At 39.7% G+C, this 144,179-nt stretch overlaps 3 protein-coding genes across 4 annotated transcripts in view; 1 reads left to right on the top strand and 2 right to left on the bottom strand.

Moving 5' to 3' along the window:
- The window catches only part of LOC137647124 (retinoic acid receptor RXR-alpha-B-like), a 382,209-nt gene extending 343,093 nt beyond the window's left edge, over positions 1-39,116 (bottom strand). Inside the window, exon 1 of the mRNA XM_068380375.1 lies at positions 38,886-39,116. The gene's annotated coding sequence lies outside the window, so the exon portion shown is untranslated. The remainder of the gene's footprint in view (positions 1-38,885) is intronic.
- Positions 39,117-48,841: 9,725 nt separating this feature from the next.
- On the top strand, positions 48,842-92,936 carry LOC137647123 (uncharacterized). Of its 2 annotated transcripts, none has more exons than XM_068380369.1 (5): positions 48,842-48,975; positions 68,277-68,639; positions 72,295-72,430; positions 73,228-73,968; positions 90,916-92,936. In XM_068380369.1, exons 2-5 carry the CDS (start codon positions 68,281-68,283, stop codon positions 91,039-91,041), a joined length of 1,362 nt encoding a protein of 453 aa, XP_068236470.1. In that variant the 5' UTR covers positions 48,842-48,975; positions 68,277-68,280; the 3' UTR covers positions 91,042-92,936. The 2 variants fall into 2 exon arrangements, with proteins under 2 accessions (XP_068236470.1, XP_068236471.1); XM_068380370.1 differs by having other exon boundaries at positions 48,850-48,975; positions 68,225-68,639.
- Positions 92,937-125,289: 32,353 nt separating this feature from the next.
- LOC137646616 (flagellar attachment zone protein 1-like) lies at positions 125,290-127,355 on the bottom strand. The gene is made up of 2 exons (XM_068379723.1): positions 125,961-127,355; positions 125,290-125,343 (listed from the first exon to the last, which is right to left on the bottom strand). Exons 1-2 carry the CDS (start codon positions 127,353-127,355, stop codon positions 125,290-125,292), a joined length of 1,449 nt encoding a protein of 482 aa, XP_068235824.1.
- Between the last annotated feature and the right edge of the window lie 16,824 nt (positions 127,356-144,179).

Raw genomic sequence — 144,179 nt, 5'->3', positions numbered from 1 at the left:
CAGGAGAGAGAGAGAGAGAGAGAGAGAGAGAGAGAGAGAGAGAGAGAGTTTGTTTAGAGTACGTACACCAGATTCATATCTGTATTGGCTATGGATTGCACGACAGGAGAGAGAGAGAGAGAGAGAGAGAGAGAGAGAGAGAGAGAGAATTTGTTTATGAGTATTTGGACAAGATTTTATCTGTATTGGCCAACGGGAAAGTAACTCGGAAAGTAAATGAGAGAGAGAGAGAGAGAGAGAGAGAGAGAGAGAGATCCACTGCCAAATAATGTAATTATATCAGCTATCTTTTACACTATGCTAAACCTGAAAATTCTTCCAATGCTTAAGTTCCACAGGTAGCAATCAAGTATGCATACATTGAGAAGCTATATAATCAGAGAAGTTCAAAATACGCGTCTTGTACACGTGTAAACAAATACTGTATGGCATAATATTTGTACAATTTTTGAGAGTGAGTATGGGAGAGCGCCTCATGCCAATAACAACTTGATTTTATGTCTATAATTGAAAAATGATATTTTGATTATAAAATAAATTTTTGAATATACTTACCCGGTGAATATATAGCTGCAACTCTGTTGCTCGACAGACAAACTCTACGGAAAAAACTCGCCAGCGATCGCTACACAGGTTGCGGGTGTGCCCAACAGCGCCATCTGTCGACCAGATACCCAGCTCTTATGTAAACAAAGACTCAATTTTCTCCTCGTCCCACTGCGTCTCTATTGGGGAGGAAGGGAGGGTCATTTAATTTATATATTCACCGGGTAAGTATATTCAAAAATTTATTTTATAATTAAAATATCATTTTTAAATATTTAACTTAGCCGGTGAATATATAGCTGATTCACACCCAGGATGGTGGGTAGAGACCAGTAATATATGTTTACATTTTATGAGCTAAGAGTTTTTTATTTCATTTTAGAAGTTATCAAAATAACAAAAACAAAATAAATAGGTACCTGGTAAGGAAGTCGACTTGAACAATTACTCTGCCTTTTAAGTACGTCTTCCTTACGGAGCCTCGCGATCCTCTTAGGATGCTGATCGACCCCTAGGAGCTGAAGTATCAAGGGTTGCAACCCATACAACAGGACCTCATCAAACCCCTAATCTAGGCGCTCTCAAGAAATGACTTTGACCACCCGCCAAATCAACCAGGATGCGAAAGGCTTCTTAGCCTTCCGGACAACCCATAAAAAACAACATTTCAAGAGACAGATTAAAAGGATAAGGAATTAGGGAATTGTAGTGGTTGAGCCCTCACCCACTACTGCACTCGCTGCTACGAATGGTCCCAGTGTGTAGCAGTTCTCGTAAAGAGACTGGACATCTTTCAAGTAAAATGACGCGAACACTGACTTGCTTCTCCAATAGGTTGCGTCCATTATACTTTGCAGAGATATATTTTGCTTAAAGGCCACGGAAGTTGTTACAGCTCTAACTTCGTGCGTCTTCACCTTAAGCAAAGTTCGGTCTTCCTCACTCAGATGTGAATGAGCTTCTCGTATTAACAATCTGATAAAGTCTGACCAAGCATTCTTTGACATAGGCAAGGATGGTTTCTTAACTGAACACCATAAAGCTTCAGATTGGCCTCGTAAAGGTTTAGTACGCTTTAAATAGAACTTAAGAGCTCTAACAGGGCATAAGACTCTTTCTAGTTCATTGCCTACGATCTCCGATAAGCTGGGAATATCGAAAGATTTAGGCCAAGGCCGAGAAGGCAGCTCATTTTTGGCTAGAAAACCAAGTTGCAGCGAACAAGTGGCTTTTTCCGACGAAAATCCGATGTTCTTGCTGAAGGCATGAATCTCACTGACTCTTTTAGCCGAGGCTAAGCATACCAGGAAAAGAGTCTTAAGAGTGAGATCTTTCAGGGAGGCTGATTGTAACGGCTCCAACCTGTCTGACATGAGGAATCTTAGTACCACGTCTAAATTCCATCCAGGGGTAGCCAAACGACGCTCCTTGGTGGTCTCAAAAGACTTAAGGAGGTCTTGCAGATCTTTATGTTTGGAAAGATCTAAGCCTCTATGCCGGAAGACCGATGCCAACATGCTTCTGTAGCCCTTGATAGTGGGAGCTGAAAGGGATCGTCCTTTTCTCAGGTATAAGAAAAAATCAGCTATTTGAGCTACAGAGGTACTGGTCGAGGATACAGAAACTGACTTGCACCAGTCTCGGAAGACTTCCCACTTCGATTGGTAGACTCTAATGGAAGACGCTCTCCTTGCTCTAGCAATCGCACTGGCTGCTTCCTTCGAAAAGCCTCTAGCTCTCGAGAGTCTTTCGATAGTCTGAAGGCAGTCAGACGAAGAGCGTGGAGGCTTTGGAGTACCTTCTTTACGTGTGGCTGACGTAGAAGGTCTACCCTTAGAGGAAGACTTCTGGGAACGTCTACTAACCATCGAAGTATCTCGGTGAACCATTCTCTCGCGGGCCAGAGGGAAGCAACTAACGTCAACCTTGTCCCTTCGTGAGAGGCGAACTTCTGCAGTACCTTGTTGACAATCTTGAACGGTGGGAATGCGTAGAGATCCAGATGTGACCAATCTAGGAGGAAAGCATCTATATGTATTGCTGCTGGGTCCGGGACTGGAGAGCAATAGATTGGAAGCCTCTTGGTCAGCGAGGTTGCAAAGAGATCTATGGATGGTTTACCCCAAGTGGCCCAAAGTCTCTTGCACACATCCTTGTGGAGGGTCCATTCGGTTGGAATTACTTGCCCTTTCCGACTGAGACAATCTGCTATGACGTTCAAGTCGTCTTGGATGAACCTCGTTACTAGGGAGATGTCTTGACCTTTTGACCAGATGAGCAGGTCCCTTGCGATCTCGTACAACGTCAGTGAGTGGGTACCTCCTTGTTTGGAGATGTACGCCAAGGCCGTGGTGTTGTCCGAGTTAACTTCCACCACTTTGCCTCGAAGGAGAGACTTGAAGCTTTTCAAGGCCAGATGTACTGCCAACAGCTCCTTGCAGTTGATATGCATGCTCCTCTGACTCGAGTTCCACAGTCCTGAGCATTCCCGACCGTCTAGTGTCGCGCCCCAGCCCACGTCCGATGCGTCCGAGAAGAGAACGTGGTTGGGAGTCTGAACAGCCAAGGGAAGACCCTCTCTTAGGTTGATATTGTCCTTCCACCAAGTCAGACAAGACTTTATCTTTTCGGAAACCGGGATCGAGACCGCTTCTAGCGTCTTGTCCTTTTTCCAGTGAAAAGCTAGATGGTATTGAAGAGGACGGAGGTGTAGTCTTCCTAGTGACACAAATTGTTCCACGGATGACAGCGTCCCTACCAGACTCATCCACAGCCTGACTGAGCAGCGTTCCTTCTTCAGCATCTTCTGGATGGATAGCAGGGCTTGATCTATTCTGGGGGCTGATCGTCTTGTTGTTCAGCAACGTCCTCATCAGAGGGTTCCTCATCCGAAAACTGATGAGGAAACGGCAACGGAGTGGGCAACGTCTGGCTCGCTGAGTCCGGTCGCACTGGTGCATGCGTGACGGAGCCGGACGCAACATCATGGAACTGCTGCACAGTCTGTGAACTGTCAACAACCATGGGTGCGCGAGGAAGCACAGCGTCCACCCGAGACTGTCTAGACCGTCTGGGTTGTGCAGTCAACACCATACCGGGTTGCTGAGGTTGACGCACTGCGTCAAAACAAGTCACCTCTGCTGGTTGTTGAACGTCCTGAACGTCAACAACCACCTCCGAGCGTCGCTTAACGTCAACGTGCGGCTGGCAACCCACAATGGGTCGCATCGGTGGAGGAACCACCTCAACTGGCAGACGCGAGAAGGTTACCTCAGCGTCAACAGGGCGCACAACCGACCGGTTGGAAGGTTGTTGGCCAGAAGGTTCGGCAGCAACCTTCTCCGCATTAAAGTCCTCTATCAAGGACGCAAGCTTGGACTGCATGTCTTGCAGCAAAGCCCATTTAGGGTCTACGGGAGCAGGTGCGGCAACAGACGGGGTTAGCGACTGAGGCGGTACCGCTTTCCATCCCTGAAAGCCTTGTTTATGCATGACATAATTGTACAGCAAAACTTCAAAGGCTCGAAAACAGCTGTGAAGTTGACCTGTAAAAAACTTGGAGCGTCTCCTGGCCAGGCGCCAGGGAGAGTCTATGAGATTTGAGAAGTCTATCTGGGCAGAGGCATGAACTCCCAAGCCGAGAACTTCTCTCGTGTCATATCAGACTCTCGCTCTATAAGCCAGTTTAAAAGAAGGGAAAGCAAAGGCTGTATCCCCCAAACTCCTCCTGGTGATAAACCAGTCGCCTAGCCAACGTAAAGCTCTCTAGGGGAGCGAGAGAGCACTAGCTTAAAAACAACGGCTTCGAAGTAGCTAGGCCTAGTGTAAGCTCTGACGTTTAGGCGAACGAGGAGCAGCAGTTACAAAAAGATCCGGACAAAGATCCTTAAAAAAAAAATCATCATGATTTAATTAAAGTCCATAGAGGGCTAAGCAGCTTTAGGCTCCTCTCCATCTGACAGAGTCCTCAAGGGAATATCAGTAGGAGGGGGAACAGCAACTTCCTCATCTACAGGAACCTTGTCCGATAAAAGCTGAGTCTCAAGCAAGGGAGAGACCTACCGTGGTGGCAATGCTTTACAAGCAGAGTCCACACTCACTGGTGCATTAGTAGCGGACCAGAACGCAACGTCATGTAACTGCTTGACAGTCTGTGAACTGTCAACAACTGAACTGTCAACCACAACAGGTGCGTGAGGACGCACAGCGTCCACTCGAGACTGCTTTGACTGCCTAGACTGAGCAGTCAAAACAACTCTAGAATGCGGAGGTTGACGCACAGCGTCAAAACAAGTCAACTCCGATTGTTAGCGAACATCTTGAACGTCAACAGGAGCATCAGCAAGTGGCCTAACGTCCAAATGCGGCTGAAAATCCACACGAGACCGCATCGAGTGTGGTTCTAAACAACCTGACTGACGTGACTTAGCTACGCCAACGTCAACAGGAAGCACAAAGGAACGTTAGGTTGGCTGAAAGCCAGGATATCGATGAGATAAACGGCTAGACTCAACGGACTAATCGGCAGAATAGTCTTCCATAAGGGAGGCAAGCATATTCTGCATGTCTTGCCATACAACCCATTAAGGATCAACGGAAATGGTTGTGGTAAGAGACGAGGGTAACGTCTGTGACCGCAACACTTTGCCAACAAAAAAGACTCGGAGTCTGTGTTACGCTTTTGTTAGGCGGCGAGCAGTTATCCGATGACTGCATAGGGTCAGAGCTGTCCTAATGGCTGTAACCAGGACGCTGGACCTGTCCTGAAAGGACTGACTTTCGCTTAAGGGCTTCGAAACCTTGTTACAGGTTTCTTATGCGAAAAGCCTTCGGATGACGAGGAGAAAAAACGTCTCTCTCGTCTTATGGTAGGGGAGATCTTGGTAAGATACACCCGATACCATAGAGGGAAACGTCTGTTCGTTGATCAAGGCCTCTCGAACCCATAAGTCGTTCGACATTACTTCTCCCCTGTTTGGGAGCTTGCAAGAGGTCCCGGACTAGGTGAACGACAGGCACGAACAGACGAACCCTCGGACGCAACACTGTAACACTTTGCGCAATATCACTTTATCACTTCGATTTTCTGTTTTGCACTTATTTCACTGAAATCGAAACTTTTACTGATTTCTACCTGAAGCACGCAATTCTACCCTTATCAAAAGGTAGTAATTGCGAAATCAGTCGTATAATGCAAGCTCATTAATACCAGCAAAAAACAGAAAACATATTTTAAGATAAAAATTTCAGTGGCTGGGGAAGAGACTAAACACTAGTTCCTTCAAAACTACGTTTTCAATCTCTAACCGCACATAGCCTGGGGACGAGAATAAAAACTAAAAACGTTTTATCCTTTCTCCCCGTACCGAGACTAGGGACGAGAGCAACTCGAGAACAACGTTACCCGCTTGAACGGAACGTTTTCTCTCCTCTCTCTCCCTCCGTCTCTATCTCTCTCTCTCTTTCTCTCTTGATTTCGCACCTAAAAGAAGAGCCCAATTACATTTCGTCAAAAAAACATGTTATTTGACCAAAGGAAAAAACTGAAAGGTTTTTCAATTAAAAAGTTCCTTTAAAATAGAATTTAAAACATTTAAGCTTAGAAAGAATGAACAAAACGTCAGAATCGATTTACTCTTTCTGCAAAGTGAAACCGTGATACACTCTCTCTCTATCGTAACGATAGAGCGCATGTTGAACGTCCTGAACGTCAACAACTGCGTAGCATAAATAAACTAAACGTTAATTCATCTTTGAAAAAGGTACGAAGACTATTCAAAGAAATTCTTTCATAAAATATTTCATTTAAAAAGTTTTAAATCCTTAGCTCTTTAAAAGCTATTTACGATATAAAGGGCTCAACGTTGATTAACTTCGGTTTCCAAGTTAGGACCGCCTACTCTCAGGAAAGGTCGCATATAAACAAAACATTAAAATTAATTTTTTATGTTTATTATAAATGGAAAGTTAATCGAAGAGGAAAATCTATAATTAATTTATAACGTGATAAGATAATTACTAAAAGCCTAAACACACTTCCGTCTAAGGGAAGGGTCGGCCATTTAAAAGTGAAAGAAAGTCCATACTCTCTTTGTCACCAAAATTAAATCTATCCAAAACGAGTTCAAGATTTAAGATGAAGATAAAACACCTGCACTGCGAAAGCTCAAACCAGAATATAGTACTTCACCAAATATGATGGGAAAAACTCCAGGTTTCAACAGCGAGTAAAGTACGTCTTGTCGACACGTCGACAGAGAGAAAATTGAGTCTTTGTTTACATAAGAGCTGGGTATCTGGTCGACAGATGGCGCTGTTGGGCACACCCGCAACCTGTGTAGCGATCGCTGGCGAGTTTTTTCCGTAGAGTTTGTCTGTCGAGCAACAGAGTTGCAGCTATATATTCACCGGCTAAGTTAAATATTTAAAAATAAACATCTAATATACTGACTTAGCAAATTAGGAACATCCAGAATCGTAAGAATAAATTTAGGCAAATCCTCAAAAGTTTAAAGACCATTCATGAATGGCAGAGACACGGGACAATGATATTGCCCTAGCAAGGAGGACAATGCCCTAGAGACTAACCATATATACTTATGATCAGCGCCCATGCTAGAAACAAGGAGGGCCAGGTACTGGCTGTTGATGACTCGGCAGGTAGACCTGTAAGCTCCCCCAAAATCCCCAGCCTTAGATCACTAGAATGATGAGGCTGCAGCAACCAAAGGAACCAAGGAGTTTTTGAGAGGGACTCGGACCTCCTTGCTCTCAATAAGTCTGCTATCACTACCATACTACTACTATCAATAACAACAACAACAACAACAACAACAATAATAATAATGAATAGGAGCAAAAGATTCAAATTTGTAATATAACCTACAAGAAATATTCAAAATAATCTCACCTGAAAATAGAGAAAAAAAACCATATCCATACAATAATTTTTACTTGAACCTAAAAATTATGTGAAATGCCTCAACAATAAATTAAAAAAATAAAATATCTTTTGAAAACCACATCGTCAAGAAATAATTTCCCAGAACACAACAATTTGTAATCTTTATCAGATTTTTAAATGGCTTAAATGTCATCTATATTTTAACCTACTGGTAACTTTGAATTTTTCCTACATGAGTTTGTACGTCCCTTGTTAAAATCCTTCAAGTTTATCATTATTAATTTTCAAAATATAGAAGTAAAAGCAGGTTTAAAGGTAGACCAGGGTTAGCAGAGGCAAGGGACAGTGACAATGCCCTAAGATTAACCATATATCATTACTATTATCACTAGCTAAGCTACAACCCTAGGTTTGGGTGGATGGATGGTGTGAAAAAAGCTCTGGGTGATAGGAGGATAGATGTGAGAGAGGCAAGAGAGCGTGCTAGAAATAGGAATGAATGGCGAGCGATTGTGACGCAGTTCCGGTAGGCCCTGCTGCTTCCTCCGGTGCCTCAGATGACCACGGAGGTAGCAGCAGTAGGGGATTCAGCATTATGAAGCTTCATCTGTGGTGGATAATGTGGGAGGTTGGGCTGTGGCACCCTAACAGTACCAGCTGAACTCAGTTGAGTCCCTGGTTAGGCTGAAGGAACGTAGAGAGTAGAGGTCGACTTTTTGTTTTGTTTCATTGTTGGTGTCGGCTACCCCCTCAAAATTGGGGGAAGTGCCTTGGTATATGGATGGATGGAAGCTACAACCCTAGTTGGAAAAGCAGGATGTTAGAAGCCCAAGGTACTGTACTGTATATTGAAATAGCAAGGCAAAGCCATGTAAGAAGGGAGGCCCAAAAAATCAAACCAAAGTAATACTCTACAGGATTCTTTCATTAAAAGCCATCTGATCATCAAAATGATATTTTTATAATAAAATAAATTTTTGAACATACTTACCCGCTGGTTATATAAGAATGGCTAAAGTCCCTGGACGCCCGGCAGAAATTCAAAATCTCGCGGCAATCGCAGATATGCCAGGTGTATACTAGCGCCCTAGCGGTAGACAGGCCGAACTATTCCAACCAATTCAGACCTTCCATGCCCCTTGGTCTCTACAGGGGAGGAGGGTGGGATTATAACTTATATAACCAGCAGGTAAGTGTGTTAAAAAATTTATTCTATTAAGAAAATATCATTTTTAAACATAAAACTTACCCACTGGTTATATAAGAATGGCTGATTGACACAATTGGTGGTGGGTCAGAGACAGCAACGTAATTGGAAATTCACTTAAGAGTTACACATAACAAACTTAAGAGGTTCGTACCTGATAAGGAAGCTGACTGCAATGGTTCTCTGCCTCATTCTGCCTGCTATCCTTAGGAGATCCAGCAGTCCACCCAGGGGGCTGACGATCTCTAGGAGCTGTCAAACAGTGCCATAACCTATAACTTGACAGGACCTCAACTAATACCCTTGTTGCGGGCGCTCTCAAGGAACAAAATGACCACCTGACCAAATCAAAGATTGCGGAAGGCTGTCGACCAATCTCCACATATAACCATAAAAACTCTACAAGTTCCAAGAGGGAGAAAAGGGTACTAGGAATTAGGAGAGCGCAGTGGTAGATCCTTCACCTACTACTGCATTTGCCGCAACGAATGGACCCAAAGTGTAGCAGTCCTCATAAAGAATCTGGACACGTTTCAAATAATGGGATGCGAATACAGATTTACTTCTACAAAACGTTGTATCCATTATGCTTTGCAGAGAACGATTTTGTTTAAAAGCCACCGAAGTAGCTACGGCTCTAACTTCATGCATCTTAACCTTGAGCAGCTTTAGGTCCGCCTCACCACACTAGGTGTGAGTCTCTCTAATCAAGAGCCTTATAAAAAAGGATAAGGCATTCTTTGACATAGGCAGTGTAGGCTTCTTAACTGCACACCAAAGAGCCTCTGAGTTGCCTCTCAAATTCTTTGTTCTGTCTAAATAGACCCTTAGTGCTCTAACAGGACAGAGCACCTTCTCCAACTCCTCGCCCACTACATCATAGAGATTAGCAATCTCAAAAGACTTAGGCCATGGATGGGAAAGATGTTCATTCTCGGCCAGAAATCAAGCTGCAAGGAGCATATGGCTTTCCCGTCTCGGAAACCAATGTTCTTGCTCAAAGCATGAACCTCACTGACTCTTTTAGCTGTCGCCAAACTAACTAAGAAAAGTGTCTTCAAGGTCAAGTCTTTAAAAGAGGCCGAGTGCAAAGGCTCGAATCTGTCACTCATGAGGAATTTAAGAACAACATCTAAATTCCAGGCAGGCGACTCTTGTTGTCTCCTCTTAGAAGTTTCAAAAGACCTAAGAAGATCCTGTAGGTCTTTATTGTTGGAAAAATCCAAATCTCTGTGCCTGAAAACAGCTGCCAGCATACTTCTGTACCCCTTGATAGTTGAGGAGGAAAAGTTATGCTTACTTCTAAGATCTAAGAAGAAATCGGCAATCTGCGCTATAGAGGTACTGGATGGAGAAACCGAGTTAGCTCTACACCATTCTCTGAATACCTCCCACTTGGACTGATACACCCAGATGGTAGAAGTCCTCCTTGCTCTTGCAATAGCCTTGGCTGCCTCCTTCGAAAATCCTCTAGATCTTGCGAGTTTTTTGATAGTCTGAAGGCAGTCAGACGTAGAGCTCGGAGGTTTAGATGGTTTCTTGCCAAGTGAGGTTGTTTGAGAAGATCTGCTCTTAATGGTAGGCTTCTCGGAACGTCCACCATCCATTCCAGTATCTCTGTGAACCAACTTCTTGACGGCCAGAAAGGAGCCACTAGGGTCATCCCGGTTCCCTCATGAGACACGAACTTCTGTAACACCTTGTACAGGATTTTGAAAGGTGGGAACGCGTACACATACATGTGTGACCAATCCAACAGGAACGCGTCTATGTGAGTTGCCTCGAGGTCCGGAACTGGCGAGCAATATGTTTCCAGCCTTTTCGTCTTCGAGGTTGCAAACAGGTCTACGAGGGGACGACCCCATATCCGCCACAGTCTCTTGCAAATGTCTAGGTGCAATGTCCACTCTGTGGGGAGAACTTGATTCCTCCTGCTGAGTCTGTCCACACTCACGTTCTTGACTCCCTGAATAAATCGTATCAATAAGGTAACTTTTCTTTCCTCCGCCCATACAAGAAGAGGTCTTGCTATCTCGTAAAGAGACTTCAAGTGAGCCCCGCCTTGCTTTGCTATATAAGCCAGAGCTGTGGTGCTGTTGGCATTGACCTGTACCACTTTGCCTAGGACTAGTTTCTTGAATCCTTTGAGGGCTATATGCATTGCTAAAAGCTCCTTTTGATTGATATGAAGGTTTTCTTGCTCCTTTGTCCACAGACCTGAGATCTCTGCCTTCCCTAAGGTTGCTCCCCACCCCAAGTTTGAGGCGTCGGAAAACAACACGAGGTCTGGGCTCTTTTTCTCCAACGAGAGACCCTCCTGAAAACTGTGTACGTTGTTCCACCACTGAAGGTGTATTCTTATGGGATTCGTAATGGGAATACTTTCCCTGTCGAGACTGTCCCCTTTCTTCCAATGATAATTGAGATGAAATTGAAGGGGGCGTAAGTGCAGCCTCCCCAGTGACACAAACTTTTCCAGTGACGAGGGGGTCCCGAGAAGACTCATCCACTCCCTCACCAAACTGACACCCTTTTTTATGAAGGCACAAAGCTTTAGGAGAGCTGATTGAATCCTTGCAGGCGACGGAAAAGCCTGAAAAGTCTGACTCTGAATCTCCATCCCCAAATAAAGAATCTTCTGGGATGGAGTCAGCTGTGAATTCTTTGAACTCCCTAGGAGTCCTAATTCCTTTGACAAATTCAATGTCCACTGAAGATCCTTCAAACAGCGATCGGCCGAGGGGGCTCTTATGAGCCAATCGTCCAAGTACAGGGAGGCTCTGATGCCCCTTGAGTGTAGCATGCTCACCACATTCAGCATGATCTTCGTGAATACCAGAGGAGCTGTGCTGAGACCGAAACATAAGCCCCGGAACTGGAAGACTTCCTTCCCATACACGAACCTCAGATAACGTCTGCAACTCGGATGTATTGGGACATGAAGGTAAGCGTCCTGGAGGTCCAATGATACCATCCAGTCGCCCTTCCTTACTGCTGCTAGCACGGTTTTCTGAGTTTCCATAGTGAACTTCGAATTCTAGACGTAGCTGTTGAGGGCACTTACATCCAGAATTGGTCTCCATTCCCCCGAACTCTTGGGGACCAAGAACAAACGGTTGTAAAACCCTGGCGAATTTAAGTCCCGTACCCTTTCTATCGCTTTTTTCACTAGCAAGAGAGACATCTGAAGCTACATGGCTTGCCTCTTTGGTCCTTTCCTGTATTTGGGCGAGAGATCCATAGGATCTGTGGCTAACGGAGGTTTTGAGAAGAACGGGATTTTGTATCCTTCCTTTAAAACAAGAACGACCAAGGGTCCGCTCCTCTTCTCTCACAGGCCTGGCCGAAGAAATTCAGCCTGGCCCCTACTGCTGTCTGAAGGAGAGGGTAGTCAGTCTCTGCCTCGACTGGATTTAGCTCCGCTTTCCTTGGACTTCTTCCCGTTGGGCCTAAAGTTACCCCTTCCAGCAGGTTTACCACGAAAGGGCTGAGTGGATTGTGAAAATGAAGTAACTTCCTTTGGTCTACGGGAAGGGAAAGAAGTAGGCAGCACCTTCCTAGCTGTTTTGGCAACCAGATCATGGGTAGCCTTCTGGGTCAGCACAGCGGCAACTTCTCTTACCAACTCTTGCGGGAATAGTGCAGAAGACAGTGGCACAAAAAGTAACTCCGATCTCTGAAAAGGAGTGACCCCCACGAAGAGGAAAGAACACATAGTTGCCCTCTTTTGCACAACTCCGGGTGTGAATAGGGCAGCCAATTCGTTTGAACCGTCCCTAACTGCCTTGTCCATGCATGACATTAGTTGAATGAGGTTACTAGTGTCAGTGCCCTTCATTTCCGACTTTCCTCCCCAAGGCTCCCAAAGACCAGTCAGAAAGTTAAACACTTCGAAAGCCCTGAACATGCCTTTCAAGAGATGGTCGAACTCAGATATAGACCACCACACTTTAGTTTTCCTCATAGCTAGCCGACGAGAAGAGTCTACCAGGCTCGAGAAATCTCCCTGGGCAGAGGCAGGAACTCCCAAGCCTAAGACTTCTCCTGTCTCATACCAAACACTAGACTTGGAGGCTAGTCTGGCAGGAGGAAAAGCAAAGCACGTCTTGCCTAGGGCTTTCTTCGAATCCATCCACACTCCAATTAACTTTAACACCCTCTTAGAGGAGCGAGAGAGTACCATTTTTGTGAACATAGACGCTCTTGCTGCTTTACCAAGGGTAAATTCAGATGGCGGAGAACGCGGGGCTACAGGAGTAAAATGGTCTGGGAATAACTCCATAAAGACCAGCATTAACTTCTTGAGGTCCACCGAATGTTGAAGTGGTTTATCCTCTTCTCCCTCCAAGATATCGTCCAGCGGTTCATCCAGGGAGAAAACCTCATCTGGCTCCTCTTCCGAAAAATCAGCCGTCGCAGCAGTGCCTTGTTCAGAGAGGCGTCGTTCCTGTGTAAAAGCGTCAGCGCTGAAGTGGGAGCGTTGGCGCTGTTCAATATTCCCATCTGCATGACGTTCACTAGCCTTGTGTTTGTTGTCACATTCGGTTTCCGGAATAGTATCCAACTGACACGAGGTGACAAGGGTCGACTGACGTGTGGCGTGATGGATTGGCCGACGCATGACGACATAGGTTGACTGACGTGTGCCGTCGTGGGTAGACTGACGCGCGGCGTCATGAGATGACTGATGTGTGCTGTCATGAGAAGACTGACGTGCGGTGTCATGCGTAGCGTCTGACTGACGCTGACCTTCCGCGGTGTCATGGGTTGACTGACGTGTGTCGTCATGACTAGACTGACGTGCGGTGTCCTAGGTTGCCTGACACGTAGCGTCTGACTGATGCTGACGCTAACGCTTCGCAGTGTCATGGGTTGACTGACACTCACGCTCCATATTGCGTCCGCTTCCGTCCTGCCGCTTAGCGGCCCGTTCCGTTGTTTGGCGAAAGTCGTCGCGTTTGGCAGACTGACGTTCGGCGGTATGAGCGGTCGATTGATGCTGAGAAGCAGGTCCCTGACGAGACGCATCCACCTCAACCTGTCGTTGAACACTGCGGCTGGGAGATCGCCTGTGCGACAACGTGTCAGTACTGGAGACAACAGGCCGCCTGTGCGACAACGGGTCTAAAACGGAAGACTGACACCCAACCGCACTGCCAACAGCAGGCCGATAAGATTGCATAAGCGACGAGAGTTGCTGCTTCATGCCCAACAGCATAGACCATTTGGGGTCACCCTTAGGCAACACGCGTGCAGCCTCTTCCAATGCAAATTCGCCTTCCTCATCGCTTCCAAATTGCTCCCCACTTTCGGGAGACGAACACTAGTCTGATGGAAGCAGCGGTGCATGAATCTTAACACCAGACCCAGGGATCAGCTCCGAATCTGACTGCACCAAACCTTTATCTATTTCAGAACCCCCGTCAGAGCGTTTTGCAGGTGAACACTCGCCAAGGGGCTGAAAACTCTCAGGTGTATCCCAATGGCTACAGCCAGGTTGTTGGGGAGGAGAATCGTGCAGCTGTACCACCGCGTGTGCTTTCCTCCTAAGAGGTCTAGAGGTTTGACGCCAGACCTCGTCACGCATAACTTCATCTGAAGATGGCGATAATGCACTAACCTCACCTTTCCTATGGTGAGGGTGAGCGACCTGTAATACGACAGCAGGAACGCTCGAGGGGACATCTGCGCAAGTGATGACGACTCTCGTTCCCTTTCGCCGTTCGACGTTACTTCTCCCATGGGTTCGGGAGCTTGAAAGAGGTCTTAGGCGAGGCGAACGACAGGATCGCGCAGACGCACCCTCCACAACACTGAACACATTAGCCGAACTTTTTGCACTTGATAGGTCGCCTGTGCGACAACTTTTAAGCAAACTAATTTAAGACATAATTTGGTTCTTGTCCGCCGCTAACGATTCAACTCTTACGCCGAGAGCTTGAATCGCAGACAACATATCCCTCATCGTCGGTTCTTTCGGTTCCTGATCTACCACTACGGGGGAAGGATTAGGATCAATGACATTGGATACAGGTAAATCTACAGAACGAGAAGAACTGCACCTAATTCTGTCTCTCTCTAGTCTCTGAGTATAGCGCTCATAAGCTAACCACTCATTTTCGTTCAAATAAAAGCATTCTTCGCACCGATCCCCAAAAGTACAAGTTTTACCCCTACATTTTACACAAATCGTATGAGGATCAATAGAAGCTTTAGGAAGACGAGTATGACATCCTTTAATACACTTTCTATATACAGGGGAGGGGTCGGCCATATTGAAGAGTTATGAGAGAGATCAAAACATAAACAAGGGTCAAAACTATCTAAATAAACCCAAAACAACAAAGATTTCAAAATATGAAAGAGAAATCAATAAAGCGAAAGCCCAAAACCAAAAGACAGTGTACATCACCAAATAAACTGTCCAAATCAAAGTAAGTTGCGAGTGAATTCCAATCGTTCCATCCAGCAATGGCGGCAGAGAAGGTCTGAATTGGTTGGAATAGTTCGGCCTGTCTATCGCGAGGGCGCTAGTATACACCTGGCATATCTGCGATTGCCGCGAGATTTTGAATTTCTGCCGGGCGTCCAGGGACTTTAGCCATTCTTATATAACCAGCGGGTAAGTTTTATGTTTAAAACAAAGATTTTATAAAACCAGAGTGGCATTTCTAGATTGTTATAAGACTTACTGCTTTGTGAGAGGTTAAAAGTGAAGCAAATTAATATGTATAGATGGTCATTAGGAATGAAGGCAAAGACAGGCAACTGGTTCAGAATGGACACAGTATCTTCGTACTGGCTGTAAGAACTGGATAAGACACACTCGAATAAGTACCTCCTCAAGTATCAATATGTGTATACATTCATTATTACTTCAGGCTGTACTTAATAGAAACAAAAGGTGAGAAGTGTTACTACCCGGGCAAACAAGGAAATATTGTACGACTGATAAAGAGTAGTTGATGGATGTGACCAATAGTGAACAGTAGTGATTGGACACACACAACCACTCAAGCAAACCGCTTTAACTTGCAAATTTTTACTATTGCATGCTGTTCTCTTAAGAACGTGTCAACTCCTGATGCAGTCTGCCCTCATTCTTCGCGGAGGTTAGGTAATAGACAGGTACGAAGAGCAAGAATCCACAAGTACTGGTAGTTCCTACACAACGGTGGGATAACTCCTAACCTTACCAACTCACTGCCCATTGCCTACACTCGGTCGATTAATACAATAAGTACTGATAAATATTGATTTTACTTGGTTTCACAGTATAAGTAATTTGTAATTGATTGAAAACATTTCAGTAAGTGTACAGTACATGTGCTCACATGAACACTATATACTGGACATGGTAAGGCTACGGTACAGAACAATACAGTACATAACACTAGTCATTGGGACACTTTTAATCACAAAACACTGGTGAGTTGGCTCCTGACAAGATTGGAAGGGGGAGGACCAGCAAATATTGAGAACTTCATGAAGAAGACAATGGGTTGCAAAATTGATCACCCAATTAACGGAAATCCTAAGAGGATCACATGGCGCCATTAAACACAGGTAAATGGTATGAAAAGAACTCACAACGCACACATATGCTTGAAGGAACTAAGGGCAAAAAGGATAATTGGAAATTCAACAGAGCGATCGAGCAGTTTACAGTCCGAGTGTTCTTTAACAACTGACGAGAGTTGAATAAACTCGCATTCCAGCCGTCAGAGTTACCAGTGGCGGAATGGAATAGGAGGTATCAGGGTTGTCAATGTAGTAAAAATTTGGGTGGGTTATTGAGATTCAGGGGCTAGATAAATTATCCTAAGGTAATGTTTATTAATACAGTACTGTATTTTAACTTACAAACAGAGCTCATTCTGAGAAATGGTTGAATACTGTCTACTTTGCACTACTGTATTTTGTTTGGGATGAAAAACGCAAAGCAAATAACCACTAATAGTATATAATGTAACAAAAATCACAAATTCTTAAAACTAATTTGTATCTTATCTAGCTATACAAACCTGCATCCCTTATATCGGGATAGGTTTTCAGGGTGAGCTAGAAAGACCATTAAAATTGTCAGGCCCCCTACCTGTCAAAAGTCTTTTCACTTATGACTTTTCGGTTCAGGGATGACAGGGATGGTTGAGGAGGGAAGTGTAATATAAAGAACTCAAGTTTGTATAGTTAGGAAAAGTACAAATTACTTTACAAACTTGTAATTTGCTTCGAGGCTGACACAAACCATCGTCCTTTATGTAGAGACTCACTGCTTGGTGAGCTGCTTGCTGAGTCAGCAGTCGCCTTAGAACCGAATTGGTAGGTTCTTTTACTTCTCTGGAAATGGGACCAGCCCAGCGCATAACCTCGCAGTCCTGTACGGCCATCAAGGGGTGTTGCGTTTTGGTGGATCCGTACTGCTCGAGCTGCTCACCGCCTAAGTCATTGCTTGAATGCAGCCCCGAGGAGGGTGGTAGGCCCGTGTGGCGGCGCCTGTAAAAAGGTTTTAGGCAGCTTGGGAGGAGGGGTTAGGTTCTTTTACTTCTCTGGAAATGTAAATCTACCTTGTCCTGTACGGGAGTGAAGGAGATGAATCTAGCAACCTCCTATCTGTATGGCATTGGGATATAAGCTTAAGGGCATGACCAATCCAACTAGTCTTCCAAAAAGACTAGTAAGTGGTGGAAGAACAGATCCCTTCCCACCAAGGGGGATCACAGTATGGAATAATATACCTAGTATATGATGACCAAAGGGTTGGTATCTATTCTATCATCCTTTCCCTCATCTGGGGATTTGTATACAGTGGTACATACTATACTCCTGGACATTGTTTATATTTACGGGGTAATATACTGTAGATATGTGATTTCCTACAGTACTGTGCAAGAGCCAACGCCGATTCATCAGGAGATGCATTGTGCATCAAGACTGCATAGAACTTCGAGTAGAACTTAGTGATCATTGTATAAAATATGTACACTTAGTTAATTTTAAATTGTATACATATTGAACAGTACAGAATTACAGTAATGTATAAATATAGTACAGTAAATGTAGACTACGTGTGCAGAGAGTCGAGTCGTCCGAACGAAAACAGTGAATACTTACAGTACAGTTAAGCTTTAATGTAGTGATAGTACAGTACATATATTACAATAATATACACTGCAGTATCAGCGAGCGTTATACAGTATTACTAGATAGGAACAATAGTGTTTTGTTATTATATTGAACGTGTATGATGACTACTGGGTAAAATTATAGTTCTGGTCAGGCCAACTACTACTGTTCTTACCATGTTCTGTATGTAGTATACTGTACAGTACACTCACTGATATGTGTATTTAATTACAAACTACTTACACTATGATAGTAAAAACAATATTAGGCAGTACTTAATGTGTTAATTATCCGAATGCCTAACCCTCGCGAAGAGGGGGGCTAACTGCATCACTATTGTATAGCATTGTACAGTAATCTTCTGCAATTTTTATCACTCCATTTCTTTTGTTGGTAATCTTTCCATTTTTATCCTTTAAAACAAACATCTGTTGGCACCCTGTTCCAAGTCTTATTTTCATCAGTTTTAAGCTGCTTCCCTTCTTTAGTATATTCTCTACTTTGGTCTGATTGTGTTTACGAATGTCTTGAGTTTTTAGTATAAGATGCGACAGCCCGAGATCCTAAAATTCGTGAACCTAGATTAAGTTGAAGGTAATCACAGCCCGTTCAAGTAGAGTAAGGCAAGATTATTAGAGCTGAAAATCGCTGTGCAGAACTGAAAGTGACTATGTATTACTAATGAAGTAATAAGTTTGCTTGGTTCATCACATTTCCCCCTAGTAAGAAATGTTGGGAACAGACTCCAGAATATTTGAAACGTCCTGTAACCGAAAACAAATGAGCTTCCCTATCGATGACGTATCCCAAGAGAAGGGAAGATAGAAAGGATATTAGGCTAGTCACTCTTCACTTTTATCTCAGACTAAAATGTAGTTCGGGCATCTGCCGACCCTAATGGCGATTTCTTACTCTTCCCATGCCCTTTCCTTTAGTGCAACACTGTCCTTGCCTGGCTTGAAAGGGATGAGCTGGCTTCTTAAGGATGGACTGGGTCTTCGCCATCTTTACTGAGGACCTACTGAGGGTAGAGGAGCGAACCGGAGGTCTGACTGTGCGTGAAGTGGAGGGTTGAGGCTGCCAAAAAGACAGCCCTCTGCAACACGTAGTCCTGCGTCCCCTTCGACCAGTTTTTCATGGCAGGGGATATATCCTTTTGAGGAAAAAAAAGAAAGATATTCCAACAAAACAATCCTCAAAACCTGGCCATGATTGCATCCCAGCCCACTTGGACGTAAGCTGAAACATTAGGTACTCTACTCCATTGCCATTGAACTTGAATAGATAGTTTTTCAAAGCCTTATTCTTTGTGGGATTGGACAAATCCTCTGCACTGGCCAGGTAGCCCACTGTACCTACCCAGTTGTCAATCTAAGATACTGCATGAAGGGCATTCATGGTGGTCGACTCCATACCTGAAGCATTTGCTCGACTGAAGGAAACCGGGATGGAGGAGAGTCTATCCAAGGGGCAGCCCGGCGTCAGCGTAGCTACCGTGGGGTTTGCTATTTGCATAACTCGTGGTTTTGGGATTGTGAGATCTAGCTGGTTGTTTAAAAAAATTCCTGGGGAACTTTAAAATAATGAGATATCGATCGTGGGTGTGCTGTTTGTAAACAGACTTGCAAAGTGGTAACATGGCTTCCTTGCAGAGGAAATATCCTCATGCGTCAAAATGGCGGCACGTAGACGTCATTATGAGTGGGCATGACAACTTGTTTGGACTTGTTGGCCTGGCCAACACGTGGAGGAATTACACCACGCACATGAATGACGGTGTATGGAGTGATGTCATTGCGCGTAGGAACTGCGGCGTGTATAGACTTGTTAAGCTGAAGGTTTGGCCTGGCTGAACCATGATTAGACAATACTATGGGAATTAATGAGGGTTTTGTCACATGTGACTTCTTAGAGCTAATAGGCTTAGAAGGAGAAGACAAGTTTTGTGGTATGGACACAACCGAAGCAGTCCGACCACCCTCGTTTATTTAATAAAGGGATGAAGAGTATTGGAGCAAGTCTTGGGAACTCTTAAGAGGAGATTGACGCCAAGGACCCCTAGGTGTATGAGGCAAGCCTGGAGAGTGGTAATATTCAACAAGGCTGCTTTAGTACAAAGGGAAATGCCAGGCTCAAATCTAGGGTTCTACAGATAAGAATGAGTAGAGACTTTCAACACTCAGATTTGAGATACTTACAAGAGCAGAAAGATTTTCTCTGGATAATCAGTTATATAATGTTCCCCACTCAGCACAGTCATAGTAGGTGAGGGAGATCAATTCATATTCAGAGACTGAGGGTACTGAGATCGGATCTGGATCCGGGAGCAGCAGCCTTGGCCAAGGGATCCGCTACATGTATCGGCTTAAGTTCATACTACACATTATTAACACCTTGTGATAAAACATTGACAAAATTATTATGGCCATCGTCATCCTTGACTGGAGCCTCAATGGGTTCCTGACACGAAGGACCTGGTTGGGGGTTAACTTTCGCCACAGAAACAAACTTTCGTTTCTTGCCACTAGTGGAAGAAAACGAAGAAGGAGAGCGATCGCTCTTAATTCGTTCCTTGCGACAAGAAGGAAATCTCTCCCACTCTCACTAGAGGGATGGCCACTCCCTATCATACATAAATGGTGATTTCATTAATCACCCTTGCCACGGCAAGCGGAGCAAACAGGATCAATATCTACATGACTCATGAAGGTGCCACAGGGACGTCCATCACGGCCGGGTCATGAGCTCATGGTAATAGGGTTTCTAGGCATAATGCACTCACTCAAAACTCACAGATAATGATAGTAACGCAAGTGAGAGCAAATGATAAAAAACGAACAAGGCACAAGCACTAAGCACTATGAGGGTAAGCGTAGTGAATGCAGATGTCTAGATCATAGAGAGAGGAAGGGATATGTCCTCTTGACATATCGACCAAGAGTGTAGTGAAGAGAACCATGCGACGGTGCCCTGGGACGCCATGCACTATGCATTGTGGTTGCCTATCAAACGTATTGTGAAGCAGTCAAATCTCTCTTTCTTTTGATTGTCTGGTAGTAGAAAAAGAGACTAGGAGAAACCCATTTAAATGTCTTAGAAGTTTGTATCTGCGAAGGAGTACTGTAAATACATTTTAAAAGGGAAACATACACATGAATACCCTCTAACCTGAGGTTCCCACCTCACCTAACCTAACCTAGGAGCCATATCATTACCTATAGGGGGTCTAGGGCCCCTGCAAACCTCCTTAGAACGCCATACCCTTAGCTTACCCTAAGACTACCTCTCACCCTTGCATTTGCTTCGCAACAAGTTTCACTCCTGAAACTGGGTTTTTCAGGCATATCTCCTACATTAAACCATCTAATGAACTTGAAAAACACGTATTTTTGACAATTAACGACATCAAAATACTTCAAAATACAGTATTTATAACATACTATTAACATTTAATATTTCCTCCAAAAGAGAAATGGCCACTTGTTTTGGATGCTTTTGATATGGGTTATCTTTCTTAAATATGAATCCACGAACAAATATTTCATATATGTGACATAGTTGAGGTGGGGCTTGTATTAAAGGGGGTGGAGCTTGTATTAACCCTGGGTAAGTTAACAGGCCCCAAATTTGGAACCAGGCGCAGACGCAAATATTTCCTCCAAAAGAGAAATGACCACTTGTTTTGGATGCTTTTGATATGGGTTATCTTTCTTAAATATGAATCCACGAACAAATATTTCATATATGTGACATAGTTGAGGTGGGGCTTGTATTAAAGGGGGTGGAGCTTGTATTAACCCTGGGTAAGTTAACAGGCCCCAAATTTGGAACCAGGCGCAGACGCAAATATTTCCTCCAAAAGAGAAATGACCACTTGTTTTGGATGCTTTTGATATGGGTTATCTTTCTTAAATATGAATCCACGAACAAATATTTCATATATGTGACATAGTTGAGGTGGGGCTTGTATTAAAGGGGGTGGAGCTTGTATTAACCCTGGGTAAGTTAACAGGCCCCAAATTTGGAACCAGGCGCAGACGCAAATATTTCCTCCAAAAGAGAAATGACCACTTGTTTTGGATGCTTTTGATATGGGTTATCTTTCTTAAATATGAATCCACGAACAAATATTTCATATATGTGACATAGTTGAGGTGGGGCTTGTATTAAAGGGGGTGGAGCTTGTATTAACCCTGGGTAAGTTAACAGGCCCCAAATTTGGAACCAGGCGCAGACGCAAATATTTCCTCCAAAAGAGAAATGACCACTTGTTTTGGATGCTTTTGATATGGGTTATCTTTCTTAAATATGAATCCACGAACAAATATTTCATATATGTGACATAGTTGAGGTGGGGCTTGTATTAAAGGGGGTGGAGCTTGTATTAACCCTGGGTAAGTTAACAGGCCCCAAATTTGGAACCAGGCGCAGACGCAAATATTTCCTCCAAAAGAGAAATGACCACTTGTTTTGGATGCTTTTGATATGGGTTATCTTTCTTAAATATGAATCCACGAACAAATATTTCATATACTGTATGTGACATAGTTGAGGTGGGGCTTGTATTAAAGGGGGTGGAGCTTGTATTAACCCTGGGTAAGTTAACAGGCCCCAAATTTGGAACCAGGCGCAGACGCAAATATTTCCTCCAAAAGAGAAATGACCACTTGTTTTGGATGCTTTTGATATGGGTTATCTTTCTTAAATATGAATCCACGAACAAATATTTCATATATGTGACATAGTTGAGGTGGGGCTTGTATTAAAGGGGGTGGAGCTTGTATTAACCCTGGGTAAGTTAACAGGCCCCAAATTTGGAACCAGGCGCAGACGCAAATATTTCCTCCAAAAGAGAAATGACCACTTGTTTTGGATGCTTTTGATATGGGTTATCTTTCTTAAATATGAATCCACGAACAAATATTTCATATATGTGACATAGTTGAGGTGGGGCTTGTATTAAAGGGGGTGGAGCTTGTATTAACCCTGGGTAAGTTAACAGGCCCCAAATTTGGAACCAGGCGCAGACGCAAATATTTCCTCCAAAAGAGAAATGACCACTTGTTTTGGATGCTTTTGATATGGGTTATCTTTCTTAAATATGAATCCACGAACAAATATTTCATATATGTGACATAGTTGAGGTGGGGCTTGTATTAAAGGGGGTGGAGCTTGTATTAACCCTGGGTAAGTTAACAGGCCCCAAATTTGGAACCAGGCGCAGACGCAAATATTTCCTCCAAAAGAGAAATGACCACTTGTTTTGGATGCTTTTGATATGGGTTATCTTTCTTAAATATGAATCCACGAACAAATATTTCATATATGTGACATAGTTGAGGTGGGGCTTGTATTAAAGGGGGTGGAGCTTGTATTAACCCTGGGTAAGTTAACAGGCCCCAAATTTGGAACCAGGCGCAGACGCAAATATTTCCTCCAAAAGAGAAATGACCACTTGTTTTGGATGCTTTTGATATGGGTTATCTTTCTTAAATATGAATCCACGAACAAATATTTCATATATGTGACATAGTTGAGGTGGGGCTTGTATTAAAGGGGGTGGAGCTTGTATTAACCCTGGGTAAGTTAACAGGCCCCAAATTTGGAACCAGGCGCAGACGCAAATATTTCCTCCAAAAGAGAAATGACCACTTGTTTTGGATGCTTTTGATATGGGTTATCTTTCTTAAATATGAATCCACGAACAAATATTTCATATATGTGACATAGTTGAGGTGGGGCTTGTATTAAAGGGGGTGGAGCTTGTATTAACCCTGGGTAAGTTAACAGGCCCCAAATTTGGAACCAGGCGCAGACGCAAATATTTCCTCCAAAAGAGAAATGACCACTTGTTTTGGATGCTTTTGATATGGGTTATCTTTCTTAAATATGAATCCACGAACAAATATTTCATATATGTGACATAGTTGAGGTGGGGCTTGTATTAAAGGGGGTGGAGCTTGTATTAACCCTGGGTAAGTTAACAGGCCCCAAATTTGGAACCAGGCGCAGACGCAAATATTTCCTCCAAAAGAGAAATGACCACTTGTTTTGGATGCTTTTGATATGGGTTATCTTTCTTAAATATGAATCCACGAACAAATATTTCATATATGTGACATAGTTGAGGTGGGGCTTGTATTAAAGGGGGTGGAGCTTGTATTAACCCTGGGTAAGTTAACAGGCCCCAAATTTGGAACCAGGCGCAGACGCAAATATTTCCTCCAAAAGAGAAATGACCACTTGTTTTGGATGCTTTTGATATGGGTTATCTTTCTTAAATATGAATCCACGAACAAATATTTCATATATGTGACATAGTTGAGGTGGGGCTTGTATTAAAGGGGGTGGAGCTTGTATTAACCCTGGGTAAGTTAACAGGCCCCAAATTTGGAACCAGGCGCAGACGCAAATATTTCCTCCAAAAGAGAAATGACCACTTGTTTTGGATGCTTTTGATATGGGTTATCTTTCTTAAATATGAATCCACGAACAAATATTTCATATATGTGACATAGTTGAGGTGGGGCTTGTATTAAAGGGGGTGGAGCTTGTATTAACCCTGGGTAAGTTAACAGGCCCCAAATTTGGAACCAGGCGCAGACGCAAATATTTCCTCCAAAAGAGAAATGACCACTTGTTTTGGATGCTTTTGATATGGGTTATCTTTCTTAAATATGAATCCACGAACAAATATTTCATATATGTGACATAGTTGAGGTGGGGCTTGTATTAAAGGGGGTGGAGCTTGTATTAACCCTGGGTAAGTTAACAGGCCCCAAATTTGGAACCAGGCGCAGACGCAAATATTTCCTCCAAAAGAGAAATGACCACTTGTTTTGGATGCTTTTGATATGGGTTATCTTTCTTAAATATGAATCCACGAACAAATATTTCATATATGTGACATAGTTGAGGTGGGGCTTGTATTAAAGGGGGTGGAGCTTGTATTAACCCTGGGTAAGTTAACAGGCCCCAAATTTGGAACCAGGCGCAGACGCAAATATTTCCTCCAAAAGAGAAATGACCACTTGTTTTGGATGCTTTTGATATGGGTTATCTTTCTTAAATATGAATCCACGAACAAATATTTCATATATGTGACATAGTTGAGGTGGGGCTTGTATTAAAGGGGGTGGAGCTTGTATTAACCCTGGGTAAGTTAACAGGCCCCAAATTTGGAACCAGGCGCAGACGCAAATATTTCCTCCAAAAGAGAAATGACCACTTGTTTTGGATGCTTTTGATATGGGTTATCTTTCTTAAATATGAATCCACGAACAAATATTTCATATATGTGACATAGTTGAGGTGGGGCTTGTATTAAAGGGGGTGGAGCTTGTATTAACCCTGGGTAAGTTAACAGGCCCCAAATTTGGAACCAGGCGCAGACGCAAATATTTCCTCCAAAAGAGAAATGACCACTTGTTTTGGATGCTTTTGATATGGGTTATCTTTCTTAAATATGAATCCACGAACAAATATTTCATATATGTGACATAGTTGAGGTGGGGCTTGTATTAAAGGGGGTGGAGCTTGTATTAACCCTGGGTAAGTTAACAGGCCCCAAATTTGGAACCAGGCGCAGACGCAAATATTTCCTCCAAAAGAGAAATGACCACTTGTTTTGGATGCTTTTGATATGGGTTATCTTTCTTAAATATGAATCCACGAACAAATATTTCATATATGTGACATAGTTGAGGTGGGGCTTGTATTAAAGGGGGTGGAGCTTGTATTAACCCTGGGTAAGTTAACAGGCCCCAAATTTGGAACCAGGCGCAGACGCAAATATTTCCTCCAAAAGAGAAATGACCACTTGTTTTGGATGCTTTTGATATGGGTTATCTTTCTTAAATATGAATCCACGAACAAATATTTCATATATGTGACATAGTTGAGGTGGGGCTTGTATTAAAGGGGGTGGAGCTTGTATTAACCCTGGGTAAGTTAACAGGCCCCAAATTTGGAACCAGGCGCAGACGCAAATATTTCCTCCAAAAGAGAAATGACCACTTGTTTTGGATGCTTTTGATATGGGTTATCTTTCTTAAATATGAATCCACGAACAAATATTTCATATATGTGACATAGTTGAGGTGGGGCTTGTATTAAAGGGGGTGGAGCTTGTATTAACCCTGGGTAAGTTAACAGGCCCCAAATTTGGAACCAGGCGCAGACGCAAATATTTCCTCCAAAAGAGAAATGACCACTTGTTTTGGATGCTTTTGATATGGGTTATCTTTCTTAAATATGAATCCACGAACAAATATTTCATATATGTGACATAGTTGAGGTGGGGCTTGTATTAAAGGGGGTGGAGCTTGTATTAACCCTGGGTAAGTTAACAGGCCCCAAATTTGGAACCAGGCGCAGACGCAAATATTTCCTCCAAAAGAGAAATGACCACTTGTTTTGGATGCTTTTGATATGGGTTATCTTTCTTAAATATGAATCCACGAACAAATATTTCATATATGTGACATAGTTGAGGTGGGGCTTGTATTAAAGGGGGTGGAGCTTGTATTAACCCTGGGTAAGTTAACAGGCCCCAAATTTGGAACCAGGCGCAGACGCAAAGCAATTTTTCCCAGGTTTCATCCTGTCGTTCTCGAGGTGCGCCGCATAAGACTTTGATATGATACAACAGGGGTAGGACGCACAAGTCGGAGCTTCAGATACTCGCAGAGATGTAGCTCTTCAAATTTTTTTTGTCTCAATTTTGGTACCACACTACTAAACTGTATTGAAATTTTAATTTCCTATGCTTTTACATTTCGCTAAATATCTCAAGAGTGATATTAATGTAAGTTAAAGAGATTTTCACTGAACATTGGTGAATATTGTCACTATGCAGTGATGTTGCCATCTTTGTGCTAGGCTGCCGGATGTTCAAGTATATAGGGGGAAAACTTAAAAGAAAAAAAAATTCCAACTTTTCAGGTTGGCAAAATGCAGAAGAAATTCCCTTCTGAGAAATGACCCGACGAGATTTTGGAATTTCTTAGTGATTTTGATAATATTGAGTGTGCTGATGACACGTGTTTTTATCAGAAATATGGTGACGTGCCCCAGGTGGACACCATTGACCAAGGAAGTGTAAGCAATTTTTCCCACTCAGCACTCTCCTATTCGACCCCATATAGCACCTCTTCAGAAAGTGAGCCTCCATTTCACCTTTCTTCTCATTTTCAAAGCAAGAAGAGGATACAATTCCCTATGAAGAAGGTTAAGATGCCTGTACCATGCGACGATGGTGACGACAACGATGTAGATGACCCTCCCATGACCTTGAACCCCTTCAGGAGCCCGTCAGGGAAGGCCGCCATCTCCACCAGTGTGCCATCAATCAGTGCTACTAGAGTGTTTTTCGAGTGCCACCCCAGTGCCTTTTCCAAGTGCCACCCCAATGCCTTTTTCAAGTGCTACCCCAATGCCTTCAACAAGTGCCACACCAGTGCCTTCATCGAGTGCTACCCCAGTGTCTTCATCGAGTGCCACGCCAGAGCCCATTTTCACTCATCACAGATTTGGTGTTTTTCAGCCTAGGACCTTGAAAATTGGCATGAATGCTGCCATGCCATTCAACTTTATTATGCAGTTCGCCAAAGTTACTTATGTATCATGTAAATATTTTCTACAGATTGTTTTCTATATATTCATACTTTTATTTACTTATTTTTCTAAATTTTCCAAATTAAATATTTAAAATGATTGGTTTTTAATTTACTCTAAACATAATATTGAGGAATGAATATTGTTAAATAAGAAACTTAAGGATTTGAAATATATTTATTAATAAGGAAGTTTTTGAAATATATTTATTAATAAGGAAGTTATATGGTCCGAAAGTTGAGGTTTCATTTATGGTACCACATTGGTAATGGCGTACCTGCTTTGGAACTTAACCAACCCAGGGTTAAAGGGAGTGGAGCTTGTATTAAAGGGAGTGGAACTTGTATTAAAATGTTATTTTCCTTAGTAAAATAAATTTTTGAATATACTTACCCGGTGATCATGTAGCTGCAACTCTGTTGCCCGACAGAAAAAACCTACGGGCGGGATACGCCAGCGATCGCTATACAGGTGGGGGTGTACAACAACAGCGCCATCTGTCGAGTAGGTACTCAGGTACTTCTTGTCAACAAGAACCAATTTTCTCCTCGGTCCACTGGGTCTCTATGGGGAGGAAGGGAGGGTCCTTAAATTCATGATCACCGGGTAAGTATATTCAAAAATTTATTTTACTAAGGAAAATAACATTTTTCAACATTAATCTTACCCGGTGATCATGTAGCTGATTCACACCCAGGGGGGTGGGTGGAGACCAGCATACATGTTAACATTAGAAGCTAAGTATCCCGTATTTCATTTTAGCAGTTATTCAAAATAACAAACATAAAATTAATAAGTACCTGGTAAGGAAGTCGACTTGAACCATTACTCTGCCTTTTTAAGTACGTCTTCCTTACTGAGCCTCGCGATCCTCTTAGGATGCTGAGCGACTCCTAGGTGCTGAAGTATGAAGGGCTGCAACCCATACTAAAGGACCTCATCACAACCTCTAATCTAGGCGCTTCTCAAGAAAGAATTTGACCACCCGCCAAATCAACCAGGATGCGAAAGGCTTCTTAGCCTTCCGTACAACCCAAAAACAACAATAAAAAGCATTTCAAGAGAAAGATTAAAAAAGGTTATGGGATTATGGGAATGTAGTGGTTGAGCCCTCACCTACTACTGCACTCGCTGCTACGAATGGTCCCAGGGTGTAGCAGTTCTCGTAAAGAGACTGGACATCTTTAAGGTAAAATGATGCGAACACTGACTTGCTTCTCCAATAGGTTGCATCCATTACACTCTGCAGAGAACGGTTCTGTTTGAAGGCCACTGAAGTAGCGACAGCTCTAACTTCATGTGTCCTTACCTTCAGCAAAGCATGGTCTTCCTCATTCAGATGAGAATGGGCTTCTCTAATCAGAAGTCTGATGTAATAAGAAACTGCGTTCTTCGACATCGGTAAAGAAGGTTTCTTAATAGAACACCATAAAGCTTCTGATTGTCCTCGTAATGGCTTCGTACGTCTTAAATAGTACTTGAGAGCTCTTACTGGGCATAGTACTCTCTCTTGTTCGTTTCCAACCAAACTGGACAGACTTGGAATCTCGAACGATTTGGGCCAAGGACGAGAAGGGAGTTCGTTTTTAGCTAAAAAACCAAGCTGTAAGGAACATGTAGCCGTTTCAGATGTAAATCCTATGTTCCTGCTGAAGGCGTGTATCTCACTGACTCTTTTAGCTGTTGTCAAGCAAACGAGAAAAAGAGTCTTCAAAGTGAGATCTTTAAAAGAGGCTGATTGAAGCAGTTCGAACCTTGCTGACATCAGGAACCTTAAAACCACGTCTAAGTTCCAACCTGGTGTGGCTAACCGACGCTCCTTTGAGGTCTCAAAAGACTTCAGGAGGTCCTGTAGATCTTTGTTGTTGGAAAGATCTAAGCCTCTGTGGCGGAAGACTGCTGCCAACATGCTTCTGTAACCTTTGATCGTAGGAGCTGATAGGGATCTTACCCTCCTTAGGTGTAAAAGGAAGTCAGCTATCTGCGTTACAGAGGTACTGGTTGAGGATACTGAATTCGCCTTGCACCAGCTTCGGAAGACTTCCCATTTTGACTGGTAGACCTTGAGAGTGGATGTCCTCCTTGCTCTGGCAATCGCTCTGGCTGCCTCCTTCGAAAAGCCTCTAGCTCTTGAGAGTCTTTCGATAGTCTGAAGGCAGTCAGACGAAGAGCGTGGAGGCTTGGGTGTACCTTCTTTACGTGCGGCTGACGCAGAAGGTCCACTCTTAGAGGAAGAGTCCTGGGAACGTCTACTAGCCATTGCAGTACCTCGGTGAACCATTCTCTCGCGGGCCAGAGGGGAGCAACCAACGTCAACCTTGTCCCTTCGTGAGAGGCGAACTTCTGCAGTACCTTGTTGACAATCTTGAACGGGGGGAACGCATAAAGGTCTAGATGGGACCAATCCAGAAGAAAGGCATCTACGTGAACTGCTGCTGGGTCCGGAATCGGTGAGCAATAATTGGGGAGCCTCTTGGTCATCGAGGTAGCGAACAGATCTATGGTGGGCTGACCCCACAGGGCCCATAGTCTGTTGCAAACATTCTTGTGAAGGGTCCATTCTGTAGGGATGATCTGACCCTTCCGGCTGAGGCGGTCTGCCATGACATTCATATCGCCTTGAATGAACCTCGTTACAAGCGATATCTTTCGATCTCTTGACCAGGTGAGGAGGTCCCTTGCGATCTCGAACAACGTCATCGAATGAGTCCCTCCTTGCTTGGAGATGTACGCCAAGGCTGTAGTGTTGTCGGAGTTCACCTCCACCACCTTGCCTAGAAGGAGGGACTTGAAGCTTCTTAAGGCCAGATGAACTGCCAGTAGCTCCTTGCAGTTGATGTGTAGTGCTCTTTGATCCGGATTCCAGGTGCCCGAGCATTCCCGACCGTCCAGTGTCGCACCCCAGCCCGTGTCCGATGCGTCCGAGAAGAGAAGGTGGTCGGGGGTCTGAACAGCCAGTGGTAGACCTTCCTTGAGAAGAATGTTGTTCTTCCACCAAGTCAGTGCAGACTTCATCTCTTCGGATATAGGAACTGAGACCGCTTCTAGCGTCATGTCCTTTCTCCAGTGAGCAGCTAGGTGATACTGAAGGGGTCGGAGGTGGAGTCTCCCTAACGCGATGAACTGGTCCAGCGATGAAAGTGTCCCTATTAGACTCATCCACTGTCTGACTGAACATCGGTTCCTTTTCAGCATGCTCTGGATGCATTTTTGGGCTTGACTGATTCTGGGGGCCGACGGAAAAGCCCGAAAAGCTTGACTCTGAATCTCCATACCTAGATAGACTATAGTTTGGGATGGGACGAGTTGGGACTTTTCTATATTGACCAGGAGACCCAATTCCTTGGTCAGATCCATAGTCCATTTGAGATTCTCCAGACAGCGACGACTTGACGCAGCTCTTAAAAGCCAGTCGTCCAAATAGAGGGAGGCTCTGATGTCTGCCAAATGCAGGAATTTGGCAATATTCCTCATCAGTTTGGTAAACACTAGAGGTGCCGTGCTTAGGCCAAAGCACAGGGCTTGGAATTGGTAAACCACCTTCCCAAAGACGAACCTTAGGAAAGGTTGGGAGTCTGGGTGGATGGGGACGTGAAAGTACGCGTCCTTTAGGTCTAACGAGACCATCCAGTCTTCCTTCCTGACCGATGCTAGCACCGACTTCGTCGTCTCCATGGTGAACGTCTGCTTGGTGACAAAGACATTTAGAGCACTGACGTCCAGCACCGGTCTCCACCCTCCTGTCTTCTTCGCTACTAAGAAGAGACGGTTGTAAAAGCCCGGGGATTGATGGTCCCGGACTATGACTACCGCTCCCTTTTGTAGCAAGAGAGACACCTCTTGCTGTAAAGCTAGTCTCTTGTCCTCCTCTCTGTACCTGGGAGAGAGGTCGATGGGAGTAGTTGCTAGAGGGGGCTTGCGCAAGAATGGAATCCTGTACCCCTCTCTGAGCAACTTCACAGACTGTGCGTCTGCACCCCTGTTCTCCCAGGCCTGCCAGTAGTTCTTGAGCCTGGCTCCCACTGCTGTCTGGAGAAGAAGGCAGTCAGACTCTGCCTTTTGAGGACTTGGAACCCTTCTTCTTTTTGCCACGTTGACTATCGGCACGGGTACCTCCTCTGCTGGAGGTTCTGCCACGAAAGGGCGGAATGAACCTAGACGCTGGTGTGTCCATCCTAGGTCTAGGCACGGAAGGTAAAGCTGTGACTTTACGTGCGGATGACGCCACCAGGTCATGGGTGTCTTTCTGGATCAACGAGGCAGCAATCCCCTTGATCAGCTCTTCAGGAAAGAGACACTTGGATAGCGGAGCAAACATCAGCTCTGACTTCTGACATGGTGTGATCCCCGCCGACAAGAAGGAGCAAAGGTGATCTCGCTTCTTAAGAACTCCAGACACGAAAGAAGCCGCAAGCTCGCCAGACCCATCCCGAATGGCTTTGTCCATGCATGACATGATGAGCATGGCAGAGTCCTTATCCGAAGGGGAGGTCTTTCTGCTTAACGCTCCCAAACACCAGTCCAGGAAGTTGAAGATCTCAAACGCACGAAAAACTCCCTTCAAAAGATGGTCCATGTCCGAAAAGGTCCAGCAAATCTTGGAGCGTCTCATAGCCAGTCTGCGGGGAGAGTCTACCAGACTTGAGAAGTCGCCCTGGGCAGAGGCAGGAACTCCCAAGCCGAGATCTTCTCCCGTGGCATACCAGACGCTAGATTTGGAAGCAAGCTTGGTCGGTGGAAAGATGAAGGATGTCTTCCCAAGTTGCTTCTTGGACTGCAACCACTCTCCCAGTACCCTTAAAGCTCTCTTGGATGAGCGCGCGAGTACGAGCTTCGTAAAGGCAGGAGCTGCTGACTGCATGCCTAAAGCGAACTCAGAGGGAGGTGAGCGCGGGGTTGCAGACACAAACTGGTCCGGATACAACTCCTTAAACAGGGCAAGGACTTTCCTAAAGTCTAAGGAGGGAGGCGTAGTCTTGGGTTCCTCTATGTCGGAGTGTTGATCGTCCAAATGCGCAGCTTCGTCGTCATCAGAGATTCCTTCATCCGAATGCTGAGGAGGAAGCGGCAAAGGTGGAGAAGAAAGCTGAACGGCTGAATCCGGCAGCACGGGTGCATGCGTAGCTGCACTGGATCCAACATCATGCCGCTGCTGGTCAGTCTGAGAGCTGGCAACAACAAAAGCGGAGTGATGGTGCGTGGTGGGGACTGCCGTGGGTTGCGGAGACTGCCGCATTGCGTCAAAACACGGCAGCTTGACAGCACCTTCCCACTGCTGATGCGGTAGCTCACGCATGTCAACGGAGGGTGCCGCACGTCGGCTAACGTCAACATGCGTCTGGCAGGGTCGACTGCGCATCGGTGGTGGAGCTCTCACAGCCGGAGTGTGGGAGCAGGCAGCCGCAGTGTCTGCTGAGCGCACAACCGTGGCAGGTTGTAGGTTAACGGGTGCAGTGTCAACCTTCTCAGCATGATACTCCTGCATGAAGGAAGCTAGCTGAGTCTGCATAGACTGCAGCATAGACCACTTAGGGTCTACAGCGGTTGGTGCGGCAACAGACGGAGTGATTGCCTGCTGCGGAACCACTCTACCTCTCTTGGGAGGTGTGCAGTCTTAGGAAGACTGCGGCGAGTCCGAACTGACCCAGTGGCTACACCTGGGCCGTTGGACTCGCTCGGAAGGGACCTTGCGCTTGAGAGGTCGTGAGACCTTGGTCCAGCGTTTCTGACGAGAAACTTCTTCCACAGACGAGGAATGAATGGGCTCACTCGTCTGTTTGTGGGTGGGACGATCTCTGCAAGATACGTCCGCAACCACTGAGGGTACATCTGTACGCTGATCAAGGCCTGTCGAACCCTTTGGTCCTTCGACATTGCTTCTCCCCTGGGCTTGGGAGCTTGCAAGAGGTCCTGGACTGGGAGGACGACTGGCACGAACAGATGCACCCTCATGCGTAACACTGACACTTTTCACAGCACTTGCACTCACTACACTTCCCACTGCACTTTTCTCCTTCAACTCTTTGACGTCGGCCAAGAGTTGATTGCGGTCATTCGCTAATGACTCCACTCTGTCACCAAGAGCCTGAATGGCACGCATCATGTCCGCCATCGAGGGTTGCTGAGAGCTAGTAGAAGGGTCGGGAGTCACCACTACAGGGGAAGGAATAGGTTGAGGGGCATGGGGAGAGGAAAAATCAAAAGAGCGAGACGAACTCCTCCTGATCCTATCCTTCTCTAGCCTACGTGCATTCTTAAGGAATTCATTAAAATCGAATTCCGAAAGCCCAGCGCATTCCTCACATCGATCTTCCAATTGACAGGATTTACCCCTACAATTGGAACAAACGGTGTGAGGATCTATAGAGGCCTTCGGAAGACGCCTAGAACAGTCCCTAGCGCTACACTGCCTGTACTTGGGGACTTGAGTAGGGTCAGACATCTTGAATTAGTAAAAGGGGGAAATCCAAAATCTATCCAAGTCGTCAACAAATAATCCAAATCTAATCAAAATAGCTTGATAAGGTAATGATAATAACTCCTGTACAGCGAAAGCTAATATCTAGAGAGAATACATCACCAAATAGCGTGAAAATCAACTCCAGAAACAACAGCGTATCAAGTAGGTCTTGCCGGTGGCACGACAGAGAGAAAATTGGTTCTTGTTGACAAGAAGTACCTGAGTACCTACTCGACAGATGGCGCTGTTGTTGTACACCCCCACCTGTATAGCGATCGCTGGCGTATCCCGCCCGTAGGTTTTTTCTGTCGGGCAACAGAGTTGCAGCTACATGATCACCGGGTAAGATTAATGTTGAAAAATGGGTGGAGCCTGTATATGAACTGCAGTGGTAGGAAATTGACCAAGAGATTATGGAGAAAGTCACATGATGAAAAAAAAGTTATGATTGAAGGTTAAGAGTGGGTATGTGTTAATAATACAGAAAATGGGAAATAAAAGAGGGGAAATCAAACTTTCGACAGAACTACCTGTCAGAAATTTTATGAAATGATATCAGGGCCTTCTGTCATGGCAACCACAACAAAGGGAGTAAAAATTAAATATCTACAAATGAAGGTACAGTATCTAAATTATTCTTAATTGTCAATCTGGGCAATGGGGTCCACACTGTTGTGTTAGTAGAGATATATTGAAGTACATTAGTAAAAATTTATTTATGAATACCACATTGTGTTGAAGCAAACTAAAACCCGTTTCATAGGGTGTATGTACAGTAGGACTATAGTCAATTCTTTTTAGTCAGGCAGATTTGCACCGACTCGCAAGGGTGCCCTTTTAGCTCGGAAAATTTTCCTGATCGCTGCTTGGTTGGACAAGATAATTCTGACCAATCAGAGAACAGGAAACTTTTCAGAGTTAAAAGGGCACCGCTGCGAGTCAGTGCAAATGTGCCTCATTAGAAAAAAATTGAGTATAGTTGGTTGAGACAGGCATAACTTTCTCATTGCTTGTCAAATTGATTTGCTCTTTGGGGAAAATATTTTTCTTGGTCCAAAATACGATATTACGAAACTAGTTTAACATCTATGAATTATTATGATTTAGGATTATATTCAACTATGTTGGTAAAAAATCTGTTTATGAATATTGTGCCGCAGTGAAGTAAAACCCAAATATGAATGCTCTACACCGATAATAACGGTCAAAGAAATACAAACGCTGGATAATAGTTTGAAATCATAAGGGTCACGTATCTGGTTTGAAATTAACGTACCTTACAATCACCTTAGAGAGTTTGACAGAGTATGCATGTTGCATAAGATTTTTTATAATTCTGACCATCCTTTACATTCAGATCTTTTTGGAGAGTTCCATCCTGTTCGTAATGCTAGGCATGCAGTTAATGCTTATAGTGAGGCCTTCTCCATCATGAGGCTCAATAATAAACATTACTCTAGAAGTTTTATTCCAACTGTGACTAAGTTGTGGAATGATCTCCCTAATCAGGTAGTTGAATCAGTAGAACAAAAATTTCAAACTAGCAGCATATGTTTTAAGTAGAACAGGCTTACATAAGTCTTTTTATAGTTTATATATGAAATATTTGTTTTAATACAGTATTGTTAATGCTTTTAAAAGATTTTACTTCAATTGTTCATTACTTCTTATATTGTTCATTTACTTCCTTATTTCATTTCCCCATTGGGCTATTTTTCCCTGTTGGAGCCCTTGGGCATATTGCTTTTAAAACTAGGGCTGTAGCTTAGCTAATAATAATAATAATAATAATAATAATAATAATAATAATAATAATAATAATAGTTTGATCATGTTCAACCTTCAATGATATAAGGCTATTGGCTATTCCCTTCTATGAATCTCAATTTCTTCATCCTTTCCTTCTTTTCTTCAATAGTTTCCTCTATCTTTTATTATTAATTATTATATCATTATCAATTATTATATCATTATTATTATTATTATATCATTATCTTCATCTTTATCTTTGTTATTATTATCATTGTCATTATTATTATTATTACCATTATTATTATCAATACTATTATTATTATTACTTGCTAAGCTACAACTCTAGTTGAAAAAGTGGGATGCTATAAGCCCAGGGGCTCCAACAGGGAAAATAGCCCAGTGAGGAAAGGGAACAGGAAGAATAAAATATTTTAAGAATAACGTTAAAATAAGTATTTCCTATATAAACTTTAAAAACTTTAACAAAACATGTGGAAGGGAAATAACATAGAATAGAGTGCCTGAATGTACCCTCAAGCAAGAGAACTCTAACCCAAGACAGTGGAAGACCATGGTACAGAGGCTATGGCACTACCCAAGACTAGAAAACAATGGTTTGATTTTGGATTGTCCTTCTCCTAGAAGAGCTGCTTATCATAGCTAAAGAGTCATCTACCCTTACCAAGAGGAAAGTGGCCACTAAATAATTACAGTGCAGTAGTTAACCCCAACTTCTTCCGAGTCTTTTCCCCCGAATTTCTTATTCATTGACCTTTATAAAACTGAAAATTTTCAATTTTTAAGATTTATCTTTTTTAAGAAACAGGCCTGGGATTTGAATTTTTTTTAAAAAACATAGGTCTATGATTTTGACTTTTTTTTTTAGAAACAAAGGTTTTGTAGACAAGATTTAAATTTCTACATATCACAGATTTTTACCTCAATTTATCTACTTTTATCCAATATAATTAATATATATTTAATTTTACCCCCAATAGCTTATTTAATTGACCTTTTATCAAACATAGGGTTCTAAGTTTTTAGAGAAATAGGTTCAATAGACCAGATTTTAATTTCTATATATTACAGATTTTTACCTCGATTTATTTTTATAAAATATTTTCAGAACAGTAACATTAAAATAAATATTTCCAAAGAAAACTATAAAAACTTTAACAAAACAAGAGGAAGAGAAATTTGATAGAATAGTGTGCCCGAGTGTACCCTCAAGCAAGAGAACTCTAACCCAAGACAGTGGAAGTCCATTTTACAGAGGCCATGGCACTACCCATGTCTAGTGAATAATGGTTTTATTATTTTGGAGTGTCCTTCTCTTAGAAGAACTGCTTACCATATTTAATATATATCTAATTTCATTCGTTTATTTAACATTCATATAAATATATTTTCTTGCCGATGTTAGGCTAATTGGGCCAGCTTTGTAAGAGTGGAGTTTGACTCATTGGGCTGATTAATCTTCTCCTTGTAATAATAATAATAATAATAATAATAATAATAATAATAATAACAATAATAATAATAATTATAACCACTATTTTCATTCTATATTTACAACAAATTTCTTCGATGGAAATGATCTTTGCTTTAAAGAGAAGAGCCTCTTTAGCTATGATAAGCAGCTTTTCTAAAAGAAGGCCACTCCAAAATCAAACCATTGTTCTCTAGTCTTGGGTAGTGCCATAACCTCTGTAACATGGTCTTCCATGGTCCCGGGTTAGGGTTCTCTTGTTTGAGGGCACACTATTCTATCTAATTTCTCTTCCTCTTGTTTTGTTAAAGTTTTTATAGTATATATGGGAAATATTTATTTTAATGTTGTTACTGTTCTTAAAATATTTTATTTTTCCTTGTTTCCTTTCCTCACTGGGCTATTTCCCCTGTTGGGGCCCAAGGGCTTATTTGCATCCTGCTTTTCCAACTGGGGCTGTAGCTTAGCAAGTAATAATAATAATAATAATAATAATATACATATAATAATATATAATAATAATAATAATAATGATAATAATATCTTTCTGAGTTTGGATCCCTAGGTCAGAACTGGTTATTTATATATATATATATAAATATAAAATGTATACATTGTGGATTTTCAATTCCCAAAGTTAATTTAGATATTCAAAAGTGCCGGTGGGGGCTGTATGTATGATAGGGGCCACCTGCTCTAGTGAGACAGGTTAAGAATCAAACACAAGGTAAGATAAGAATACGACAGTATAAGGAGGGGGATCGCTTGGGGGTGGCGTTAGCCTCCCATTAGTTAAGTAAGTAAGGACACTGCTTGTACGTTAGGAGCCTTTGTATATCAGCGGCCAGTTCCTCCCTTGTGGATTAAAAGTGGACATCAACTTTCCCCCCTAACCTTACCTACAAGCTGTGTCCTTACCTACTTACCTAACGGGAGAGCTAATGCCCCCGTGACCTCCCTTACACTGCCGTATTCTAAGCTAGCCGCAATCATACATGCAGGTGGCCGCTATCCTACTTACACTCCATAAATTAGGTTAGGTGGTGTTCTTGTGTAGAGGTTTTGCAGAACAACGGACACAGCTTTTGTAGCACAGTGGACACGTCTTACGAACGACTAGAAAATGGGAAGAAAATTCTCATTTCCTATACCCAAGGGAGGAAAGGGCCGCTGATATATACAGGCTCCCGCCGGTGAAAAGGAGAAAGAGGTATATCGGCCTACTTACTAATCTTAGCTACGGTACCACCACGGTTCCACAAGCATACGTTTAACCAGCTAACAAACTAAGAGCTACGTTCAACTAGGCCTTACTGGTCTCTTTACTAAGCTATTGTATCATTCCTAAATAGCCAATCACTAGCAAATCGAATATTGGGAATTTAGGACAACAAAATAGCCAATCAAAGGTTTTTAATAGATTGTATCTTGGCTTATAAACACCTTCGTAATCATAAAAACATTTTAATAGCAACATAATTATATTAATACAGGTCTATAACATTGTCATAGTCCACTACACGTAATTAATTACCCAATATAGTATAATAGTATAATGGTTTTACTGAAATTGCCTGTGTCTTGGTTAACAGAAACAGCATCTTAATCAAAAAATAATTTAAATATCATCATAAATGTATAAATTCAGACCTGTAACCAAGACATGATCCCACCATAAATAAATAAATAATAAATTCTAATATGGAATTAGCGTAAACTCGAGGTGCTGATCGGGGTTACAGGGTATGTTTAACTTATATGGGGCTTTACGAGAATGAACGCCTACCTTATTCACGTTGGGAAAGAAGCTAACACTGCCAGTGGGACACTCGTAGAAAATGTCTTCCAAGACAACCCTTTCACAATGTTTGATTTTACTTTTTCTTTCACAGAAAAAGATTATTGACAAACACTCTTGCACAAAATTATGGCCGACAAGGTAAACAACATAAGATTCGAGTTCGCACTAAAACGGGGATTTTAGCGTTTCGGTTGGGTCATTTCGATAAAATATCAAAACCTGGATTAATTAAAATGGGAATTCTTGCCGGTAAAATGGATATTTCAAATCAAATGTCGAATAAAATTGTCATAAAAATGCAATACATAACATATGATTGTAATTACATAACATTCGAGTTCGCACTAAAACGGGAGTTTTAGCGTTTCGATTGGGTCATTTCGATGAAATATCAAAACCTGGCTTAAACTGATATGGAATACTAGCCGGTAAAGTATATCTTTCAATTGAAATGAACAAATTTGTCATAAAGATACAATTCATAACATATGAATGGCCGACAGGGAAAACAACATAACATTCGAGTTCACACTAAATCGGGAATTTATAGAAAACGAGAGCACTTACCCATGAATGAAGGTGTGACAATTTTATTTTGAATGTTGTCTAGCAACGTATTATCCCAACTGATTTCAATGTAGAATGGCATAAAAGTAAAGATTAAGAATTTCATTGATAATTCTGTTTATGGTACAGTAAAAGACTTTATTACAGCAATAACTATAAGCTTAGAAGATATGTACCTATCTATTATTATCTATTATGAGGTAGAGTGCCCGCAATCTTATTTTGCGGAGTGAAAAGTTAGGAATCAGGAACCAGTATCTTCTTACACATACAGAGACTAATAAATGAAGGCGAGGTCCAAATAAAGAAGGATCTATAAAGAATAAAAGTTATAAAAAAGCAGTATTAGTGAAAAAATAGAGATCGAATATGACCATATTCTTACGCTTCAATCACTAATGAATGAAGCGGATATTATTGATGATTGGGATGTACGGGAGGGAAAAAACACACAATATTAAAGGGAAAATTTGAGACTAAATATGAACATCATAATAAATTAGTACGAAAGGTAACCAATACGGAAAAACTGCCAGCGAAGTTAATAGCAAAATAGTTAAAAAGAGATACCAATTTCAGGAAATTTAGATGAAATAAGGAACATACAAACAATTCATAGAAGCATGATAAATATTTAAAATGGAAAAAGGAAACTAAATGAAGAAGAATAGAAAAGAATTGATTAATTATTGAAAGGGAGTTGAAAGTCCCAGGCTTACATGGCTGAGGACTATGAAACATAAAGTAGATGATGAATGGAGAAGTATTGATTTAAATGCTCAAGATAGAGACTCTGGCGAAATCTAACCGAGGCCCTTTGCGTCAATAGACGTAGGAGGAGATGAGGATGATGGTGATGATGATGATGATGATGATGACTACAAGCTTATATGCCAAACATGAAAAACTATTCTTGCATTTGGTGGTATATCCAGCAAACTGATAAACGCATTACGATATACGAGTTTACTGGCTTTGTCCTGAGTATGGAACATATGTGATAAATCTTGCTTTTCCAACTAGGGTTGTAGCTAAGCTAACAACAACAACAACAACAATAATAATAATAATAATAATAATAATAATAATAATAATAATAATGGCGATGATAATAATAATAATAATAATAATAATAATTATAATTATAATAATAATAATATTAATAATAATAATATTAATAATAATAATAATAATAATAATAATAACAATAATAATAATAATTATAATAATAATAATAATAACTGCGATAATAATAATAATAATAACAACAACAACAACAACAATAATAATAATAATAATAATAATAATAATAATAATAACAACAATAACAACAACAATAATAATAATAATAATAATAATAATAATAATAATAATAATGGTGATGATGATAATAACAACAACAACAACAACAATAATAATAATAATAATAATAATAATAATAATAATAATAATAATAATAATAATAAAATCAGGTTAGAATCCTATAGTTGGAAAAGCAGGATGCTACAAAACAAAGTGCTCCGACAGGGAAATTAGCCCAGCGAGGAAAGGAAATAAATAAACTAAACACGAGAAGTCGTGAATAGAAAATATAAAATGTCTTAAGATGAGTAACAATGTTAGAATAGAAATATCAGGTATCACTAAAAGCACGCCATCTCACAAAGCAACAAAAGTGACATAGACAGTGGATGCCTCAGTATATAAAATGTATCCTAAATGGGGAAAAATATATTGAAGATAGATAAACATAGACCCACAAGAAACAGATTAAAACCTATCTTAGTTGCATCAACTGTTTAGCTGTTTGCTTGACTTCTGTTTCCATTCCATCTTTTATCTTGCAGTCCAATTTCTCTTAACTTTTATTTCTTGATGCAACTGAATGTTTTTTTTTTTTTCAGTTGCATCTTAGCACTGTACAGAAGTCATTGGGAGTTAACCCAGAATATAAAACGATGGTTATAACTTACTTTACCTACTTTGACAGCTGTTTTTCCGGTCCCATACAGCAGGGGAACCCCACTCTCTACAGGACCTCCACTGTCGTTTTATCTTGTTCGTTCAGAGTATTCAACATTTCATATCACGTATTGCTCATTTACTGTTAAATCGTTACTGTCAAATGACTCGCAGAATAAGGAGGTCTTAAGTTTCCTCTTGAAAGCCTTAATATTCTTCAATCATTCGGATGTCTCGTGGTACCTATAGAGCATACATTAGTCATATATCTAGGTTCCAATAGTTTGAGGAACAAATATATGACAGTAATCTTTTTTTCAGAGCAAGAACCAATACATTGAAGTTCTATAAATAGACAAGAGAAACAATAAATCGGATATCAGTCAATTTTTCTATTATACTCTGGATATAGAAAAGAACCACCAAAAGAAATAGGTCATAAAATTTTCATAAATTTATTATCAAATTCCATCCTATATGTGGAGATAAATATACGATACAAGACATTTAATATCCAAAATTAGAAAGCAATACGCGAGGAACTAGGTGCCGTTGCAAAGGCTACTTCATAACCCGTAATCTGAATAATTTACTATTTATCGTTGACTTATATGCTATACATAAAATACAGCTGAGTAAAGGTCTGTTAAAGTTAGAAAAAAGAAGGGATTTTAAAGACAAAAAGGGTGGAGGGTTAATGTTAATTTTTAAAAACAATAACATCACTGAAGTAGAGGAAATAGAAACCAAACATAGCGATATAATAATGGTACAGTGCAAAATCCACAACTTAGTATTCCTGATAATACTGGTATATTTCGCAGCAGGAAATACAGAAGAAGATAGAAAAAGAGATCAAGAATTGAAAGTGGAATGTGAAAAATTAATACAAAAAGCAGGAGAAACAACTCCTTTGCTAGTTATGGGGGATTTTAACGGCCACGTGGGATTTCTTGGGCACCAACAAGTAGACAGAAATGGGGAAATGGTGCTAGATTGGATGGGTAACCACAACCTAACACTATTAAATGGAGATGAAAGGTGCTCAGGACTATACACGTGGAATAGACAAGATCAGCATAGTGCTATTGATTTTGTTCTTGCAAATAATATGCTATATAAACAATTTAAATGTATGGAAATAGATGAAGATAAAACAGTATTAGATATATCAGATCACAACTTAATAACAGTAGAATTGGAAGCAAAAACAAATAGCGAAAATAATTACAATAAAGGGAAGTGGGAAGAAATTACATATTATAGCAGTGACGCAAAAGATATAGACGAATATGTGAAATCTATAGAGAGAAAACTTGCCAGCAAGGGTGTAAAAAACATTGATGAGCTAAACATAATAATGGCAGAAATGAAACAAGAACATTTGGCTAAAACATATAGGAGAAGGGTAACAAATGAAGGGAAGACCAAAGAACAACCTTGGGTAACCGAGGAAATAAGAAGAAAGATTAAGGAAAGAAAGGAACTTAATAGAAAAAAGAGAAATGAAAAAGATATTAGGATAAAAAGAGGATTAGAAGAAAAATACAATCATAAGAAGAAAGAAGTACAAATACTGGTGAAAGAGAGCATAACGTTATATGAGAAAAAGAAGACCAGGGAGATAAGAGATGATAAAAACAATAAACTATGGGAAAACATAAACAAATTAAGAAATAGCAAAGAAATAAAAAGCGAGGCAATACAATTATATGGAGAGAGAGGAAATAAACTATCAGATGAAGAGGCTAAAGAAGAATTAGTAAAATTTTGGAAAACAGTCTACAACACACATGAAAATAGAATAACTGAGATCTGGAATGAGGAGGAGGAGAGTGAATACCTGGATAATTTGAGAAGAGAAAACGACATTATAACTGTAAATGAATATAGTATACCTGAACATCTAAGGGAGCATTACGATGCTGTACTTAATGTCGAAGGAATAATTAAACCCATGCCCGCCGCTGAAATGAGTAAAGGTAAATTAGAAAAATGCTTAAAACGTCTAAAGAAAGGTAAAGCAGCTGGGCCAGATGGACTAAAGCCAGACTACTACAAAGCAATGATGATGAGTGATATATGCAAGAATACACTAGTGAACTGCTACAAAGAGGAACTAGCCAGCAAAGAAAAACCCAAAAGCTGGAAAGAATCCAGAACAAAAATGTTAAAAAAGAAAAACAAGCCAACAGCAAAGGAATTGAGACCTATAGCTCTCACAAATGTATCATATAAAATATACATGGCTTTTATCAAGGATGAAATAGAAAGGCATTTAAAAAGTAATAATGCCATAGAGGATAGTCAAGCGGGATTTACAGAAGGAGGAAGGATTGAGGATAATATATTCATCTTACAATACATGGTCGAAGAAACTTTCAAAAATAAGAAAAAACTTATAGTGGCCTCTTTAGATTTCAAAAAAGCTTTCGATTCCATAAAAAGGGAAGCACTGATAGAAACATTAAAGCAATACAAAGTACATACTAGTATAATTAACTCAATAGCTGAAGTGTATGTGGGAGACTCGACTACGTTAGACATAGGGGAAAGAGTAGAACAAAAATTGAGCGTAAGTAGTGGAATAAAGCAAGGCTGTACTGCCTCTACAACATTATTCAAATTAATTACTTATCAGATTATAAAACAAGTAGAAAAGGAAGGTAATGGTTTTAAAAATGATATTATAAAGCTAGTAGTATTATTTTTTGCTGATGATGTCCTAGTGCTTGCTGAGAATATAGAGGATGCTGAATTAAACATAAGGAAAGTGATAGATATAGGAAAGCAGTGTGGTTTAGACATAAATAGAGACAAAAGTAGCGTACTTATATATAATATGAAGGAGAAACCAGATAATATAGAGGGAATAAGAGTAGTAAGCAATATTAAATACCTAGGTATCAAGGTAGATGATGGTAGGAATATGTTCAAAACACAGAAAAGTGAAATGATAGTTAAGGCGCAAAAGCTAGCCAATCTTACATATTCGATCATAGAAAAAAGTTGTAATAAGATACTGATAGGGAAAACATACTGGAAAAGTGTAGCACTACCTTCTATATTATATGGAACAAATGTGATTAACTTAACGGAAACGGAAATAGAAAAGTTGCAGAGAATAGAGAATGGAGTGTATAGAAGGATGTTAGGGGGTGTAAAGAATACAGCAATTGTAGCCTTGAGAGGGGATGTAGGAGCATCTGCTATGAAAACAAGGGTAATGGATGGTAAGCTGAGGTACCTTAATAGCATTTTTAAGGGAGAAAAGGACCTACTTACAGCAATAGTCAATGATATGGAAGAAAAAGAGAGGAAGTGGTGGATGCATGTGAAGAAGTATGCTGAAGAATGTGGGATGGCGATGAGAGAAGTCAAGAGATGTACGAAAGAGGACATAAAGAAGAGAACAAGAGAATGGGATACAAGCAAATGGAAGAGTGAAATGGAGTGTAAGGAGAGTTTAATTTTGTATAAAAACTGGAAAAGTTAAATCAAGGAGGAGGAAGTGTATGACAATACATTTTCGTCAATTTTATTATTCAGAGCAAGGACAAACTCATTGGGCTTGAATATAAGAAACAGACACCAAGATGGAAATATAAACTGTGTATTCTGTGATGTAGAAGAAAATGCTAACCACTTTATATTATATTGTCCACAGTTTAGTGATATAAGAATAAAAGCAATTGAGCTTCAACAACCATACGAAGAAGATAGTGCATAAACAGTTGGAAAATTCCTTTTTTGTGAAGAGAATATTGAAAATAAGAAAAATATACTACAACAAATGTGGATGAAAAGAGAAAAACTAGTGAAAATAAGGAACACACAAAACTAAAAGACACAGAGGCGCCGTTGTAAAGGCTATGCCTCACCCCAGAACCTGAACCTGAACCTATGAAGTGTTTAATATATGTATATATATATATATATATATATATATATATATATATATATATATATATATATATATATATATATATATATATCTAATAGGCATGTAGATTGTCCTGGCATATCACCAACTGCTTGTTTTAAGTAAGTTCACTGCTCACTTCTCCGAGGTATACGCATGAGCTAAGAGTCAAATAACAGTAGGCCTACACTATAGATGAATTGTGTATCCCACGGATAATTATTTGAGCTTTTTAAAGATTGATTTTTTATAAATTTTGAAGTAGACATGCATTTTTTTTTCTTTAAGGAAAAGAACATTTTTAGTAAGGTGAAACAATACTGATGTTGAAGGATAATGTGATTGCATGCTATACATTATAATAAGCTGGACTTATTGAACACAATTTGGGACACTAAATTGATAATTTAGGAGTAATGATTTAGCTGCTATACAAGCCCATGCAGAGTTTCACAGAAACGGTGATCGCTGATTGGTTAGAATTATCTCGTCCAACCAATCAGCGATCAGGAAACTTTTCTGAGCTAAAAGGGCACTGCTGTGAGTCGGTGCAAATCTGCCTCACTAAAAGAAATTGACTATAGGGTGCCTTGTTTGAGCTTTGTGTATTAAATACGCTCATTTTGGTATAAGGAGGCCAATGGATACGTCTGTGATTTCAAATTAGAATTGTACTTAATGAAAAATTTACATGGCATCAAGATTACTAAAAAATGGCAAGTATTTGCAATTACGAAATGCAATACTTCGGTATATTCAATAGCCTCCCTCTTGAAAAAAAATATGGCATTTTGAATTTCTGGGTAGCTAACAGGTTTTATCAAAACTATTATTATTATTATTATTATTATTATTATTATTATTATTATTATTATTATTATTATTAATAGCCAAGCTACAACCCTAGTTGGAAAACCAAGATGCTATAAGCCCAAGGGCTCCAATAGGGAAAAATAGCCCAGTGAGGAAAGGAAATAAGGAAACAAATAAACACACAGGATATTGACGGCTGCCTTTCCGGTACCATACAGCAGGGGAACCCCACTCTCTACAGAACATCCGCTGTCGTTATATCTTGTTCGTTCAAAGAATTCATTTCATATCTCTTATTGCTCATATACTGTTAAATCGTCACTGCCACACGGCTCATGGAATAAGAAAGGCTTCAATTTCCTCTTGAAAGCCTTTATGTCTTCAATCATTCGTATGTCTCGTGGAAGCTTATAGTATAGTCTCAGGGCCGCATATCTAAAGGCTCTGGAGCCTACAGTAGACATAAATCTAGGTTCCAATAATTTGAAACCATCTGTGACTATTCTTGTGTCGACGCAATTTGTTGACTGCGCAATATGTAGCAATTCTCTTTATTATTTTGGACGACCGGTTCTAATAACTTGATGGGTTATTGTACATATTTCAAATTCAATTCTCGCTTTTATCGGCAGCCAGTGTAAATCAATTAGTATAGGGGGATCCTTTCTCTAGGTGGGACACCTTCTATCAGTCTTGCTCCCCTAATTATTATGTTTTGTAATTTCTTCAAGTTATAAATTTGGTGATACATAGTTCAAAGTTGGAGCAAATGCTTTTTTGTTGACCAGGCGGACATGAGTCTTTTTATAGTTTATTTATGACATATTTGTTTTTGATGTTGTTAATAGTTTATATGTGACATGTCTGTTTTGACGTTGTTACTTTTTTAGAATGATTTATTGTTAATTTGTTCTCTTCATTTATTTATTTCCTTATTTCCTTTCCTCACTGGGGTATTTTTCCCTGTTGAAGCCCCCGGGCTTATAGCATCTTGCTTTTCCAACAACAATAATAATAATAATAATAATAGATGGAGTAGCAGTAGTCAATCCTGGTAATGACAGTTTATCACAAGTTTCTTTACAAAATTTTCATCCAGGTACTTTTTTTTATAAAACAAATATTTCTTAGATTATGACCAACTTTTACTACATTATTTATTTGGGCATTTAGAGACAAGATACATTCAAGAAATACACATAGATCAAGAACTTTATTAGATATCGGCACTGAGTCATTATTCACGTTCATTTGAATATCACCCAAACTTCTCACGCTGTTTCTCTTTCCCGCCACCACGAACTCAGTTTTGTTCTCAATGAATTTTAGTTGTTTAATTGTAATCCATTCCCTAACACTATCCAAGATTCGGTTTAGAGTTTAGTAGCGTCATCTATATCATTTATGGAGAAATAAAATTGTGCGTCATCCGCGAATAGTTTGAACTTCACACCATGCCTTTGTGGTGTTTTCGATAGACCAATAGTAGACGAGTGGTGGTTGACACGAATGTTTAAATTTTATAATAATGATGATAAGTAATGACTAACATTCGCATGTGGATATTATCATCATCATCATCATTGTTAATTGGTAAGCTACAACCCTAGTTGGAAAATCAGGATGCTATAAGTCCAATGGCTCCAACAGGGAAAATAGCCCAGTAAGGAAAGGAATTAAGTAAATAAGCTACAAGAGAAGTAATGAGCAATATAAAATATTTTAAGAACAGCAAAAGCATTAAAACAGATCTTTCATATAATAGACTATAAAAACAGAGAAGCTTTGTTGGGATTGGTCCAGAAATTGATTTAGGCACAACAAATTATGCAACCCAGAATTTCAAGAATATTCTTATTTAAATCATGAAAATTGTTTGATTACGAAACCTAATCATTTGAACAAGAACAGTTATACTAATCCATTTTATTGCGTCGCAGACGAAGCAGTCAAACATTTACGTAGTACAGTTTACATTGCGTTCTAAGCACTAAATGTAAATATTGCATAGAATGTGTTTAATATACATTAAGAAAATTCATATTATTTTATAAAAAAGATTAGATTGTTCAAAGTAGTATTATAGTTATAATTTTAGATGATCTTCAAGGTTATAAGCGCTCGCTTTGAAACTATCTGCTCAAACTATTAGCCACTTCTGTAGCCTAAGTAATAAATGTAAATACTGAATGTATCATCAATGTTTTATATGCATAAAAACATTTATATTATTATAATATTTTTCTTAGAGTACTTATAGCAGTTTTATATTCACAATTCTAAATGATTTCTATTAATTCTAAGTGTTCGCTTTAAAACTATCTGCTAAAACACTTAAGTACATTCATAATGTGCATCCATGCACTCGCTCAGTGTTGCCAGCTGTAGGATTTTAACCATGGATTTGGGAATTTATCTCTAGAGTTGAGGATTTTCGGTGTCTGATGGGGATATTCTATACACGTTACTGTGAAGAAGAAACAAAAATGAGTAAACAATTATATCGTTGCAATTAGTTTTCTTGCGGTTATATGAATTGTAGTGAATAATTTCTATATTAGTAAAGCCTACATGATCAGAAGAGAATACATTTGAGAATACATTTGTGGAAATAGGGATTTTTGTGTTGTTTTGGGGATTTTTCTTTATCATGAGTTTTGGGGATTTTTACACTAACCCATCTGGACTGGTAACACTGCGTGACTCGCTTGATTACCGTGTTTGTGTTTACCAACGTTTTTGCAAATCAAGCAAATCCTCGTCTTTTTGTGTTCCGTGAACGAATATTCTTTGTACCTGAAGTAAATTTAGGTAAGGATAGTTGCATTGGCAAGTATAGCCTTTAAATGAGACATCAGCTCAGTGTATAAACCCAATATATAAGCCACACCGGTAGAGGCACCTCCTACCGATAATGGTCTTCCTCTTATTATGGAAATCTAACCACCTTTATTTCATTAATATTGTTTTCTGCGTTATTAGGGATGTTATTAATGATAAAAACTTAATTATACCTGTATTTTGAGTATCATTGATCCAGTATGATCCCGGGCACTGCTTAGGGCTAATTTACCTTAGTCACGTTGTGGTGATCCGTTGAAATTTTGCATGTGTCAGCATTATTCAAACGAGGTTATGTACAGGTTGCTTCTTATTTTATCTGGTTCGGTATGTCTTTCCGCATGAAGCTCTGCATTGAAATCTGCGTATTTTCAGTATTTCAGTTTCAGGCGACGTCCAATATTTAAAATTTCTAATATTTTAATATTCTTTAGCGTTTGTAGTCTATTCTTTAAGATGATTTGAGGATCGGGCCTTTGCATAACGACCGCTCGGGCCTCCTGCACGCGTAAAAAGTGGGAATCTCCTTTCCGTATTCTAGTTCTTAGCCATGGCCGTTGTGCTGCAAAATGCCTTACCTATAGTCAATTTCTTTTAGCGATGCAGATTTGCACCGGCTCGCAGCGGTGCCCTATTAGCTCGGAAAAGTTTCATGATCGCTGATTGGATGGACGAGATAATTCTAACCAATCAGCGATCAGGAAACTTTTCCGAGCTAAAAGGGCACCGCTGCGAGTCGGTGCAAATCTGCCTCGATAAAAGAAATGGACTATAGTTAATCCCTTTACTATACCTCCTGCACACATAAAAATGTGAATCTTTCCATTTTTTAGTTCTTAGCCATGGCCGTTGTGCTGCAAAATCCCTAACCTGATTAATCCTTTCAATATAAGGCTCCGGATCGCCCCCCTCGGTATCTTTATACAAGATATGTCTATCAGGTATACATCCACACTTTATGATAACCTACATTTCCGTGTTTAGGGGGTGTATGTATGATAGCGGCCACCTGTGTATATGATGACCGCTGATTAAGAACATGGCAGTGTAAGGGGGTTGGGGGTTTAGCCCCTCCCCGTTAGTTTAAGTATGTAAGGACTCAGCTTGTAGGTTAGGTTAGGGGGGAATTTTAGAGTAGTTGATGTTCATTTTTTTATACCGTACATGCTGGAGGAAATGGCCGCTGATATACAAAGGCTCCCATGTTTATTTGTTTCACTGCTATTACAGAATAAATTTGTCAAAAGTTTTTATTTTCTATTGTATATTACTCTAAATAAGTACAAAATTCTTTATTCTTTATTGCTAGAATCCCACCCAGCCATTTTTGCATAAAATAGTTTTTCTGCTAGTTGTTCTTGTTTTATTGTGTTCTGATGTTATTGCCTTCTGCAAAAATATATTTTTCCAATTACCACTACCCAACATAACCCCTAATAGTAATGGGGTTAACCTTGGGTGCAAATTAAGTTTTTGGTTTGATAAAAGATAAAGAATTATGGAATGTAATTAGGATTAAAACCATGAAAACAGCAAGAAAACCAACAGAAGAAAGTTTTTTCATGCAAAGGTAAGAGGGTGAAATGATAATGGACTAACTGCCGAAGTTATGTTACGCACCATTTTCTCTTGGGTCCGTTTTCTTTTGAGCCATGTTTTCCATCTAATGCAAACTTCTCTTTTTAACTTGGTCTGATTTTAAAATGTAAATAAATACAAGAGCATCAGCTAACCACCACCCAACCTAAACTAGAAGCCGAATCCTTACTTAGTTTTGAACTTTGCTCCCCCCCCCCTAGTAACCACCTTACACATCCGTAGCCGAACCTTAGGCCGAGACTTGGTTTGCAGTGACTAGCTTAGGCTGAAACTTGCCCTGCAATGACTAGCTTAGACTAAGACTTGGCCTGCAATGACTAGCTTAGGCCGAGACTTGGTTTGCAGTGACTAGCTTAGGCTGAAACTTGGTCTGCAATGGCTAGTTTAGGCTGAGACTTGGTCTGCAATGACTATCTTAGGCTAAGACTTGGCCTGCAATGGCTAGCTTAGACTAAGACTTGGCCTGCAATGACTAGCTTAGACTAAGACTTGGCCTGCAATGACTAGCATAGGCTGAGACTTGATCTGGAGTGACTAACTTAGGCTGTGACTTGGTCTGCAATGACTAGCTTAGACTAAGACTTGGCCTGCAATGACTAGTTTAGGCTGAGACTTGGCCTGCAATGGCTAGTTTAGGCTGAAACTTGGCCTGCAATGACTAGCTTAGACTGAGACTTGGCCTGCAATGACTAGCTTAGACTGAGACTTGATCTGGAGTGACTAACTTAGGCTGTGACTTGGTCTGCAATGACTAGCTTAGACTAAGACTTGGCCTGCAATGACTAGTTTAGGCTGAGACTTGATCTGGAATGACTAGCTGAGGCTGAGACTTGATCCGGAATGACTAACTTAGGCTGTGACTTGGTCTGCAATGACTAACTTAGACTGTGACTTGATCTGGAATGACTAGCTGAGGCTGAGACTTGATCTGGAATGACTAACTTAGGCTGAGACTTGATCTGGAATGACTAACTTAGGCTGTGACTTGGTCTGCAATGACTAGCTTAGGCTGAGACTTAGTCTGTATTGACTTACTTTATTACAGCAGTTAAATTTTGAGTTATCAGAACCAAATGTGTAAACAAGGGTGAGGGTTTACTTTAAAAAAAGCACTTGTTTACAATACTATCCTTGTAATCGCTCGCACTGAAAATGCGCTGGAATTCCTTGGTTTCATCTTTCCAGCTTTACTGTGAAAATTTTCAATATTAATCTTACCCGATGATCATGTAGCTGTCAACTCCGTTGCCCGACAGAAATCTACGGTCGGGATACGCCAGCGATCGCTATACAGGTGGGGGTGTACACAACAGCGCCATCTGTGAGTAGGTACTCAAGTACTTCTTGTCAACAAGAACTCAATTTTTCCTCTGTCGTGCCGCCGGCAAGACCTACTTGGATACGCTGTTGATTCTGGAGTTGTTGTTCACGATTTGGTGATGTATTCACTCTAGAGTTTAGCCTTCGCTATTCAGGAAGCTTTATCATTAGCTTAGCAAGCTTTTGGAATTAATTTGGATTAATTGTTAACGAACTTTGCTAGATTTTGGAATTCCCCCTTGACTACTTCTACAATTCAAGATGTCTGACCAGTCTCAAGTCCCTAAGTACAGGCAGTGTAGCGTTAGGGCTTGTGCTAGGCGTCTTCCGAAGGCCTCTATAGATCCTCACACCGTTTGTTCCAATTGTAGGGGTAAATCCTGTCAATTGGAAGATCGATGTGGGGAATGCGCTGGGCTTTCGGAATTCGATTTTAACGAATTCCTTAAAAATGCACTTAGGTTAGAGAAGGAGAGAATCAGGAGGAGTTCTTCTCGCTCTGTGGATTTTTCCTCTCCCCATGCCCCTCAACCTTTTCCTTCCCCTGTAGTGGTGACTCCCGAACCTGCTACTAGTGCTCAGCCATCCATGGCGGATATGATGCGTGCCATTCAGGCTCTCGGTGACAGAGTGGAGTCATTGGCTAATGACCGTAATCAGCTTTTGGCAGATGTCAAAGAGCTGAAAGCGAAAAGTGCAGTGGGAAGTGTTATCAGTGCTAGTGATGTGAAAAGTGTCAGTGTCAGTGTTGCGCATGAGGGTACATCTGTGCGTGCCAGTCGTCCTCCCAGTCCGGGACCTCTTGCAAGCTCCCAAGCCCAGGGGAGAAGCAATGTCGAAGGACCAAAGGGTTCGGCAGGCCTTGATCAGCGCACGGATGTATCCTCAGTGGTTGCGGACGTATCTGTCAAAGATCGTCCCATCCACAAACAGACGAATGAGCCCTTACATTCCTCGTCTGTGGAAGAAGTTTCCAGGAGGAAACGATGGACCAAGGTTTCACGACCGCTCAAACGTAAGGTCCCTTCCGAGCGAGTCCAACGGCCCAGGTGTAGCCACTGGGTCAGTTCGGACTCGCCGCAGTCTTCCGATGACTGCTCACCTCCCAAGAGAGGTAGAGTGGTTCCACAACAGGCTACTGCTCCGTCTGTTGCTGCTCCAACCACGGTAGACCCTAAGTGGTCCATGCTGCAGACTATGCAGTCTCAGCTTGCGGCATTCATGCAGGAGTATCATGCTGAGAAGGTTGACACTGCACCTGTTAACCTACAACCCGCCGAGGTTGTGCGCTCAGCAGATACTGCGGCTGTCTGCTCCCACACTCCACCTGTGAGAGCTCCACCACCGATGCGCAGTCCACTCTGCCAGACGCATGTTCTTGTCGCACCATCCGTTGACATGCGTGAGCTACCGCATCAGCAGTGGAAGGTGCTGTAGAGCTGCCGGGTTCTGACACTATGCGGCATACTCCGCAACCCATGCGGCATGCTCCGCATACCATACAGCATGCTCCGCATACCTTACAGCATGCTCCGCAACCCACCGCAACCCCTCCCACGCTCCAGCACTCTGCTTTTGTTGTTGCCAGCTCGCAGACTGACCAGCAGCGCCATGATGTTGGATCCGCAGCAGCTACGCATGCACCCGTACTGCCGGATTCAGCCGTTCAGCTTTCTGCTCTGCCTTTGCCACTTCCTACTCAGCTTTCGGATGATGGAGTATCAGATGACGAAGCTGCACATTTGGATGAACCGCACTCCGACTTTGAAGGGCCCAAGTCTACGCCTCCCTCCTTAGACTTTCGTAAAGTCCTTGCCTTGTTCAGGGACTTGTATCCTGAACAGTTTGTGTCTGCAACCCCTCGCTCTCCTCCCTCCGAGTTTGCTCTGGGCATGCAGTCTGCTGCTCCTGCCTTCACCAAGCTTGTTCTCGCACGCTCATCCAAGAGAGCTTTGAGGGTTATGGGAGAGTGGTTGCAGTCCAAGAAGCAACTGGGAAAGACTGCTTTCATCTTTCCTCCTACCAAGCTTGCTTCCAAGTCGAGCGTCTGGTATGCCACGGGAGAGGAACCCGGCTTGGGAGTTCCTGCCTCTGCCCAGGGCGACTTCTCAAGTCTGGTTGACTCTCCCCGCAGGCTGGCTATGAGACGATCGAAGATCTGCTGGTCCTTTTCTGACTTGGATCATCTGTTGAAGGGAGTCTTTCGTGCCTTCGAGATCTTCAACTTTCTCGATTGGTGTTTGGGAGCCTTAAGCAGAAAGACTTCCCCTTCGGATAAGGACTCTGCCATGCTGATCATGTCTAGCATGGACAAAGCCATTCGGGATGGGTCTGGTGAGCTTGCGGCTTCGTACGTGTCGGGAGTGCTTAAGAAGAGAGAACATCTTTGCTCCTTCTTATCGGCTGGTATCACTCCTTGCCAGAAGTCAGAGTTGTTGTTTGCTCCTCTCTCCAAGTGTCTGTTTCCGGAGGAGCTGATCAAGGGGATGGCTGCCTCCCTTATCCAGAAGGATACCCATGATCTTATGGCATCTTCCGCACGTAAGGCTAAAACCTTACCTTCCGTGCCTAGACCCTTCCGCCCTGCAGCAGTAGACACACCTGCTACTAGGTTCATCCCGCCCTTTCGTGGCAGAACCTCCAGCAGAGGAGGTACCCGTGCCGACAGTCACCGTGGCAAATCCAAGAAGGGTTCCAAGTCCGCAAAAGGCAAGTTCTGACTGCCTTACTCTCCAGACAGCAGTGGGAGCCAGACTCAAGACCTTCTGGCAAGCTTGGGAGAGCAGAGGTGCAGACGCTCAGTCTGTGAAGTGGCTAAGAGAGGGGTACAGAATTCCGTTCTGCCGCAGTCCCCCTCTAGCTACATCTCCCATCAACCTCTCTCCCAACTACAAGGAGAAGGACAAGAGGCTAGCGTTGCAACAAGAAGTGTCGCTCTTGCTACAAAAGGAAGCGGTGGTCATAGTCCGGGATCATCAATCCCCGGGCTTCTACAACCGTCTCTTCCTGGTAGCGAAGAAGACAGGAGGTTGGAGACCGGTGCTGGACGTCAGTGCTCTCAATGCTTTTGTCACCAAGCAGACGTTCACGATGGAGACGACGAAGTCGGTCCTAGCAGCGGTCAGGAAGGAGGACTGGATGGTCTCGTTAGACCTGAAAGACGCGTACTTTCACGTCCCCATCCATCCAGACTCCCAACCTTTCCTAAGGTTCGTCTTTGGAAAGGTTGTGTACCAGTTCCAAGCCCTGTGCTTTGGCCTAAGCACGGCACCTCTTGTGTTTTCCAGACTGATGAGGAATATTGCCAAATTCCTTCACTTGGCAGACATCAGAGCCTCCCTCTATTTGGACGACTGGCTTTTAAGAGCTCCAACAAGTCGTCGCTGTCTGGAGAATCTCAGATGGACTATGGATCTGACCAAGGAATTGGGCCTCCTGGTCAATATAGAGAAGTCCCAGCTCGTCCCATCCCAGACCATTGTCTATCTAGGTATGGAGATTCAGAGTCGAGCTTTTCGGGCTTTTCCGTCGACCCCAAGGATCAATCAAGCCCTAGAATGCATCCAGAGCATGCTGAGAAGGAACCGATGTTCGGTCAGGCAGTGGATGAGTCTAACAGGGACACTATCATCGCTGGCCCAGTTCATCGAGTTAGGGAGACTCCACCTCCGCCCCCTTCAGTATCATCTAGCTGCTCACTGGAGAAAGGACATGACGCTAGAGGCGGTCTCAGTGCCTGTTTCCGAAGAGATGAGGTCTATGCTAACGTGGTGAAAGAACAGCATTCTTCTCAAGGAAGGTCTGCCATTAGCTGTTCAGACCCCCGACCACCGTCTCTTCTCGGACGCATCGGACACGGGCTGGGGTACGATACTGGACGGACAGGAATGCTCGGGCACGTGGAATCAGGAGCAAAGGACACTTCACATCAATTGCAAGGAGTTGTTGGCAGTTCATCTGGCCTTGATAAACTTCAAGTCCCTCCAGCTAAACAAGGTGGTGGAGGTGAACTCCGACAACACCACAGCCTTGGCTTACATCTCCAAGCAAGGAGGGACTCATTAGAGGAAGTTGTTCGAGATCGCAAGGGACCTCCTCATTTGGTCAAAAGATCGAAAGCTTTCGCTGGTAACGAGGTTCATTCAGGTCGATATGAATGTCATGGCAGATCGCCTCAGCCGGAAGGGTCAGGTCATCCCCACAGAGTGGACCCTTCACAAGAATGTTTGCAGCAGACTATGGGCCCTGTGGGGTCAGCCCACCATAGATCTATTCGCTACCTCGATGACCAAGAGGCTCCCGATGTATTGTTCTCCGATTCCAGACCCAGCAGCAGTTCACGTGGATGCCTTTCTGCTGGATTGGTCCCATCTCGACCTGTATGCGTTCCCGCCGTTCAAGATTGTCAACAGGGTACTTCAGAAGTTCGCCTCGCACGAAGGGACACGGTTGACGTTGGTTGCTCCCCTCTGGCCCGCGAGAGAATGGTTCACCGAGGTACTGCAATGGCTAGTGGACGTTCCCAGGACTCTTCCTCTAAGAGTGGACCTTCTGCGTCAACCTCACGTAAAGAAGGTACACCCAAACCTCCACGCTCTTCGTCTGACTACCTTCAGACTATCGAAAGACTCTCAAGAGCTAGAGGCTTTTCGAAGGAGGCAGCCAGAGCGATTGCCAGAGCAAGGAGGACATCCACTCTCAGAGTCTATCAGTCTAAATGGGAAGTCTTCCGAAGCTGGTGCAAGGCGAATGCAGTTCCCTCAACCAGTACCACTGTAACCCAGATTGCTGACTTCCTGTTACATCTAAGGAACGTAAGATCCCTTTCAGCTCCTACGATCAAGGGTTACAGGAGTATGTTGGCAGCGGTCTTCCGCCACAGAGGCTTGGATCTTTCCACCAACAAAGATCTGCAGGACCTCCTTAGGTCTTTTGAGACCTCAAAGGAACGTCGGTTGTCCACACCAGGCTGGAACCTAGACGTGGTTTTAAGGTTCCTAATGTCATCAAGATTTGAACCGCTCCAATCAGCCTCTTTTAAGGACCTCACATTAAAAACTCTTTTCCTCGTCTGCTTAGCAACAGCTAAAAGAGTCAGTGAGATCCACGCCTTCAGCAGGAACATAGGTTTTACATCTGAAACGGCTACATGTTCCTTGCAGCTCGGTTTTTTGGCTAAAAACGAGCTTCCTTCCCGTCCTTGGCCTAAGTCGTTCGAGATCCCAAGCCTGTCCAACTTGGTGGGGAACGAACTAGAGAGAGTACTTTGCCCAGTAAGAGCTCTTAAGTACTATTTAAGACGGTCAAAGCCATTACGAGGACAATCAGAAGCTTTATGGTGTGCTATCAAGAAGCCTTCTCTTCCGATGTCTAAGAACGCAGTTTCTTACTACATCAGGCTTCTGATTAGAGAAGCACATTCTCATCTGAAGGAAGAAGACCTTGCTTTGCTGAAGGTAAGGACACATGAAGTTAGAGCTGTCGCTACTTCAGTGGCCTTCAAACAGAACCGTTCTCTGCAGAGTGTTATGGATGCAACCTATTGGAGAAGCAAGTCAGTGTTCGCATCATTCTATCTCAAAGATGTCCAGTCTCTTTACGAGAACTGCTACACCCTGGGACCATTCGTAGCAGCGAGTGCAGTAGTAGGTGAGGGCTCAGCCACTACATTCCCATAATCCCATAACCTTTTTAATCTTTCTCTTGAATACTTTTTATTGTTGTCTTTTGGGTTGTACGGAAGGCTAAGAAGCCTTCCGCATCCTGGTTGATTTGGCGGGTGGTCAAATTCTTTCTTGAGAAGCGCCTAGGTTAGAGGTTGTGATGAGGTCCTTTAGTATGGGTTGCAGCCCTTTATACTTCAGCACCTAGGAGTCGTTCAGCATCCTAAGAGGACCGCTAGGCTCAGTAAGGAAGACGTACTTAAAAAAGGCAGAGTAATAGTTCAAGTCGACTTCCTTACCAGGTACTTATTTATTTTATGTTTGTTATTTTGAATAACTGCTAAAATGAAATACGGGATACTTAGCTTCTTTGTTAACATGTATGCTGGTCTCCACCCACCACCCTGGGTGTGAATCAGCTACATGATCATCGGGTAAGATTAATATTGAAAAATGTTATTTTCATTAGTAAAATAAATTTTTGAATATACTTACCCGATGATCATGAATTTAAGGACCCGCCCTTCCTCCCCATAGAGAACCAGTGGACCGAGGAGAAAATTGAGTTCTTGTTGACAAGAAGTACTTGAGTACCTACTCACAGATGGCGCTTTTGTGTACACCCCCACCTGTATAGCGATCGCTGGCGTATCCCGACCGTAGATTTCTGTCGGGCAACGGAGTTGACAGCTACATGATCATCGGGTAAGTATATTCAAAAATTTATTTTACTAATGAAAATAACATTTCTGTAATTGATTTATAAGGACAAAGTGGTTAAATAATAAGGAATAGATGCAGTGGAAGAACATTCCAATAATTTTTTCCACAAAGCCACAGAAGTAAAACTTTTTACATTGTTTTTTATTATTATTATTATTATTATTAGGATCTAAGCTACGACCCTAGTTGGTAAAGCAGTGTGCAACAGGCCCAAGGGCTTCAACAGGGAAAATTGCCGAGCAAGGAAAGGAAATAAATAAACTAATGTATATATGGGAAGTAATTAGTAAAAAATAGAAACATCTTGAGATCAGTAACATCGTTAAAAATAGACCTGTCATATATAAACCACGCAGAGGGACTCGAGTCAACCTGTTCAAAATAAAAACGTGCTGAAAGTTTAAACTACATCAGTTTCAAAAGAACATTAATGGCTAGGAAATGTAATACCTTTTTTCCATTACTGTATAGTTACCAGTATTTTTTTTTTTAATCTTTTTCCACTTTTTAATTCTGTATACTGTGATTAATTTTTTGTTAAAAGCTTTTACAATAATAAAGTTTATTTACGTTACACAAAACCATTGGATAAATGGTTCAAATATCTATAATGAAATGAGTTGACTGCTCTTAATCTCTTGACAGGCTCTATTCTGTAATTCCTCCTTATCTATGGTAAGCAGCGCTTCTAGTCTTGGGTAGTGCCATAGCCTCAATACCATGGCCTTCCACTGTCTTGGGTTAAGAGTTCTCTTGCTTGAGGGTGCACTCAGGCACACTATTCTATCTTATTTCTCTTCCTCTTGTTTTGTTAAAGTTTTTATAGTTTATACAGGAGATATTTATTTTAATGTTACTCTTCTTAAAATATTCTATTTTTCCTTGTTTCCCTTCCTCACTTGTCTATTTTCCCTGTTGGAGCCCCTGGGCTCATAGCATCTTTCTTTTCCAAGTAGGGTTGTAGCTTAGCTAATGATAATAATAATAATAGGGTATTTATGGTGCAATGATCTAAATACTTTAGGTACTGTACAATATTTGTATATATTAGCATTTATGAAATATTTTGTGAATGATGAAATTGTTTTCATAGTAATTCACTTTTTATCATCAAGAAAATGTCTATGATTTGTATGTTAAAATTGAAATGTGTAAAAGAAAAAGTATTTTACCATCATAGACAATGTTTTCATTGTGCTCTTTAATGATAGTATATGTTAACGAGATGTTTTCGAGTCTAGGCTATATAAAATTTTGTTTGCACTAAATTTCTAATAAAACCAGTTAGCTTTATGTAAAAGGCATAGTGCATGTTAGAAATTGATAGCAAGATTCCGTATATACACAGCAGTGACAGGTAGTGTAAAGTGAAGTTTTGGATGGAGGTAAACTGGGGTCAGGGTGGTTTGACTGATAAAACAGCCATGATTGATAAATAGCAATTAAGGAAGGCCCTTAAGATAACTCCCAGTGATGAAAGGCATACAGAATACTCTTATGTTAGGTTCCTATAGTCTCCCATGTTGTAAAATCCAAATTGCTACCCATGCATGATGCTACGTCTATTTTCCTTGTCATCTCGTTCAAGTCAATGGGCTTACCCCAGTATTTCAAATAGTAAGCAATTATCATATATTAGAATTGGGTAACAGGTGGTGTTGGTTTTCATTAAACTCTGCAGTACAATAGTTGACTTTCAATTGTTCTTACACTGTTGCAAACTTATTTGTGCCTACACTGTATACAAACCCTAAGTTCTTTACAGTAGAAGAAATCAATGCTAGCTGACATACGGCTATAAGACTTTTAACGTGGTGTAAACAACCAGCTTGTTGTTAACCATTGGTAGCAGGGAGAGACCCCTCCCCAACTCACTCATAACTTTTTTACTTTGATCTCAGCCGTGGTCGAAGACAGACATCTTTTTGTGTTAACTGACTTTTAGCTAAATTTTAGAAACTTAACCTTTTTTCAGGTGTGACTGTGCTTGAGGGTGTAGTATATGCATTTGCCCAGGCAAGGCTGGCCACTACTGCAATACGTTCATGTCCCAGGGACACGTAGCCTCTCCGTCTTTGTCCTGCATGCAGCGGACACTCCTGCACGCAGGCTTTCCCTTCCCCAGAATGTAGGAAGTGGCCATCCTCCAAGTGGCAGCGGTATGGCAGGAAGAAGTCAGAAAGGGCTTCTTTGCCTACGGTGTCTACCTCCTTAAAGACAGGCTACTGGAGGTGTTGGCAATGGGTGGAGAGTAGGAGAGGATTTCCGCTTCTGCTATGGTTGGTCTTGGCCTTTCCGCCTATATAGCTGACAGGAGCGAGTTTCTCCTATGCAGTCTTTGTCCTCCGTGGTTCCTCGCCCACTGGAGGTTCCACAGGGTGGTTCATGCCACAGAGTTCCCCCTCAGGGCTTTCTCCCTCTACTGGAAGTGCTCCAGCAGGAAGATTCGTCTTCCTTCTCCTTCTGTGCTTACTGATCTTAGGTGGCCTCCCTCCCTAGTAAGCATGAGAGGTTGCCTCTGCCAGAAAGTGCCACTCCCCTGGCAGTGCAGAAGCAAGAGCCTGTTTCAACGCCTCCCCCTTAGCTCTCCCAAGCAGAGCTACAAGTAGTCTTGACAATTGTCCTGTAACGCAGTGCATTTGCGTAGCTGTTGTCTTGCGAGACTCTTATAGTCAGCGAGGGACTCCTGTAGTCGTCTGTGAGCTGAATTACTTGTAGTAACTCGCCAAGCTATATCTTCATAAGAGCTTGCCAGAGAAGTTGGCGAGCACAACAGCCCACCTACCCATTCCTTTTAAACCTCTACTATGTGTCACTCACAAACAGGTGAGTGCAAGTTACCCTACCAGATAATTTGCGAGTCACAGGCTAGCAATTTTCCAACGTACACTTGCAAGGCGAGTGTCGAGCGATCTCGCTCACAGGTTACGGTGCTTCGTCTAGGGCACGATGGCTTGTGGCCACCTGTTTGTGGTTATGGGGGAGGTCTTTTCAGACCTATGTCTTTCTCCCATCTAAGTTCACGCTCCTGGACAGCGGCATTCCTTCAGTGGACCTTTAGTGCAGGACGTGTCTTGTGAGACTCCTGCAGGATATACTGAGAACAGTGGTTTCCATATTTCCTGCTATCCATGCATGATGCTACGTCTATTTTTCTTCTCATTTCGTTTAGGTCAATTTACGGAAGTATCTTGCCTTACCCCAGTATTTCAGATAGTGGACACTATCATCTATTAAAATTGTGTAACAGTGGGTGTTGGTTTTCATTAAACTCTGCAGTACGGTACAATAGTTGATTTACCATTGTTCTTACACTTATGCAAACTTGTTATTTATGCCTGCACTACACAAACCCTAAGTTCTTTACAGGCCACCTGTTTGTGATTGAGGGGAGATGTTTTCAGACCTATGTCTTGCGATCGTCCAGGTTCACGCTCCCGCACAGGGGCATTCCTTCAGTGGATATTGAGCGCAGGACGTTTCTTGTGAGACTCCTGCAGGAGATACTGAGAGCAGTGGTTTCCATCTTTCCTGCTCCTCAGGTACCTTTGACAAACCTGATCGTATCTGAACCGGGCAAATGGGATGTACTCCACGGGGACTCTTCTGACCGGAGATTGCGTTATGCGGCTGACACCAGCAACCCAATTCTGTCTTAGGGTCCCAGCGCCATATTGGTTGGTGCCACCAGTGCTGTCTTTTACTCTCGCCAGTCGCCGTATTCCTTTTTCTTCTGTAAATTCATCACATTGAGCCCGGGGTGTGTGAGGAGCACTTCTAGGTGGCAACATCACCAAAAGCCATTGAGAGTGCATTCCAAACCAGCGGAGGTTTACTCCGAGTGGGAGATGTTGGAATTGGTACCCATCAAACCAACCCTTTACAGACATACAAGGCAGGCCACTCCTCCACTTAGTGACATTTTCCACCCCAGGGCTCATAGGGAATTGAGCTTGTTTGTTGAGTTGTACAGGCTCTTGCCTATTGTTATTGTTCATCCCTCTACCTCAGAGGCACCTTCCAGCTTCGTGCCAGCACCATCGAAGCTGATTTAACTCTCCGAGCAGCAGAGGCGTATTTTAGCGATTTTGTCTGCAATCCTGGGGAAAGTTTTCAGCCAGTTGAAGGGACTTCCACCCACCGTAGTGCGAGTCTCTTATTGTGAAGAATGTAGGGTTACACTTACTTTTACCTGTCATCACTCAACCCCCAGGGAAAAGTTCCGACTGTGATCAAAGTGAGAAAGATATGAGTGAGGTGGGGGGTTGTTGCTTCACCTGATTATCACTGGTTAACTACCGGCTGGTTGTTTACACCTCGTTAAAAGTTTTTATAGTTGTATGTCAACTAGTGCTGATTTCTTCTATTGTAAAGAACTACAGGTTTGTATACTGTAGTTTAGAAAAATACAAATTACTCTATATTAAGATTTTTGTAAGTTTAGAACGGTTATTCCTGGCTTTTGGTAGTCCATCCAAATTGAGGTAATTTCCAGGAATGCTATTCCTATGTGTTGGTTGGTCGTTGAAGACTAAGCTTAGGGAGATTCCCTCCTTGGTGAATATATTTCACTTTGCATATTCTTAATGTTTGCAGATTAAATTTTTCCATCATATAGGAAGGAGATTATGCCAGTTAATAATGTTTATGGAATTATTTTTCTCATTTATAACAACAGCATTGCTTATATATTACTCTTTGAGTACTGTAAGTCTGTAATTTTATCATCATAGGTATTGTAGCGTATTCTTATACTGTACTGTATTTTATTTCAGATCATATTTTTCTTGGCTTGTATTACTGTAATGAAGCCCTGTTTTTGGATGGTGTTTTCCGTGTACTGTACATGTTTCTATCTGACATGGGACTACAGTATACTGTACTAAACTTTTTCATTGGATTCAACTTGTCTAATTCCTTTATTTTACCCCGTTTGAGTAATCTCTGTAATGTATGTTTCTATATTGAGAAGTCTCATTAAGAATGATCATACTTTGTTGATAAAAGGTAATGTTTAGGTTGGTGAAAAATGTAAGTGGCACTGTGGCAAATGTTACTTTTACTTCATTTGCATCATCGCGTCGTTTAATTACGTAATGCCACTTGTGTAAGTAACTTTCATGATTGATGAAATAGTCAGTCCGATATATTTTATTTGAATTGGTGAAAAGGTAATTACAGTTTTATGATTAAGTCAGTCATGACTAATGATGTCGCAGGGTTTACGTCAGACACGACTAGTGATGTTGCAGGGTGGAGTGGCATGAGGTTACATACGAAGGTTTTGTTTAACTTTTTGAGGCTATTCTTTTTCTTGAATGAATTGTAGAGAATTTAATCTGTTAGTGACACTTCATGCACTCGAAACTAAAATAGGATTCTGGTATTAGACGAGAACACTTGAAAGCTGTTCTACGGGTGACTGGCAAACGTTCCAAAATGGTTGAGGTCTTGGTATGTGTTATGGAACCTATTGTGTAAGTAGAAACTGAATTGTAATCAATGTCGTGACACATCTGTTAGTGAGAAGGCTTTACAAACACCAGCATTGCAGACAACAATAGGACAAAACTTGTCAGTCTGTCAAGAAGTTAATGCTGATAGTCAGCACTGGAAGCCTTGTAAGCTGGGTAGCCTGTACTTCTGGTGAGGAAATGTAAAGACTACAGTATTGTCAAAAGAAGTGAACATCGTTTCTTCCTCCCTCCTTGTTGTAACTAGCGGACATGTAAAGTTATAATTACAGTGCCTGGTTTCTCATGATACTAAATGATCATTTGCCATGGAGTGAGGTACTTGTGTATATATTTTCATTACATTCAGGTTCTTAGGTAAGACTCTTCATATCCCTCCTTAGTTGTTCCTTTATTATCACTTGATATCACAGTGTAGTTTGAGATGGAGTAATATTTCCGGGGTCTCCTCCTTAGTGCATTGTGGATAAAACAAGCTAGGTCGGGTTAGTGAACCAAGGGGGGGGGGGGTTAAGCCTATTGGGGGGGATTCTCTAGTCGTGGGAGCTGAAGCTACAGGTTATCTCCTAAAGAGTGGTTTGCGGTAAGTATTTCAGGAAAAATACAATCTTCGTAGAAATTGTCACATTTTACTCCTTTGGTCTTGCAATGGTGATCTGAGCAACTATTTTAATCCAGCTTGGTGAAACATAGACTTCCGTAAGATAATGTTATACATGTAGTAAGGTAGAAGAGGCGCATTTTAAGAATTTGATCAACACTAATTTGGCAGTTATTCTATCCTTCAAAGAAACGAGTAACAGTGATATTCTTTTGGAGTAGTGGCTAGTTTTGTGGTATTTCTAACCGCATTTAGTTGCTTCATAAATTCTAACTCTTGGGGTATGATTAGGAATTTAAGATGGAATAAAATATTAATGTGGTGATGTACAGTACATCAATGACATTAAAAGATATGCTGTGTCTTTTAAAAGATCACTCAACGGAATTTAGCCAGTGACTTGCATCGTGATACACACTTTTGAAAGCCAGTTGTACTGCATGTGGTTGTGTGTGATCTAGTGACTGGGTTTTCAAGATTAAATCTAAATGTCATTACTTTTTTTTTCATAATGGTGCCTGCAAGGAAATTCCCCATTCTATTGTGCCTGTTGCATGCTAAAACAGCTCAATGTACAGTTGTACACATAAATTCAAGTCACACCCTTACTGTGTGGAGAGTAACCAAACAAGAGTGTGTAGTGAGAGGCGGCGAGGATACACACAGGGACTAGCCGAGCAATAAGGGTGTGACAATGATGCATCTCCTCAGAATGATTATGTACTAGGAATTCCTGTGGCCGACTGTACTTTACTTGTTGTCACTTACTTGAGCCAGGCTGCTAGTGTTCTTCAATTTCTTCCCATGAGCAATATAAGGCAAGGTGGAGTTTCATGTATTGCTTCCATATCAGTGTCAAAGGAAGACCCCCTTATAATCCAAGAATTTGGAATGTTTGGATGCATGCCATATATTTCTTCCTTTTCCTTTTCTATCAGTTAATAGGGAAGAATAGTATATTTTTTATGACATTTTCATTTGTATGTAAAACCATTGAATTACCTCAGAAATATTAATGTTTTTACAAATTTATTAAAATCAAGCTAGGGAACTTCATTGAGGAATTTTTTTACTAATTTTTGATTATTGAAATAGTAATCCACAAGTATGTCGACAGAATCACAGAACTATTTACTTGTTACACGTATACTGAGGCAGAGAGAGATTGAGACAGACATACAAAAATAGACATAAATATTCAATGTTTTACTAGCGATGACAGCACATCAAAACTGCCTAATGTTGTAGACTCTGGATGTAGAAGACATGTTAACTTAAACTAAATTAATTTTACATTACAGTGAAGTAGACAAGTTGCTTCTCAGTATCTTCTTAAATGGATGAAAGTAAAGTATAGTGATGATCTTAATATTAGCCAACTGACAGTTTAAGAATTATTATTAAAATAGAGTACTAACCATTTTCCTACTAGTGTTATTACATCTGTTTTAAAGGTTACCTCAATTAAGAACATCTGTAAGAAGTAGGTATTTTCTTTTCCAGGAGGGGAAGGAATGCCCCATAGGGTGGTACAGAGATTCTGTTATTTAAGAAGAGTACATACTGGTACTTATCAAAATGTTTTGAAGTGCTCAGTAACTTCTAACTTCCAAAGAATATAATGCCTATACCATATGTAAAAAAGAGACAAAATATAAGCCACTAAATAATAAATGAACATGAAATACTGTACACTAAAAGTGTCCTTAACTGCTAATAAAGAGAAAAGAAAGAAATATGTCCGAAAGGCAATTCAAACCCGAAATTGTGGAAGGGCTCAATACAAACGAATAAATAAGACTCAAGATAATCTAGCTGCTATACATTACAGCATAGAAATTCTAAGGTATATTGTTTATCGAGGAAAATGAAATTGGCACGTGTATGGCAATATCACATTTGTTAAAGCATCAAAACAACAGCCAACAGTTGCACAATAATAGAAGAAGTATAGCTATGTAGTTAGTGTGTGCATAAGCAGGCTTATTATACATATTAAGCAAGGCATATTTGAACTAAGGGAATGCTGAATGCCCCTATCTGGCTATGTATACCCCTTTTCTTGCTTGTTTTCTTATTTTAAGGTTTAGATTGATAGATTAATATTTTTTTTTGCATTGCTATTATTATTATTGTTATTATTATTATTATTATTATTATTATTATTATTATTATTATTATTATTATTATTATTAGCTAAGCTACAACCCCAGTTGAAAAGCAGGATGCTATAAGCCCTAATTCTTAAACAGGGAATCTAGCCCATTGAGGAAAGGAAATAAATAAACTACTGTATATGAAAAGTAATGAAAAAAGAATATAAAGTATTTTCAGATCTGCAACAACTAATGTGTGTTGTATAAAAACACTCGCAGCAGATTTAAACTTATGAAGTTCCACCGATTCAACAGCTAAGTTAAGAAGATCATTCTAAAATCTGGTCACAGCTGGAATAAAATTCTATAGTACTGTGTAGTGTTGAGCCTTATGATGGAGAAGGCAAGACTATTAAAGGAGAGGAAGTAGGAGGCAGAAGAGCCAGTGGCTATTCTATATCTTTATTTTTTCTCTAAATGGTTTTGGCATATCTCAAGGTCAAAGAACTCTGGAAAATAAGGAAAATTTAGTGCTTCTAAGGTACCATTTCAATATACAGTATTAAGGATTTATTATGGGTTTTTAGGCTGAGGAACGAATTAAATCAATTACCATGTATTCTTATGGGAATATTTGCTCCAACATACGATCGTTTTAACATACGAAGTAGTTTCTGGAACGAATTAAGATCGTATGTAGAGGTATCACTGTACTTGGGTTCACTCTGAACATTAGGCCGATATTCACATTCATGGTGAATGCATTTGCAACTTCATCTGTGACTAATATACAGTATTTTAAAAATAGTAATACTGTAGTTCTTAAAGGTGGCTTATTGTAAACAATCGCCTAGTATTTTCCAAGGGAATATGATTTGACACTAAATATTTGGACCATTGTAATCAACTTTGGGAGTATTGTGTCCTAAAATTGCAAGTTCTATGTTTTATAAATTTTACTTTGGTATGTCCTTTTAAATAGTAAAGTAATGGCTTTAGTGGGGCTGTAGTATTTTCTTTAACAAAACAGATTTCTAAATGGTAGAGGGCGAATAAGAAAGAGGCCATTTAAAGGCACAAGATATACTTGCAATATTCTTAAATCAACATTGATTGTGAGAGTATGAAGAGTAACATGCAATATCACCTGTTGCAAAATATTTTGTTCCATGTCTAGTTCTGTGACTGCGAAGTTACAAATATTCTATTCATTTTCAAGTTTCATTTAGGTCTCGTCCGGAATTGGAACCAACGGTAAACCACATTAAAGGTTGCACAAAGTAATAATTGTATATTACAAAATTATTTCTCATCCCAATTGTTTTGGGTGTGTCATCCCAAGCTAGAGTGCATTTCTATTGTTATCGGTAACTAGTGGAAGACTATTGAATACTTTTCATTGGAAACACTTTTCAAGTGATTAATGGAATCCCAACACCAGTTTAGTTGAAACTCTCGATGCCCTTCCCTTCCATGTATTCTTTAGTAGGAACAGTAAAATACTCTGTATTTCAAATCCACTGTTTACAGAGAAAATACTTTTTGAGTTAAATACTGACGCTCTTGTTAGAATACACCACATTCAAATGTAAGTCCTCCACCTCAGTGAAAGGCTTATGTTTTTAACATTACCATGTCTTCAAGGGATCCACACCTCTGAAGAATTGAATTGGATGCTTGTATAAGGCCTTTTGTAAGCTGCTGTGTATTAACTTTATTTTCTTTCCCTTTATCTGCTGCCAGACATTTCGAGATGTTTGGTTGCTGCTAAGTTGGTTAATTCCTGTGTTTCCAGCAATATGTTCGCTAAGGATTCAGGAACTGGGAGAGCAAGAGGGCAGTCTTCCTGGGGAAATAATGACTGGAGAGGTTATGATAAGGAATCCAGTTTTGGACGCAACCAGTCCCATGACACTAAGGATGATTTTCAACATCAGGGCTTTGGAAGAAACCTAGACCGGGAAGATTCAAATACTTCGAAAATTGTTTGCCAGAATTATCTTCAGAATAAGTGTATGCGTGGCAACAATTGCCTGTTTCTACACCCTCCTAGTGCATCGGGTTCATCAAGTTCAAACCTTAAGAGACAACAGAATCCTTGGCTTAACTTCTGCATAGATTTCCAAAGAGGACAGTGTCCATTCTCAGATGATTGCAGGTTAGTGCTCAACATTCAGAAGGCTTAATTTACAGGTCTGCCGAGTATATTGGCCATTTTAGAGGTAACAGTCTAGTGTTTCTTTATACAGTCCATATTTCTCTTATGGGAATTTCATCCATATATATTTAAGATATTTCAGGTCAGGTCAGGTAATAAGAATTTAGAAACTAGGGCTTTTATTTAAAATAGTTGAAAGCCCTCTCTTTGGAATTGTTCCCAGGAGGTCTGAATAAGTTCAAGATATGAATTTTTAAGGTAAGTATTCTTTGTAGAGAAAAAAGGATAATGGATCTGAGGGATCATTTAAATAGGATCTTCTTAATTCATCTCCAAGACTTTTGGAATTTGAACATTTTCAAAGATGTTGAGGAAATAAGAATGCAGATTTTATTTGGATTAAGGTTGCCTGAAGGTTTTAACCTTGCAGTTTGCTTTTGTATACAGGTAAGTAGATATAGTAGGAAGAGTTCTCTGCAACTTGAAAATCTATAAAGATTTCTGTCCATATAATGAGGTTGATCTTAACTGAGATTGATATTACCTGTTTGACAGGGATTTAAGATCTTGGCAATTAATATAGTTCTGTACTTTTGATTATCTTCCCATCAGAAATTTATTTATGTCTGAAGGCTTTGATGCATTCTTGCATCGGAAACATCTAGTGATGTCTTTTGTCAGTTCCCATCTAGCGATGAGGGAGTGCTCTGGGAGATTTGTTAATGCTTCTGATAGTTGCTCTTTATAGCAACAAGAAATGCTATTGATTCTACACTGTACATTCTGGAGATGGTAATGCTAATTCAAGTTCCAAAGTTGGGGAACTCTTTTTCTCCTTAGATTTATAGCATTCAGTATACAGTATGTACTGTATGTCTGAACAAATATACTGTACTGTACCATCTTTTCTTCACATAAGCCAGCGTTGAGTATGTTTGAAAGGCCAGCTCTCAATCTCAAAGGTTCTTGTGACTGACTTGGCCTTCGTCTGGCTTCAAACCTCTACATTATGTTCTTGGTGCAAGTTGCTGTTTATGTAGATGAAATAAGTTTGGATGACACGTCAAGTTTATTGGCTCTATGGCTTATTTTATAATTAATACAGTATTCTACTGCACTTTTTACCCTAGATTTTTCAAGTCTACTTCTCCTGGCAGTTACCTTGTCTTAATTTTACTTGTTAACATACCACTTCTAATTTTTTTTCAAGCAAATAGTCATTATTGTGGCCCTTTACATCCCAGGAGCAGGTGATCCGTGCCAATTGTTGGTTTTGTCATTGGTTCGACATTAACAATTGTAGTTTTAGAGAATGTCATTGCAATTTATGATTTACTCTGTAGTAGTGTAATTCAAGTTTAGTATAAGTACATTCATAAAGTTCATTTGGATCACATCAGCTTTGCAGGTGAGTTGCATCCAGTGTTTGAATGTAAGAAAATAATAAGACTGATTATTTGAGAGAGAATTGTGTGGAAAGGGTTCGATTTTTATGCTAGGTATTGTAATTTTTTATATTTTATATTAAGACCCTTTCCACAACTTGAGGAGAATTGTTAGAGAAAATATTTTGAAAATTTTACAGAGGAAGCAAGCAAGTCAGGAATTTTAGGAGAACATACACAAGACAGTTTTATGTAAGGGAGTAATTTGATGTTAAAACCTAACTGATATTGATAATGTTGGAGAGAATTATAGTTTTGGCTCCTAATGCGCCTACAGTAATTTTTTAAGAGAGCTTATGATATTTTAAGAACAGTGCCCTCTGAAGCATTGTTACTTGTTGTCCGAGTTAAAGGCAATCAATTGAAGGGGATACAGCCCAGAATTAGTTTATATAAAATTGTTTCACAGACATTGCTAGTTTTCAAGTTTTTTTTTTTCATTTAAATTTGTCAAAGCTATTAAAGAATACAGTAGTTTACATAGAGCTGAATTTAGTGAAGGTAATGGTGCTCATACATATAGATTTTTTTTTTTATTGATTAACCCTTTCACCCCCTGGCTATTGGGAACTTTCCAACCCTTAACCCCCAGGGGTTATTTGTTTTTAAGCACATTTTGCAGTATATTTTTTTTAAATTGCTCTAACAGCCTTAATTTTTGTCATAGAGATGTCAAGTTGGTCTCATTCTCTTGGAAAATGCCCGAAGTTTCTCAAAAAATTATCAAAAATATGTCAAAAAAAAGGTAAATGGCAGTTTTTTGCAAGGACGTACCGGTATGTCCGTGGGGGTAAAGGGATGAGTTTTGTGAAATACCAGTACGTCCTTTTGCGGGTAAAAGGGTTAATATAGTATGCCTTAGTTTCATTTGGATAAGTGTATGTATTAATCAGATATTCCTTGGTTATCCCTGAATTAAAGGTCAGGCATTTTTAGATCTTAATAAAGTAAGGCAATACTGCACTATATATGTTAATGTTTTCAGATTTTTTAAAGTTTCTCTCCCAATTAAATGCACGGACATTGAAAAGGGCAAGGTAGTTTTGATTAAGATGGTGTGTTAAGAAGATACGAGCAAGGAAATTGTTACCATTTGATTTATTGTATTAAAACGTAAGGTTGATAAAATTGAGGAAATGTTGTTGAACTGTGCTAGGAAGAGTGCAAAGGAAGAATTGCAAAATGTTGAAGATTGAGGCCTAAGGAATACAGTGCACAGTGTAAGAAGTACTATAAAGGGAATACAATTAGTTTGAGTGGTATTTATAGAGTTCCTTTTTTGGATGATAATAGGTTGTGAAAGGCTGAAGGCATTTGTTTTGGGTGACTGGTGCATGGAAGGGTGAAGGTTTTTATTTGTGAACACACACTCCTTTTTGTGAATGGCTTTACTTTGCATTTTAACTTCTCTTAGTTCAGTTGTTCCCTTTAACTAATCAAGTGAGTCTTATTCTTCTTGTAAGTGGCCTATTTTCAGTCTTGAAGGGTTTCATGTAAAGTATACTGTAGTGGTTTACCTACACCATTGATTCATGTTTTTAGACTGAAGGAGATTTTGTTTTTTGGTAAAAGGTAGGTCAAGGCAAGCTTAAAAAGGAAGAAAGATGGCAGATGTGTAGTAAAAGGCCCACTGTAAGTTGTATTGGCTGCAGAATATAGTAGTCATAGGTTTTGCATTATGTCAGTTTCATTTGATACAATCTGAAGTTGTAAATAAGGGTTTAAGAAATGTCTTCAGTTTTCATTATTTTGCTCTGATAGGTTTGGAACTTTAGGGTAAAAAGTTTATTACGTGAATTCTTGATTTAAATTTTTGGACAGTTTCTCCAGTAATTTTTTTTTTTTTTTATTGATGCTCGACATACTTTTTTCAAATGAATTAGGTTTTTTTTAGTTCACGAGAAATACTTCTGTTAAAACGAATGGAAGGCCATATTGAGCTTTAACAACACTCTTCAAGACTTGGTTGAAAGGCCATTAAAGCTTTAACAACACTCTTCAAGACTTGGTTGAAAGGAGGCGTGTGTGGTTGTTTATGAAGGAAATTGATACAGTTTGGTTGTAGAATGTGAAGTGAATTTTATAATATTATTTACTGCTATGGTTTTCTGTTTTGAGAGTTTGTGTTTTAACAGTGCTATAATGCATTTATATTTTTCAGCAAATTGATTATTAAGAATTGTTGTTGACGGAACTATTTATGCCAACAGACTGTTGCATGTCAGTAGAAGGGATGAAACTGAATATCAAACTACGGGTGACATTCCTGCTGGTGTGGTGGAACAGGCTATGTCAAAAGCAATGGTTATGGAATGGGCATATATTGGCAATCATCCACATTGCAAGGTAGGTTGTTGTTAAGTGTATAATGTAAATTTTCTAGTAGATTACTCTCAAGTTTCTTGTATTAACCCTTTTACCCCCAGGCCTAACCCCGAGGGGTTATTTTTTTTCAAGCACATTTTGTAGTATATATTTTTTAAAATTGCTCTAACAGCCTTAATTTCCGTGATAGAGAGGTCAGGTTGGTTTCATTATCTTGGAAAATGCCTGAAGTTTCTCAAAATATTATCAAAAATATGCAAATGTAAATTTTCTAGTAGATTAATCTCAAGTTTCTTGTATTAACCCTTTTACCCCCAGGCTATTTGGAACTTTCCAACCCTTAACCCCCAGGGGGTATTTTTTTTTTCAAGCACATTTTGCAGTATATTTTTTTTTAAATTGCTCTAACAGCCTTAATTTTCGTCATAGAGAGGTCAGGTTGGTCTCATTCTCTTGGAAAATGCCTGAAGTTTCTCAAAAAATTATAAAAAATATGCAAAAAAAATGTAAATAGCAGTTTTTTGCAAGGACGTACCGGTACGTCCATGGGGGTAAAAGGATGAGTTTTATGAAACGTACCAGTACGTCCTTTGGGGGTAGAAGGGTTAATATCTGGTAGTTCAATTCAATGTTTTGACAGCATAAATTGTTATATAAATCTGTTCAATGTTTTGCCAGCATAAATTGTTATATAAATCTGTTCAATGTTTTGACAGCATTAATTGTTATATAAATCTGTTCAATGTTTTGACAGCATAAATTGTTATATAAATCTGTGTAATGTAATAATTTCTTGAATTTTTACAAACTTTCTCCAGGAGTACCTTCAAGGAGCATGTAGCATGAGGGGGTGCAATTATCGACATCTGAACACAGATCAGTATGTTGTTGAAGTTTTAGCAGCCTTGAGAGAAAAGTTTATGATACCTCATGATGAAATGTTCCAAGACGGCAAAGGAAGTGGCTTTGCTGGGGAGAAACAAGGAGGCGGTCAGTTTGGAATGCATCAGCCTGATTCAAAAAGGTTTGGAATGAGGCAGGGGGACAACGAGTTTGGCATGAACCAGCGAGGAAATGACCAGTTCGGAATGCGTCAACAGGATGACAACGACAGTTTTGGAATGGGTACAAGAGGGGGAGATCAGTTTGGAATGCGGCAGGGTCTCCGGGATAATTTCGGAGGCAACGATTTTGAGCCAGATACGAAACGTATGAGAGGGATGGATTTTGATATGGACAAGATTCCGAGAAACATGAAAGAAGGAAGTGAGAATTCTCGTGGTGTGGTCAATGAGGACTTTTTAGATGATCTCAGAAGACAGAACATCAAAATTAATAAGACCAATGAAGATGTAAGAAAATCTGCTCAGAATTTGGAAACGGAAAACCAAGAACTTCGTAAAGCTCTAAGACTGGCGCTAGACCTTAATGCCCATGCAAGAAATTTACAAGAATTCAGAGACCACTTAAGAGAGATACAAACAACACTGAGAAAAAGAGGCTACAGAGTAGAACGATATTCTAAATCAGGTTCCTGGAGTGATATGCCAGTGGATAGAGTAAGTATTAATGTTTTGATTGTTGGGTTAAAGATGCACTTCTATTTGTAATTTGATCAGAACCAGTGCTGTAAGAAAACTTTATTTTCAATATTAAACTTACCCGATAATCATGTAGCTGTCAACTCCGTTGCCCGACAGAATTCTATGGAGGGATACGCCAGCTATCACAATACTAGAAGGGGGTGTACTTACCAGCGCCACCTGTGGCCAGGTACTATAGTACTTCTTGTTGACACCTCCTCAATTTTTCCTCTGTCGTGCTTCCGGCAAGACGTTCTGGGATACGCTTATGATCTTCGAGTATTTTCACGGCTTTTGGTGAAGTATTCTCTCAGATTTCGGCTGTCGCTTTACTGGAAAACTTCTATATTAGCTTAGATAGCGATTATTTAGTCCTGATTAACGGTTAACGATCTTTTGCTTGATTTTGAAACCCCACTTGGCTAACTCTTTTGATTCAAGATGTCTGACATTTCACAAGCCCCCACCCATAGACGATGTAGGTCTTGTAATAGGCGTATTCCGAAGGCCTCGGTAGATCCTCACACCGCTTGTTCTGACTGTAGGGAAAGACCCTGTCAGTTAGAAGATCGATGTGAGGAATGCGCCGGACTTTCGGAACTTGATTTTGTCCGTCTTCTTAAGTATTCAACCAAGTTAGAGAGAGAGAGAGAGAGTTAGGAGGAGTTCTTCTCACTCTTCACTTTTTTCCTCACCTCATGATCCCCTACCTTTTCCTTCCCCTGTAGTGGCTACCCCCGAACCTACTATTTGCCCTCAGCCTGATATGTCTGTTGTTTTGCGTGCCATTCAGGCCTTAGGTGACAAAGTAGAGTCAGTGGTTAGTGATCATAAGTCTCTTATGGCCGAAGTCAAGGAACTTAAGGTCAAGAGTGCAGTGGGTGGAATTAGTGCCAGTGCTGTGACGAGTGCTAGTGTCAGTGCAGTGCCAAGTGCTAGTGTCAGTGTCAGTGTGGTGCGTGAGGATACTTCTGTGCGTGCCAGTCGTCCTCCCAGTCCGGGACCTCTTGCAAGCTCCCAAGCCCAGGGGAGAAGCAATGTCGAAGGGCAAAAGGGTTCGGCAGGCCTTGATCGGCGCACAGAAGTATCCTCGGTGGTTGCGGGCGTGTCTTCCAGAGACCGTCACTCCCACCTGCAGACGATTGAGCCCGTCTTTTACTCGTCTGCTGATCAATTGTCAGGGAAGAAACGCTGGACTCAGGTCTCAAGACCACTCAAACGCAGAGGCCAGACCTCAAGAACTCAACCGGGCTGCAGTCATTGGATCAGCTCTGACTCGCCGCAGTCATCAGTTGAATGCACTCCGCCTAAGAGGAGTAAGGTTCTGCCACAACAGATCTCTGCTGTTAAGGCTTTACCTCAGCAGACCTTAGTGTCTGCCGACCCCAAGTTGACTCTACTGCAGTCCATGCAGTCACAACTTGCGGTCTTGATGCGTGAGTGTCAGGCTGAGAAGGTTACACCTCCTCCTGCGATCGCTCCGCCTGACCGCAGTACTGCCTGCCAGGCGTACGATGTTGAGGCTCCTCAGGATACCTTACCACGTTCTGAGTTTACTGTTTCCAGTGGTGTGCAGCTCCCTCCGCCTTCCTTAAGGCAACCTCAGCAATGGGAACAGGAAGCTTATACCTTACTTCCTCCGCTTCCACTTGCAGTTCCACCAGTGAGGCAACACTCTCTTGAGGTACAACAACCTCTCCCATCCATGAGTCAGTCTCCTCAGCTCTCGCTGCAGCGAGCTCAACCCTCCTCAAGGCAAGCACAACACCTTAGCCTTGCGCCTCAGGAACCTCAACTCGCGAGACAATTACTGTGTTCTGCGCAGCCACTACCTCATCGCTCACAGCTCACACCTCAGGAACCTCAACTCGTTCCTCAGGAACTTGCTACTGCGCATCCGCCAACCACTCAGCAAGCGCAACCCTTGAGTTCAGACACTCATGCTAGGAGTCAGCCTCCTCCACCCATGCGCCTACCTTCTGCTACTTCTTTTGATCAGCCTTTGCAGTCTGAGCCTCAGGTGTTCCCTCAACAGAGTCTTGAAGAGGAAACCACAAATATTGTTGTTCCAGCTCGTGCTGACTCTGCTGTTCAGCATACCTTACCGATCTCTTCGCTACACTCTGGTGATGAGGCGTCTGATGATGAGGCGGCACACCTGGATCCCTCATCAGACGTGGATGAATCCGTCTTCTCCACCTTCTATTGACTTTCGTAAGGTCTTGGCTCTGTTTAGGGAGGTATACCCAGACCACTTTGTCTCTGCTATCCCCCGCTCTCCGCCATCTGAGTTTTCGCTGGGCATGCAGCCAGCTAAGTCTACTTATACTAAGCTAGTCTTAGCAAGGTCCTCTAAGAGAGCGTTAAGGATCTTAGGGGAGTGGTTGCAGACTAAGCAACACCTTGGAAAGACTTCGTTCATGTTTCCTCCGACTAAGCTCACTTCTAAAGCGGGCGTTTGGTATGCCACAGGAGAGGAACCAGGCTTGGGAGTACCTGCCTCTGCCCAGGCTGACTTCTCAAGTCTGGTAGACTCGCCTCGTAGAACAGCAATGAGGCGCTCTAAGGTTTGCTGGACCTTCTCAGACCTTGATCACTTCCTGAAGGGTGTTTTTAGAGCATTTGAGATGTTCAACTTCCTAGACTGGTGCCTGGGGGCCCTCAGCAAGAAGACCTCCCCTGCGGACAAGGATTCTGCCATGCTATTAATGTCCTGCATGGATAAGGCCATTAGAGATGGATCTGGCGAGCTTGCTTCGATGTTTGTGTCAGGGGTTCTTAAGAAAAGGGAACAGCTATGTACCTTCCTTTCCTCCAGCATCACACCTTGTCAAAGGTCTCAACTCCTTTTCGCTCCGCTCTCGAAGTTCCTCTTCCCCGAAGAGCTTGTTAAGGACTTGTCTGCTGCCCTGATACAAAAGGACACACATGATCTTGTGGCCTCATCGGCTCGTAAGACTAAGGTTGCTACCTCAGTCCCCAGGACTTATCGCACCCCAGTGGCTGATACTCCTGCTACGAGGTTCATACCGCCCTTTCGTGGTAGAGCCCCCAGCCGAGGAAGCTCCCGTCCAGACTCTTCCAGGAGCAAGTCTAGGAAAAGTTCCAAGGCTTCTAAAGGAAAAAACTGACTCTCCGCATCTCCAGACAGCAGTAGGAGCCAGACTCAAGATCTTCTGGCAAGCCTGGGAAAAGAGAGGTGCAGACGCCCAGTCTGTCAGTTGGCTGAGGGAGGGTTACAGGATACCATTCTGCCGCAAACCCCCTCTGACCACATCTCCCATCAACCTCTCTCCCAACTACAAAGAAGAGGACAAGAGGCTAGCGTTGCACCAGGAGGTGTCGCTCCTTGTACAGAAGAAGGCAGTGGTTATAGTCCGGGACCATCAATCCCCGGGCTTCTACAACCGTCTCTTTCTGGTGGCCAAGAAGACAGGAGGTTGGAGACCGGTGCTGGACGTCAGCGCGCTCAATGCGTATGTCACCAAGCAGACGTTCACGATGGAGACGACGAAGTCGGTCCTAGCAGCGGTCAGGCAGGAGGACTGGATGGTCTCGTTGGACCTGAAAGATGCCTACTTTCACGTTCCTATTCATCCAGACTCCCAACCTTTCCTGAGATTCGTTTTTGGAAAGGTTGTCTACCAATTCCAAGCCCTGTGTTTTGGCCTAAGCACAGCTCCTATGGTGTTTACGCATCTGATGAGGAATATAGCAAAATTCCTCCACTTATCGGACATCAGAGCCTCCCTTTACTTAGACGACTGGCTGTTGAGAGCCTCCACGAGTCGTCGCTGTCTGGAGAGTCTCAACTGGACTTTGGACTTAATCAGAGAACTGGGTCTGTTAGTCAACATAGAAAAGTCTCAGCTCATTCCCTCCCAATCCATTGTGTACCTGGGAATGGAGATTCGGAGTCAGGATTTTCGGGCTTTTCCATCGGCCCCAAGGATAAGCCAAGCCCTAGATTGCATCATGAGCATGCTGAAGAGGAGCAGTTGCTCTGTGAGACAGTGGATGAGTCTCACAGGGACCCTTTCATCGCTGGCCCTGTTCGTCGAGCTAGGGAGACTCCACCTCCGCCCTCTTCAATTCCATCTTGCAGCTCATTGGGACAAGGGTTTGACTCTCGAAGCAGTCTCTATCCCAGTCACCAAAGAGATGAAGACCACTCTCTTGTGGTGGAAGACCAATCTCCTTCTCAGGGAGGGCCTATCGTTGGCTATTCAGACCCCCAATCTTCATCTCTTCTCAGATGCATCGGACTCGGGCTGGGGTGCGACCTTGAACGGACAGGAATGCTCGGGAACGTGGAACGAGGAACAGGGAACGCTCCACATCAACTGCAAGGAGCTACTAGCAGTTCATTTAGCCCTGCTGAACTTCAAGTCACTCCTGCTAGGCAAGGTGGTGGAGGTGAACTCAGACAACACCACAGCCTTGGCTTACATCTCCAAGCAAGGAGGGACCCATTCGAGGAGCCTATACGAGATCGCAAGGGACCTCCTCATTTGGTCAAGAAGTCAAAACCTCACTTTAGTCACGAGGTTCATTCAGGGCAACATGAACGTCTCAGCAGATCGCCTAAGCAGAAGGAATCAGGTCATTCCCACGGAATGGACCCTCCACAAGAGTGTGTGCAACAGACTTTGGACCTTGTGGGGTCAACCTACCATAGATCTGTTTGCCACCTCCATGACCAAGAGACTTCCGCTGTACTGTTCCCCAGTTCCAGACCCTGCAGCAGTTCATGTGGATGCTTTTCTGCTGAACTGGTCCCATCTCGACCTTTACGCATTTCCACCGTTCAAGATAATAAACAAAGTCCTTCAGAAGTTCATCTCGCACGAAGGGACACGGCTGACGCTGGTTGCTCCCCTTTGGCCTGCAAGAGAATGGTTCACAGAGGTACTTCAATGGCTAGTCGACGTCCCCAGGACTCTACCTCTAAGAGTGGACCTTCTACGTCAACCTCACGTAGACAGGTTGCACCCAAACCTCCACGCTCTTCGGCTGACTGCCTTCAGACTGTCGAAAGATTCGCTAGAGCTAGAGGCTTTTCGAAGGAGGCAGCCAGCGCGATTGCCAGAGCAAGAAGGGTTTCCACTCGTAGAGTCTACCAATCTAAGTGGGAAGTCTTCCGGAGCTGGTGTAGAGCCAATGCAGTATCCTCTACCAATACCTCTGTGACCCAAATAGCTGACTTCCTATTACATCTTAGGAATGAGAGATCCCTTTCAGCCCCTACGATTAAAGGGTACAGGAGTATGTTGGCTTCAGTTCTCCGCCACAGAGGTTTGGACCTTTCTTCCAACAAGGACCTTCAAGACATCCTTAAGTCTTTTGAGACTTCTAAAGAGCGTCGTCTATCCACTCCAGGCTGGAACCTAGACGTAGTCTTAAGGTTCCTTATGTCACCTAGGTTCGAACCTCTCCAGTCAGCTTCCTTCAAGGACCTTACCCTCAAGACACTTTTTCTCGTCTGCCTTGCAACAGCTAAGAGAGTCAGTGAGGTTCATGCCTTCAGCAAGAACATTGGTTTCACGACCGAATCTGCAACATGTTCTTTTCAGCTCGGATTCTTAGCTAAGAACGAACTTCCTTCACGTCCTTGGCCTAGATCGTTTGAAATACCTAGCCTCTCCAACATGGTAGGTAACGAACTAGAGAGAGTTCTTTGCCCTGTCAGAGCTCTCAAGTATTATCTTAATAGGTCTAAACCTATTCGAGGACAGTCAGAAGCCTTATGGTGTGCCATCAAGAAACCTTCGAGGCCCATGTCCAAGAACGGGGTTTCGTATTATATAAGGCTTCTGATTAGAGAAGCCCATTCTCACTTAAAGGAGGAAGACCTTGCGTTGCTGAAGGTAAGGACCTACGAAGTAAGAGCCGTAGCTACTTCGATGGCCTTTAATAAAAACCGTTCTCTGCAGAGCATAATGGATGCAACCTATTGGAGGAGCAAGTCAGTGTTTGCATCATTTTATCTTAAAGATGTCCAGTCTCTTTACGAGAACTGCTACACCCTGGGACCATTCGTAGCAGCGAGTGCAGTAGTAGGTGAGGGCTCAGCCACTACATTCCCTTAATCCCATAACCTTTTTTAACCTTTCTCTTGAATGCTTTTATTGTTGTTTTTATGGTTGTTACGGTAGGCTAAGAAGCCTTCCGCATCCTTTTGATTTGGCGGGTGGTCAATTCATTCTTGAGAAGCGCCTGGGTTAGAGGTTGTGTAGAGGTCCTTTAGTAGGGGTTGCAGCCCTATATACTTTAGCACCTTTGAGTTGATTCAGCCTCCAAGAGGAACGCTGCGCTCAGTAAGGAAGACGAACTTAAAAAAGAGGCAGAGTAACGGTTCAATTCGACTTCCTTACCAGGTACTTATTATTTCATTGTTATTTGAGATAACTGTTATATGAAATATGGGATACTTAGCTATCCTTTAATCTTGTACACTGGTTTTCACCCACCCCCCTGGGTGTGAATCAGCTACATGATTATCGGGTAAGTTTAATATTGAAAAATGTTATTTTTATTAGTAAAATAAATTTTTGAATATACTTACCCGATAATCATGATTTAATTGACCCTCCCTTCCTCCCCATAGAGAACCAGTGGACCGAGGAAAAATTGAGGTGTCAACAAGAAGTACTATAGTACCTGGCCACAGGTGGCGCTGGTAAGTACACCCCCTTCTAGTATTGTGATAGCTGGCGTATCCCTCCATAGAATTCTGTCGGGCAACGGAGTTGACAGCTACATGATTATCGGGTAAGTATATTCAAAAATTTATTTTACTAATACAAATAACATTTTTGGGATTATTAAATAGCTGTGGTACTTGAAATCTAACCAATGGAGCTGTAATGAAAAAGTAATAGAAGAACATTATCTTACTAATTTGTAATCTTATCTTACCGATTATTTTTATGGCACCGAATAACCTCAGTGGTTACAATGCCTGTCCTCGTTTAAATTTAATAATCCAATCCAATGCTACCAAGTCTTTTTTAAACTTGTAAAGGGAAGGTACACATTTTTAACTCTATAACATCATGTTCCTGCACCTTTTAACCGGTACTTATAGTGTGTGTATTTACATACATATGAGCTGTCTTAATGGTTCATGGCTGACGTTTATTTACACAAGCGCAGTCCCTATGAACCTCAAGGCAGAAAAGTGTTTTGTTCTTACACTGTATACAAATCTTCGATAGGGGAGGACTTTAAAAACTTTTAATGAGGTGTCAACAACCGGCCAGTTGTTGAACAGTGTTAGCGGAGAGAAACCCCCCCCACTTACTCGTACTTTCTTACCTTGATCTCAGCCGTGGTTGAAGACAGACATCTCCTTCCACATTACCTGACTTGGCTAAAGTATTAAAAACCTTCACTTTTTCTTTTCAGGTGTGGCTGTGCTTGAGGGTTCAGCATGCGTGTTTGCCTGTGGCACGTTGATGTCCCAGGAGCACGCGGACCCTCTCCGTCTTTGCTCTTCATGCATAGGACATTCCTGCATGCAGGCTTCTTCTTGCCTAGAGTGTAGGAAGTGGCAATCCTCCCAGGGGGAGGAGGGAGTGAAAAGAGACTCTTCACCTTCGGTGTCTTCCTTGAAATCAAAGAAATCCCGACCCCTCTCCCTCACTTCTGGCACCCTCCTCTCTGACTCTCGGTCAACCCGCAGGTCAGGCTACTTTTCTCTCCTCCCCTAGTGAGGTCAAAATGCCATTTACTCAGCCAGTTAGTTCACTAGTTATAGGCTAGTGTTCCAGCTCACGCTAGCAAGGTGAGTTACGAGTGGTCTCATAATAACTCACAGGTGATGGCGTGTCTTATAAGAGCTCGCGATCGTAACTGTTCACAAACTATGGGAGGTTTTTGCAGACCAATATCCTGCGCCTGTCCAGGTTTTGCGTTCCTGAGCAGGAGCTTCCTCTTAGTGGACCATTAGCCCCGGGAGTGTCTCGCGAGAGACTCCTGCGAGAGATAGTGAGATCAGCGATTTAGTTTCTTCCTGCTCAGATAATGTTGACAAATCTGATTGTGTCTTATCCTTGGGGAGAGTATGTTCACCATGGTGACTTCTCCTCCGTCTGACCCGAGATTGTTTGGGCAGCCCACACTAGCAACACAATTCCGTCTCAGGTCCTGGCGCCACCAGTGCCAGTTTGGGCTCCTGCTCTTGCCAGAAGGCCTTTCCCTTTTCCTCTTGGTATTCCTCACTCTGCTCGTGTGGTGCAAGAGGAACATGCGTCCAGGTGGTAATGTCCAAGATAGGTCACTCCTCCACCTGGGGACACCTTTCGCCCTAGCACTCATAGAGGATTTTGTTTGGCGAGTCGTACTGGCGCTCTCCTATTGAAATCGTCCCTCTTCCATCTCTAGAGACACCCTCTGTTTTGGTATCAGCGCCTTTGAGGCCGACTGCGACTTCCTGAGTAGGAAAGGCTGATTCTAGAATTCTTGCTGCATCTATGGGCGAGCCCCGTGAACGGGACACCAAACAGGTCACCGTTGTCCCTCCCAGGTCTCGTTACCTGAGGGCCAATCCTGATAATGACTCTTGCTTGTATTTGGACCATTCTTGTAAGAATTACAAATCATAAGAAGCAGCAGGTGTTCAAGAATGTTGTCCTCGTAGATGTGAAGGCAATGGATTTCTTGACACAATGTTGAAAAACGAGTGGGCCAATGGGCTCTTGATTCCAGCAATAAATACCGAGGAGAAATGTTCTCTTCTTACGAAATTCCGCTATAAAGTCTCTAACCTTGCTTGCTCTTGAAGTAGATACGGTGATGAAGAAGTGGAGGAAAGTGAGCCAGAACTCGCTTCAATATCAGGCCATCATGGTTCTTACGGCCTCTTTGGCACCCGTGGTGCTGAAAGCCTTGCATGTGGGAAGACAAGCCCACAAACCATGGAATGGCACTCCGAAACAGTCTAACCCAAAGAATACATCTTACAAACAGGCCTTTCATGGCAGGAATTAGGTAGGACGTGGATGGTTTGGTAGCGGACATGCTCGACATCCTCACTAGGGTTTCCCTTCTCCCACTTCCACCAATGGGATAATGCCTACAGTTCAGGTGGCACCAGTAACTTCACTATGGGCTGACCCGTGTACAGTCTACATCCTTCGCAATGGGTACGTTGTCCCCTTCACCACCTCCATCTTAGCCATAAGTCAGACTCTACTGTCAAGCAAGCAGTCAGGTCGGGGGTGGGGGGTCCTTCATGATCACGTTAAATTTGAAGGACGCATACTTCCAGATCCCAATTCATCCATCCCCGAGGAAGTACCTAAGCTTTGTATCTCACAGAATGGTATATCAGTTCCTAGTACTGTCTTGTCTACAGCTCCTCAGGTATTCTGCAAGGTGTTTATGCTGGTCTCGGCATGGGTTCGTGCAAGTGGCATCCGTCTGCTCTGCTATCTAGACGATTGGCTGGCTTTGGCCCTCTCCGCCACAGAGCTATGCTTCTTGAGTTTTGTCGCGATGTGGGTATCCTGGTAAACCTAGAGAAGTCCTCATTGGAGCCCATGCAGAGCCTGGCTTACCGGGGCATAAGAATAGACACCATGATAGGTAAAGTCTTAACATGCAGCTGATAGTTGAAAGAGCATAATTATTCCAGGTTAAATTGTATCTGTTACCCTTCTAAAGATGACAGGCCTCCTGCTTCTCCAAATAAGCACGTCTACAATCATCATTGAACTATGGTTTGTCCTTCACTCGATACCTTAGCACCCAAGATGGGATACAGCATGCTTTCCCACTTTTCTAGCCAGTAAGATCAATACTGGATAAGGTTGGAAACAAATATAATAGATGAACATAGTACTAGTTCGGTAGCATATTCTTTTAGCAAGAATATAACCTGTCTGAAAATCACTGCAAAGGCTCCAGACCTTGTCTGTGGTGTAAGATGTGTATATATTATAAAGTCAGGTTGCACATCACCATCAGAAGCATCTCTTGGCAAACTAGGTTTTTAATAATCTTATTTTTGTATTGATAACGCATGTGAATATTGAGCAAGTATTGAAATAATAAATGTTAGTACATACATACATACATATACCAAGGCACTTCCCCCAATTTTGGGGGGTAGCCGACATCAAACAAATGAAACAGAAAAGGGGAACTCTCCTCTCTACGTTCCTCCCAGCCTGACAAGGGACTCAACCGAGTTCGGCTGGTACTACTAGGGGTGCCATAGCCCACCCTGTCCTGTTATCCACCACAGATGAAGCTTCATAACACTGGATCCCCTACTGCTGCTACCTCTGTGGTCATCCAAGTCACAGGAGGAAGCAGCAGGGCCTACCGGAACTGCGTCACAATCGCTCGCCATTCATTCCTATTTCTAGCACGCTCTCTTGCCTCTCTCACATCTATCCTCCTATCACCCAGAGCTTCCTTCACTCCATCCATCCACTCAAACCGTGGCCTTCCTCTTGTACTTCTCCCATCAACTCTTGCATTCATCACCTTCTTTAGCAGACAGCCATTTTCCATTCTCTCAACATGGCCAAACCACCTCAACACATTCATATCCACTCTAGCTGCTAACTCATTTCTGACACCCGTTCTCACCCTCACTACTTCGTTCCTAACCCTATCTACTCGAGATACACCAGCCATACTCCTTAGACATTTCATCTCAAACACATTCAATTTCTGTCTCTCTGTCACATTCATTCCCCACAACTCCGATCCATACATCACAGTTGGTACAATCACTTTCTCATACAGAACACTCTTTACATTCATGCCCAACCCTTTATTTTTTACTACTCCCTTAACTGCCCCCAACACTTAACATCCTTCATTCACACTCTGACGTATATCTGCTTCCACTCCACCATTTGCTGCAACAATAGTCCTCAAGTATTTAAACTGATCCACCTCCTCAAGTAACTCTCCATTCAACATGACATTCAACCTTGCACCACCTTCCCTTCTCGTACATCTCATAACCTTACTCTTACCCACATTAACTCTCAACTTCCTTCTCTCACACACCCTTCCAAATTGTCACTAATCGGCCAAGCTTCTCTTCCGCATCTGCAACCAGTACAGTATCATCCGCAAACAACAACTGATTTACCTCCCATTCATGGTCATTTTCATCTACCAGTTTCAATCCTCGTCCAAGCACTCGAGCATTCACCTCTCTCACCACTCCATCAACATACAAGTTAAACAACCACAGCGACATCACACATCCCTGTCTCAGCCCCACTCTCACCGGAAACCAATCACTCACTTCATTTCCTATCCTAACACATGCTTTACTACCTTTGTAGTAACTTTTCACTGCTTGCAACAACCTTCCACCAACTCCATATAACCTCATCACATTCCACATTGCTTCCCTATCAACTCTTGTACGCTTTCTCCAGATCCATAAATGCAACATACACCACCTTACCTTTTGCTAAATATTTCTCGCATATCTGCCTAACTGTAAAAATCTGATTCATACAACCCCCTACCTCTTCTAAAACCACCCTGTACTTTTAAGATTGCATTCTCTGTTTTATCCTTAATCCTATTTAATCAGTACTCTACCATACACTTTTCCCACCACACTCAACAAACTAATACCCCTTGAATTACAACACTCATGCACATCTCCCTTACCCTTATATAGTGGTACAATACATGCACAAACTCAATCTACAGGTACCATTGACAACACAAAACACATATTAAACAATCTCGCCAACCATTCAAGTACAGTCACACCCCCTTACTTCAACATCTCAGCTCTCACACCATCCATACCAGATGCTTTTCCTACTCTCGTTTCATCTAGTGCTCTCCTCACTTCCTCTCTTGTAATCTCTCTCTCATTCTCATCTCCCATCACCGGCGCCTCAACACCTGCAACAGCAATTATATCTGCCTCCCTTTTATCCTCAACATTCAGTAAACTTTCAAAATATTCCGCCCACCTTTTCCTTGCCTCTCCTTTTAACAACCTTCCATTTCCATCTTTCACTGTCTCTTCAATTCTTGAACCAGCCTTCCTTACTCTTTTCACTTCTTTCCAAAACTTCTTATTCTCTTCATATGAATGACCCAATCCTTGACCCCACCTCAGGTCAGCTTCCCTCTTTGCCTCACTTACTTTGCACTTTACTTCCACATTTTTCTCTCTATATCTTTCATACTTCTCTACACTATTACTCTGCAGCCATTCTTCAAAAGCCCTCTTTTTCTCTTCCACTTTTACCTTCACTTCTCCATTCACTGCCCTTCTTCATGCTGCCTCCAACAAACTTCTTGCCACACACATCACTTGCAATCCCAACAAAATTTTCTTTTACTAACTTCCACTCCTCCAGTTTCTCTTACTTTCACTTTGTCATATGCCATTTTCAACCTTTCTTGATATTTACTTTTTACCCCCGGTTTTATTAGCTCTTCTACCCTCACTAGCTCCTTTTTACATCCACCTACTCTATTCCCCCACTCTTTTTCTACAATATGTTAGTGCTTTGAGAAAATTCTGCACAAGATTTACATTGGTTACTTTGTTTATTTTGAAATATCTGATTTTTATGAGTATATTTTATATGCCCCCTGTGGCCGCGGGGGCATATAAAAATTAGAATAGCGCCAACGTTATCCCTGCGTGTCGTAAGAGGCGACTAAAAGGGACGGGACGGGACGAGGGGGCTGGGAACCCCCTCTCCTGTAAAAGTATCCTGTGAGACAGCAACAAAGAGATGGAGCTGGGGGGAGAGTGACTGCTCCCCGCACTCTAGTTTTGGGGTGTTTGAATGTGCGTGGATGTAGTACGATAGAGAGTAAAAGATGTGAGATTGGAAGTATGTTTAGAAGTAGAAGGATGGATGTATTGGCCTTGTGTGAGACAAAGATGAAAGGAAAGGGTGAAGTGATGTTTGGTGAAATGTCTGGTAGAGTGTCTGGGATTGAAAGGGGAAGAGCGAGAGAGGGTGTGGCTTTATTGTTGAGTGAATGGATGACAGGTAAAGTAGTGGAATGGAAGGAGATATCATCTAGGTTAATGTGGGTAAGGGTTAGGTTGGGTAGGGAATGTTGGGCGTTTGTCAGTGCGTATGGGCCAGGTAGTGAGAAAAGTGAAGAAGAGCGGAATGAGTTCTGGAGTGAATTAACTAGGTGTGTAGAAGGACTGGGTAGAAGGAATTATGTAGTTGTTATGGGTGACTTAAATGCTAGAGTGGGTGCTGGAGAGGTAGAAGGTGTCATTTGGGAAATATGGCGTACCAGGTGAAAATGAGAGTGGTGAGAGACTGGTAGATATGTGTGTTGAACAAGAGATGGTAATAAGTGCTAGCTTTTTTTAAAAAGAAAAATAAAAATAAGTATACATGGGTAAGAGTGGCAAATGGAAGAGTAGTAGAAAGGGCATTAATGGATTATGTGTTGATAACAAAAAGAATGTTTGGAAGATTGAAAGACGTGCACGTGTTTACGGGTATGGCTAACGGTATGTCTGATCATTTTTTGGTGGAAGGAAAATTGGTTGTAGCAAAAGAGTGGGGGAATAGAGTAGGTGGATGTAAAAGGGAGCTAGTGAGGGTTGAAGGGCTAATAAAACCGGGGGTAAAAAGTAAATATCAGGAAAGGTTGAAAATGGCATATGACGAGGTGAGAGTAAGAGAAACTGGTAATTTAGAGGAGGAGTGGAAGTTAGCAAAAGAAAATTTTGTTGGGATTGCAAGTGATGTATGTGGCAAGAAGGTTGTTGGAGGCAGCATGAGGAAGGGCAGTGAATGGTGGAATGAAGGAGTGAAGGTAAAAGTGGAAGAGAAAAAGAAGGCTTTTGAAGAATGGCTGCAGAGTAATAGTATAGAGAAGTATGAAAAATATAGAGAGAAAAAGGTGGAAGTAAAGCGCAAGGTACGTGAGGCAAAGAGGGCAGCTGACCTGAGGTGGGGTCAGGGACTGGGTCAGTCATATGAAGAGAATAAGAAGAAGTTTTGGAAAGAAGTGAAGAGAGTAAGGAAGGCCGGCGCAAGAATTGAAGAGACAGTGAAAGATGGAAATGGAAGGTTGTTAAAAGGAGAGGAGGTAAGGAAAAGGTGGGCGGAATATTTTGAAAGTTTGCTGAATGTTGAGGATGATAGGGAGGCAGATATAATTGCGGTTCCAGGTGTTGAGGTGCCAGTGATGGGAGATGAGAATGAGAGAGAGATTACAATAGAGGAAGTGAGGAGAGCACTAGATGAAACGAGAGTAGGAAAAGCATCGGGTATGGATGGTGTGAAAGCTGAGATGTTGAAGGAAGGGGGTGTGACTGTACTTGAATGGTTGGTGAGATTGTTTAATGTGTGTTTTGTGTTGTCAATGGTACCAGTAGATTGGGTCTGTGCATGTATTGTACCACTATATAAGGGTAAGGGAGATGTGCATGAGTGTTGTAATTCAAGAGGTATTAGTTTGTTGAGTGTAGTTGGAAAAGTGTATGGTAGAATACTGATTAATAGGATTAAGGATAAAACAGAGAATGCAATCTTGGAAGTACAGGGTGGTTTTAGAAGAGGTAGGGGTTGTATGAATCAGATTTTTACAGTTAGGCAGATATGCGAGAAATATTTAGCAAAAGGTAAGGAGGTGTATGTTGCGTTTATGGATCTGGAGAAAGCATATGATAGAGTTGATAGGGAAGCAATGTGGAATGTGATGAGGTTATATGGAGTTGGTGGAAGGTTGTTGCAAGCAGTGAAAAGTTTCTACACAGGTAGTAAAGCATGTGTTAGAATAGGAAATGAGGTGAGCGATTGGTTTCCGGTGAGAGTGGGGCTGAGACAGGGATGTGTGATGTCGCCGTGGTTGTTTAACTTGTATGTTGATGGAGTGGTGAGAGAGGTGAATGCTAGAGTGCTTGGACGAGGATTAAAACTGGTAGGCGAGAATGATCATGAATGGGAGGTAAATCAGTTGTTGTTTGCGGATGATACTGTACTGGTAGCAGACACAGAAGAGAAGCTTGACCGACTAGTGACAGAATTTGGAAGGGTGTGCGAGAGAAGGAAGTTGAGAGTTAATGTGGGTAAGAGTAAGGTTATGAGATGTACGAGAAGGGAAGGTGGTGCAAGGTTGAATGTCATGTTGAATGGAGAGTTACTTGAGGAGGTGGATCAGTTTAAGTACTTGGGGTCTGTTGTTGCAGCAAATGGTGGAGTGGAAGCAGATGTACGTCAGAGAGTGAATGAAGGTTGCAAAGTGTTGGGGGCAGTTAAGGGAGTAGTAAAAAATAGAGGATTGGGCATGAATGTAAAGAGAGTTCTATATGAGAAAGTGATTGTACCAACTGTGATGTATGGATCGGAGTTGTGGGGAATGAAAGTGATGGAGAGACAGAAATTGAATGTGTTTGAGATGAAGTGTCTGAGGAGTATGGCTGGTGTATCTCGAGTAGATAGGGTTAGGAACGAAGTGGTGAGGGTGAGAACGGGTGTAAGAAATGAGTTAGCGGCTAGAGTGGATATGAATGTGTTGAGGTGGTTTGGCCATGTTGAGAGAATGGAAAATGGCTGTCTGCTAAAGAAGGTGATGAATGCAAGAGTTGATGGGAGAAGTACAAGAGGAAGGCCAAGGTTTGGGTGGATGGATGGTGTGAAGAAAGCTCTGGGTGATAGGAGGATAGATGTGAGAGAGGCAAGAGAGCGTGCTAGAAATAGGAATGAATGGCGAGCGATTGTGACGCAGTTCCGGTAAGCCCTGCTGCTTCCTCCGGTGCCTTAGATGACCGCGGAGGTAGCAGCAGTAGGGGACTCAGCAGTATGAAGCTTCATCTGTGGTGGAAATGTGGGAGGTTGGGCTGTGGCACCCTAGCAGTACCAGCTGAACTCGGCTGAGTCCCTGGTTAGGCTGGAGGAACGTAGAGAGTAGAGGTCCCCTTTTTGTTTTGTTTCTTGTTGTTGTCGGCTACCCCCCAAAATTGGGGGAAGTGCCTTTGGTATATGGATATTTATTTCTTACATACTGGGAATATGGAAGCTTTTCTGTTACTTTAATGAAAGTTTTGCTGAAATTCTATCCTAGTATTGTATTGTCACAAATCTTGTAGGAGGGCTATTCCTATCTTATACCTAATAACCTTAATTGTAACACTAAAAAATAATGAACTTAATTTTTACTCCTACGTTCATTGCTTCAATACGCATATGATTGCTGTAAATATTTAATACTAGATAAAGCTGTTTCAGTAGTTTTAATTATATCAGGTATTTACATGCGGTAACATCTTACAGCAGAATTGTAAGTGAAAATTTCACAATAAATCTACCCATTATGGTAATCATTTTAAAGGTATTAACTGAAATGAGGGATTCATTTTGACTCGAGCTTTTAAGCAAAAGTGTTTCAATTTAGTAGGGTTCAGATCAGGCTGATGGAAAACTATTCATAGAATAATGAATCTTGTTCTTCTGAAGCCATTAGACTGCAACAGCCATACACTTAGCCTAACTTCATAGTACAGTATTGTATCGGTCTTTGATATGCAGATTCTTTTTCAATTTTTAATGGTCTGTTGTGGAATATTTATGTACAATATATATTCAAAGTGAGCCACTTTATGTTAGTAGTGTCTTTTCAAGTAAGCATTTGTTTGAGAAGTTGGATTCTACGGATTCTACATACCTTTGTTTTCAAATTTATTTGACTTTTTTACAAATTTCGTTGTGTAGTGATTGCGAATGAGACTTACCACTCTTAGGGTTTGAAGGCAAACTCTCATTTTGAATATACTACGACTTTTTCTTGTTGTTCAATCTCTCTCAACTTAGACTGCAACATTTTCTTCTATTAGCGATAGTGGTAAGTGGCCTCCCTTGGCCAAAATCCATTTAACATGATTATTATCTAGTTGGGGGTCTTTGTTTTTCTTTGCTTAATGTGATTATTCTCTTTTAACAGCCTGTTTCCAGTCAAGAAGACCTAATTGGTGGAGTTGGCGGTGAACCTTACTCTCTAAACAGGGGCAGCAGAGACTTTGACAGAATGGATGTGCAGCGCTCTGGCGCCGGACGTTTCAATTGGTAGATGGGCGTTATCGAGAAACGTACTTTTAAGTCCCATATTAGAAATTAGGCAATTATTGGTTAAGATGACATGTGTGTTACTGAAATAACATACATTAGTAAACCAATAACTGTTTTCATGATTTTCATTATTATTGGAAGAGAAGGATTTCCATCTTTTATTGTCATTTCGTCTAGTGCTCAGGCAACTACAAATGATAAAGATTTGATTAAGGAAAATATATTCATCTGCGATTTAATTTCAGACACAATGATAGAATAGTGTAAATAAGCTACAACTAGTAGTTTTTTCTTGAAATAAGATATTTCTTTGGTTAAGAGAATCCCAGCTGGCATTTGGTAGATGTGGACCAAGTCACTGGTGATGTCCCTTTAATTTTCCTAAGATAATTAATACAACTTACATGAGGAGGTGTTTTAAAGCACTGATTAGCTAGATAACAAGTGTGGTCGAAAAAGGCTGAAAATTTTGAATTATACACTTGGGAGTTCACAATAATGTCATTAGTTGATTTTATATCTAAATTGAAGACTTAACTCTGTGGACAGTATAACAATTGACGTTATTACTTGTTTGTGAAATGAAGGATATTTCTGTAGGTAAGAGGCCAGAAGGTGGTTTCTTGGCTTGGAATGTGGTCAAATGGTAAAGCATAATAACCTTTGCATGTGGTCACTTATTTTTTTTTTCAATTTCACAGGTGTTTCGCAAATGTTTTACAAAGTTTTAAGAAAATATTTGGATTGAGTGAGATTACTAAACCATTCAAATATTGTAAATGTTACAGACAACTAGCCAATATGAATTATACTACAAAAATGTATTTCTTAATTCAAAGTATTGCTCGGTGTTTAAAGAAGAATGGTATGGTTATGTTCTTAGGGGCTGATAATATTATTTCAGTCTTTTATCTCAAAAGAGTTCTTTCTACGAATACGTTAGTAAGCAAAGATTGAGTGTTTTATCCACTGTTTTTAGGTATTTCATTGCTTCATTTTTGCCAGAAAAAAGTTAGCTCAATTTTTTCTTTTGTGGCATATACAGTAATTAAGAGAATCACATTAATAAAGCTAAGATTATGGAATTTCAGTTGCTTCCATGTGATTTAATAAAATATAGTTTTCATAACTAATGTGTATGACTCAATATAAAAAACTTTGAAACTAATATGCATGTGAGTGGAGAACTTGTGGGTTTTTAATATTTTTTATTAATATTAGTTTTCCTTCTTATGTGTTCATATTACTGTAGCTATAAACTGAGTTGATTTACAGCAAGTGGGAAAAGAAATTAAGCAAGGTTAGAGAAGATTTTTATCAACTGTATTTTATCTTAATTTACTTGAATTTCGTATAGTAAACGGCATTAGTAAGAGTGCAAAGTTTGGTAGTATACTAGAATCTCCCAGGTGACCCACACACCTTCAGGGGAATATAGAGAAGGGGGGAATTTCTTGCACAGTACATTATTACAGTCAAGTTGTTGAGCAGTTCACTATCCTGGCGCTTGTAAGCGGTAAATCATACAGTACGAACATCACACGATGTAAAACTCAAATTCATGACGTGACAGTAAACGATTGAAGAGCTTCCTTCCTGATGCAGTATTGAAACTGCATGTTTCCAAAGTTAGTAGGAAGTCATTTATCCATTGATATCACCAGAGTCAACCATCATGTATTTTTATGGTAAGTTTCATGTGATAGTTAGGTATGCACTTTACCTGTGTCATTGTAATTGATTAAGTGTTAGAAATTGTAACATTCACTTATCTCAATGTTAGCTTTTAGTTACCTCCCCTTACTTTGGAAAGTTGTCAGATTTAAAGTACAAAGATCAGTTGCAGTTTGTTACAATCCAAAATATATTGCTTTGCAAAATAAAGTTACCTATGTTTTGTGTTTTTTTCTTCTCATGTGTAGTTCTTTAAGGGTAGCTTCAAAAGAATCCTGGTTGTTGAAGTACTTTATGTCCAGAAAATAACATGGTATATATATGATATTGTCTCATTTGGTAGCTAACATTTATTTTAGTGTATTTGATAGTGAGCAATGGAAAGGAAGAATATTTCAATTGGATTCATGTCCTATTCATTCAAATGATTATGAGATGAAAAATAAAAAGTAATAGTTTTCTCATTTTTCACAATGGTAAAAGGACCTTTCTATAGGTAGGTGAGAATACAGTCTCTTAATTCTAGCCACTATTTTGAGGCCAGTTTTCTGTTGCTAGTATTTTCACCTAGTTTTTGTTACCTTCTCTTTTCTGTTTTAGAAATGTTCTAGGTATATTTCAGATTTTGTTTTTGATGATTACAAGGTTTCATTGAAAGTTGGTCCTCATTTGAAATGCATTCTGTTTAGAGAATTTGTATTTCTTGTTCTCTCTCTTCAGTCTAGTTTTTCTTTTCAGGGCAAGATTGTCAATTATCTTCTCAAAGCACTTGATAGAACAGAGTTGAATCAATGTTCTCATGCTAGCAGTATCCTACTAACATGATTTTGCCCTTAGAATTATCCCAAGATCGTATTGTTAAATGGACCTGTACGCCTGAAGGTGAGATGATTTACCTCTTCAAGGATTGTAATTTATTGGTTCTAATAAGAGGTAAACAGGATTTTAAGGCTCCTTGTATACACCCCCATCTACTTGTATTAAAGAGGAGTCTGTCCTAAATAGCTTGCCACAGTTTCCATCTACAGCTGGCCTACTGTCAACTTCTAACATTGCCCCTGTTTGGTATGAATGTATTCTGATAGCCCAGGTGTGGGTCCTGCATCCTCAATTGCATCTTCCCATGTCACCAATAGTGTTCATATCTACTGTATCACCTTCACCAGCTACATCCTTTAACCGTATAACGAGTGAGTTGTTCCTACACGAACACAAACCATTCGCTTCTATTATGGATATATGCTTTTAGCGTAGCAGGAATTAGTTATGAACTTACACTCACCATGTATTACATCTCTTTGTTTTTGGCTCGGCAGATTGAAAGACATGCTGTCTCGCTCTTCGGTTAACCTTAATTAAAAATCTTACCTGGCTATAAACTAAACAGTTTTTCTTTTTCCTACAGGTTTGTCTTGTCTTGCTAAAGATTGCAACAATCTGGGTTTGTCGGGGCATTACTGACCGCCCTTGTGACACATTCATGTTTGTGGAGGAGACAAATCCTTGCTGCCTTTGGCCTGCATGCAGATGTCACTCCTACATGCAGATTTCTCCTTGTGACGAGTCTTGGGAATGACCATCCTCCTGGTGGGAGTGATATGGTAGTCGATGGAAGAAGTCTTAACGGATTTCCCTCGATGAAGTCCCAAAATTTTTCTCCAGCACCTTGCTTCCGCTGACTCAGCTCGTTTCCCCTCCTCTCAGAGGTGATCGATCAGAAGCAATGTCCATTCAATCCCCGCACAACCTTGTGTGTTGAGTACCCCGTTGCTATCCCTAGCGAAACGGTGGCACCTGCCATCCATGGAAAGTTTCTCTCTCTTGATGCCTGGTGTCATTTCATTGGTGGTCTTCGGTGGGGATTTTGGGTTCCCCTATGAAGGAACTGAGGTTTTACCATGGTGTATTAACACGGGAATTTCCCGTCTCTGTACAACCTTTGTCCCTCATTGCAAACTATAGTATAAACCTCTCTCAGGCCATGTCCTTGCCTGATTTGATGGGGATTCCATTTAAAACCGAGTTACTTGGTGCACCTCTAGTGGGGAAGGTGCAAAGATCTAGTAGCTCACTACCTCTTTATCTTAAAAGAGAGAAACCTCCATCTCTCTTACCCCCTTCCGCAAGGAACGTAAGTTATCACATCAAATAAATATGATGCTTCAGATCAATTGGAAGACAACTTGAGTAAATTGAAAATTCAAGTTGAGGTCCGCCATCTCCTCCGACAATTAGATCAGAAGACACAAAGAAAAAGACTAATGCGAAACCCAATTTGTCAAGACCCTCTCTAAAGGAACAAATTAGAAATCATGTTAAATAAAAATTTGCAAATGGGAAGACTTCATCCAACGGGTTTTCCAGAGAATAAACCATAGTTTTTTCCTCTATTTTGCAATGGAATTGATGGGGTCTAAGGGCCAAATATGAACTTAAGTTCCTCTTTCATGAGCACTTCCCTACAATTGTAGGTCTACAGGAGAGCAAGCTCGTTGCTAATGGTACTAGTCCTCGAGATTATATTAGCTATAGGATTCCAGATAATCAACAAGCAGGGAGCCATGACAGACATCATATGTTCGTCGAGATATTCCCAAATATCTTTGTCTTAGTACACCTCTGCTGGTTGTACAAATAGATAGAGGGAGAAAATACACAATTTGATCTCTACTTGCCTCCAAGTGATAACATTATGTATCATAATTTAGTAAAGATGATTCACCAACTCCTCAGCCTTTGCTCTTACATGGAGATTTAGATGGTAGATATCCTTTATGCGGTGATGTTTTAGCAAACATAAATGGTAATATTATATCATCAGTTGTGGAAAAAGAATATGCGGGACTCCTTATTACAGGAGAGCCCACGCACTTTCATGTTCAGGTAGGTACCTTGACATGCATTGATCTTTCAATTGCAAGCTCTAACTGCCTTCTCGATTTCAATTGAAGAACATTAAATAATTGGTGCACACTAGTAATCATGCACCAATCATTATAAACACATAATAATTCACTGTTACGGAGATCACCACCATAGAACCTAGACAAGGCAGACTGGGATAGATTTTGCGAGCATAACAAAATTGAAGGAAATGCATAACACTTTGAAGTTGTTGATGATGCTATAGACTAACTGAAGGGAACTCTACATACGACAGGAATCAATTCACTTCCCAAAACCACAGGGTTATTCAAACCGTGACCAGTCCCATGGTCGTCTTCAGAACTAATTGCCCTTCACAGAGCCACAACAACATTTTTTATTCTATTGCGTAAATGTTGTACAGAGGAGAGTTTAATAAGATACAGAAAAAGGTAGAGCACAGCTCTGTCGTGCCATGAAAGAAGCTAGGCGCCAGTCTTGGATACCTTTTGTTTCCTCAGTCAACAGCAGGACACCACAAATTTACCCCCAACCCACCACCAATGTGGAAGGTGAATGGTCAGTATGTGACTGGAGCAACTGAGTTTAGCAATACTCTAGCTGAACAATTCTCCACTGTATCATGCAAGTGCGAAGCAGCTCTTGGTCACCAATAGGATGTAGAAGTATTGAAGAATGGGAACTTATATTTTACATCAGAAAAGGAGAAATCTTATAATGTGCCTTTTATTGAAAGGAAATTTCCTTTGATACTTATGACTTGCAATGACACAGCCCCTGGACCCGATGGAATTCGATATGCAATGATTAAACATGCAGCGTACCTGTTAATACTGTGTTACATATTTTAAGCATCATACCAGACTATAACATGATTTGGGAACTAGCCTTTATTTTAACTTTTTTTAAATTCTGGGAAGGAAAAGTTTTTAGCAGCAAACTATCGACCAATTGCATTGACATCTTATTCATGTAAGATCATGGAGAAAATGGTCAATGCAATACTGATGTGGTGTTACCTATTCAATGTGGTTTTGGGAAAATGCACGCAACGGCTGACATGCTGGTATAACATGAGACCTCTTTTTGTGAAGCCGTTGCTTCCAAACATCCCCATGTAACAATCTTGATATTGAAAAAGCATATGATACTTTATGGAGGTATGGTATACTTAAAACCATTCATAATCGGGGATTGATAGGAAAGTTACCTTTGTTCATTCAAGCATTTGTTTCGCATAGATTTTTTCAAGTTAGAGTAAGTGAAACTGTCAGAGAGGAAATTTCAGATAAGAGTTGCCCAGGGTATTGTGCTAAGTGTAACTATTTGTATTACCTATTAATGAGATATTCTGTATCATTCTCCAAGATATTCTCTCAACACACTGTAGATGATCTCTCCATATCATTTGCTGGAGCTAGAATGGCAATAGTTGAGAGAAAACTACGACTTTCAATTGACAATTATTCAGTAGGTTGATATGAATGGATTTAAGTTTTCCACAAGCAATACCGTATAATGTACTACGGCTGTGCTGTCTGACACTACTCTGATGTGGGTCAACCTCGGAGGAGAGTGTCTCTTCAGGGTCAAGAACACTGCCATGGCTTCGAGAACAGCTTTTATCTTTCTCTAGTATATTTGGAAGATTTGTATTAGAAAAGTGTAAAGAAGGACCCTTTTCACCGGGCGTCACAGGCCTCTTCCCAGAAATAGATTTTTCCTTCGTCAAAATCCCTTTTCTGTTGTATACGGGGAGTACATCCAGACCCGGATATGGACATCAAATGTCAATGAATCCCATGAGTAAGTGAAACTAGATTTTAACCCTTTTACCCCCAAAGGACGTACTGGTACGTTTCACAAAACTCATCCCTTTACCCCCATGGACGTACCGGTACGTCCTTGCAAAAAAATGTTAAAAAATTTTGTTTTTCATATTTTTGATAATTTTTTGAAAAAATTCAGGCATTTTCCAAGAGAATGAGACCAACCTGACCTCTCTGACAAAAATTAAGGCTGTTAGAGCAATTTAAAAAATATATACTGCAAAATGTGCTGGGGAAAAAATAACTCCTTGCGGGTTAAGGGTTGAAAATTTCCAAAGAGCCTGGGGGTGAAAGGGTTAAGGATTGATATTTGATTGCAGGCTAACAGGTTCCTCACTTGAAAGCCTTAAAAGTAAAATGTCTTGAGGCTCTGAATCTTTTAAAAGTTTTGTCCCATACATCATGGGGGCAGACCAAAAAACTATTTTAAAGTAGTACAAGGTCTTAAGGAAGTAGTTATGGGTGTGAAATATACTCCTCAGCCACCCCAAGCCGATTAAAGATTTTAGATTCCATACACCATACAGTTATCAGATTGACCATAGGAGCCTTTAGAACTTTGCCTATCCCAATTCTCATTTAGACCTTTACCAAAAATCATCTATTGTTCAGTATTAGTTAGGTTTCAAAGAGTTCCTAATTCTTTAGCCTATCAGACTGTAAACGTGGTAAGGCATGGTAGATATTTTGAGTTACACCCAAAATCTTCTCAATCGTATGGTTTTCAGTTAAAAACAGTAGAAAGTCTAGATATAGCTAGAAATAAGGTGTTCCTATTTAAGATATCATCAACCCCTCTACGGAAATTACCAAAGATATCTTTTTGTGAATGTTTTATTGGTATAAAAAGAGAATGACCGACTTAGAAGCCAGGTCTCTTTCTATGGAACATATTGAACATAGGTAATCGACTCTAATATACCATGCTAATAGCTCCAAATCGGATTCGTAGCATATAGTAGCGTTTTTAATTGCAGAGGTACACTTCCTCTAGTATCTTCTATATTTACTGCCAAACTATATGGCATATTAACTGCTATTGAAAAATAGTGTTGAAAGAGGAATGCAATTTTACCATCATTAGTGAGGCAAGAAGTGTTCTACAAGCTTTAAAAGTTCTTAATTCCAGTAACCCTTTAGTCTTGAAAATTTTAGAGTGGCTTTTTATTACTGGACTGTGAAGTATAGTAGTTCGGTTTTGGTGGGTTCCAGCACAAGTAGATGTGTCTGGAATTGAGAAGGTAGACTTACTGGTGAAGAAAGCTGCAGCTGAGTTGCTACCAAGAAGGTATCCCATTCTCTGTGATGATTTTTTTTACCTGGCATTAAGAAGTTTATCTCTAATTATTTGCAACAATATTGCGATAGTTTAGTATGAGGTATAACATGATGCTCTGAAAGCGGGAGACTACTCTTTGTCGTCTCCACATTGGTCACTCGGTTGACACACAAGTTTCTGATGACTGGCCAAGACCAGCTTGAGGGTACACTCAGGTATGCTATTCTATCTCGTTTCTCTCTCTCTTTTTTTGCAGTTTCATAAGTTATATATGAAAGATCCAATTTAATGTTGTTGCTGTTTTTAAAATATTTAATTTGATTGTTTATTACTTCTCTTGTAGTTCATTTATTTAATTGTTTCCTTTTCTCGCCAGGCTATTTTTCCCAGTTGGAGCCCTTGGGGTTATAGCATCCCACTTAGATAATGATAATAATGATGATAATAATAATAATAATAATGATAATATTGCAATGATTATTTGGTAAGCTAGGTTAATGATGAAGAGGACAAGAAGACTTTGATTCATCTTACATCTTTATATATATATATATATATATATATATATATATATATATATATATATATATATATATATATATATATATATATATATATATACACACACACACATATATATATATATATATATATATATATATATATATATATATATATATGTATATATGTATATATATATATATATATATATATATATATATATATATATATACATATATATATATATATATATATATATATATATATATATATATATGTATATGTATATATAAATGTATACATATATACATATATATAAATAAATATATATATATATATATATATATATATATATATATATATATATATATATATATATATATATATATATATATCCATCCATCCATATACCAAATGCACTTCCCCCAATTTTGGGGGGTAGCCGACATCAACAATGAAACAAAACAAAAAGGGGACCTCTACTCTCTACGTTCCTCCAGCCTAACCAGGGACTCAGCCGAGTTCAGCTGGTACTGCTAGGGTGCCACAGCCCAACCTCCCACATTATCCACCACAGATGAAGCTTCATAATGCTGAATCCCCTACTGCTGCTACCTCCGCGGTCATCTAAGGCACCGGAGGAAGCAGCAGGGCCTACCGGAACTGCGTCACAATCGCTCGCCATTCATTCCTATTTCTAGCACGCTCTCTTGCCTCTCTCACATCTATCCTCCTATCACCCAGAGCTTTCTTCACACCATCCATCCACCCAAACCTTGGCCTTCCTCTTGTACTTCTCCCATCAACTCTTGCATTCATCACCTTCTTTAGCAGACAGCCATTTTCCATTCTCTCAACATGGCCAAACCACCTCAACACATTCATATCCACTCTAGCCGCTAACTCATTTCTTACACCCGTTCTCACCCTCACCACTTCGTTCCTAACCCTATCTACTCGAGATACACCAGCCATACTCCTTAGACACTTCATCTCAAACACATTCAATTTCTGTCTCTACATCACTTTCATTCCCCACAACTCCGATTCATACATCACAGTTGGTACAATCACTTTCTCATATAGAGCTCTCTTTACATTCATGCCCAACCCTCTATTTTTTACTACTCCCTTAACTTCCCCCAACACTGCAACCTTCATTCTCTCTCTGACGTACATCTGCTTCCACTCCACCATTTACTGCAACAACAGACCCCAAGTACTTAAACTGATCCACCTCCTCAAGTAACTCTCCATTCAACATGACATTCAACCTTGCACCACCTTCCCTTCTCGTACATCTCATAACCTTACTCTTACCCACATTAACTCTCAACTTCCTTGTCTCACACACCCTTCCAAATTCTGTCACTAGTCGGTCAAGCTTCTCTTCTGTGTTTGCTACCAGTACAGTATCATCCGCAAACAACAACTGATTTACCTCCCATTCATGATAATTCTCGCCTACCAGTTTTAATCCTCGTCCAAGCACTCGAGCATTCACCTCTCTCACCACTCCATCAACATACAAGTTAGACAACCACGGCGACATCACACATCCCTGTCTCAGCCCCACTCTCACCGGAAACCAATCGCTCACTTCATTTCCTATTCTAACACATGCTTTACTACCTTTGTAGAAACTTTTCACTGCTTGCAACAACCTTCCACCAACTCCATATAACCTCATCTCATTCCACATTGCTTCCCTATCAACTCTATCATATGCTTTCTCCAGATCCATAAACACAACATACACCTCCTTACCTTTTGCTAAATATTTCTCGCATATCTGCCTAACTATAAAAATCTGATTCATACAACCCCTACCTCTTCTAAAACCACCCTGTACTTCCAAGATTGCATTCTCTGTTTTATCCTTAATCCTATTAATCATTACTCTACCATACACTTTTCCAACTACACTCAACAAACTAATACCTCTTGAATTACAACACTCATGCACATCTCCCTTACCCTTATATACTGGTACAATACATGCACAAACCCAATCTACTGGTACCATTGACAACACAAAACACATATTAAACAATCTCACCAACCATTCAAGTACAGTCACACCCCCTTCCTTCAACATCTCAGCTCTCACACAATCCATACCAGATGCTTTTCCTACTCTCGTTTCATCTAGTGCTCTCACTTCCTCTATTGTAATCTCTCTCTCATTCTCATCTCCCATCTCCGACACCTCAACACCTGGAACAGCAATTATATCTGCCTCTCTATTTTCTTCAACATTCAGCAAACTTTCAAAATATTCCGCCCACCTTTTCCTTACCTCCTCTCCTTTTAACAACCTTCCATTTCCATCTTTCACTGTCTCTTCAATTCTTGCGCCAGCCTTCCTTACTATCTTCACTTCTTTCCAAAACTTCTTCTTATTCTCTTCATATATATATATATATAGACATTATCAATATATATATATATATATATATATATATATATATATATATATATATACATATATATATATATATATATATATATATATATATATATATATATATACACACACACACATATATATATATATATATATATATATATATATGTGTGTGTATATATATATAAATATATACATATATATATATATATATATATATATATATATATATATATATATATATATATATATATATATACACAGTGAGCCCTCGTTTATCGCGGTAGATAGGTTTCAGACCCGACCGCGATAGGTGAAAATCCGCGAAGTAGTGACACCATATTTACGTATTTATTTAACATGTATACAGTATTCAGACTTTTAAAACCTTCCCTTGTACTGTTAACAAACTACCCTTTAATGTACAGAACACTTAATGCATGTACTACAGTACCCTAAACTAAAACAGGCACAAATATTAAAGGCGATTTTATATCATGCGTTTCCTAAACACGCCAAAAATCACGATAAAAAATGGCACCCAATGTTTTGTTTACGTTTATATCTGATCATAATGAAGAAACAAACGCATTTACACATCTGTGTATAGGTTAGTTTTTGCATCGATTATATTGATTATTCAGTACAGTATGTTGATTTTGTTATTTACCAGTTTTACTTAATTTTTCTTAGGACTTCCAAATGAAATGTTTTTCTTTATGACGCCGCCTGAAACGACAGCGTCATAAAGTACGCTCAGTAAACAACCACGCTCAGTAAACAAACGAAGGCATTTAACGCGCATGATGAAAGTGATAAATAATAATATTACAGTAAAAGCTTTTAGAAAATGTGTTATTACAAATATTATTTACCGTATCTATATAAAATCATACAGTACATGCGTAGCAAAGCAGGAAAACAATTTTCGAGAGAGAGAGAGAGAGAGAGAGAGAGAGAGAGAGAGAGAGAGAGAGAGAGAGAGAGAGTTGTTTTACGTACGTACAGTAAATGTAAATTTTAAACAAAAAAATATGATAGGTTATAACATGTATAATCAGACTTTTAAAATCTTCCCTTTAACTTAATGCATACTACAATAAACTAAAACAGGCACAAATATTAAAATGTTAGATTATTAAAGTAAAAAATAAAGATTGTTACTGTACTCACCACGAAAGAAGTTGAAGAAAAACTTGAATGATGATGGCGATGAATTTGCTGCACAGTAGAAATGATGATGATGAAGCTGATGATGTCTTCTACTGTGCAGCCAATGATAGTATTTTACGTCTCTTCAGATGGAGTTGTCTTTTCCTGGGACACCTCTTCAACTTCTTCCTGGGACACTTCTTCAATTTCTTCCGAAGGCGTACTAGCAGGAGGAACTGGCTCTTTTTGCGAGGCTAGAAGAACATTGTGATCGGAAGTTGCTGCCGTTGCTTCTTTTTTCACTCGAAGAGCATCCTGTAGGGAGTCATGTTGTCATCGATCTTGTTGCAGAATTGCATAGACCGAACCATATCCTCGTCCCACTCTTGCGACATTTCTTTCAACTCCTTCGCATGGTTGCAGAACTTGGCAAGCCGTTCTAATGTTAAGCCCGTTTCTTCGACATTTTCTTGGGTCTCTTCCTGCGTTTCACTCTTCTTCACTGGCCGATTTCGTCAGGTCTTCTAGGTCTGCGTCAGTTAGCGGCTGGGAATGGCAGTCCAACAACTCGTCGACGTCTTCAGTCGTCATGTCGCCAAACCCGTCTCCTCCAATTATCGCAGCCAACTGCACAGATTTGCGTATTGCAGAGTGTTGAATTTCAGACGGTGAAAATCCCTCCTCGTCGTAAACAATCTGGGGCCATAACTTCTTCCAGCTCGCATTAATGGTTGCGGGTTTCATTTCTTGCAGTGCCTTCTGAATGTTCTGCAGGCACGTGGCTATTGTGTACTTCCGCCAGTACACCTTCCAATTGAAATTTTCATTTTCATCTTCTTGGGCAGCATCCACACAGGCAACGAGGTCCGCCAAGGTATTCTTCGTGTAGAGGGCCTTGAACGCCCTGATAACCCCCTGGTCCATCGGTTGAATTAATGACGTGGTGTTGGGTGGCAGGAACCTGAATGTCCTCATGCGACAGGTCAGTTGCGTGTCCACCAGTGTTATCCATAAGGAGAAGGATCTTGAATGGCAAGCCCTTCTCTAAGAGATATTTGCTAACTTGCGGGATAAAACACTGGTGGAACCAGTTGGAGGTCAGCATCTTCGTAATCCATGCTTTTTGATTATGCATCCAGTACACGGGAAGGAGATTCTTATTTTCATTTTTCAAAGCGCGAGGATTTTTCGACTTGTAAATAAGCCCCGGCTTTAGCAAAAATCCAGCAGCATTGCCACACATCACAAGGGTTACGCGATCTTTGAACGCTTTAAAGCCAGAGGCTTTGGCTTCTTCTTTGAACAGGAAAGTTTGCGACGGCATTCTCTTCCAAAACAAGCCGGTCTCATCCATATTAAACACTTGTTTCGGTATGTATCCACCTTGAGCGATAATGTTCTTGAAAGTCTCGTTTGCGTAAGTTTCAGCAGCGGCAGTGTCAGCGGAAGCAGCCTCGCCATGCAGGGAAACGCTTTTCAGGCCGAAGCGTTTCTGAAACTTCGCGAACCATCCTTTGCTGGCGGAAAAACGTTGTTTCTGAGGCTGGGAATCAGTGGATGTCCCTGGTTGAGGTTCATCTACATCATCTTCTTCTTCAGCATGGTCGCCATCGTCGTCTTGAGGTTCCTTTGCCTCAAAATTCTCATACGAGCTCAAAGCCTTGGTTCGGATGGTGTTCGTATCCAAGGCTATGTTCTTCTTCCGGCAGTCGGCAATCCACACTACTAAAGCACCTTCCATGCGTACGATCGTTTTATTACGCGAAGCAACGACTCGCTTCGCTGATCTGCTAAAGGTGATCGTAGCTGTCTTTCTAATGAAGGCCTGTACTCCTACATCAAAGGATATTTCCTCCTCAAAACAAAGTCCCTTTTTCTCTTCATCTTCCATAGTCCAACTACTTGATCCTTCCCACTGAGTCAGTACTTTATCCAATGATGAAGGCCTGTACTCCTACATCAAAGGATATTTCCTCCTCAAAACAAAATTCCTTTTTCTCTTCATCTTCCATAGTCCAACTACTTGGTCCTTCCCACTGAGTCAATACTTTATCCAATGATGAAGGCCTGTACTCCTACATCAAAGGATATTTCCTCCTCAAAACAAAATTCCTTTTTCTCTTCATCTTCCATAGTCCAACTACTTGGTCCTTCCCACTGAGTCAATACTTTATCCAATGATGAAGGCCTGTACTCCTACATCAAGGATATTTCCTCCTCAAAACAAAGTTCCTTTTTCTCTTCATCTTCTATGGTCCAACTACTTGGTCCTTCCCACTGAGTCAGTACTTTATCCAATGATGAAGGCCTTTACTCCTACATCAAAGGATATTTCCTCCTCAAAACAAAGCTCCATTTTCTCTTCATCTTCCATAGTCCAACTACTTGGTCCTTCCCACTGAGTCAATACTTTATCCAATGATGAAGGTCTGTACTCCTACATCAAATGATATTTCCTCCTCAAAACAAAGTTCCTTTTTCTCTTCATCTTCCATAGTCCAACTACTTGGTCCTTCCCACTGAGTCAGTACTTTATCCAATGATGAAGGCCTGTACTCCTACATCAAAGGATATTTCCTCCTCAAAACAAAATTCCTTTTTCTCTTCATCTTCCATAGTCCAACTACTTAATCCTTCCCACTGAGTCAGTACTTTATCCAATGATGAAGGCCTGTACTCCTACATCAAAGGATATTTCCTCCTCAAAACAAAATTCCTTTTTCTCTTCATCTTCCATAGTCCAACTACTTGGTCCTTCCCACTGAGTCAATACTTTATCCAATGATGAAGGCCTGTACTCCTACATCAAAGGATATTTCCTCCTCAAAACAAAATTCCTTTTTCTCTTCATCTTCCATAGTCCAACTACTTGGTCCTTCCCACTGAGTCAATACTTTATCCAATGATGAAGGCCTGTACTCCTACATCAAGGATATTTCCTCCTCAAAACAAAGTTCCTTTTTCTCTTCATCTTCTATGGTCCAACTACCTGGTCCTTCCCACTGAGTCAGTACTTTATCCAATGATGAAGGCCTTTACTCCTACATCAAAGGATATTTCCTCCTCAAAACAAAGCTCCTTTTTCTCTTCATCTTCCATAGTCCAACTACTTGGTCCTTCCCACTGAGTCAATACTTTATCCAATGATGAAGGCCTGTACTCCTACATCAAAGGATATTTCCTCCTCAAAACAAAATTCCTTTTTCTCTTCATCTTCCATAGTCCAACTACTTGGTCCTTCCCACTGAGTCAGTACTTTATCCAATGATGAAGGCCTGTACTCCTACATCAAAGGATATTTCCTCCTCAAAACAAAATTCCTTTTTCTCTTCATCTTCCATAGTCCAACTACTTAATCCTTCCCACTGAGTCAGTACTTTATCCAATGATGAAGGCCTGTACTCCTACATCAAAGGATATTTCCTCCTCAAAACAAAATTCCTTTTTCTCTTCATCTTCCATAGTCCAACTACTTGGTCCTTCCCACTGAGTCAATACTTTATCCAATGATGAAGGCCTGTACTCCTACATCAAAGGATATTTCCTCCTCAAAACAAAGTTCCTTTTTCTCTTCATCTTCCATAGTCCAACTACTTGGTCCTTCCCACTGAGTCAATACTTTATCCAATGATGAAGGCCTGTACTCCTACATCAAAGGATATTTCCTCCTCAAAACAAAATTCCTTTTTCTCTTCATCTTCCATAGTCCAACTACTTGGTCCTTCCCACTGAGTCAATACTTTATCCAATGATGAAGGCCTGTACTCCTACATCAAAGGATATTTCCTCCTCAAAACAAAATTCCTTTTTCTCTTCATCTTCCATAGTCCAACTACTTGGTCCTTCCCACTGAGTCAATACTTTATCCAATGATGAAGGCCTGTACTCCTACATCAAAGGATATTTCCTCCTCAAAACAAAATTCCTTTTTCTCTTCATCTTCCATAGTCCAACTACTTGGTCCTTCCCACTGAGTCAATACTTTATCCAATGATGAAGGCCTGTACTCCTACATCAAAGGATATTTCCTCCTCAAAACAAAATTCCTTTTTCTCTTCATCTTCCATAGTCCAACTACTTGGTCCTTCCCACTGAGTCAATACTTTATCCAATGATGAAGGCCTGTACTCCTACATCAAAGGATATTTCCTCCTCAAAACAAAATTCCTTTTTCTCTTCATCTTCCATAGTCCAACTACTTGGTCCTTCCCACTGAGTCAATACTTTATCCAATGATGAAGGCCTGTACTCCTACATCAAAGGATATTTCCTCCTCAAAACAAAATTCCTTTTTCTCTTCATCTTCCATAGTCCAACTACTTGGTCCTTCCCACTGAGTCAATACTTTATCCAATGATGAAGGCCTGTACTCCTACATCAAAGGATATTTCCTCCTCAAAACAAAATTCCTTTTTCTCTTCATCTTCCATAGTCCAACTACTTGGTCCTTCCCACTGAGTCAATACTTTATCCAATGATGAAGGCCTGTACTCCTACATCAAAGGATATTTCCTCCTCAAAACAAAATTCCTTTTTCTCTTCATCTTCCATAGTCCAACTACTTGGTCCTTCCCACTGAGTCAATACTTTATCCAATGATGAAGGCCTGTACTCGTACATCAAAGGATATTTCCTCCTCAAAACAAAGTTCCCTTTTCTCTTCATCTTCCATAGTCCAACTACCTGGTCCTTCCCACTGAGTCAGTACTTTATCCAATGATGAAGGCCTGTACTCCTACATCAAAGGATATTTCCTCCTCAAAAAAAAGTTCCCTTTTCTCTTCATCTTCCATAGTCCAACTACTTGGTCCTTCCCACTGAGTCAGTACTTTATCCAATGATGAAGGCCTTTACTCCTACATCAAAGGATATTTCCTCTTCAAAACAAAGCTCCTTTTTCTCTTCATCTTCTATGGTCCAACTACTTGGTCCTTCCCACTAAGTCAGTACTTTATCCAATGATGAAGGCCTGTACCCCTACATCAAAGGATATTTCCTCCTCAAAACAAAGTTCCTTTTTCTCTTCATCTTCCATAGTCCAACTACTTGGTCCTTACCACTGAGTCAGTACTTTATCCAATGATGAAGGCCTGTAATCCTACATCAAAGGATATTTCCTCCTCAAAACAAAGTTCCTTTTTCTCTTCATCTTCTATGGTCCAACTACTTGGTCCTTCCCACTGAGTCAATACTTTATCCAATAATGAAGGCCTGTACTCCTACATCAAAGGATATTTCCTCCTCAAAACAAAGTTCCTTTTTCTCTTCATCTTCTATGGTCCAACTACCTGGTCCTTCCCACTTATTCAGTATTTTATCCAATGATGAAGGCCTGTACTCCTACATCAAAGGATATTTCCTCCTCAAAACAAAGCTCCTTTATCTCTTCATCTTCTATGGTCCACCTACTTGGCCCTTCCCACTGAGTCAGTACTTTATCCAATGATGAAGGCCTTTACTCCTACATCAAAGGATATTTCCTCCTCAAAACAAAGCTCCTTTTTCTCTTCATCTTCCATAGTCCAACTACTTGGTCCTTCCCACTGAGTCAGTACTTTATCCAATGATGAAGGCCTGTACTCCTACATCAAAGGATATTTCCTCCTCAAAACAAAGTTCCTTTTTCTCTTCATCTTCTATGGTCCAACTACTTGGTCCTTCCCACTGAGTCAGTACTTTATCCAATGATGAAAGCCTGTACTCCTACATCAAAGGATATTTCCTCCTCAAAACAATGTTCCTTTTTCTCTTCATCTTCCATAGTCCAACTACTTGGTCCTTCCCACTGAGTCAGTACTTTATCCAATGATGAAAGCCTGTACTCCTACATCAAATGATATTTCCTCCTCAAAACAATGTTCCTTTTTCTCTTCATCTTCCATAGTCCAACTACTTGGTCCTTACCACTGAGTCAGTACTTTATCCAATGATGAAGGCCTGTACCCCTACATCAAAGGATATTTCCTCCTCAAAACAAAGTTCCTTTTTCTCTTCATCTTCCATAGTCCAACCACTTGGTCCTTACCACTGAGTCGGTACTTTATCCAATGATGAAGGCCTGTAATCCTACATCAAAGGATATTTCCTCCTCAAAAGAAAGTTCCTTTTTCTCTTCATCTTCTATGGTCCAACTACTTGGTCCTTCCCACTGAGTCAGTACTTTATCCAATGATGAAGGCCTGTACTCCTACATCAAAGGATATTTCTTCCTCAAAACAAAGTTCCCTTTTCTCTTCATCTTCTATGGTCCACCTACTTGGTCCTTCCCACTGAGTCAGTACTTTATCCAATGATGAAGGCCAGTACTCCTTCATCAAAGGATATTTCCTCCTCAAAACAAAGTTCCTTTTTCTCTTCATCTTCTATGGTCCAACTACTTGGTCCTTCCCACTGAGTCAGTACTTTATGCAATGATGAAGGCTTGTACTCCTACATCAAAGGATATTTCCTCCTAAAAAAAAATTCCTTTTTCTCTTCATCTTTTATGGTTCAACTATTTGGTCCTTCCCACTGAGTCAGTACCTTATGCAATGATGAAGGCCTGTACTCCTACATCAAAGGATATTTCCTCCTCAAAAGAAAGTTCCTTTTTTTCTTTATCTTCTATGGTCCAACTACTTGGTCCTTCCCACTGAGTCAGTACTTTATCCAATGAAGAAGGCCTGTAATCCTACATCAAAGGATATTTCCTCCTCAAAACAAAGTTCCCTTTTCTCTTCATTTTCTATGGTCAAACTACCTGGTCCTTCCCACTGAGTCAGCACTTTATCCAATGATGAAGGCCTGTACTCCTACATCAAAGGATATTTCCTCCTCAAAACAAAGTTCCTTTTTCTCTTCATCTTCCATAGTCCAACTACTTGGTCCTTCCCACTGAGTCAGTACTTATCCAATAATGAAGGCCTGTACTCCTACATCAAAGGATATTTCCTCCTCAAAACAAAATTCCTTTTTCTCTTCATCTTCTATGGTCCAACTAATTGGTCCTTCCCTCTGAGTCAGTACTTTATCTAATGATGAAGGCCTGTACTCAGTACTTTATCCAATGATGAAGGCCTGTACTCATACATCAAAGGATATTTCCTCCTCAAAACAAAGCTCCTTTTTCTCTTCATCTTCTATGGTCCAACTACTTGGTCCTTCCAACTGAGTCAGTACTTTATCCAATGATGGAGGCCTGTACTCCAACATCAAAGGATATTTCCTCCTTAAAATAAAGTTCCTTTTTCTCTTCATCTTCTATGGTCCAACTACTTGGTCCTTCCCACTGAGTCAGTACTTTATCCAATGATGAAGGCCTGTACTCATACATCAAAGGATATTTCCTACTAAAAAAAAAAGTTCCCTTTTCTCTTCATCTTCCATAGTCCAACTACTTGGTCCTTCCCACTGAGTCAGTACTTTATCCAATGATGAAGGCCTCTACTCCTACATCAAAGGATATTTTCTCTTCAAAACAAAGTTCCTTTTTCTCTGCATCTTCCATAGTCCAACTACTTGGTCCTTCCCACTGAGTCAGTACTTTATCCAACGATGAAGGCCTGTACTCCTACATCAAAGGATATTTCCTCCTCAAAACAAAATTCCTTTTTCTCTTCATCTTCCATAGTCCAACTACTTGGTCCTTCCCACTGAATCTGTACTTTATCCAATGATGAAGGCCTGGACTCCTACATCAAAGGATATTTCCTCCTCAAAACAAAGCTCCTTTTTCTCTTCATTTTCTATGATCCAACTACTTGGTCCTTCCCACTGAGTCAGTACTTTATCCAACAATGAAGGCCTGTACTCCTACATCAAAGGATATTTCCTCCTAAAAAAAAAGTTCCTTTTTCTCTTCATCTTCCATAGTCCAACTACTTGATCCTTCCCACTGAGTCTGTACTTTATCCAATGATGAAGGCCTGTACTCCTTCATCAAATGATATTTCCTCCTCAAAACAAAGTTCCTTTTTCTCTTCATCTTCTATGATCCAACTACTTGGTCCTTCCCACTAAGTCAGTACTTTATCCAATGATGAAGGCCTGTACTCCTACATCAAAGGATATTTCCTCCTCAAAACAAAGTTCCTTTTTTCTCTTCATCTTCTATGGTCCAACTACTTGGTCCTTCCCACTGAGTCAGTACTTTATCCAATGATGAAGGCCTGTACTCCTACATCAAAGGATATTTCCTCCTCAAAACAAAGTTCCTTTTTTCTCTTCATCTTCCATAGTCCAACTACTTGGTCCTTCCCACTGAGTCAGTACTTTATCCAATGATGAAGGCCTGTACTCCTACATCAAAGGATATTTCCTCCTCAAAACAAAGTTCCTTTTTTCTCTTCATCTTCTATGGTCCAACTACTTGGTCCTTCCCACTGAGTCAGTACTTTATCCAATGATGAAGGCCTGTACTCCTACATCAAAGGATATTTCCTCCTCAAAACAAAGTTCCTTTTTTTCTTTACCTTCTATGGTCCAACTACTTGGTCTTTCCCACTGAGTCAGTACTTTATCCAATGAAGAAGGCCTGTAATCCTACATCAAAGGATATTTCCTCCTCAAAACAAAGTTCCTTTTTCTCTTCATCTTCCATAGTCCAACTACTTGGTCCTTCCCACTGAGTCAGTACTTTATCCAATGATGAAGGCCTGTACTCCTACATCAAAGGATATTTCCTCCTCAAAACAAAGTTCCCTTTTCCCTTCATCTTCCATAGTCCAACTACTTGGTCCTTCCCACTGAGTCAGTACTTTATCCAATGATGAAAGCCTGTACTCCTACATCAAAGGATATTTCCTCCTCAAAACAAAGTTCCTTTATCTGTCCATCTTCCATAGTCCAACTACTTGGTCCTTACCACTGAGTCAGTACTTTATCCAATGATGAAGGCCTGTACTCCTACATCAATGGATATTTCCTCCTCAAAACAAAGTTCCTTTTTCTCTTCATCTTCCATAGTCCAACTACTTGGTCCTTCCCACTGAATCAGTACTTTATGCAATGATGAAGGCCTGTACTCCTACATCAAAGGATATTTCCTCCTCAAAACAAAGTTCCTTTTTTTCTTTATCTTCTATGGTCCAACTACTTGGTCCTTCCCATTGAGTCAGTACTTTATCCAATGATGAAGGCCTGTACTCCTACATCAAAGGATATTTCCTCCTCAAAAAAAAGTTCCCTTTTCTCTTCATCTTCCATAGTCCAACTACTTGATCCTTCCCACTGAGTCCGTACTTTATCCAATGATGAAGGCCTGTACTCCTTCATCAAATGATATTTCCTCCTCAAAACAAAGTTCCTTTTTCTCTTCATCTTCTATGATCCAACTACTTGGTCCTTCCCACTGAGTCAGTACTTTATCCAATGATGAAGGCCTGTACTCTTACATCAAAGGATATTTCCTCCTCAAAACAAAGTTCATTTTTTCTCTTCATCTTCTATGGTCCAACTACTTGGTCCTTCCCACTGAGTCAGTACTTTATCCAATGATGAAGGCCTGTACTCCTACTTCAAAGGATATTTCCTCCTCAAATCAAAGTTCCTTTTTCTCTTCATCTTCTATAGTCCAACTACTTGGTACTTCCCACTGAGTCAGTACTTTATGCAATGATGAAGGCCTGTACTCCTACATCAAAGGATATTTCCTCCTCAAAACAAAGTTCCTTTTTCTCTTCATCTTCTATGGTCCAACTACTTGGTCCTTCCCACTGAGTCAGTACTTTATCCAATGATGAAGGCCTGTACTCCTACATCAAAGGATATTTCCTCCTCAAAACAATGTTCCTTTTTCTCTTCATCTTCCATAGTCCAACTACTTGGTCCTTCCCACTGAGTCAGTACTTTATCCAATGATGAAGGCCTGTACTCCTACATCAAAGGATATTTCCTCCTCAAAACAAAGTTCCTTTTTCTCTTCATCTTCTATGGTCCAACTACTTGGTCCTTCCCACTGAGTCAGTACTTTATGCAATGATGAAGGCCTGTACTCCTACATCAAAGGATATTTCCTCCTCAAAAAAAAATTCCCTTTTCTCTTCATCTTCTATGGTTTAACTGCTTGGTCCTTCCCACTGAGTCAGTACTTTATCGAATGATGAAGGCTTGTACTCCAACATCAAAGGATATTTTCTCCTCAAAACAAAATTCCTTTTTATCTTCATTTTCTATAGTCCAACTACTTGGTCCTTCCACCTGAGTCAGTACTTTATTCAATGATGAAGGCCTGTTTTCCTAAATCAAAGGATATTTCCTCCTCAAAACAAAGTTCCTTTTTCTCTTCATCTTCCATAGTCCAACTACTTGGTCCTTCCAACTGAGTTAGTACTTCATGCAATGATGAAGGCCTGTACTCCTACATCAAAGGATATTTCCTCCTCAAAGCAAAGTTCCTTTTTCTGTCCATCTTCCACAGTCCAACTACTTGGTCCTTCCCACTGAGTCTGTACTTTATCCAATGATGAAGGCCTGTACTCCTACATCAAAGGATATTTCCTCCTCAAAGCAAAGTTCATTTTTCTGTCCATCTTCCATAGTCCAGCTACTTGGTCCTTCCCACTGAGTCAGTACTTTATCCAACGATGAAGGCCTGTACTCCTACATCAAAGGATATTTCCTCCTCATAGCAAAGTTCCTTTTTCTGTCCATCTTCCATAGTCCAACTACTTGGTCCTTTCCACTGAGTCAGTACTTTATCCAATGATGAAGGCCTGTACTCCTACATCAAAGGATATTTCCTCCTCAAAGCAAAGTTCCTTTTTCTGTCCATCTTCCATAGTCCAGCTACTTGGTCCTTCCCACTGAGTCAGTACTTTATCAAATGATGAAGGCCTGTACTCCTACATCAAAGGATATTTCCTCCTCAAAGCAAAGTTCCTTTTTCTGTCCATCTTCCATAGTCCAACTAATTTGTCCTTTCCACTGAGTCAGTACTTTATCCAATGATGAAGGCCTGTACTCCTACATCAAAGGATATTTCCTCCTCAAAGCAAAGTTCCTTTTTCTGTTCATCTTCTATAGTCCAACTACTTGGTCCTTCCACTGAGTCAGTACTTTATCCAATGAAGAAGGCCTGTACTCCTACATCAAAGGATATTTCCTCCTCAAAGCAAAGTTCATTTTTCTGTCCATCTTCCATAGTCCAACTACTTGGTCCTTGCCGCTGAGTCAGTACTTTATCCAATGATGAAGGCCTGTACTCCTACATCAAAGGATATTTCCTCCTCAAAGCAAAGTTCCTTTTTCGGTCCATCTTCCATAGTCCAACTACTTGGTCCTTTTTACTGAGTCAGTACTTTATCCAACGATGAAGGCCTGTACTCCTACATCAAAGGATATTTCCTCCTCAAAACAAAGCTCCTTTTTCTCTTCATCTTCTATGGTCCAACTACTTGGTCCTTTCCACTGTCAGTACTTTATCCAATGATGAAGGCCTGTACTCCTACATCAAAGGATATTTCCTCTTCAAAACAAAATTCCTTTTTCTGTCCATCTTCCATAGTCCAACTACTTGGTCCTTCCTACTGAGTCAGTACTTTATCCAACGATGACGGCCTGTACTCCTACATCAAAGGATATTTCCTCCTCAAAACAAAGTTCCTCTTTCTCTTCATCTTCTATGGTCCAACTACTTGGTCCTTTTCACTGAGTCAGTACTTTATCCAATGATGAAGGCCTGTACTCCTACATCAAAGGATATTTCCTCTTCAAAACAAAGTTCCTTTTTCTGTCTATCTTCCATAGTCCAACTAATTGGTCCTTCCCACTGAGTCAGTACTTTATCCAACGATGAAGGCCTGTACTCCTACATCAAATGATATTTCCTTCTCAAAACAAAGTTCCTATTTCTGTCCATCTTCCATAGTCCAAGTAATTGGTCCTTCCCACTGAGTCAGTACTTTATCCAATGATGAAGGCCTGTACTCCTACATCAAAGGATATTTCCTCTTTAAAACAATGTTCCTTTTTCTGTCCATCTTCCATGGTCCAACTAATTGGTTCTTCCAACGGAGTCAGTGCTTTATCCAACGATGAAGGCATGTACTCCTACATCAAAGGATATTTCCTCTTCAAAACAAAGTTCCTTTTTCTGTCCATCTTCCATAGTCCAACTAATTGGTCCTTCCCACGGAGTCAGTACTTTATCCAACGATGAAGGCCTGTACTCCTACATCAAAGGATATTTCCTCTTCAAAACAAAGTTCCTTTTTCTGTCCATCTTCCATAGTCCAAGTAATTGGTCCTTCCCACTGAGTCAGTACTTTATCCAATGATGAAGGCCTGTACTCCTACATCAAAGGATATTTCCTCTTGAAAACAAAGTTCCTTTTTCTGTCCATATTCCATAGTCCAACTACTTGGTCCTTCCAACTGAGTCAGTACTTTATCCAACGATGAAGGCCTGTACTCCTACATCAAAGGATATTTCCTCTTCAAAACAAAGTTCCTTTTTTTGTCCATATTCCATAGTCCAACTAATTGGTCCTTCCCACTGAGTCAGTACTTTATCCAACGATGAAGGCCTGTACTCCTACATCAAAGGATATTTCCTCTTCAAAACAAAGTCCCTTTTCTGTCCATCTTCCATAGTCCAACTAATTGGTCCTTCCCACGGAGTCAGTACTTTATCCAACGATGAAGGCCTGTACTCCTACATCAAAGGATATTTCCTCTTCAAAACAAAGTTCCTTTTTCTGTCCATCTTCCATAGTCCAACTAATTGGTCCTTCCCACGGAGTCAGTACTTTATCCAACGATGAAGGCCTGTACTCCTACATCAAAGGATATTTCCTCTTCAAAACAAAGTTCCTTTTTCTGTCCATCTTCCATAGTCCAACCAATTGGTCCTTCCCACTGAGTCAGTACTTTATCCAATGATGAAGGCCTCTACTCCTACATCAAAGGATATTTCCTCCTCAAAGCAAAGTTCCTTTTTCTGTCCATCTTCCATAGTCCAACTAATTGGTCCTTCCCACGGAGTCATTACTTTATCCAACGATGAAGGCCTGTACTCCTACATCAAAGGATATTTCCTCTTGAAAACAAAGTTCCCTTTTCTGTCCATCTTCCATAGTCCAACTAATTGGTCCTTCCCACGGAGTCATTACTTTATCCAACGATGAAGGCCTGTACTCCTACATCAAAGGATATTTCCTCTTGAAAACAAAGTTCCTTTTTCTGTCCATCTTCCATAGTCCAACTAATTTGTCCTTCCCACGGAGTCATTACTTTATCCAACGATGAAGGCCTGAACTCCTACATCAAAGGATATTTTTCTTCATAACAAAGTTCCTTTTTCTGTCCATCTTCCATAGTCCAACTAATTTGTCCTTCCCACGGAGTCATTACTTTATCCAACGATGAAGGCATGTACTCCTACATCAAAGGATATTTCCTCTTCAAAACAAAGTTCCTTTTTTTGTCCATATTCCATAGTCCAACTAATTGGTTCTTTCCACTGAGTCAGTACTTTATCCAATGATGAAGGCCTGTACTCCTACATCAAAGGATATTTCCTCCTCAAAACAAAGTCCCTTTTTCTGTCCATCTTCCATAGTCCAACTACTTGGTCCTTTCCACTGAGTCAGTACTTTATCCAACGATGACGGCCTGTACTTCTACATCAAAGGATATTTCCTCCTCTTGCTGCTGCTCCTTTTTATATATATATATTTTTAGTTTTTATTTTATTTTTTTCTGCTGGTCCTCCTCCTGCTTTTCTTCCTCCTCTTGCTGCTCCTCCTTTTTTTATTTTTATTTTTATATTTTTGTTTAGGATTTTTCTTTTTGCTGCTTCTCCTCCTCCTTCTCTTCCTCCTCTTGCTGCTGCTCCTTTTTTTTCTTTTTTTTTTGGGCGGGGGTTTTATATTTTTTTCAAACTTTTTTTTTTGCTGCTTCTCCTCCTCCTCTTCCTCCTCTTGCTGCTGCTCCTTTTTTTATTCTTTTTTGTTTTAATTTTTTTTTAGATTTTTTTTTTTGCTGCTTCTCCTCCTCCTTCTCTTCATCCTCTTGCTGCTGCTCCTTTTTTTTCTTTTTTTTTTGATGGGGGGTTTATATTTTTTTTAGATTTTTTGTTTGCTGCTTCTCCTCCTCCTTCTCTTCCTCCTCTTGCTGCTGCTCCTTTTTTATTTTTTTTGGGGGGGGTTTATATTTTTTTTTCAACTTTTTTTTTTTTTTTAGCTGCTTCTCCTCCTCCTTCTCTTCATCCTCTTGCTGCTGCTCCTTTTTTTTTCTTTTTTGTTTTATATTTTTTTATATTTTTTTTTGCTGCTTCTCCTCCTCCTTCTCTTCCTCCTCTTGCTGTTGCTCCTTTTTTTTTCTTTTTTGTTTTATATTTTTTTCATATTTTTTTTTTTGCTGCTTCTCCTCCTCCTTTTCTTCCTCCTCTTGCTGCTGCTCCTTTTTTTTTCTTTTTTGTTTTATATTTTTTATTATATTTTTTTTTTTTGCTGCTTGTCCTCCTCCTTCTCTTCCTCCTCTTGCTGCTGCTCCTTTTTTTTATCTTTTTTGTTTTATATTTTTTTTAGATTTTTTTTTTTTGCTGCTTCTCCTCCTCCTTCTCTTCCTCCTCTTGCTGCTGCTCCGTTTTTTTCTTTTTTGTTTTATATTTTTTTTTTTTGCTGCTTGTCCTCCTCCTTCTCTTCCTCCTCTCGCTGCTGCTCCTTTTTTTTTTCTTTTTTGTTTTATATTTTTTTTTAGATTTTTTTTTTGCTGCTTGTCCTCCTCCTTCTCTTCCTCCTCTTGCTGCTGCTCCTTTTTTTTTTTTTTTTTTTTTATATTTTTTTTTTATTTATTTTTTTTTTTGCTGCTTGTCCTCCTCCTTCTCTTCCTCCTCTTGCTGCTGCTCCTTTTTTTTTTCTTTTTTGTTTTATATTTTTTTTTATATTTTTTTTTTTTGCTGCTTGTCCTCCTCCTTCTCTTCCTCCTCTTGCTGCTGCTCCGTTTTTTTCTTTTTTGTTTTATATTTTTTTTTTTGCTGCTTGTCCTCCTCCTTCTCTTCCTCCTCTCGCTGCTGCTCCTTTTTTTTTTCTTTTTTGTTTTATATTTTTTTTTAGATTTTTTTTTTGCTGCTTGTCCTCCTCCTTCTCTTCCTCCTCTCGCTGCTGCTCCTTTTTTTTTTCTTTTTTGTTTTATATTTTTTTTTAGATTTTTTTTTGCTGCTCCTCCTCCTCCTTCTCTTCCTCCTCTTGCTGCTGCTCCTTTTTTTTTTCTTTTTTGTTTTATATTTTTTTTTAGATTTTTTTGTTGCTGCTTGTCCTCCTCCTTCTCTTCCTCCTCTTGCTGCTGCTCCTTTTTTTTTTTTTTTTTTTTTATATTTTTTTTTAGATTTTTTTTTTGCTGCTTGTCCTCCTCCTTCTCTTCCTCCTCTTGCTGCTGCTCCTTTTTTTTTTTCCTTTTGGTTTTATATTTTTTTTTAGATTTTTTTTTGCTGCTTGTCCTCCTCCTTCTCTTCCTCCTCTTGCTGCTGCTCCTTTTTTTTTTCTTTTTGGTTTTATATTTTTTTTTATATTTTTTTTTTGCTGCTTGTCCTCCTCCTTCTCTTCCTCCTCTTGCTGCTGCTCCTTTTTTTTTTCTTTTTGGTTTTATATTTTTTTTATATTTTTTTTTTGCTGCTTGTCCTCCTCCTTCTCTTCCTCCTCTTGCTGCTGCTCCTTTTTTTTTTTTTTTTTTTTTTATATTTTTTTTTAGATTTTTTTTTGCTGCTTGTCCTCCTCCTTCTCTTCCTCCTCTTGCTGCTGCTCCTTTTTTTTTTTCCTTTTGGTTTTACATTTTTTTTTAGATTTTTTTTTGCTGCTTGTCCTCCTCCTTCTCTTCCTCCTCTTGCTGCTGCTCCTTTTTTTTTTTCCTTTTGGTTTTATATTTTTTTTTAGATTTTTTTTTGCTGCTTGTCCTCCTCCTTCTCTTCCTCCTCTTGCTGCTGCTCCTTTTTTTTTTCTTTTTGGTTTTATATTTTTTTTTATATTTTTTTTTTGCTGCTTGTCCTCCTCCTTCTCTTCCTCCTCTTGCTGCTGCTCCTTTTTTTTTTTTTTTTGTTCTATATTTTTTTTTAGATTTTTTTTTTGCTGCTTGTGCTCCTCCTTCTCTTCCTCCTCTTGCTGCTGCTCCTTTTTTTTTTTCCTTTTGGTTTTATATATTTTTTTAGATTTTTTTTTGCTGCTTGTCCTCCTCCTTCTCTTCCTCCTCTTGCTGCTGCTCCTTTTTTTTTCTTTTTGGTTTTATATTTTTTTTTAGATTTTTTTTTTGCTGCTTGTCCTCCTCCTTCTCTTCCTCCTCTTGCTGCTGCTCCTTTTTTTTATCTTTTTTGTTTTATATTTTTTTTAGATTTTTTTTTTGCTGCTTCTCCTCCTCCTTCTCTTCCTCCTCTTGCTGCTGCTCCTTTTTTTTTTTCTTTTTTTTATATTTTTTTTTATTTTTTTTTTGCTGCTTCTCCTCCTCCTTCTCTTCCTCCTCTTGCTGCTGCTCCTTTTTTTTTTCTTTTTTTTTTATATTTTTTTTATATTTTTTTTTTTGCTGCTTGTCCTCCTCCTTCTCTTCCTCCTCTTGCTGCTGCTCCTTTTTTCTTTTCTTTTTTATTTTATATTTATTTTTAGATTTTTTTTTGCTGCTTCTCCTCCTCCTTCTCTTCCTCCTCTTGCTGCTGCTCCGTTTTTTTTCTTTTTTGTTTTATATTTTTTTTTTTTTGCTGCTTGTCCTCCTCCTTCTCTTCCTCCTCTTGCTGCTTCTCCTTTTTTTTTCTTTTTTGTTTTATATTTTTTTTATATTTTTTTTTTTTTTTTGCTGCTTGTCCTCCTCCTTCTCTTCCTCCTCTTGCTGCTGCTCCTTTTTTCTTTTCTTTTTTGTTTTATATTTATTTTTAGATTTTTTTTTTGCTGCTTCTCCTCCTCCTTCTCTTCCTCCTCTTGCTGCTGCTCCGTTTTTTTTCTTTTTTGTTTTATATTTTTTTTTTTTGCTGCTTGTCCTCCTCCTTCCCTTCCTCCTCTTGCTGCTGCTCCTTTTTTTTTCTTTTTTGTTTTATATTTTTTTTTAGATTTTTTTTTTGCTGCTTCTCCTCCTCCTTCTCTTCCTCCTCTTGCTGCTGCTCCGTTTTTTTTCTTTTTTGTTTTATATTTTTTTTTTTTGCTGCTTGTCCTCCTCCTTCTCTTCCTCCTCTTGCTGCTGCTCCTTTTTTCTTTTCTTTTTTGTTTTATATTTATTTTTAGATTTTTTTTTTGCTGCTTCTCCTCCTCCTTCTCTTCCTCCTCTTGCTGCTGCTCCGTTTTTTTTCTTTTTTGTTTTATATTTTTTTTTTTTGCTGCTTGTCCTCCTCCTTCTCTTCCTCCTCTTGCTGCTGCTCCTTTTTTCTTTTCTTTTTTGTTTTATATTTATTTTTAGATTTTTTTTTTGCTGCTTCTCCTCCTCCTTCTCTTCCTCCTCTTGCTGCTGCTCCGTTTTTTTTCTTTTTTGTTTTATATTTTTTTTTTTTGCTGCTTGTCCTCCTCCTTCTCTTCCTCCTCTTGCTGCTGCTCCTTTTTTCTTTTCTTTTTTGTTTTATATTTATTTTTAGATTTTTTTTTTGCTGCTTCTCCTCCTCCTTCTCTTCCTCCTCTTGCTGCTGCTCCGTTTTTTTTCTTTTTTGTTTTATATTTTTTTTTTTTGCTGCTTGTCCTCCTCCTTCTCTTCCTCCTCTTGCTGCTGCTCCTTTTTTCTTTTCTTTTTTGTTTTATATTTATTTTTAGATTTTTTTTTTGCTGCTTCTCCTCCTCCTTCTCTTCCTCCTCTTGCTGCTGCTCCGTTTTTTTTCTTTTTTGTTTTATATTTTTTTTTAGATTTTTTTTTTGCTGCTTCTCCTCCTCCTTCTCTTCCTCCTCTTGCTGCTGCTCCGTTTTTTTTCTTTTTTGTTTTATATTTTTTTTTTTTGCTGCTTGTCCTCCTCCTTCCCTTCCTCCTCTTGCTGCTGCTCCTTTTTTTTTCTTTTTTGTTTTATATTTTTTTTTAGATTTTTTTTTTGCTGCTTGTCCTCCTCCTTCTCTTCTCCTCTTACTGCTGCTCCTTTTTTTTTTCTTTTTGGTTTTATATTTTTTTATATATATTTTTTTTTTGCTGCTTCTCCTCCTCCTTCTCTTCCTCCTCTTGCTGCTGCTCCTTTTTTTTTTCTTTTTTTTATATTTTTTTTTAGATTTTATTGCTGCTTCTCCTCCTTCGTCTCTTCCTCCTCTTGCTGCTGCTCCTTTTTTTTTTTTTTTTTTTTTTTTTTTTTTTTTTAGATTTTTTTTTGCTGCTTCTCCTCCTCCTTCTCTTCCTCCTCTTGCTGCTGCTCTTTTTTTTTTCTTTTTTGTTTTATATTTTTTTTTTTGCTGCTTCTCCTCCTCTTTCTCTTCCTCCTCTTGCTGCTGCTCCTTTTTTTTTCTTTTTTTTTACATTTTTTTTATATATTTTTTTTTGCTGCTTGTCCTCCTCCTTCTCTTCCTCCTCTTGCTGCTGCTCCTTTTTTTTTTTTCTTTTTTTTTATGTTTTTTTTTAGATTTTTTTTATTTTGCTGCTTCTGCTCCTCCTTCTCTTCCTCCTCTTGCTGCTGCTCCTTTTTTCATTTCTTTTTTGTTTTATATTTTTGTTATTTTTTTTTATATAGCTGCTTGTCCTCCTCCTTCTCTTCCTCCTCTTGCTGCTGCTCCTTTTTTTTCTTTCTTTTTTTTTTTTTTTTCCTTTTTTTTTGGCTGCTTGTCCTCCCCCTTCTCTTCCTCCTCTTGCTGCTGCTGCTCTTTTTTCTTTCTTTTTTTTATATTTTTTTATATTTTTTTTTTTGCTTCTTGTCCTCCTCCTTCTCTTCCTCCTCTTGCTGCTGCTCCTTTTTTTTTTCTTTTTTGTTTTATATTTTTATTTAGATTTTTTTTTTGCTGCTTCTCCTCCTCCTTCTCTTCCTTTTCTTGCTGCTGCTCCTTTTTTTTTCTTTTTTGTTTTATATTTTTTTTATATATTTTTTTTTTTTTGCTGCTTCTCCTCCTCCTTCTCTTCCTCCTCTTTCTGCTGCTCCTTTTTTCTTTTCTTTTTTGTTTTATATTTTTTTTTAGATTTTTTTTTTTTTGCTGCTTGTCCTCCTCCTTCTCTTTCTCCTCTTTCTGCTGCTCCTTTTTTCTTTTCTTTTTTGTTTTATATTTTTTTTATATATTTTTTTTTTTTTGCTGCTTCTCCTCCTCCTTCTCTTTCTCCTCTTGCTGCTGCTCCTTTTTTTTCCTTTTTTGTGTTATGTTTTTTTTATATTTTTTTTTTTGCTGCTTGTCCTCCTCCTTCTCTTCCTTCTCTTGCTGCTGCTCCTTTTTTTTTCTTTTTTTTATATTTTCTTTATATTTTTTTTTGCTGCTTCTCCTCCTCCTTCTCTTCCTCCTCTTGCTGCTGCTCCTTTTTTTTTTCTTCTTTGTTTTATATTTTTTTTTATATTTTTTTTTTTTTGCTGCTTCTCCTCCTCCTTCTCTTCCTCCTCTTGCTGCTGCTCCTTTTTTTTTCTTTTTTGTTTTATAGTTTCTTTATATATTTTTTTTTGCTGCTTCTCCTCCTCCTTCTCTTCCTCCTCTTGCTGCTGCTCCTTTTTTTTTTTTTTTTTTTTTTGGCTGCTTGTCCTCCTCCTCCTCTTGCTGCTGCTCCTTTTTTTCTTTTTTTTATGTTTTTTTTATTTTTTTTTACTTGCTGCTTGTCCTCCTCCTTCTCTTCCTCCTCTTGCTGCTGCTCCTTTTTTTTTCTTTTTTTTACATTTGTTTTTTTTTTTTTTTGCTGCTTGTCCTCCTTCTCTTCCTCCTCTTGCTGCTGCTCCTTTTTTCTTTTCATTTTTGTTTTATATTTCCTTTTTTTTTTGCTGCTTCTCCTCCTCTTTCTCTTCCTCCTCTTGCTGCTGCTCCTTTTTTTTTCTTTTTTTTTTATACTTTTTTCATTTTTTTTTTGCTGCTTGTCCTCCTCCTTCTCTTCCTCCTCTTGCTGCTTCTCCTTTTTTTTCTTTTTTTTTATATTTTTTTTCTTTTTTTTTTTTGCTGCTTGTCCTCCTCCTTCTCTTCCTCCTCTTGCTGCTGCTTCTTTTTTTTTTCTTTTTTGTTTTATATTTTTTTTTAGATTTTTTTTTTGCTGCTCCTCCTCCTCCTTCTCTTCCTCCTCTTGCTGCTTCTCCTTTTTTTTCTTTTTTTTTATATTTTTTTTCTTTGTTTTTTTTTGCTGCTTGTCCTCCTCCTTCTCTTCCTCCTCTTGCTGCTGCTTCTTTTTTTTTTCTTTTTTGTTTTATATTTTTTTTATAGTTTTTTTTGCTGCTTCTCCTCCTCCTCCTTCTCTTCCTCCTCTTGCTGCTGCTCCATTTTTTTTATTTTTTTTTTTATTTTTTTTTTTGGCTGCTTGTCCTCCTCCTTCTCTTCCTCCTCTTGCTGCTGCTCCTTTTTTTTTCTTTTTTATTTATTATATTTTTTTTCAGATTTTTTTTTGCTGCTTCTCCTCCTCCTTTTCTTCCTCCTCTTGCTGCTGCTCCTTTTTTTTTCTTTTTTCTTTTTATATTTTTTTTTAGATTTTTTTTTTTTTTGCTGCTTCTCCTCCTCCTTCTCTTCCTCCTCTTGCTGCTGCTCCTTTTTTTTTTCTTTTTTCTTTTTATTTTTTTTTTTATTTTTTTTTTATTTTTTTTTTGCTGCTTCTCCTCCTCCTTTTCTTCCTCCTCTTGCTGCTACTCCTTTTTTTTCTTTTTTTTATATTTTTTTTATATTTTTTTTTTGCTGCTTCTCCTCCTTTTCTGCCTCCTCTTGCTGCTGCTCCTTTTTTTTTCATATTTTTTTTTATATTTTTTTTTGGATGCTTCTCCTCCCCCTTTTCTGCCTCCTCTTGCTGCTGCTCCTTTTTTTTTCGTTTTTATTTTTATATTTCTTTTTAGTTTTTTTTTTTTTTTGCTGCTTCTCCTCCTTTTCTTCCTCCGCTTCCTGCTGCTTCTTTTTTTTCTTTTTTGTTTTTATATTTTTTTTATATTTTTTTTTTGCTGCTTCTCCTCCTCCTTTTCTTCCTCCTCTTGCTGCTGCTCCTTTTGTTTTCTTTTTTGTTTTTATATTTTTTTTTTAGATTTTTTTTTTGCTGCTTCTCCTCCTCCTTCTCTTCCTCCTCTTGCTGCTGCTCCGTTTTTTTCTCTTTTTTGTTTTTATATTTTTTTTTTAGATTTTTTTTTTGCTGCTTCTCCTCCTCCTTCTCTTCCTCCTCTTGCTGCTGCTCCGTTTTTTTTCTTTTTTTGTAATTATATATTTTTTTAGATTTTTTTTTTGCTGCTTCTCCTCCTCCTTTTCTTCCTCCTATTGCTGCTGCTCCGTTTTTTTTCTTTTTTTGTAATTATATATTTTTTTAGATTTTTTTTTTGCTGCTTCTCCTCCTCCTTTTCTTCCTCCTCTTGCTGCTGCTCCTTTTTTTTTCTTTTTTGTTTTTATATATTTTTTTAGATTTTTTTTTTTGCTGCTTCTCCTCCTCCCTTTCTTCCTCCTCTTGCTGCTGCTCCTTTTTTTTTTTTTAATATTTTTTTTTATATTTTTTTTTTTTGCTGCTTCTCCTCCTCCTTCTCTTCCTCCTATTGCTGCTGCTCCTTTTTTTTTCTTTTTTTTTTTTACATTTTTTATTAGATTTTTTTTTTTTTGCTGCTTCTCCTCCTCCTTTTCTTCCTCCTCTTGCTGCTGTTCCTTTTTTTTTCTTTCTTTTTTGTTTTTAAATTTCTTTTTAGGTTTTTTTTTTTTTTTTTGCTGCTTCTCCTCCTTTTCTTCCAGGTCTTGCTGCTGCTCTTTTTTTTTCTTTTTTTTCTGCTGCTTCTCCTCCTTCTTTTCTTCCTCCTCTGTCTGCTGCTCTTTTCTTTTATTTCTTTTAATTTTTTTAGTATTCTTCTTTTTTTTTGCTGCTTCTGTTCCTGGTGTTTCTCACGACCCCCAGCTGTTGGCAGATTCTGTTCACTCATAACTGATGCTGTTAGCTCCTATTAATTGTAGCTGCTAATTACAGCTGCTGCTAGCTGCAATCTGTGCTATTGTTAGCTGCTGTATGCTGTTGCTTTCGGCTACTAGATGCTGCTATTTGCTACTGCAAGCTGCTGTTGCTAGTGCTGCTGCTTGCTGCTGCTACTGTTGCTCTTGCTTGTGGCTGCTGCTTCTGCTGCTTACTGCTGCTTCTGCAGATTGCTGCTGCTGCTGCATTTGCTAGCTGCAGCTGCTGCTACCTTTGGTAGAGCAGCTGCTTTTGCTAGCTGCTGCTGCTGCTGCTTACTGCTGCTTTTGCAGACTGCTGCTGCTGCTGCTTTTGCTAGCTGCAGCTGCTGCTACCTTTGGTAGCTGCTGCTGCTTTTGCTAGCTGCTGCTGCTGCTGCAGCCTGCTGCAGCCGCTCGCTACTGCAACTGTTGCTGCTGCAAACTGCTGCTGCTCGCACCTGCTGCTTGCTGTTTCTCCTAGCTGCTGCTAGCTGCTTCTGATGACGACTGCTGCATACTGCTGCTAACTTCAGCTGCGACTGCCGCTAGCTATTGCTAACTGTTCCTTTCCCATTGCTGCTGGTTCTGCTACTGCTGCTAACCTTTGCTAGCTGCTACTATCTTCTGCTCCTGCTATTTGATGCTCCACAGCTGCGAGTACCTGAAAATTTGGACTGATGCTGCTCATCTAACCATGAATGTCTACCTCCAAGAGATGCAGCTTCTCTTCCCAGCCAAAGATGTCTTGGTTCACCTTATGACAACTTGCCTGCATACTAGAAGAATCCCAGCTTCATCCCTCTGCAGAGCCAGTCTTCTAGATTATTCCCCCAGAACCACCCGAAGGTTGGTATCCGAAAGAATAGATCTAGATATCTGACCATTTGTACACTTGACAAAGGTCCTGTACACCCCATCAAGGTACAGAGCATACTAGATTCAGCCAGGTTCCTTCCCTCTGCAGATCCTGTTGTCTCCCAGGTTATTCCAAGCATCGTTCAAGCTGGATAGTTAAGCCTTGCATCTTTTAAGCTGGAGGCAGTCCAACCAAGCGTCCTTCAAGGCAAATATTTTCAGGTGTCCTTTCCATTGAAACTGATGTCCTGAACCTGTCCAAAATGGGTGAAGCACAAAACTTAACAATAAGATTATTCCTTTCCAAACAAAACTAAACAGGAAAAAAATCCAGTTTTTTTCATTTCCTCTTTAGTTTTTTTTCCAGCCCTGCCTTCTCGTCTCTTGAAGGGCGAATCTATTCAACTGGCTATCCCATATTACATCCCCAGTCTGCTCACCAGAAATGTCCATGTGATATAATTCCTTCAACTCGGGGTGTGTTTGAGAGAGACCGTCTACAAGTTGGCTAATAGCGTAATTCTTATGGTTTAATTCCATCTCCAGCTTCGTGTTTCTTTCCATCATATCTTGATACTTTTCCTTATAAATTGCAAATTCGTCTGCCACTGAAGTTAGATTCCTAATTTCTTCTTCCAGAATTTTATTCTTCTCGTCGGCTTTCATCAACGCATTTCTTGTGGCTCTCTCCTCTGAGAGGTCTCTCTTCAGTCGTCTATTCTCTGCTTTAACACCAGCAAATTCTTTCCAGAGTTTTTCCAGTTCCTCCTCAGCCATCTCCAGATCGCACACCATGTCTTTCTTAATTAATAGTTCAGTCTTCAATTTGGTGTTCTCATCCAGGACAGTATCCAATTTAGTTTCTATTCTATAGACCTCCTCGACTGCAGCGTTAAGTTCACTTTCTAAAGCTGCCTTTTGACCAACGTTTTCGGTCTTCAGTCTCTTGTTTTCAGCCTTAACACTGTCCAGTTCAGCCCAGAGTGTTCGGATCTCCTTATCAGCACTTTCGACGTATTCCTCCAAGTCGCTCTTTTCACAAAGTTTCTCGTTGGCTGCCTCCAGATCTCCTATTACTCTTTCCATCTTCTTCTCGAGTATCCGAATTTCCTCACGGGCATTTTCTAATTCCTGTTCTACATATGCCTTGGCGAAAAGCTCATCACGAAGTTGATCTTTTCGAGCTTCAGCTTTTTCTAGACTTACAAAAAGCGACTCTATATTCTTATTTGCTCTTTGTAAATCATCCATTAAAGCTAAGTTACCGATGTTATTACATACCTCAATTTCTCTTACCTGAACAAACGTCTTGGCCGAAAGCTCCTCTCGAAGTTCATCGTTTTGACGTTCAGCTTTCTCTAGACTGGCCATAAGACCCTCAATTTTCTTATTCGCTCTATCTAATTCTGCATTTAAAGCTGATATGACTATGTTGTCCGTAGATAACTCCATTTCTTCTTCCTCTGCTCCATGCACCTCTTCACAGATGCGTTGTAAGTCATTGGTCGTTTCCGTCTCTTGGTGTATTCTAGCGATGAAATCGTCAAATAACTTATTTCCCTCTTCTGCTCCGTCCAACTCTTCACTTAGATCCTTTTGAGATGCTTCCAATTGTGCGTGTTCCTTAGTTTCTTCGGCAACATAATTTGCCCCATCGTAGACTGCTTGTTGCAGTCTCTCCATTTCCTCCCGATCCATCGAATCCAAGAATTGTTCTGCTTCTCTATGTGAATCCTCGTCTCCCCACCACCATGCCATGACGCCAAAAGCAGTCAAAGATCCCATTAAAATCAGTTTGTCAGTCATAAATCTAACCATTTTGTATAGTACAGATTTACTCAGTGCCTTCCATGGCTAACTAATATAGCATCAAAATTAGAAAAAAAAAATATTGACACATTTCTCTGAAGACGAAGAATTCCTGGAGCCAAGGAAGATGAAGATTTTCAGAGTCATCGCTGGAGACAAAATAATCCCGTAGCAGCCATTGAGAAACAGTTCAAGGCCTGGCAAAAAAACAATAGAGACGAAATAATACTGAAGACCTGGCAGAAAACCGACTCAAGATCCAGTGTAGACGAGAAAATCCTGCAGACTTTTGGAGCTCAATCGAAGATGTTTACAACGACGATTCTGAAATGGTCTTCTCTCTCTCTCTCTCTCTCTCTCTCTCTCTCTCTCTCTCTCTCTCTCTCTCTCTCTCTCTCTCTCTCTCTCTCTCTCTCTCTCTCTCTCTCTCTCTCAATATCTAGGAATCTCTCTCTCTCTCTCTCTCTCTCTCTCTCTCTCTCTCTGTATATATACACACACACACACATATATATATATATATATATATATATATATATATATATATATATATATATATATATTTATATATATGTATGTATGTGTGTACAGTATATACACACACATATATATATATATATATATATATATATATATATATGTATATATATAGTATGCATGTATGTATATGCTTGTATATATTCATATATATGTGCGTATGTGTATATATACTTACACACATATATACACACATATATATATATATATATATATATACTATATATATATATATATATATATATATATATATATATATATATTGAGGTATATATATATACACACACACACACATATATATATATATATATATATATATATATATATATCTCCATACAGATACATACATACAAATTAATATACATACATACACACACACACACACACACATATATATATATTATATATATATATATATGTATATATATATTTCCATATGTATGTATACACACATATATATGTACATACAAACCTACTTATCTGGGTGTATGTATGTACAGTATATATCCATATATATTATCATTATCATGTCTTTCTGAGCCTATTGACGCAAAAGGCCTCAGTTAGATTTCGCCAGTCCATTATATATATATATATATATATATATATATATATATATATATATATGAGTACACATGAGAATAGTACTTAGCTTGGGTAACTGTATAATAATCTGATATAAATTATTAATTCACTAGTAGTTACTCAAACATTTTTGATTAGCTATTCGGTCTTTGCATATGGTATATATATATATATATATATATATATATATATATATATATATATATATATATATATATATATACACACATATATATATATATATATATATATATATATATATATACACATATATATATATATATATATATATATATATATATATATATATAAATTTATATATTTATATGTGAAAGAGTTTGTGTATCACCTTGACCCACAAAACTGTACTATAAAACATATTAATATTGATACATATGTTAAATTCCTTCTCTCAAAATTACAGAAGTTATTGCAGAGAGTGAATACAGCCACCGACTGACTGTATGCAAGATACAGAATATATATTGGAAGAACCAACCACCTCGTTGGCTTGTTTGCCAAGGTCTTTCAATTTTTCCTTTTTTTTCTTTTGACGTTTTACGATAAATCTAAATTATTTTTTTTAACAAATTTCTAGTTTGGTATTTTAGTTCATATATTTATTATTAGTCAAAGATATTGTTTGATATGTCACTCTACGCAAGATAATTTGTTGTGGTAATACCCTCTGGAATCAAAATTGACTGGAAGTGTCTAACCAATAGGAGGACAGCTTCTAAACACCTTAGCCAAATAATGAAAGTTTAAGCCAATGAGAGACTGGCTTACAAAGGGGTTCTGTTGGAGCCCTGTGATTGGCTGATGGAAATTTCTAGGTTTTCAGAGCATTTCCCCACAAGCCTTGAAGGTGTGAAGGTCAGTTGAGTGCTGGTTCCTGAAATTGAATTTTGATTTAGATATACATTAATTGGTAGGATTATACATCACTGTTATTGAATCCATAGAAAATGTAGGCATTTTAAATTTGAAAAAAAAAAAGCCATTGGTTTTATTAAAATGCAAAAAATATGATGAAAATTGGCTAAACCCCAGATATAATTAAAAACATGTCTGAAGCCTTTGTCCGGCTGTGGACTAGAAACGTATGTTAAATGTCTTTTTTATTAGAGTTTGGGAGCAACATTACCGAGGTTTTTTTGGATGTTGACCTGAATTTTAAACCCGTGTATTTATCATCAATCCGTCTCCATATATTCAATATCAATACCAAATTCTCTCCCATGCTTGTTTAATATAGCCTTATTTAGGTTTCCGTTCGTATTAATTCACAAATCTATTCCCTAACACTTAAAATTTCGATGCTTTATGTAGCTTATACTTCCATTTAACTCATTGGTAGTTTATGTATATAGCTTTTTAAACATTATTTTATTCCTGCTACTTAGGATACAATTTGATACTTATCAAATTTTTATATACGAGGTAACTATTGACAATGAACTTTCTAGAAATTATACTGTAGTGCCCTGCACCTTGTGACTAACGAGGAATAGGAAACCTGGTTGTTGTAGTAGTAGTAAAAAATTTAGAAGTAAATTGATAAAATAACTTTAAAGTTTTGTTTTGGGAAATGAGTTTCCTAATGCATTTGTTTTACATTTTTTTATTATTAATAACTCAGTTACTAATGCTGTAACAAATTATCTCTCTCTCTCTCTCTCTCTCTCTCTCTCTCTCTCTCTCTCTCTCTCTCTCTCTCTCTCTCTCATAATACTATAAATGTTATTGTATATGGAATGACTGATTATATTGACGGATAAAATTACTAGAATATTAATTCATTTCATTTTTTAGAAGTTGGACACACTAGTCAAGAAGACAGATGAGAATCCTCTGGGGCCTTATCTCAAATGCCCTTCTGAAGACCACAAGATAATCAGCAATCATGCCTTGCTCTTCCTCTCTCTTTCCGTTCTCTCTGCTGCAACCAAGCTGCAGATATACACTGCATTAATAATAGGTAAGTGGTTAAGTAAACAATATATTTTTTGAGTGTGTGAGAACATTAAAAGTCGAACATTCCTACTTTTCAGGCTGTTGAAATATCATTCAATCTGTGAATAAGTTTTTTACACTTAACTTCATGATTTGGTTAAATTCTTCTTGCCAGTCCCAAATGTACAAACTGTGTCCAGTGTCTATAGACCAAATTGTTGTTATTATATTATGATGATGATCATTATCACTTATTATTATTATTATTATTATTATTATTATTATTATTATTATTACTAGCTAAGCTACAACCATAGTTGGAAAAGCAAGACGTTACAATCACAAGGGCTCCAACAGGGAAAAATAGTCCAGTTAGGAAAGGAAATATGAAAATAAACGATATAAAAAGTAATAAACACTTGAAATATTTAAAAACCATTAACATCATTAAAACAGGTTTTATTCCTGCATTCTTTGTTCTCTCTACTGATATGATACATTCATTTGCTTGTAGTATGAACAATTCTATTCCAACTTCATCCTGGCTTATGTCTCGTCACATTTTCACAGACGTCTCAATAAGTACTTCCCAAAATATCAACAGGGCCACTATTTTACCTTTATTAACTTTATCCAAACTTTTTTTTCACTGTTCTCAGTTTATAAAATTGCCCTCTCAATATGTGACTAACTCCCACTACTTACATAAGGCCACTTGTATTAATTTTCCATCTTGTCGTCTTTGCACTTTTTAAGCAATACAACTTAAATGTTCTTCCTTTTAACATACTGTTCATCCTTCCTTCCTTTCTTTTTCTTTCTTTCTTTCTTTCTTTCTTTCTTCCTTTCTTCCTTCCTTCCTTCCTCCTTTCTTCCTTCCTTCCTTCCTCCTTTCTTCCTTTCTTCCTTCCTTCCTTCCTTCCTTCCTTCTTCCTTCCTTCCTCCTTTCTTCCTTCCTTCCTCCTTTCTTCCTTCCTCCTTTCTTCCTTCCTCCTTTCTTCCTTCCTCCCTTCCTCCTTTCTTCCTTCCTCCTTTCTTCCTTCCTTCCTCCTTTCTTCCTTCCTTCCTCCTTTCTTCCTTCCTCCCTTCCTTCCTCCCTTCCTTCCTCATTTCTTCCTTCCTTCCTTCCTCCTTTCTTCCTTCCTTCCTTCCTCCTTTCTTCCTTCCTTCCTTCCTTCCTCCTTTCTTCCTTCCTTCCTTCCTTCCTTTTTTTCTTCCTTCCTTCCTTTTTTTCTTCCTTCCTTCCTTCCTTCCTTCCATCTCCATGATTTTGATCATTTCTCTGCAAAACTTGACCAAAACACTTAGTCTTTTTAACTGAGCCTTCAACACCCTACAATTTTGACTGTGTCTATAATAAAATATCCGATCCTGTCTCTTCTCATTACTCTGCACATCCATTTTATCATTAATATTTCTACCATTTCCATTTTTCTATCTTTGGGCCTTCGAAATCACTAGTGTGTCAGACCCCCGAATCCATTGCAGATCTAATCTCACTTCTAAAAAACCTTCCTTTAACCTTTGCACTGATCCATTTCTATTTGTAGAGTTAATTTCTGAGTCCATATCTCTATTTGCTAATTTGATTCTAGATACTTCAATGATCCAATACTCTTTATGTCACCCAAGCCCGGTTTCACCTTTCATTTAGTTTTCATCATTTAATTGGTTTTGACATATCAAATTAATTACATTTTGTCAATTAGTGATATCGGGGTCTTGATAGATAAAGAAAATCAGTAATCAGCAATTGTTTGATATGAATATTAAACTTAAACTTTGAGGGCTGGTTTCGTGATCTTATTACACAGGAGAACCTTATTCACTACAGCACTAAAGGGTCTCTCTCTCTCTCTCTCTCTCTCTCTCTCTCTCTCTCTCTCTCTCTCTCTCTCTCTCTCTCTCTCAGCATCAAATCCATTGATATATTAAATATTCGGAAGTGTATCCCAAGATATAAATTATTTGTAAGTTTAGACTAAGTCAGCCTCATGTCATCTCAGCACATACAATTACACAGAAGTGGTTGGTAGAAGTTGCTTGAGGGTACATTCGGGCACACTATTCTATCCCTTGTTTTGTTTAAGTGTTTATATATTTATATATGAAGGTTTTTTTTTTAATGTTACTGTTCTCAAATATTTTATTTTCCCCTGTTTCCTTTTCATCACTGGGTTACTTTCCCTGTTGGAGCCCCTGGGCTTATAGCTTGTCCTGCTTTTTCAACTATGGTTGTAGCTTAGCAAGTAATAATAAAAATAATAATAATAATAATAATAAAAATAATAATGATAATAATAGAAAGCTTAGTTTTGATCTTAAGGGACTCTAAAACCACAAATACATTGAAATTAAGTTTAAATTAAAACAGGAAATTGCCGTAATAAAAGACCAAGTTGAAACCCATCTTTTTTTTTTTTATTTCGTTTTTTGAGTCATTTTTTTTTCAAACCTTTATTGAAACTATTTTGTACTAAACTATCATCAATAATTACCTCGTTAGTTATTGACTAAACTCTTACCGTAAGTACAGGGGGGGGGGGTGTCCTTGCCTGTTTATGACTAACCAGACAGAACTGGTTTTCTGAATATCTGTTCTTCCTTTAAGAGGACGGGCCTACTCGTTGTCAGTGAATTTTCACAAAATCAGTTTTTAATCTGGAAAGGGGAAGCCTTTAGTAATTGATACTAAGTCTTCGTTTAGTATCAAGGTAAAGAGTTGAATTTGTTTTGCATTAATTTTATTACTAAATGATTACTTTATGGTTTGGGCAATTTGAATCGAAGGCCTGATTCTCTGTAATAATTATCAACACAAATATTTTGACTTTTGTAGTGATTATAAAGGATCAGTTTTGATTTTTTAACCATGATAAAATTAATGGCGATGCTATAACAATTATAATTATAATCTGACGGAGTACATATATTTTAATGACTTAATTGTTCACATTTGAAATTGTGGTAAAGAACGACTCAAAATGGTTGAGCATTGGTTTCACAATCGGGTAATGTAGACCGTAACGTCATACAGCAGAGGGAATCTCGTGATTATAAAACGAAAGAATATACTTCAGATTTCGTCAAATGTATTTCTCGCTTTCTTACTCACTCACTCACTTATTACTTACTAGCTTGCTTGCTTGTTTACTTGCTTGCTTACTTGCTTGCTTACTTATTTACTTATTTATTTATTTACTTGCTTCCTTGCTTCCTTGCTTGCTTACTTATTTACTTGCTTGCTTACTTATTTACTTGCTTGCATACTTATTTACTTGCTTGCTTCCTTGCTTGCTTGCTTGCTTACTTACTTATTTACTTACTTATTTATTTACGTATTTATTTACTTGCTTTCTTGCTTGCTTACTTATTTACTTGCTTACTTATTTACATACTCGCTTACTTTCTTGCTTGCTTATTTACTTGCTTACTTGCTTTCTTACTTGCCTGCTTGCTTGCCTGCTTGCTTGCCTGCTTGCTTACTCACTTATTACTTACTTACTAACCTGTTTACTTGCTTGCTTGCTTACGTACTTACTTAATGTTTACTTGCTTGCTTGCTTACTTACTTATAGTGGTGTTCTTCTGATCGTATCACGCAGGGGAATACCTACTCTCTACAGGACCTACAAAATCAGTTTATCGTATCATAAGTATCTTTTGTATCACACAGACTAATAGATGTTTGTTAAATTGCCATAATTGCGTTAAAAGATACAAAACCTATTGAACATTGGCCAATTCGAAATGCTGCGATAATTGTCAAGTTTTAAATTCAAAAGGAAATATAAAGTTTTGAGTTAGTTTTTTAATGGGAATTATTTTATTATGAATATTCTTCTTATTCGAGGTTGGGATAACTTAGAATAGAGTGTCATTAGATGGAACACCTTTCGTTAAGTTTTTATCATTTAATTGGTTTTGACATATCAAATCAATTACTTTTTGTAAATTAGTGAACGTTGTTTACAATTATATATTGAAAATAATAGCTGGGTCTTGCAAGATAAAAAAAAAACTAATTAGCAATCCATTGCTTGATATGAATATTAAACTTAAACTCTAAGGGCTGGTTTCGTGGTCTCTCTCTCTCTCTCTCTCTCTCTCTCTCTCTCTCTCTCTCTCTCTCTCTCTCTCTCTCTCTCTCTCTATTAAACTGCATAATTTCTGTATTTTGAAATCTACATAATCGGAGCACCTAAACCTTAACCACTCATTAACTCTCTCTCTCTCTCTCTCTCTCTCTCTCTCTCTCTCTCTCTCTCTCTCTCTCTCTCTCTCTCTCTCTCTCTCTCTCACTCTCTCTCAGACTGCTAGGGGGTGCGCCATTTGTGTTCTGCTGTATACGTGTGCATGTACTGTATATATACATTGTATGTATGTATAATATTGAACGCAATAAAATTATTAAATCAAATCTCTCTCTCTCTCTCTCTCTCTCTCTCTCTCTCTCTCTCTCTCTCTCTCTCTCTCTCTTATTTCTGTATTTTGAAATCTACATAATCGAAGCACTTAAACCTTAACCACTCGTTAACTCTCTCTCTCTCTCTCTCTCTCTCTCTCTCTCTCTCTCTCTCTCTCTCTCTCTCTCTCTCTCTCTCTCTCAAGATAAATAAGTTCAAGAATAAGTTAGACAAGATCCTGAGATATTTCAAAATGCTTAAACTAAATCGTTCTACCCAAGAGCAAATTGATTCTCCGCAGGACTAAAAAGTCTTTGAGACATCCCAAAATCCTTGTAACTCCTTGTAACTCTCGCTCGTTTATTGTTACCTTTCAAACACACAGAAGTGACCTTACCATGACTACTTTTCTCAAAATTATCCTTTTCTAAGAATATGCTATGGTGACCCCTTGTAGGTATTCTAGTAATCTTTCCATTCATGTGGATTTAAATCTCATTTCCAGTCGAAATCCTTCAATCCAACTGGTGATTTATTTCCCCGATTTTGATTGTTCCAAAATATATATTTTTTAATAGAGTTCTCTGCTATATTGGTTAATTAATTTGGTAGATAAGAGCCCATTCGTCTAAAAGCTATACACATGACATGTGGTTTGGGCTAGGAAACAAGCTTGTTGCATATGCAGATGATGCTACCCTCTTTGCATCAATTCCATCCCCTGAATGTAGATCTGGGGTTGGTGAATCCCTTAACAAAGATTTAGCTAAAATTAGTGCATGGGCACCATAGTGAGTTTAGGAATATATCCGGTGTTTCCCAGGGTAGTGTTCTTGGCCCATTACTTCTCGTACTTTATACACATGTGGTTTCGCCTGGAACTCAAGTTTGTTGCAAGTATAGATGATGACTTTTTTTTTTTTTTTTTTTTTTTTTTTTTCTTCAATATAATTTCCTGAATGAAGATCTTGGATTGCTGAATCTCTAGATAGAGAACTAGGTACAATTAGTATATGGTGTAAATTATGGGGCATGAAGTTGAACCCTAACAAAACTCTAGGTTTGATTGTAAGTAGGTCGAAGACTGTCACCTCAACATCCAGATTTCTGCATTGATAATGTTTAACTAAATACAACTCTTTAAAGTTTGGGTGTGATTCTTGTAGCAAATTTACTTTTGAGAAACATTTTCAATCAGTTTTTCAATTGAATAATTAATAGCATATTGAGAAAGTCTTAAAATTTTTTATGATAATCTATTCTGGTCTTCAGCTGCCGATTCTCATCTTAATTTATTGGACAAGAACTGGCAGTTTATTGAATTTCTTATTCTTGATCTAGATATTAATCTCTGGCACAGTCGTTCAGCTAGTTCTTTATGCATAATGCATAAAATTTTTCATAACTCTGACCAATCTTTGCATCCAGATCTTCCTGGACAGTACCATGCTGCTCGTAATACTAGATAGTATGCAGTTAATGAGAATAAATTAACAATAAATAATTCTAAAAACAGGAACAACGTCAAAACAGATAGGTCCTATATAAACTATAAAAAGACTCATGTCAGCCTGGTCAAAATAAAAACATTTGCTCCAACTTTGAACTTTTGAAGTTCTACTGATTCAACTACTCGATTAAGATGATCATTCCACAATCTGGTTCACAGCTGGAATAAAACTTCTAGAATACTGTGTAGTATTGAGCCTCATGATGGAGAAGGCCTGGCTATTAGAATTAACTGTCTGCCTAGTATTACGAGCAGCATGGTACTGTCCAGGAAGATCTGTATGTAGTTAATTCTAATAGTCTTGCCTTCTCCATCAAAAAGCTCAATGACACAACGTATTCTAGAAGTTTTATCCCAGCTGTGAACTAGACTGTTGAATGATTTTCTTAATCAGGTAGTTGAATGGTTGGAACCTGAATAGTTCATTTATGAAATATCGATTTTCATGTTGTTACTTTTCTTAAAATATCAATTTCTTTGTTTCTTTTCCTCACTGAGCTATTTTTCCCTGTTGGAGCCCTTGGGCTTATAGCACCTTGCTTTTACAACAAGGGTTGTATCTTAGCTATTAATAATAATAATAATAATAATAATAATAATAATAATGATGATAATAATAATGAGGATTATAATAATGATTATGAAAATGATAATAATAATAATAATAATAATAATAATAATAATAATAATAATAATAATAATAATAATAATAATAATTATAATAATGTGTTGTATGTACAATGTCTAAAATGTAGTTTAGCTAAAAGTATAAGAACGCTAATTTATTTACTTTCTTTCAGAATTATATACCTGTTTTCCAAGTTTGCAAGAGGATACGTTAACAGTACTGGAGAGATTCACTTCACTAATTACAGGTAAGGGGTTCATATGGAAATGTGACTTTTATTTCAGGTACTATTGACTCTTAGAGTATCATGAAATACATTAACACAAACCAAATTTGTGAAATTCATTCTGATTATCCCAGTCTTCCTTCACCCAATGAGCTATCCTAAACATTTGCTTCTTTCCTTTTTAATTGCAAAAGTCCTCTGATAATTATGACTAAGCCCTTCGTCATCACAACCATTCAGATCTTACTAAGAAATTGTGAAATATTCATTTTTTTCATACATTGTCTCAACTTGAACTCACCCCTATGGCCATGTCTGTCATGCACAATTATACATATTGTGATTGCACCATTCACAGAAAATACGTATGCATATACTTTATCCATACACCAGTAGAATATACTTACCCCACAACGAACTAGCAAATCTCCTAATTTCGCCTAGCGTACCATTACCATGTATAAAAATGCCAACCTATTTTGGATTCCAAAACTAACAACATTTTTGTATCTTTCATCATTCCTTGCATGGACATCATTTTCATACTTGATCTTTCACTACTCCAAACACATCTTCCTATTATAACCTTTCATTTGCCTATCTCATTTTCTGTTTATTTTTCTTTTTTCTTAAGAATCGAAAAACTCACACATACACTGTCAGGAACAACTACAAGAACTTCATCCATACCACATATTCCTTTATATACTCATCCCCAAACTTCTTCCATGCTGAAGTGTCCAGTCTGTATCTCATTTTTCACCATATGTGCTTCTTCAAACTCATTTTTCTATGCCTAACGCCGGTTTTTATTCTTCTCACATTCATACTTGAAGATCATGCGCTATTGTCACTAAATACTTACATATGGTTACACACACACACAGTCATAAACTCGTTAAAGTCTCGCTCACTATTCTGTCTTCTCTCAATGAATTAATATACAAACTTTCCTATATGATCTGCCACTATTACTATACATTTATATTACTTTGTAGTATAATTACCGCCACTAATAATAGTTCATTTATATTTTTTCCCTTATGACAATCAACTCGCGTATTAATATCCTCTTAGCTATTGTAAGCAGCTCTTCAAGGAGAAAGACACTCCAAAATCAAACCATTGTTCTCTAGTCTTGGGTAGTGCCATAGCCTCTGTACCGTGGACTTCCACTGTCTTTGGTTAAGAGTTCTCTTGCTTGAGGGTACGGTCGGGGGCACATTCTATCAAATTTCTCTTCCTCTTGTTTTGTTAAAGTTTTATAAATTATATAGGAAATTTTTATGTTAATGTTGTTACTGTTCTTAGAATATTTCCTTTTTCCTTGTTTCCTTTCCTCGCTGGGCTATTTTCCCTGTTGGGTCCCCTGGGTTGATAACATCCTGCTTTTTCAACTAGGTTTGTAGCTTAGCAAGTAATAATAATAATAATAATAATAATAATAACACATTAGGCATTATCAAACCTCCTTGGGATTACTAAAACAGTGCCATTCTCCAACCATCTACTCAAACCATGATTATTTTTCAAACTCTAGTATTTACTTTGTTGAACCCTCTTCAAGCTCCTTTTCCTTGAAACATACTTCCATTAATTCCTGAGATCTTCTTTCTCATATGGCATTTGCTTTTATATATAGTTTTACCAGCCTTAGTAAAATGGGCAACGCTAACTACAATTCAACATAAGCTCATGTATTGTGCTCTGCAGTACACACATCAGTTTTCTAGTTCACCCCTTTTAGCCTTACCTGCTACTCACATTGCTTTGTACATCCTGGAGGAGATGTATAAAGGTAATCCTGTCCTGGAAAAGTGATCCATTGACCATTATTCCAAAAAGGATTAATTCTCCTATCTATACTCCATCCTTTATACCTCAGTTCACCACATACAAAACCATTTTAATTTGTATTTTCTTTCACAATCCTTTCCCTGACCAATCTCACTGCAATCAAAACATGCAATCAATAACCAACTACCTGTCACACCCTCTTTTCTGTACATCATCTGTCCTTCCAAATCTCTGATTTACACTTCTATTTTTATTTGCCCAAGCATAAAAGATTCTTTAGCTCTGGTAAGCAGCTCTTCCAGGACACTCCAAAATCAAATCATTGTTCTCTAGTCTTGGGTAGTGCCACAGCCTCTGTAACATGGCATTTCACTGTTTTGGGTTAAGAGTTCTCTTGCTTGAGGGTACACTCAGGAACACACTTCTTATTTCTCTTCCCCAAATGGCTCCTTTCAATAGGTTTTTGGTTTGAAATCCCTTACTTTGATTAGTGATACCAAGGTGATACCATCTATTCATATTTGTACATCGTCTTAAGCTGACTCTTCACACCTTAGCATTACCTAGACAGCCACTGCCATAGTTATACTTTTAGCTTTCTATTCAGTCACCACTATTATTGCTCTATACATTGACATAGATTATCCATCAACTATTCAGTATCCATTTCTGTTTCTGCCTATTCTTATATAATTTTCTTTTAATGGTGGCATAAGTCTTTTAATAGTTTATATTTGTCATATCTGTTTTGATTTTGTTACCGTTTTAAAAATATTTTGTTAATTTTTTCTCATCGTTTATTTCCTTATTTCCTTTCCTCACTGAGCTATTTTTCCCTGTTGGAGCCCTTGGGCTTATATCATCTTACTTTGCCAACTAGGGCTGTAGCTTGGCTAGTAATAATAATAATAATGATAATAATAATAATAATAATAATAATAATAATAATAATGATAATAATAATAATAATAATTCTCAGAATATTCTCTTGTTTTACACAACTAGCTACTTTTATAAATCTATTTTCAGGTCTATATTCCAGGCAATAACAACTCATTTGAACATAAATAAATTTTCATCCTTTTTTCAGAACACACACAGTATACATCACAACTTAAACTCATATTCACTTTCCTCTGTACTTACCTATTCTTAGGTTTACTGCCAACATCCATTCTTCCTAAGCAGAAATATTTGCCTGTCCAGTTCTAAGCATTAATATACTTGAACTTTTCTCTAAGTATACTTATTAAACTGAAATATGTCCCTATTCATTTCAGGGCATTATCACACTTAACATTTTCTCTGAATAGACCATTCTACCAATCTATCTATCAGACATAGTTCGAGGAAATCTTTGCAACTGTATCTATCAAAATAAAATCCATTTTTTTTTACTCGACATTCTCTTCCTTACATTCTCATATACAGCCATCTTGCTCTGCTATCATAAGTTCCTATCAACAACCCTATTGTAATGAACACAATTCAAGGACCAAACATGCACAACTTGCTCACTTTCTTTCAGACTGTCAACAATGATACGCAGCAGGGTTTAACAATCGATAATTCACACACAACTGAACTATATTCTTACACAGCCAACAACACATCTCTTGAAAAGTTTATATACTGCAGCATATATCTATATCTATCTATCTATCTATTGCAATACTAATTTCCTCGATTCAATTGCGCTTCTGTAATAGCAACAGCAAACTAGTCACTCGTGAAATCTCTTGTCTATTCAGCCCACTCTCAAACAATAACATACTGTACCCCTTCCATCGAAATCCTTGAAATAAATCTGTCCTTTTGTCATAAACACAGATCTAAAGTGTCTACCAACTTTTCTATTCATCATTATCAAATAATCAGCTCTTAGGACCAACTGATACAGCAAGGTAATCCTCATCTTAATGCTGACTGTTCTTATTGCTATGAGTCCAATCTGTTGAACGTCTCCATTCTTTTGAGTTTTCAATTATCTCCTGTTACATTATTATTATTATTATTATTATTATTACTACTACTACTTGCTAAGCTACAACCCTAGTTGGAAAAGCAGGATGCTATAAGCTCAGGGGGGCCCAACAGGAAAAATAGCCCAGTGAGGAGAGGAAAAAGGGAAAATAAAATATTTTAGGAGTAACAACATTAAAATAAATATCCCCTATATAAACTATAAAAAAGTTTAACAAAAAAGGAGGAAGAAAAATAAGATAGCATAGTGTGCTCGAGTGTACCCTTTTTACCCTCAAGCAAGAGAACTTTGACCCAAGACAGTGGAAGACCATGGGACAGAGGATATGGCACTACCCTATACTAGAGAACAATGGTTTGATTTTGGAGTGTCCTCCTAGAAGAGCTGCTTGCCATAGCTAAAGAGTCTCTTCTACCCCTAACAAGAGGAAATTTTATTTAGTTGTAGGCTTCTTTATCTCGTCCTCTAACCAAGTTCATTCGTCTTGCCCATTACTGATCCTGGTAACCTTTCTGAAAGGTTTTCCTGTTCACGTCCTGGTGTCCCAGATTAAGGTTGATGTATTGAGAAAAACCCGTATTGCCTTCTCTCTTGTTTTTTCACAATTACAACAAAAATAATTAACATCTAAAAGGACTGCATCATATGCTTTTACTCATTTTATGATCCTTAGCATCTCCTGATTTCGTTTCTACCTATTACTCTCAGCATCCTTTAAGCAGCTCTCCTATCTTCTATTTGATATCCTTCCTTTCCAGTCATCATAGGATCTGTTTTGCTTATGTTTAGCACATTCATCTCTACATTTTTCTCCTCGACTTCAACATTTCTATGCTTCTCCTTCCATTATTGAGATAAACAGTAAATGATATAGGGTTTATCCTGGAAAGGCATCTAAGATTTTTCTCATATACTTCTCAAACATCTACCACTGTCTTAACCCTAGATAAATGTTAAGTAGTCTGTCCATCTAATTCCTACTATTAGTGGCATTGTGTGTCTTCTCAAACACCTACCACTGTCTTCACCCTAAATATGTTAAGTAGTCTGTCCATCTAATTCCTAAAATAGTGGCATTGTATGTCTTCTCAAACACCTACCACTGTCTTCACCCTGGATATATGTTAAGTAGTCTGTCCATCTAATTCCTACAAATAGTGGTATTGTGTGTCTTCTCAAACACCTACCACTGTCTTGAGGGTACACTCGGGCACACTCTTATCTAATTTCTCTTCCTCTTGTTTTGTTAAAAGTTTTAGTCTATATAGGAAATACTTATTTTGGTGTTGTTGCTGTTCTTAGAATATTTTTTTCGTTGTATCCTTTCCTCACTGGGTTATTTTCCTGGTTGGAGCCCCTGGGCTTATTATAACATCCTGTTTTCCCAACCAACTAGCAAGTAATAATAATAGTAATAGTATACAAAGGACTCTGTCCATCTGATTGCTTGCCTTACTACTTTAATAAGTGTCTTCTCAAGGTATCATTCCAGTGTTTAACTCATTATCATGGCTGTCTTTGTTGCATTGCCTTTAAGATATAGGGACCCTGATCAAGCACTATCTACACTATCCAACGTTGTTAATCAAACTGTGTATAACTCAAACACGAACATATTTTATGCCCTTGCAAATGAATCTATTACCTCTGTCTGTATTTCACACTGGACCACATAAATAGGGTAATGTTTCTCCCATGTGATATCAAACAAGACCTTACTTTGTCTCATTTCGTCTTCCCTTTTAGACTATTTTGTATTATTTTTATCTGGAATTTTTCATTTCTAATTTTCTTTCTTTTTATATTGCATTCCAAATTCAGTTACATTTCATCCAGGAAATTTTTAAACATTATAGAAGCTGTTTGAGCAAAGATCTGGCAGTAATTTTAGTCTTATGGAAGCGTTCTAAGCGTTACAGATGCAGTCTGAACAAAGAACTGACAGTAATTCTTCTATTTCCACATTCATGTTTCTACACATTTTCCTTCATTCTTTTATTCAATCTCACAGAAAATTCTTGGTCCCAAAATAGAAACTTACAAATACTAACTGGTTGACACTTTTCTTTTTTGTCTATTCTTTTTGCATGAATTATCGTTCTCCAATAAAACACTTTTTTTTAATCACATTTATCCATAATAGTCTTAATATCTGCTTTCATTTTATTTCAACTCTAATCAGTTGAGCATCCTACCAATAACTTTACTCCTTCAAAAGTATTTATTTTATAGGACAACTATTCTACAGTAATACTCTGGCTGTCATCTCTATATACGTAAGCTATTTGGATATTTTCTCTCTTCAATTACATCTCCTTACCTGCCTCAACAGCAAATGACACAGGGCTGATAATTGGTAGAAATCGGCATTTTTCTCAATAGTTTCATTTTTAAATCTAATGAGATTAAAGTAACGATATCCAAATAGAATCTTTCTGGTGACCTGCGTTCCTAATTCTCACCACCTGCTTGCCTTAGTACTTTGTCCCTTATCATTTCTACATCATTATTATTATTATTATTATTATTATTATTATTATTATTATTATTATTATTATTATTATTATTATTATTATAAGTTAGTAAAAGAAAATTTTGTTGGAATTGCAAGTGATGTGTGTGGCAAGAGTTTGTTGGAGGCAGCATGAGGAAGGGCAGTGAATGGTGGAATGAAGGAGTGAAGGTAAAAGTGGAAGAGAAAAAGAGGGCTTTTGAGGAATGGCTGAAGAGTAATAGTATAGAGAAGTATGAAAGATATAGAGAGAAAAATGTGGAAGTAAAGCACTATGTAAGTGAGGCAAAGAGGGCAGCTGACCTGAGGTGGGGTCAGGGATTGGGTCATTCATATGAAGAGAATAAAAATTAGTTTTGGAAAGAAGTGAAGAGAGTTAAGGAAGGCTGGTTCAAGAATTGAAGAGACAGTGAAAGATGGAAATGGGAGGTTGTTAAAAGGAGAGGAGGCAAGGAAAAGGTGGGCGGAATATTTTGAAAGTTTACTGAATGTTGAGGATAATAGGGAGGCAGATATAATTGCTGTTGCAGGTGTTGAGGTGCCGGTAATGAGAGAGAGAGAGAGAGAGAGAGAGAGAGAGAGAGAGAGAGAGAGAGAGAGAGAGAGGAGAGAGAGAGAGAGAGAGAGAGGAAACAAGAGTAGGAAAAGCATCTGGTATGAATGGTGTGAGAGCTGAGATGTTGAAGAAAGTG

Source organism: Palaemon carinicauda, chromosome 9 (assembly GCF_036898095.1).
Source record: "Palaemon carinicauda isolate YSFRI2023 chromosome 9, ASM3689809v2, whole genome shotgun sequence".
NCBI classification, from domain to species: domain Eukaryota; kingdom Metazoa; phylum Arthropoda; class Malacostraca; order Decapoda; family Palaemonidae; genus Palaemon; species Palaemon carinicauda.
This window is presented reverse-complemented; position numbering and strand designations above follow the sequence as displayed.

Coding starts and splice junctions, on each gene's coding strand:
- LOC137647123 (XM_068380369.1), top strand. CDS start 68,281: ATGTTCGCTAAGGATTCAGGAACTGGGAGAGCAAGAGGGCAGTCTTCC. Junction 68,640..72,294: donor CCATTCTCAGATGATTGCAG/GTTAGTGCTCAA, acceptor TTATGCCAACAG/ACTGTTGCATGTCAGTAGAA. Junction 73,969..90,915: donor GTGATATGCCAGTGGATAGA/GTAAGTATTAAT, acceptor CTCTTTTAACAG/CCTGTTTCCAGTCAAGAAGA.
- LOC137646616 (XM_068379723.1), bottom strand. CDS start 127,355: ATGGTTAGATTTATGACTGACAAACTGATTTTAATGGGATCTTTGACT. Junction 125,344..125,960: donor CTGGTGAGCAGACTGGGGAT/GTAATATGGGAT, acceptor CCAAATTTTCAG/GTACTCGCAGCTGTGGAGCA.